Here is a 144,179-nt window from a genome sequence, read left to right as displayed (position 1 = left end):
CCAAAAACTGTGCTTTTCACCAGCAGCACTGTCATGACACCGACCAATGTTATAGACTACGTCATGAGATTCAAGATCTCATTAACAACAAGGTGATAGAACCACCCCAAAAGCCAAATGTAACCTCCAACCCTCTTCCAGCCCACAACCAAGTTCCTCCACCCCGGCATTTAAATCTAATACATACACTGGCCATCCCTAATGACCACAACACATACATTACCCCTTCTCACCTACCCAAGCCGGTTATGTTCATTCCTAAAAGCACGAACTTGTGCATGATGAATGCATCCACACTCCAACCTAAACCCGTGGTGGTGACAATAGCAAAAGGAGAAAGGTTGGCCTCAGAGAAGAATGTCAGTCCATTACTTGAGAGCTCTGTGGAATTAGCTGAGGGAGTGTATGACCCGTGCTGTTACATTGTACCAGTTGATCAAGCCAAACCAGAAGTGGTATAGCCGACAGCAGTAGAGGTCAGTGTGGTTCGGGAGGATGGCCCGAGCCAAGGTTTGGATGATTTAGCAAAGCTGGAAGAAGACTTAGACAATCTGCAGTTCTACGACGAATAAGATCAAGGGGACGTGCAGATTGACTGGTTTGATCTAAATAGGTCAACAGACAACTCCAGATGGCTTAGTGATGAACCTGACCAATAGGAGAAAACTCAACCAAAACTTGAAGAAAAGAAAGCAAGAATAGCTATAGTGGTCGGAATGGCCGAGGACAAGAGGAAATTTCCGGAGAACGCCGATATCAAGAATTTTGCTCAGGAATTGGGCGTCATAAGTATTGCTGATACAGAGTAGGAAGCTGCGTTGAATCGGTTTGTGCAAGAAAGGGATCAAGACAAACAGGAAGCTGGAAAAGCCCAATACCCTGCGGGGGACACTTTGATGAAGGAATGATTAGAATAGAGCCGGACAATTGTTTATCGGCTACCAGAGGTATATGATGGGAGGATGATGATTTACATCTGGCCTACACGAATGAGGATTGGGATGAGTCCCTTTCAGACAATACTTGGTATTCGGAAGAAATCGACCACCTGACTAGAAGTGGGCGGTACTTCAAGCTACTGCACTTAGACCAAGCTAAAGCCTCTGGGAAAGGCAAAGAGGTTGAGAAGCAAAAGGAAAAATAGTTAGAGGAAGAGGTGGTGCTGAAACAGCTGAAGAAAATTCAAGCCGACATTTCAATTTGGGGCTTTCTCATGGCTTCTTGGGTGCATCGACAGGCTATACTATCAGTGATGGATAGAGCAAAATTGTCCATTGATACCACCCCTGACCAGCTTGTGGGATTGGTCTTCCTGGGATGTGCTACGCGAAATTTAACCTTCTCAGATAAAAAATTGTCGCTAGAAGGCTCAGCACACAACAAACCTCTATATATATCAGTTAAGTGCAGAGAAAAGTGGGTACCAGTGGTACTGGTCGACACCGGTTCAGCAATCAATGTCTGCCTGTCTCGCACGGCTTATGCCATCGACCTGAAACCAGCAGATTTTGTGCATATAGGCCAGGTGATTCGGGCGTACAATAATACGAGCAGAGAGGTAATGGGTACAATATAGATCAGAGTTCAAGTGGGCCCAGCTCAACAGGATATTGAGTTCCATGTTCGGGATGTGCTGGCCACTTTCAATCTTGTGACAACCCTCACCTCTAATTAGTGTTAAACTGTGATTGAGCATGATAAGTAATTGATTAAACTGAAATTCTGAACTGATTGCATCTGTATGTTGCTTTAATTGCATTTCTATCTATTTGCCATTAATTGATCTGTTCATGTTTTAAGTTTTGAACTACGAATTGAAAGCCTTATCGACGACTGAATCAAAAATTGATTAATGTTTTATGCTAATTAGGATTTATGTGATTTTATGGTAGGTTTAATTAAAATTGGATTTGGGATGATCAAATTAGATTAAATAATGTTAAATTACAATAGTTTGGATTTATTACAAGATTGTCATTGAGTGGCTAATTCTAGGCCATTGTTTAGTCTTGATTCATATTTGTTTGGCACCATCATTTTCCATCCTCTAGAGACCAAACGTGAGAGAGAGAGAGACTTGGAAGAAAATTGGTTTCATCAAGAATTTCGCTTAGAGAATTAGAAGAATTGTAGGGGATTTGCAAAATTAAGCTAGCACACTTGAGATTCAAGACCTAGGTAAGGATTTCATCCTCTCAATTGTGAGTTTAAGTTGTATCTTGCATGGTTTATGGTAAATTGGTGATCTAAGTCAAGAATTAAAGTAAAGAGTTGAATTTGAGAGTGAGTTCATGTATGCATGTTCATATCATAGTGTTTTGAAGTTGTTTTTCATGAAATCCTTACATGCATGTCCACATTTTGGTTGTAGTCCATGATTTCACGATGATTTTGAGCTCAACCTTGTATTTGATCATGTGTTAAAAGCTTTGAATCCAAATAAACACATGCATGGTACATTTACATCATGTTCTTGAATTTTTGGGTTGAATTGGTGTTCAATTGGCAAACCTTTGGGCTTGTTTTCATAAAATGATCTTTGAAACATGTTGTTTTATGGGTTTCTAAATGTTTTCCAGAAAATTAGCCCAAAAGAATCGAGTTTGAAGCTTTTAAAGTTGAGTTTTGTGCTTGTGGATCAATCTGGGAATTCCAGATTTTGGATCCACGCTCGAGCGTACACCTTGAGTACACGTACTTCCACTCGAGCGTAGAAAGTCACACTCGAGCGTGAAATGCATATGCCCAGAAGTTCATGTGTTTTGCAGTCTGCTCGAGCGAGAGAATTCACGCTCGAGCGAAGGTCTGAGTCTCACGCTCGAGCGGAGGTCGAGCGTCCATCGAGCGTGAAAATTGTGCATCTAGTACTTTTCTTGAGTTTGCAGTCTGCTCGAGCAAGGAAAGTCACGCTCGAGCGGAGCTCCTTTGTCTGCATGTCCGCTCGAGCGTAAAAAGCCACGCTCGAGCGTGGACCCCTGTTTCAGCAAATTTTGAAAAGTGTCTTATAGTACATCTTTGCATCCTCATTCCATCCTAGGCATTCCTAGGCCTAGTTTAAGGCATCTTAATGAGGATAATGTTATAGAACCACACCAAGTCAAGTTAAAGGGCTAAGTTATTAATCCCGAGTGTGTATTCGTTTTGCAATTGTAGGGTTGGCATCCGAGGATGCTCATTAACCTGTCTGTAGCCCAGTACTCTGTGAGTAACAATGTCATAAAGATACGTTCAAATTATAATTATTTCTGAACGACTGATTGTACTCCTTTCTGAAATGTCATTATTTACTGAATGAATGTTTGTCCTATTTGCGAACTGTATCCGTAGCATCCATAGTAATTTACCGTTACTGTGCTATTACTACTACTGTCACAGAGATCTCTGTCGGTTTCAATGTTTGGAATTACTACTGTTTACTGTTATGATAGGCATGAAGTATGAGCCACCGATTGGATAACCGATTCACTAATGCAAATGACTATTTTAAATACTGAAAGGACATTCATTCTTAACCCCTTTACGCATTTGTTATTCACTTGGCTTTAGCTCACTGTTTATATCTATATGTAGGTGTCCAGGCACCGGACCGGAGCTAGAAGCGTCAAGTTAAAGCTCCCGTTTTGTCAAGCCAACCTTTGTGCCTCACCCGAGGTTCTAAGTCTGTCCAAGCTAAGGCTGCTTTTGGGGTGTTTTAGATTCCCCCTTTTGTCTCCGTTTTGTAACAAATGTTTAAGACTTGACTGTACAGTTATGGTTAGGGATTCGGTCCCTAACCTGGATGTTTGTGTATGTGATGAATGTATATATGTTTTTTATTATGAATGTGACTTGTCCATAAAAGTCTTTTTGCATTCAGATTGTCACAGCTCATTGGACATCTTTCTAGTACTGTTTGGCTTCCACTAGCCCCTTACTCTGTATTACTGTCATTGCTGTTAAGCAGGCCTTTGGTAATCACGGATTACTGGCCGATTACGATACTAAACCCATAGGGGCCGGTTTGGGTCGTGACAAATCTATTACTGGGGAGACCTTGGTTTCACCAAGTGAAAGTTGTCTCCTCTACCCTCCATCAATTGCTGAAATACCTCTATGGAAAGGGGATGGCCATTATGTTCGGGAATTCATCTATCCATCCTCCGCCAAAGGTAACTACACTGTGCTAGAAATTGTTCATGGTGAGGAGGATGTTTTCCTTTTAGGATTTAGCCTAGCTAAGGCCCGAGCAGTGCAAACCATCTTGGCAGCAGATGAAGGCTTATATGTCAGTGCCCAATCAATTTATTTCATAAACAAGCTCTAACATGTGCCAGGAATGGGGTTGGAAAGAAGTGGCCAGAAAGGTGTCACAGCACTGGCCGATGTGCCACATAATCCGCATGTCTTTGGTCTTGGCTATACGCCCACCAAAGAGGATTAGGTTAGGAAAGGAAAAGAGATGGCAGGCAGAGCCAAAGCTAAGCAGATTAGGAAGCACTACGAGCTTGTGCACAGACCAATCCGGGGAACCCTGAATGGTCATTTTGTTCAGGAGGGTGAAGATTTCCCATTTTGTGATTTCCTCGAACCCTGGTTCAACTCTGAGAAGCAGCGTGTTCCTGGCTTTGAAATTTTCTTCGACTTGCAGTTGTAAGACGATGATACAGAGAAAAAGGCTGAACTGACTGCTGAAGCTGAGAAGAGCATAGAAAATGATTCAGGCAGCAGTGAACTTAAAGTAGGGGCAGCATTGGCATGTCTCCTTTCGGATCCTCCGATCAACTTAGAGAGCTTGGGGGATAACCTGACCGTTTCCATGATCGGGGACCAATCGAGTGTGAACCCTTCTAGTAACATTTTGGATGCAACTGACGCACCATCCTTCGTTTGGCAGCTAGAGGAGGGCTACCTGTCTAGTAGTTCTGAGTAGGGTAGCGAGCCAGAATCTAATTCCACAGAGTCTGTGGAGTCAGAATCAGATTTCGGTGCTTCTGAGTCTAGGTCCGGTATTCCTGGGGGTGATAACCTGGATGCCAAGGTCTTATCTAGGTCATCTTTTTCTTTTACTTTTGAGTCGGTTGTAACCGAAGAACTGGATGAGCTAGATCTTTTGAATGTCGCTGCAAATTCTAAGTATTTCTCTGTGCCGCTTGCATATTGCATTGATTATGACTTTCAAAATTTTAATGAAAACAAAGAGGAAGGAATTCCTCTGGTTTTGAAAATTTTGATTAATCGAAAGGAGGAGAGGTTTGCAAAACCCCTTGTTGATGAAATCATTGCTTTTAATATGGGTACTGAGAAGGATCCGCGTCTAGTCCAGATCAGGTCCACGTTGTCTTTGGAGGAGCGCGAGCGCTTAGTCGCTTTATTAAAAGATTTCAAAGATGTTTTCGCATGGTCCTACGAAGACATGCCTGGAATCGATCCTGAGATTGTACAGCATCGAATTCCTCTTTACCTCGAGGCCCGACCCATCAAACAGAAGTTACGGAGAATACGTCCGAATTAGGCTTTGAAGATTAAAGAAGAGGTCACCAAATAGATAGACATAGGGTTCTTGCTAGTATCTGAATATCCAACGTGGTTAGCCAACATCGTCCTAGTGTCAAAGAAAGATGGAAAAATTTGGGTGTGTGTGGACTTTAGGGATCTGAACAAAGCCAGTCTGAAGGACAACTTTCCCCTGCCGTACATCGATGAGTTGGTGGACTTCACCGCAGGTCATGCATTGCTCTCCTTCATGGATGGATTTTTTGGGTATAACCAGATTCTGATGGCGCCCAAGGACAGAGAGAAAACTGCTTTCACTACGCCGTGGGGAACCTACTGCTACAGGGTGATGTCGTTTGGGCTGAAGAATGCCGGGGCTACCTATTAAAGGGCTGCAACCACAATTCTGCATTATATGATCCATAAAGAGGTCGAGGTGTACGTGGACGACATGATTGTCAAGTATAAAGAAAAAGAGGGCCACTACACCACCATGAAGAAATTCTTTCAACGGATCAGAGAATACAGATTGAGGTTGAATCCGTAAAATGTACTTTCAACGTAACAGCAAGGAAAATCCTGGGTTTCTTGATCACATAGAGGGGGATCGAGGTAGATCCTTCCAAAATCAAGGTCGTCCTAGAAATGCCACCACCAAGGACTGAAAAGGAGGTACGAGGCTTCTGGGTAAAGTGCAATTCATAAAACGGTTTATTTCTAAATTAAACTTGACTTGTGAACCACTTTTTGTTCTCCTAAAGAAATGAAAGAAATTCCAATGGGATGATTGATGTCAATTCGCTTTTGAGAAGATCAAGCAGTACCTTCAGAATCGTCCTGTGTTGTTGCCGCCAGAGCCGGGGAAGCCCTTGATTCTGTATCTGTCAGTCATAGACACAACAATGGGATGCATGCTTGCTCAGGAATCTAAGGATAGGGTGGAGAAAGCCATCTATTACTTGAGCAAGAAAATGCTGGATTACGAGACCCGTTACCCCGCTGGAGAAAGCTTTCTTAACCTTGGTATGGGCTACCAGGAAGTTGAGGCACTATTTGTTAGTTCACTCCATAATTCTGGTTTTGAGATTAGATCCCATCAAATATCTCTTTGAGAAACTAGCACTTACGGATAAGCTAGCCCATTGGTTGCTTCTTCTCTTCGAATTTGATCTGAAGTATGTCACTCGCAAGTCGGTCAAGGGGAGAACTGTAGCGGAGTTTTTTTGGCAGATCACCTAATGGAAGGGGATGAAGCGGTAGAGTACCTGTTCCCAGATGAAGCTATTCTGTAAGTCAAGGAAGAGATTTGGACATTGTACTTTGACGGAGCGTCTAATCAATACGGTTATAAGATAGGTGTGTTGCTGATAGCACCCGACAATTCCTATATACCGTTAGCCTTCAAACTCCGATTCAAGGTATCTAATAACAAAACAGAATATGAGGCATGTATTGCTAGTTTAGAAATCGCCCTAGAACTAAGGGCAAAAAGGTCGAACGTCATCGGGGACTCGAATCTAGTTGTTTCTCAAGCCAATAGAGACTGGAAGGTCAAAGAAGAAAATATGAAGATTTATCACCAGACCTTGGACGTTCTGATTCCTAGGTTTGAGAAACTAACTTTCACACATCTTCTAAGAGAGAACAACAGGTTCACTGACACTTTATCAACTCTATCTTCTATGATAGACATCCCGCTTTGAGTCTGGATGCACCCGATCATCATTGAGCGCAGATAGACGGCGGCCTATGAGACTATCGCCGCAATAGATGAAGCACAAGATCAAAATCCTTGGTACTATGATATCTAGAACTTCTTAGAAAATGAGGTTTATCCACCAGGGGCAAATCCCAAAGACAAAAGGGCAATATGGTGGATGGTCGTTCAATTTATCATTTGTGGAAGTAAACTGTATAAGAGAGGCCATGTGGGAATGCACAAGTTGTGTGTTGAAGCAGAGGAATCAAAGCGCCTGATAGAGGCCATCCATGGAGGAGAGTGCGGAGCGCACATGAACGGAGTAATGTTAGCCCAGAAGATTCTCAGGCAAGGTTACTACTGGTTCACTATGGAGGAGGATTGTATCGGTTTTGTTCGGCGATGCCACAAATGCAAAATTCATGCCAATCGCATGAACATCCCGCCGTCGAAACTGTACAACATGACTTCATCATGGCCTTTTCGGTCTAGGGAATCGACGTCATTAGGGCAGTCACACCGAAAGGGTCAAATGGGCATGAATACATTTTGGTGGCAATTGATTACTTCACAAAGTGGGTGGAAGCTCAGTTCTACGTAGTGTTAAAAGAAGTGCATGTGGCTAAGTTTATCCGAAACAACATCATTTGCCAATATGGAGTCCTAAACGAGATCATTTCAAATAATGGCTCCCACTTCAAGAAAAAAGTGATAGACTTGTTGGAGAAATACAATGTGACTTTTCACAAGTCATCTACATACTAGCCGCAAACCAACGGAGCTATTGAAGCCTCTAACAAGAACATCAAACATATTTTGCAAAAGATGGTTGAGATCTACAAGGACTGGCCAGACAAATTGCCATTTGCACTATGGGGCTATAGAACTTTGATCCGGTCTACAGGGGCAACTCCTTGCTCTCGTGTCTTTAGAATGGTAGCTATTCTGCCAATCAAAATAGAAGTCCCGTCCCTGCGAGTTATGGCTGAGTGTCAAACAGCAGAGGCGGACTGGCAGCAAAATAGGTTTGAAAAACTAATGCTGTTTGACGAAAGAAGGCTGAAAGCACTGTAACATGTTCAAGGTTATCAACGCAAGATTGCCAAGGCTTTTAACAAGAAAGTTAAGTCTCAAAATCTCAAAAAAGGGGATTTGGTGCTGAAAGATAACCGAGCTCCCATCCATGATCCTAGGGGCAAGTTTAGACCCAATTGGACTGGTCCTTACATCATCAAAACTATTTGGTCAGGTGGAGTTGTTATTCTCATGGACCTGGATGGCCTAAAATTTCCCAACCGATCAACATGGACAAGTTGAAGAAATATTATTCCTGAGAGGCTCGCTAGGCTGAAAACCCAGAAGGGCGACCTAGACAAAAGTTAGAGCACGAAAAATTAGAAATAAAAAAAAACTGAGCTCGCATGGTTGAAAACCCTAAAGGGCGGCCTTGGCAAAAGTTAGAGCGCAAAAGGAGAGTGTTAATACTCGAGTGAACCCCAACCAAACTACGTAAGGCCTAATTCCTATCTTTGGGATACGTAGGCAACTTTATCCTGAAGTTCAACCGTAAACATCTCCAACTCAACTGTCATGTCCATGTGTTTGATCAGGTCATCTTTGTTTCTTCTTTACCTAAGGGTTTGGTTGTGATCCTTACTCTGAAAGACGAATTGGTTTCAGTGCTGAGCAGTGTTATTCAATCACCTGGCAATTTGCGATCTTTGGATTCGAGGTTGTACATCTCAAGGATTGATTCTGTGTGTCAAGTGGTGATCCTTTTCGAAAATGGTTTTGGAAAATTTTAATAAAAGTTGATTTTTGTTCAAATTTTACCTTTTACAACTTAGACCATTTTTGGACCAAAAGGAAAATTTTCAGCACTCACAACTTTAATTTCATTGATTTCAATACAAAGTTTTTCAACTCTCAATACTAATCAATGTTGCTTTTATTACATTCAAAAGAAAAACTTGAAAAGAAAGATCAAAGCAATAAATTAGGGGCATAGATGAGTCAGGTGTTCCTGCGTCCCCCGCTTGTGCTTGTGGAATCTTCTGATGCCAAAGTGGTCCCGGTTTGTGCCTCTTCTTTGAGCCCAGTTAGGCATTCGCCAGAAAGGGCGCAATTGAAACTAGGGGCAGGGGCCAGAAGCTCTCTCGTCCTCCAAGCAGTAACGTACCTAGCCAAGTGTGAACCTCCAATGCGAAATGAAACCGGGTACTCTACCCCTTCCTTTGGGTGAACCTGATCATGTCCAAACTCTTGTCTGAACCAGAACAGAAAGTAGAATACACAGTGTGTCAAGCCAATCAACTGAATGCCAGGGTGCCGAGTCATGTTGTAGCTCATTTTGGTCAAATTAAACCAGGGCAACGCTAAGCAATGTCAGCAGTAGACTTGTTGCACATCTAGTGGCACCACCACCCCTCGTTGGGAAAATCCACTAGCGATTGGCGAAAGAAGTATGTTCGAGCTGAGTATACAGGGCAAGAGTCCACTACCTTCAACTTGTTCATTAGCCACACCTGGGGAGGGATGAAAGAAAAGAGAGATTAAAGAATAGAGAGATGTATGTTGAGAGAAAAGTGAGAAAAGGGCTTTAAAAGAAAAACACAAAGTATGAGTGCCGAGTGATGTGAGAAACACATATTAGAAAGGGTGGAAAACATTACCTGAAGAAGTAGTGGACTCCCTGCGAATTTGGTGGTATCGCGCCGATGGAAAACGTCTAAGCCCATCAAAGTCTCGACCAGCACCAAGCCGATACAACTCTTTCCCTCTTTCAAACTTTGGGCCACTTCAACTAGTCGAATGCTAGACTCGCTGAAATTTGGGGTAAGAAAGAAATGAGCCAACATACACAAGCCAAGGGCGAGTTTCCGAAAACCCCGCCAAAGAAGGTCACCGCGGTCACCAATGTCAGAAAATTGATGAATCAGACTGGGAATATCCAACTCTTTATTATGAACCAAAGATCAAGCCTCATGTAGAGTGAGCCCACACATCCGTCCCAAAGTTTGGATGTAGCTGAAATGGGGCTGAGGTGTGATTTCCTCATCGTGCCGGGATTCCATTAACACCTGAAATTCTTCAATTGTCAGGCATATCTCTTGTCCCCCGAAGCTAAAGACGTGTGTAATCGGGTTCCAGCATCTAGTCGTAGCATGAAGGAATGGAAAACAAAGTGGAGAACGGCTCAGCGGGAAAAGTGTATTTATGCCGAAACCCCAGAAATTTACCTTTTCTGAGCCATCTAAAGTCGCAATCCAATCCGAGAGTTTTTCAGCAAAAAATGGCTCCATTTGTTAAGAATTTGCAGCTGAAATGAAGAAATCACAAAGCTCAACCTTTTGTAGAAGATAAGGCAGTGAATGGAAGCCAGGTGTCAATAATCTGGAGGTTCTACACTTTGGTGGCCGGCTGGCTATTTCTTGTAGCCGGCAGGTGGCTGGCAAATCCCTATTATGGTCGGCGCCCTTCCTCTCAGGTTTGCTGTCTACTTTTGTGCTGAACAGTGCTGGAAGCAAGTGTTTTGTTCTAATCTTTGTGTACCTTAAGGTCTTGCTTTGAGTCCTTTTGTTTTTAGAAAGTTTGTCAAGTTGTATTTGAGTTGTTTTGTTTATCGAGTTATAGTTCTTTTTGTTCATCGAGTTGTATATCGCATTTTATTTATTTTGGTTGTTGGTTGGTTCATTACCCCGATTAAGCGTCTTGTTTTAATCAGACACTCTTGGCCATTTCAATTCCCTTTTCATTTCATACATATATGGTGCTCATGATGCAAATACAACACATTTTTCATAAAATTGCCGATTTTATTTTGATCATGGCTTTTTTACAAAAGAGAAGTACAAAGTTTTAAAGCAAAACAAAACTTCCTAAAGCTATACATGTGTTAATGCTACTAACAAAAAGAAACTAAGCAAAGTACAAATAAATCAGCACTAGTCATCTCAGGCTCAAGAGGCCCTCTTCGTTATCTTCCTGGGGGGAGACTCAGAGCTGTCTCCATCGGTGCCATTGTCAAAACCGGAGCCAGAACTGGAATCATCACCGCTCTTTGCTCTAGAGCCTGACTCAGCATCACCTCCACTCGCAGATCCCGAGTCACCATCATCTTCACCCTCGGAAGACTCAGTTTGTGGAATCATTGCCTCCCCGAAGTCACTGGTCTTGACATCATCATCACTCAACACTAGCTCCGAAGGGCTCCTCCGGCATTGACCACGATGCTCCTCACAGCTGCATGTTGGGGCCCGTCTCTCTCTCCTCTCTGCTGCTAGAGGAGGTGGTGATGGTGTAGGAACGGTCGCCGCCGCTGGTGCTCTCAGTATGGCTGGAATCTAAAAAGATACAGTATTGACGCATCAGATACAAAGTATAGTTACAGATGCAGTATGATGAAAGTGGAAGAATGTAATGAGCCAGATACAGTGCGAGTACAATATAGTGTGTCAGTGCAGCATATCAGTATGATGTGACAAGGGGCAGAATGTATACCATGGTATGAGTATCAGTGCTTCAGTGTGAATGGTGTGTACAACAGTGTGGAAAATACTAAAATGAGGGCAGAGAATAGGGAAAATTACCTAAATACCTTAGAGACTGAGCAGTGCCTCTCTCCGCTACACCATGTCCATCAGGGAGGCAATCAGCTCAAGAGCTCTCCCCGTGTACTTTGTAGCCCCGTGTACTTTGTAGAGGTCTACAAATGTATTTGGGTGATCAGTATCTGCAATGAGCATATCTGAAATGAAATGAGCAATGCAAACGTAAAGAATGTGTCCATACCTAAGTCGGGTCTCGAACCTCGACAAGTGCATGCCCGGCCGCTGTTGGCTCAATCGGGACTTGGTAGGGATCCCCGGTATGCCACCAGCATATCAACTCGATCGGAAGCTCTGGCCAACTGGTGACCTGCCCAGCGAGAGGGACCCCTTCAATCCTGACCCTCGTCGCCCAAGTCTTACCTGCAGTAGGGGCACCTACTGCTCTGCCTGCACAAGCACGAACACCCGTCAAGGGAGACATGAGGTGTGTCTAGATAAAGGTCGAATAATCTCCCTCCCCGCAGAAGTTGTCGGCATCCAAGCCCTCCGTGAACTGGATCATCTCTTGGGAGTGAAGGCTCTCTATGGCCCTCATAGATGCTAGAGGAGGCATGGGTACTACTAGCTCAGGCAAACCTATGGTCTGGCGCATGAACCGCTCGCCTAGAAACCAAGCTCGACAAACCGGGCCCTCTAGCAGAAGTCAAAAATGGAAAGCCCCCCAAGCACTGCCATACTGGTCCCTGACTCTGGCAGCATCATTGCCCAAGGCTGCCAAGCGATCTACAAATAGGGGATGTACAATTGGTTAGTCATCGTCAGTTGTTGGTAAAGCAAAAATAACAATGAGCTTCGGTCACCTCTCCCGCAGCTACTGTGTCGAAGTACCGGCGAAAGAATGTGAAGGTCTCTCGGGTCCTCCGCAGGCATCTGCCGTTGTACCAATAAGAGTACGGCATAACGGGGGGCATCTCCACCTCTGGCTTCAGAGCGAGGGTCGGGAAATATGTATATACCCAAAGCTGCAAGAAAAAGACAACAGTGAGTATACAATATATAGATACAGGGAATGCAGAATGTAGAAAATAGAATGTGTACTATAGTGTATAGAGAGTACAAATACAGGAGATATAGAATGTGCGATGCACAAAGCACAGTGTATAGATGTAAACAATGTTGTATGCAATGTACAGAAAGTGCAAAGCAGAAAGCGAAGAAATAGAAGATGGGAAATGTAAAACAAAAAAGTGAAGCGTACCACCTAGGCACTCCATTAGCCTCTGACCCTGTCTCCCCTCCTGTGGGATGTTGAGCTCATATAGCCATATAGTGTGATGAGGCCAGCTTCTCCCCAATCATAAAGCCGGACCTGAGGTAAGTCCACCAATGCGCTCAGAAGATATAGTCTTACGGTATTCCACCTGTTTTCAAACAAGGTGGTACTGAAGAGGAACATCAAAAAGCCCCTGGTGTAATGCCTGGTCTCCTCTAGAGTCTCTAGCTCTCTCCCTCGGAAGTGCTCGGCGAACCAACTACATCGTACCATCCCTGGTCGGAAGAAAGGTGGGCGTACTCCCAGTTGGTGTAGCCAGGCGGCCTCCTACTCGCCCATGTCCATATCGTAAGGGATCATATTACCCCCTACTTCTACGCCCATGAGCATGGCGAAGTCGTAAGGAGTTGGTGGTATCTGTAGCTTGACTTTTTCGCGCCCCCTTTCGAAAGCTAGAAAGAAGCCCTACAGTTCGGACTCCTGTGGTTCTGAATCTAATCTCACAAAGTGCAATGTGAAATTGATAATCACCAAAGAGTCCAAATCCAGCAAACCTTTTTGAAAATCGATTTTCAATCAAATAATGCCAAAAATGGACTATTTTGCCAGATACAGAGTCGCCACCTAAATATTTTTTTGCTTTTGGGAAATTTAGGAAACCCTGACTCGTGCCAAAGGCCACGTGTCCGTTATCACCAAAGTTGTCTCGACTTGGGAACTTGGGTACGAGGGGGGAAGGTCATGAATTGAGCACTCCTGCTAGCTCGTTCAAAGATTGGCATCTACTAATCATAATATAATTTTTTATAAACATTATGTGTTCTTATTCTGGTTATTAGACTAGCTTTACTATATGACACGCACAATCAAGTATAGACTAGTTTGCTTAATTTGGAACAATTCAACTCATGTTTGTTTGTGAAAATGGTTTGAAATTGCCACATCAAAGTGGGCTTAAAGACGCGGATTTGCCACCAAACATAGTGGGCTTAAAACATGATTTTGCCACAACAAAGTGGGCTTAAAACTTACATTTGTTGAATCGTTCCAATTCAAACAACAAGCCTTCATCCACGGGCATTCATCCAATTTAGCATTTAAGCACATAGCCTCATGGCAAGCATGCTAGATATGGCAACATCGACACACATGCGATATGCTAAAGCGTAAAACTCACCTAGTACTCCAAGCTAGGAAAGAAAACAAAGTTAGAAAAAAAAAATGCATGATTCCTAATTATATTAAATGACTAATGCAACACATGCAATAATGCAACTAAATAGGCTTGGCTATTTAATCATGGTATATGCAACACTTTGATAGCATGCTTTGAAACACGTATTCAAAGAAGTATATTGAAATAATAATGCAGTTTGAATGATGTGCCGAGCCTCGATGCATGCATGACAAATGAATGGATGCAAACATGCGAGCATAAGGTATGCTAATTGAAAATGTCCATAATCTGAGCATCAAAAGCAATTAAGTAAAAAGGAGAAAGACGTGGGGTTGGAAAACAAACACACACACATGCACACTTATTACAACATTATGTCCTCACGAAGGAGGGTCCGAATAAATAAGTTAAGCTAAGCTAATTAAACTAATTAGACTAATTATTACAAACCAATCGAATAACTAGCAAACTAATTACTAATTATTACAATACTTTAATCAATTAGTAAACTAATTAATTAAAACAAATGCACACTAACTAAGCATGCGAGACATTAAACTATGCGGCCACTGCTTCGCTTTGGGAAGTGGAAGATGCATGCGCTAGGTTTTCGCCTGGAAAAGTCCTCCGTTTTGCTTTCAAGAGGCTCTGTTTGCAGGGTTGAGCATACTCCAGAATCTTTCTGCTCCAACTTACCAAATCTTTGCAAAGAATTACACCAGTGGCCTGCCGACCACGGAAGGTTGCTGCCGGGCAGAGGGGTGCACTGCCGGCCAAAAATAAAGCCTTGCCGGCCCATTGGTGAGGCACTGTCGGCCACTAATGCTCTAAGTCACCATACTGCAACAAAGCACAAACAGAGCAAAAGGAAGTTTTTTCCAAAGCTATGTTTGTACTGTCCCCCTCCTTATCATCTCAAAACCTCAAAGGAGTGACACACTTGGATCCAAAACCACCAATCAAGCAATTTCATTGCATGATGGCCCAAGATCCAAGTTGATACAATTTCAATAAATGCACAAATAAGACTTGAAGGACCACCACCCTATCATACATGATCAAGGGCAATGGAGACAAAGGAAAGTGGCACATTTCATCACTATTGAGTATGAAATGTCCCATTTTTCTTGTGTTCAAACTAATGTCCGGTTTGAACACATGCAATGCAACACACAAGATGCTTATCTAGCTTCTTTTACTTGTTCATTTTGTTTACTCATTTTACATTACTGATTCATTCTTTAATCAATTAAGTCCAAAGGCGAATGTCCTCTAATGGAAAAATAGCTCAAACCACAAGGTGCTTTGGGCATGAAAGAGGCATTACACTGCTGGTAATGAACCCCCCCTAAGGGATTAAACCATTAGGTGCAACACCTCAATTTCACACTTTGGCAAACAAGTGGCTTAAGACCACTTTCAAAGCAAACAAAAAAAAAAGTGAAGAAATAGAGGAGATTGCAGAGATTTTAGATGCTAAAATGAAGTGTAAAACAATACCAAAACATGCTATTGACTCAAAACAATGATGCTTAAAACATTAACACATCAAATTAGTGAAGGAAATTGCACTACAACTATACAAAACAAGCCTCAACTGAACTAATCAGCCCAAAACAGAGCCAAAACAGGTTATTTCAGAGGCAAAAATGTGTTGGACTTAAGCTAAATTAAGCTAGAAAAACAAGCTAACATACGAAGCTATCTAGGCATGCAAACAAGACGCAAGGAGGGGAGGCTAACCCCTCCAATTTTGAACTTCAAAAGTTAATTTTTACCACTGAAAAACCTCTGAGATTTAGTGGTTAAAAGGTCAAAAAAAGTTTATTTGAAAGTGGTGAATAATAGCACAAAAGCTTAACAAACAAAGGAGCAAAAATGGTGGAAAATCCCTTAACTCAAAATAGCCTCAAACCACCATTCTTAGAGCATAAAAACAGAGGTTTGTACACTTCAAAACCAGCCTTAAAACAATTTAAAAGGATGGCAAAACAAGTATTTAAAACAAGCTTAAATAACAAGTATTATACCTCTTGAAGCTATGGCACAAAATAGGCAACAAACCAAGCTCAAACCTCCTTCTAGAGCTCAAACAAAGCTCCAAGTAACCTCAGCCCAAAGGTGAGAGTATTTGGTTAAGGGTTGATATGCAAAAGTTAAGAGAAAACAGGCCTAAAGGCACAAAATTGTAAGAGAGAGAGAGAGAGAGAGAAATCTAGAGAGAGAGAATTTTTTGTCTACAATTTTTTCTGACCCCCCCTACATGCAAGAGAGGGGTCCTATATATAGAAAATACAAATTCCCCTCACAAAGATCCAGCCACACACATGTTGGAAGATGCACAAACCAGTGCAAACAATTGGCATAAAATATCACAAAATATCTGCTGGAAACACTGATGGCCGGCAAGGCTTCATTGATGGCCGGCAAGGCACATCAATGGTCGGCAGGCCAAAAGCCATGTCCACCTTCAAGGATGGCCGGCAAGCCATCAACAACCTCATCCTGAAAAGACCTAAGCATGGTCCAAAAATGAGGCAAAAAGGATGCAGGGTTTGGAAAACTCAAACCTGTGGTGTTCTACCACGGACTTCGAGCACTCGGTGAGCAATCAGACTCGCCATCGGATGTACCTGCAAGAACATCCAAGTCTTAAAGGGCCGTCAAAAATTGGGTTTCTACAGTATCCCACCACCACTCCACTAATACACCAAGAAGTGGTTGACTCACGATATGTCATGATAGCCCTGTGCAGAATAAGCCGAAGCTGGCCTCATCGATAATGTAGCGGACACCAGCAGGGAGCTCCATCTACCAGTCCTTCGCGAACATGGCTCCATAGCCCCTAATAGAGCAAGAGTCCTCTTGTGATCAGAACAGTGATATACAATGATATGAGAACAGGCAGATGAAAAGGCAGTGTAAGAAATACAGTGCAAGAGTGTGATTAAGGCAAGAAATGCAGTGTAACTATACAGTCAAAGCAAGGAACACAGTTAAAGCAAGAAATGCAATGTACAGTGAAGAAAATGTGAGAATACAGTGTATACCTTGGTGGCGCCGTAGGACAAATGGGACTGCGGCTCTCGTAGCAAGAGGTCCTCTGGTGCGTGTCGCACAAACTCTCGGAAGTGTCTGATTACCCCGGGTTGTACCACATGTGTCTGAGGATGGTATGTCGTCGAATCAAAGAGGCATACTCCCAGCGGTAATATCTCGGGCTCAGGCTTAGGCTCGGCCTCCATGTTTACCGAAGGTAGAATCTTGAACGGATCTCCGTCATGGGGTAGATCATCCGCCATCCGGAAATAAGATGCGAAAGTTGTTGAAAAATGAAAAAGAACGAAGGAAAAAGGGAAAACTTAAAAAAAGTCAACCCTAGGAGGTAGAAAGTGGAAGAAAAAGTCAAAATTCAAGAAAAGGCATAAAACCCGAGAGAAACTCGAGGAAAACAAGCCTCAAGTGGTGAAACTCTAAGAAAAAGCACCAACATCAAATTTCAATCGGTTCAAAATAGAGGAAACAAAGAGGGTTTAGCGAATAAACTTCGTGTGGGGTGTTGGAAAACGCGTAAAAGGAGTGGATCTAGCGAGAATGAGCACCTAGAGAGAGAGGGAACAATTTTGGTCTTGGGGTAACGAGTGGCCGGCAGGCCACTTTTGTGGCCGGTAAAAGTTATTGAAGGCTGGTAGGAGGCCGGCGACCTCCTCTTGTGGCTGGCAAGTGGCTAGTGGTCTCCCTTGGAGTCCTAATGCTGCTTTGTGCCCATGGTTTCCAAGAATTGAAGAGAATGTTCACTATTGGGTTTGAATTGTCTCTACGGAACCTCAAAACTATGTTTTTGGTGCGTGATGTTCGTCACTTGTCAACGTGAACGAGGTGTATCCTTTAAACATATTGTAACTCTCCTGAGAGGTAAATCAGAAGTTGTTACTAAATTTGTTTTTGTCAAATTATGCTTTTGTACCTACATTTCACGTCGTTGCATAGAATATGCATTTCATTTTGCTTCCTTGCATAAGATATGCATTTCATGGGTATTGTATGCACATCTTGCATCATGTTATGAATTACGCATAGAATATGCTTCCACGTTTGTATCATGCATGGAATATGCTTCCATTTTTGTTTCTTGCATAGAACATGCCATTGTATCTCGGTTGTTTGTCTTGCATAGAACATGCATTCTTACTGTATCATGCTTGTTAAATTTCATTCTCACACTCGTTAAGTTTTTTTCTTACGCATGCACGATATTGTATGTACGGTTGATTCAGAGGAATTCTAGTTTATTCAGAGGAGTTCCTATTAAAATCTATCGTGCCATTTTCGGATCTCATTATTGTTTACCTCAGTTAAAACATTCAGGTGCCCCCAGTGCTCACACCACCCTTCCTCCTCTAGCATGAGACGCGTTAAGATTGTTTACCTCGGTTAAAAACATTCGGGTGCACCCGGTGTTCACACCAACCATCCTCCTCTTGCGTGAGACGCGTTAGGATTGTTTACCTCGGTTAAAAACATTCGAGTGCGCCCGATGTTCACACCACCCTTCCTCCTGTCGCATGAGACGTGTTAGGATTGTTTACCTCGGTTAAAAAGATTTGGGTGCACCCGGTGTTCACACCACCTTTCTTCTCTCGCGTGAGATGCGTTAGGATTACAAATCAGTTAAAAACACTCGGGTTCACACCACCCTCTCCCCCTCTCGCGGGCAACGTGTTAAGATCTCGGTCGAAACCTCGGGTGTGCCCGATGGTTACGTCGCCTTTTGCCTTTCCTGCGTGATGCGTAGTTAAGCATTTTCTTACATCCTTTCTGCATGAAATGTGGTTTAGTTCGTGATTCCCATGTGTGGCGTGTTTATTTACTTGCTTCTTTTCATGATTGAGGTTGTTGTACCTTGTTTCAATTTGTTTACATGTTGCATTTTCATTGTGTTGTATTTGCATTCAAATGTTTCATTGCACAGCCTCATTGCATGATCATAAGTTATGTTTTGCATATCATTTGCATTTCGCCCTAGAACTACGTTGGTTTGATTCCTTGCAAAAGGATACGTAGGCAGCCTGCAGGCGCAACCATTTATTTTTTGTCTTGTTTGTTTGTCTAAGTCTTTCGGCCTTATCAAAATGGTTCGTCTCTAAGCTTTGACATTCACTCACGTCATTTCATGACTTCCGAGTTCTGTGAAAGAGGGGCAACTGTAGACACCCCATTTTTTACCGTCCCCAAGACTTGGACGTCATCGCTTGTGCACTCGATGATTGTGCCTATTTGTGCTTGTTTTAATGCCCGAAGTCTTTGGCGGAATCCCTTGTTTTGGAGCCTTCAAACCCCATCCATTCTGTGCCCTATTTTGGACCAAAACCTTCAAACCTGCAACCCCTGGTGGCTGTCGGCCACCAATTGAAGCTGCCGACCACCAATTAAGCCTGCCGGCCACCAGTGCCTTTTTGTAGATATTTTGTTGACAGCTATTCCAGCTGTTTACACAATGAGCATCATATCCATATACGTGTATGGATAGATATTTCTCAGCCAAATGCTTTTTTTTCTATATATATGGGGTCTCCTCTCCCATTTTTTAGGGTTAGAAATTTTGGAACAAAAATCTCTCTCTCTCTCTCTCTCTGTCTCTCTCGCAAATTTGTGCACATTAGCATAGATAGACTACACTTTTGCCTACACCTCCTTAATCAAAGTTGATCATCTTTGAGCTGAGGTTCCTTGAAGCCTTCTTGGAGCTCTTGAAGGTGGTTTTGTCTTGCATTAGTGCCTAGAATTGTTCTTTGCTTCAAGCGGTATAATACTTGTCTTTTAAGCTTGTTTTGCATACTTGCATTAGATATACTACACTTTTGCCTACACCTCCTTAACCAAAGTTGATCATCTTTGAGTTGAGGTTCCTTGAAGCCTTCTTGGAGCTCTTGAAGGTGGTTTTGGCTTGCATTAGTGCCAAGAATTGCATGTAATGGTTAACTCTCAAGCTTAGACTTCTTCACTCGAGCGGAGGTACAAAACAAAGGGTGGTCACTGGAGCGGTGATGCAGAATTCTAGAATTTCCAGATTACACTCCCAGCTTCAAAACTCAATTTCAAATCAACAAAACACATCCTTTTGGGCCTAAAACTTGAGGAAACATGTGTAAACTTGTACCACATCAAGAATTAAGAATCATTTCGCAAAATCAAGGCCCAAGAGTAAGCCAATTGTCCAAAATTCAACTTAAAACTTAAAGAACATGACTTGCATGTAATGATATGAGCTTTAACTTTCCAAAACATGATCAATTAAGGTGTAAGAAATGTGATAAATTCATAAAACCAAGCTAGAATTACCACATACATGAGAGAATTCTTTTGAAAATAACCTCAAAACTCCATGAAATGCACATGCATGCATGGTTAACTATTCTTTCCTACTTTGCTTAGATCATTCATGCATCTCATAGCTTAATTCCCTTGATTTCATGCATTAACCAACTAAATTACAAAACTAAAGGCTAAAATTTTTACCTTAGAAGCTTAATTGTGTTCTAAATGTTCAATTGCTTGAATTTCCAAGTCAAAACCTTCAATTTTCCAAGAGATTCTTCCTCTCCAAGCTTTGATCTCAATTCTCTCTTGCTCTCTCTCTCTCTCTCTCTCTCTCTCTCTCTCACACACACACACACACACACACGTTTGGGAGCTCAAGACGACAAAATAAAAGTATTTGTCGTGTTCTAGAATCAAATTAGCCTTATATAGGCTTGGTTTAATTAAGCCAAATTAATTCTTGCTTAGGCTAATTGACTTTGATTAGTTTATTCTAATCATTTGATTCTGAATCGAATTTCAATTAAACCTAAAAATTTCAAATAACACATAAACTTGGTCAATTTCGTGTTCGGATGCCAATAAGGCCCTCAATTCATATATCGAAACAGAAATTCAGACAGATCTTCCTATGATAGATAGATATAAGCACATATAACACATAATTAGCACATGATTTCATCTTAATTTCTCATTAAGCATCCTTAATTACAGATTATAAGCTACTTATAGGTTGGGGTTGTTACAACAACATCCCTATCTATTCACCTCTTAAGGACGAACATGAGGGACACCTTCGTATTGTTTTGAAATTGCTTAAAGAACACCAGTTGTATGAGAAGTGTGAGTTCTGGCTTTCCGATGTGAAATTCTTAGGTCATGTTGTTTTCGGGGATGGGGTCATAGTAGATTCTTCAAAGATTGAGGCAATGTAGAATTAAGAGCGGCCTAAGAATGTTTTAAGATCCATAGCTTTCTGGTCCTTGCTGGTTATTATAGGCGATTTGTGAAAGAATTCTCTACCTTAGCCTCTCCATTGACTAAGTTAACCCAAAATTGGGTGAAGTTTGTTTGGAGTGATTCTTGTGAAAAATCCTTTTTGGAGCTCAAAACTAGATTAACCACTGCACCGATTCTAATCATTTCGGAGAGAGGGTTGGGTTGCACTGTATATTGTGATGCTTCTAGGGAAGGTTTGGGGTGTGTCTTGATGCAAGAAGGTAAAGTTGTAGCATATAGTTCGCATCAGTTAAAGAGTCATGAGAGAAACTATCCAACTCACGACTTAGAGTTAGCCACAGTCATCTTTGCTCTAAAACTTTGGAGACACTACCTATACGAGGAGAAATTTGACCTGTATTCGGATCATAAAAGCCTTAAGTACCTATTTTCTTAAAAGATTTAAACCTACGTCAAAGGAGGTGGATGGAGTTCTTAGATGATTATGATTTTGAATAACATTATCATCTAGGAAAGGCCAATGTGATGGCCAACACCTTAAGTAGAAAATCCATGAGTATCGTTGCTAGTCTCGCCATGAGAGAATGGAAGATGTTAGGTGACCTGGGCCAATTTGACTTACACCTTAGCAAGTCTCCAGAACATGCTACCTTGTTTACTATCCTTACACAACCAACGCTCATAACACGGGTCATAGAAACACAATAGAGTGGTCCTAGTGTGGAGGTAATCCAAGGGAAAATATCCCAAAGAAATGAGGAAAAGGGTTTGAGAGTATAGTCTGACGCTAGTTTTCGGTGTCTAGATCGTCTCTTTGTGCCAAAAACTTGTAGAGACAAAGTCCATCAGGAATTTCACCATCCACGCCTTGTGGTGCATCCAAGAGACACAAAAAATGTACTGTGACCTTAGTCGTCAATTTTGGTGGAGGGGTATGAAACGAGATGTAGCCTTATTTGTGTTCAAATATCTAACATGCCAACAGGTCAAAGCAGAACATCAAAAGTCAATCGGATTGTTACAACCCTTGCCTATAGCTAAGTGGAAGTGGGAGCACATTACTATGGATTTTGTCCCAAGCCTCCCTAGAACACATAGGGGTAATGACACTGTCTAGGTAATGGTGGATTGACTAACCAAGTCGGCCTCGCTTCACTACTCAATTGTGGTAGAGCTTACAAAATGTTATGGGTACCCAATTGACCTTTAGCACCTCCTATGACCCTCAAACGGATGGGCAGTCGGGGCGCACTATCCAAATCCTAGAAGATATGTTGAGAGCTTGCATTTTAGACTTCAAATGCTCTTGGGAGAAACATTTGCCTCTAGCAGAGTTTGCCTACAATAATAATTTCCAAGCTAGCATTGGGATGGCACCTTTTGAAGCATTGTATGGGCGTCCGTGTAGATCACTGATGTGTTGGGCCAAGGTAGAGGATTCACCCATGCTTGGACCTGACTTAGTTCGCGAGACCACCGAGAAGGTGGCAATCATTCGGAAGAGGTTGATCACGGCTCAAAGTCAACAGAAGAGTTATGCCAATCGGAGAAGAAGACCTCTATCTTTCGAAGTGGATGATCATGTGTTTTTGAAGATATTATCTAGGAAGGGTTTGATAAGATTTGGGCGAAGTAGGAAATTGTCACCTACATTCATTGGTCAGTTTGATATTATAGAACAGGTGGGAGAAGTAGCATATAGTCTTGCCTCACCACCACAACTATTCGGGGTATACGATATGTTTCATGTTTCAATGCTTCGTAAGTATGAACCTGATCCTTTCCATGTCTTAGATTGGACTAGCTTAGAGGTAGATGGAAAATGCCTCTTATGAGAAAAGACCTGTGAAAATCTTAGACTCCCGAGAACAAGTTTTGAGAGGCAAAACCATCCCTCTGGTCAAGGTATTGTGGCATCATCACGGGGTAGAAGAAGCTACTTGGGAAAGGGTCACTGAGGTTCGTGAGAAATACTCGGATTTATTTGATGATGTGTAATCTTATTAATTTATTGTTTGTCTTGACATTATGTAGTTTGGTTATTGAAATAATGAATACGTGTTATTTTCTTTAAAACTTAAGTTTTCTATCATTAGTTGATTTGAGACTGGTTTTCATCCTTAATAAGCGATTTTGTCATTGTTGGAATCCTTGTTTCTATAGTATTTACTTTTCCTTTGGGTTATGGAATTGTTGTTGACAGGAATCACAAAATTCTGGGGATGAAATTCTTTATAGGGGGTTAGATTGTAACAATTTTTCCTGGGAGACCGCTCGAGTGGTCAATTGGTCGCTTGAGCGGAGATGCAAGCTTCCAATATCTTGCCTGTTTACTGGTGAGACTGCTCAATCTATGAAGTGGTCGCTCGAGTGTAGAAATGAGGTTCTCAGTATTTTCACTATAGCTCTACAAAACTTTTGGAACCATGTGTTTACCGCTCAAGCGATGAAAAGTTCGCTCGAGCGGTCTGTTCACTATAGCACACTTAAAAGTCAATCCAAACATCTTGTCTTTCACTTTTTCCATATCTTTTCTCTCTCTGTCTCTCTCACCCATTTCCAAAACCCTAACCCCTAAACACTTGATTCATCTTGATTTCTACCAATATCCACCTTGGATCTTCAAAGGGGATTGAAGAACAATTCTAGATCGAAAGTTATACCGATTGTTTTCTCATTTTTTGAAGTTTGGAGTTGGGTATTCACCTTTTCCCTTCAATCTTGAGGTAGGGATACTTAGGGATACTTTTAACTCATTATATTTTTTATTTGTGATGTATATATGTGCTATTTTCATTATAGTTATACAGATATTTAAAAGTATGAGACTTGATGTGTTATCTAGTGGATTTTGGCGATGAAAATAAATAAATAAAATTAAAAATTAAAAAAAGAGGGGTTCATTCCTTGTAAATATCTTAAAGGATTTGTGTTTGGTGTGGATGATTATGTTATAAGTGATGAGAATTGACCTTTAAATGCTTTCAAAGGAAAAACCCCTAAATTTCTGAAAACCATAGTTTTCAAAGTTGTTCAACAAGGGGATTTTGGTTCAATTGGCCTCCTAATCATGAAATTGGAGGTATTGGCTTGATTATTTGTTGAAACATGAAATGTTGGGAACTTCTACGAAATCTTGAGATGATAATAAGTATGACTTGAGGAATTACCTTAATTGGAAATATTTAAATTGTTGGATGGTTGTGAATTAAAATCACCCAAGAAAAAAAATTGAGATTGTGAACTCATACATCATATGCATTCATTAATTATATTGTCACTTGGAATTGTCAATTATTTAGAACATATTGGAAGGGGGTAAAATAGCATATGAGTCCGGATTGTGAGTCGAGTCTTGGTTTGAGTTGTGTTATATATTTTGGTACCCGCGGGGAGTCAAGGTGCCCAATTGCCCTGTCTTATGCTTATCACCGGATGAATGTAGGAAAGGTTTTAGGGTGTCCACAAGCCTGCTGTTTCTAGAGTTGGCAAATGTGGAGGAACGGGGTCTTGGGTGCCCAACGTCCCACCATTTCTGGAGTCGAAAAATGTGGGATTGTACTTTCCATATACTTATATGTATGTATTTTCATACTTACAGTTTATGGCTCTTGTATCTAGACATCATAGCATATTTATACCCCGTGATTTTGAAAGGAAATAAATTAGTCATGAACAATGTTTAATCTAATCTCCAAATTTTTACGAAGAAACAGATATGGGTTTTCTCATCCATTGCATTGCATGATCATATGTATCTCAATTAATTATATAATCTATTAATGGTATTTCCTACTGGGCAATTGCTCACCTCAAAACTAACAACCTTTCAGGGAATGATGTCGATGTGTTACCGAAGTGACTAACATGGAGAAGTAATTGTGGATAGGAGTATAGAGGCTCCTTTTTGTGCTAAATGATGAAGCCATGGGCTATTTTATGCGGAGTTAGAACTCCACCTTTTGTGAACTCAAGGAGATTCGTTTAAAGATGTAAGCCTTTAGAGCATTTTGTTTGTCTCCTCTCTTATACTTGAACTATCGATTCTTTTGATACCATGTTTAAACAATGACGTAACCATTTGAGTAGTTCAAGGAAGAAGAGAAACTGTGATATGTGTAATAGATTATTTAATACTTTGAATTATCCTTATTGGTCATGATATTCTTGATTTAGCATCATGAATGGTGGTGAAATATCGGGGCGCGACATGATCCTCAGTAATATTATCATAGGAAGTAGAAAGACAAATAACAACGTTATCAGGAATATTATAGAGAGTTCTAAACTCCATAATATTTTCCTCAAACTCAAAAAGACATCTTAGACTATTCACGGTGGATAAAAAGCAGAAAAGATAAACAAATGGAAATATGAAATAGTAAGAAACAAATGAAAGGAAAGAATGAACTTACAAGAAGAACAAACTGAAACTTCAAACAGTAAACAGAGGAAAGAAGCGTGTATAGACTTCTAAGAAGATGGTGAGCAAGGTGGTGAAGGGTGAGGGACATTCCCTAAATTAATGTGTTAGAAACGAAATGGCGTATGGAAAGACGAAATGACAGATGTCGTCATTAATATGAAAAAACAAAAAAAGACGCGTGGCACTGGGAGAAGTAACAACTTGGGACTCAATTTGATCGGCAGTGTTGTCTTTGGCAATCCCCCACAGATGACCATTGAAGAGGAGCAATTGTGGAAGGATAAAACATTAGCCCAAATCCAACCTGAACCAAGCAAGTTGGCCTAAAGGAAAAGCCCAGATAACCAAATGGCCTATTAGAAAAGGCAGATAAGGGAACAATGTCACGTGACCAAAGCATATGTAAGATCTCCTTCTAGAAAATAATCTGCAAAATACAGGGAAGCCTTTAAATCCATTCTTATCCAACAGTGAAGACAATAGTTAACAGGGATAAGGATGTGGGCCAAGCCTACCCAAATAGTACAATCGTTCGATTATCTTAAATGAACGGACGAAGTATTTGGCAAGTTGGCTACTAACATCTAACTTGATCTAGGCTGCCCACAGCAAGATAATCCAACGATAAAGGGTAATAATAGCCTGGCCACTTGCCTGACCAAAGTTCAGAAATAGGCAGAACCTTAGGATCATATGTCAATCCAATGGTTGAGACCCGAGATAATACACTATAAAGAGAGGAGTAAGAAAAGCAAGAGGGTAGATCGGAAGTAATTAACACTTCTTCTTTAAAATAAAAATAATAAAAAAACAAATACAAAATATGACCAATCAACATTCTGAATTGATAGTCGGAGGGTCCTCCCGACCATACTTAGTCTGGGGTGATCACTGATGAATTGGTTTCTCTTTGCAGAACAAAGGAATGAGCACTTCATATCACCTTCCCTATGGAGAAAATTTCTATCTTCCACAAGAATGTTTTCATCTACTAAACAATAAAGCAATAATGAGACAATCTCCTTAAATCAATATTATTGAAGTCTATCTTATTTAAATAGGATATTGTTGTTATATTTAAATTTAGGAAAATGATATACAAATACACTTTCTAAACCTATTTTTTAGACACAATGATATGTAATTGGCATGATTGATTGATGATTAGAAAAGATATGAGAGAGAGTGTTACCTTTAATATTTTAATTGATTATCACATCACTGAACTTAAAAATTTGGTCTAATTTTAAGTCTTGAATATCAATGCTCCTAAATTTATGGATTCTTAATTGAAAAATATATGCAATGATTGCAATCAAAATAAATTATTATATTTATATTAAAATGAATTTAATTTATAAAATCTATCTTAAAATCACTATGAATTAGAACAAAATATCCAATTATAATTATAATTATTTTTGGAGAAAAAAATTGAATTACCTACTAATAAATATGCCAACAGGTATTGAATAATTTAAATTACTTATTTAGATTTGTACAGTACCTTATTAAATTTGTTATTTATTTCTTAATTTTCATTTCAAATAATTAAAAAATATATATATAATTTAAATTATTTTTATTTTTTGACACGTAATTATTTTAGTAAAAGCTAAAAGTCCTTCTACTGTATAACTATTTAGTATATACATTCATATTTATTATTCAATAATATTTGTATTTATAAATATAAAAATGTTATAATTAAATATTAATTTAAAATTTTTAAATAGAAACCGCGCATAGCACATGATTGAAAATTAGTTTTAATAAAAATTAAGGAGTTTATTTATAATTAACCTTAATTTTCAAACAAAGCAAAAAATATTCATGCCACTTATAACAATCTAATATTCAATTTTGGATAATGAAATTGTCATTCATTCACTTTGATTTTTATCGTGAGATGTGTTATCCAAATTTTTAAAGATATTTATAAATTAATAATAACTTTATTCTTTGACGTGATATTTATTATATTATTAAAAAATAATAGTTTAAGCTTCTAAAATTTAATAATTCGATAATAAAAAAATAATAGTTTAAGCTTCTAAAATTTTATTATTCGATAACAAAAAAAAATAATAGTTTAAGCTTCTAAAATTTAATTATTCAATAATAAAAAAATTATTAATTTGTATAATAAATTATTTTGCCATCTAATATGGTATCAGAGCCAAGTTTAAAGGTTAATATAATACAAGTATAAATTAACTAAATTAGGCATATATGATCACTATACAACCATGACAGAACAACAACAAGAAAATACCGTAGAAATACCAGGAATCGAATCAGTAACAACAGTAGGAAATACAGTTTCCTCCCTAGCCGAAGCAGCTGAATTAGTAGCATACCAGGAAGTTAAGGAAGCCCTAGATAAATGGACTATCCCATCCGTAGATCCACACACCATTTACAGAAAAGGACGTTTTCAATTTCTGAGTAAAACGATTATCAAGACCTTTGAACATGCGTCTTGCATCCAGAATAATGATGAAATAATCAGGCTAATTCACATAAATGATTTTATTCCGTTTTTAAAACAGTATAAGTACATCCACATAGGTTTAGTACAAATTGCTTTTGAACCGTTGACCCTTCTTGGTCAAAATACCAGTATTCAGTGCACCCTTAGGGATGGTAGATGCCTTAACTGGCGAGCCTCACTCATGGGAGCTATTGAGACAAGTTTGTCTCATGGACCAGTATACTTTGATATATATCCAAACCTGAGCGTTGCTCTATGCGATGCTAACTTATCAAATGTGCTAGAACTAAGAGTCCTCACTCATGGTTATGAGTATAAACCAGGAACTCCCCATTTTTTAGTCCATTCTCGAATTTGCATAAAGGCTTTAACAACCCTAAATCCTTATGTCAAGAAGAAAACTGAAACAGGTCAAACAGTATTAATTGAAACCAATCTTTACAGTAGCCAAGTAGCCGTACCTAAGTTAATCCCATGGAAGGATATAACTTTTCCGGACCAATGGCATATTCCTAATGTTGTCCCTCCGAAACCTTTAAATCAACATAACATCGATGATGTTATCCAGACCCGAGAAGGTAATGTTTACCTTCAATTTCAGAAACCTATGCTTACCAGAAATATGTCTTCTAATGCTAGTTTTAGAACTGCACCTAGAAGTCTTTCCAACACCAGTTTTAGAACTGCACCTGGAAGCTGTTCACAATCCATTCTACCCTACAGGGTTGACCTTCCTGAATCTAGCTGACAGTCAGTTGATTCCATCTTTCAACAGATACCTTCTCGACCTCCTAGTAGGCCATCGAGTGACCCCCAGGATGACCCTATGAATTCAGAAATTCAAGGAATCCGATTATCTCAAAACAGAATCCCTCATGGTGTTTATACAAAACCACCTCCACCAGATAGCCCAACGGCTAGTGATATGAATTTTGAAATTTAATGGATTTTACACCAGGAAGTGCAAATAGAAAAATAATAAACCAGGAATTTAACCAGGAAAAATATAAAGAATTTAGAAATTGGTACTTTACCAATCATACCCCTGAACAGTTAGAAAATTATAAAACTCAATTTTATCAACATCTTGAGTTACATCAAAAGATAGTACCATTTGTAGAATGGTACCAAACTGTTAGCCAACCCCAGTTAAATGCTATTGAAGATCAATATAAAACCTGGACTACAACCGAAGGACAAGCTATTCATGCTTTACATCCGCCTCCTCAAGCATTAGAGTTAGCTCCTAATGGTGAGACCACTCGACAACCTTTATTAGCTACAGCCTATATTGATGCTCAATCAGGAAAATTTACTAAAACCGAAGGCTTGTTAGTTAAACAGAATAATTATACTAATTTAATCTATCAAACTATGAGCAAACAATTAACCAGAATTGAAGAAGCTGTTTCTACCTTTAAGGATAGAACCTTGGCATTACCAGTCACAGGGTCTGCTACCCTACATCCAGTATCCATTAAACCTCCATTAGAGATTAGTAACTTTAAGTTAAAAGCCTCTAATACAGAGTTTATGGACACCCTCTTACAGAAAATGCAAACACTACATGTTCGCCCTCCTGCATCTCAGCCACCCGGACAATCCAGTGGATCAATCCAGATGCTTAGAGCTGAACCATCCGTAGACAATGATGATCTATCTCCAGCCCAAATTCATGAAATTCAAATAAATTTCCAAGAACCATCATCCGTCAACAAATTATATTCGTATAGCTCCTCCAAACCTTCCATGTTACCATCTACTAGGAACTATTACGCTAGACCAACTCCTCCTGATCTTCTTTATGAAAAAAACCTATATTAATGACCAGGGAAGTTACCATGGCAAAACCATCTATGAATGGAATATAGATGGTGAATCTGAATATGGCATTTATAAGAAATTACATCAAATGTTGATGTATGCCACCGTATGCCGCCAGTACAGCAACAACGATCAAGCCATTGCTAAGTTTATTATTAATGGTTTTACCGGCGCCCTTAAAGGATGGTGGGATAATGTTCTCACTCTCACTCAACAGTTAGAAATTCTTAATTCTGTCAAAGTAGAAGTTGATCCCACTACCAATCAGCCTGTCCAACAGCAGGATGCTGTTTATACCCTTATACAGACTATCATCCTCCATTTTGTTGGCACCAGTACTAGTGCTCATGATCGTAGTCGTGAGCTTTTACAGAACCTTCGTTGTCCATCGCTTACCCATTTTCGATGGTATAAGGATGTTTTCTTGCTCAAGGTCATGCAACGACCTGATGCTAACAGTACTCATTGGAAAGCTAAATTTTTTGACGGCCTTCCTCCCCTTTTTGCCGAACGCGTTAGGAAAAAACTTCGGGACCGCCATGACCGGATGTCTATTCCTTACGACCAGTATACTTATGGACAATTGTGTTCCATCATAACCGATGAAGGTCTTTCTTTATGTAATGACCTTAAACTTCATTACCAGATGAAACAACAGAATTTAACAGGAAGAAAAGAATTAGGTGAATTTTGTGACCAATTTGCCTATGAACCTGCCATTAAATATCCAGGAAAACCCAGCCAGGTTTCTCGTAAGAAATCTTCTAAGCCTTTCCAAAAAAAGTCTCATAAGACTAGCCATCCGCAAACCACCAAGAAGTTTTATCCAAAGAGATCTACCAGTAAACCGAAAAGAAAAAACAAATCAGAAATCAAATGCTATAAATGTGGCCAAACAGGACATTATGCTAATAGATGCAAATCAAAAGCTAAATCTAAGATTAATGAATTAAATCTTGATTTAGGCATTAAAGAACAGATAATTCAAGCTCTTGAAGCTGAAGAAATTTCATCTGATGAAGAAACCCCTTCCGACGAAGAAATTAATCAGTTATATTCTACTTCAACCAGTGAAGAAGAACCCGAAGAATCTTGTCCCTGTAGCACTAATCAGGAACATATATCAGAAATTAATTATTGGAAATCAATAGTTGAAATGAATGGTTTACACTTAGGTGAACCCAGCAGTATTAATGTTTTAACAGATACCCAAAAGGATATACTTGCTGTTGCAGACCAAATCCAAGATCCAGAAATAAAAATAAAATATTTAAAAATGTGTTATGAACACCAACAGACAATCCAGGAGACTCCTCCTATACCCGATTATGCTTACAGTCTTAAAAATGTAATTAACAGGATTCAAACAAAACCCCTTTTAGAACAACCAACAACCCTTCAGGATTTAAAAATGGAAATTAACATTTTAAAAACCGAAGTAAAACATTTTCAAACTGCAAGTGAAGCAAATACTAAAGATATTAAAAATCTTCGTCAACAGTTAAAACAACAAACAGAAAACATTATTAAAACTAATGAACAAAAACCTGAACAAAAATCTGAACCAGAATCATCTACTCCGTATTTATTACTTGTAAGTCAAGTCACCTTTCAGAAATGGTATATTAAAATTTCATTTTTAATAAAACCTGACTTCATGATTAAAGACGCTATTGCATTAGTTGACAGTGGCGCAGATATGAACTGTATCCAAGAAGGTATGGTTCCAACCAGGTATTTTGAAAAGACTACCCAAAGTCTAACCAGTGCCAGTGGAAATTCTCTTCAAATCAGGTACAAAGTTCCAGAAGCATATATTTGTAACCAAGATTTATGTCTTCCAACATCTTTTGTTTTAATCAAAAATCTTGCTACAAATATCATCTTAGGCACGCCATTTTTGTGTTTACTAATGCCTATCCAGAAAATAGACCAAACAGGAATTTATTCTCAATTACAAGGAAAATCAGTTATTTTTGAATTTATCACACAACCGTATACAAAAGAATTAGATCAGATTAGGGATCTAGTTACTTGTAAACAGAATCAAATAAATTTATTACAAAAGGAAGTTCATTTTTTAACAACAGAACAAAGGTTACAGCAACCATCTTTCCAACAGAAAATTAAATTAATTGAATCAGAATTTCAAACAGAAGTCTGTGGTAATGTTCCTAATGCTTTTTGGAACCGCAAAAAGTATGCTGTCACATTACCCTATGAACCAGACTTTGATGAAAAATATATTCCAACTCGAGCTCGTCCTAGCCAAATGAAAAAGGAATATATGGAAATGTGTAAAACAGAAATTCAAAATCTTCTCGATAAAAAATTGATCCGACCAAGTCACTCCCCGTGGAGTTGTACCGCTTTTTATGTAAATAAAAATGCTGAAATTGAGCGAGGCATTCCTCGCCTTGTAATCAATTATAAACCGTTAAATGACAAATTAAAATGGATTAGATATCCAATCCCGAACAAAAAAGATCTTTTGGATCGTTTACAGGATGCCATCATTTTTTCCAAATTTGACCTTAAATCAGGATATTGGCAAATTGAAATTGCTGAACAGGATCGTTATAAAACCGCTTTTACTGTACCCTTTGGGCATTATGAATGGAATGTTATGCCATTTGGTTTAAAAAATGCCCCATCCGAATTCCAACATATCATGAATGATATTTTTAATCCTTATACAGAATTTACGCTTTCCTACATTGATGATGTTTTAATTTTCACCTCATCAATTGACCAGCATGTTAAACATCTTAATATTTTTAAGAATGTTATTATCAGAAATGGTTTAGTTCTTTCTGCCCCAAAAATGCAGCTATTTCAGACAACTATCAGATATTTAGGTCATAATATTTCCAATGGCAGTATTATACCTATTAACCGTAGCATGGAGTTTGCTTCTAAATTTCCTGATGAAATTAAAGACAAAACTCAGTTACAGAGATTTTTAGGCAGTCTTAATTATGTTCGAGATTATTATCATAATTTATCTGCCGATGCTAGCATTCTATATACCAGGTTAAGGAAGAATCCTCCACCGTGGTCTCCAGAACATACTTTAGCAGTACAACGTATCAAGGCTAAAGTCCAACAGTTACCGTGTTTACAGTTACCAAACCCTAATTGGAAGAAAATTGTTGAAACTGATGCTTCCAATGCAGGCTTTGGCGGTATTTTAAAACAGTTAAATCCCAAAACCCAGAAAGAAGAATTATTACGCTTTCATTCTGGACATTGGATTCAAGCTGCTTTAAATTATCCAACTATTAAATAGGAATGTTTAGCCATTGTAAAATGTGTTATTAAATTTCAGGATGATTTATTAAACCAGCATTTTCTTATCAAAGTTGATTGCTCTGCTGCAAAACAGATATTTAAGCAGGATGTTAAAAACCTTGCTTCTAAACAGATATTCTTAACATGGCAGAGTTATTTATCCAATTTTAATTTTGCTATTGAATATATTAAAGGAGAAACTAACTCTTTGCCTGATTTTCTGACCCGTGAATATTTACAGAAATCCGTAAATGACCATTAAAGGCAAGCGTGGGCGTGGTCGTGGCAGGGGTAATAACCCTCGTTATGATCCATCAGAATTTCCTCCTTTGAAAGGCCAAACCAGTACTCCTTCGACTAAGGATGTTCTCCTTAGGTCGGAAGATCCGTATACTCCAAACAGTCTTACAGAGGAAACAGTCCTCTGGATCGAATCTGCAGATGAGCAATGGATGTCAGATCCATGGGAGATCAAACGCCGTTATCTTACTACACAGCAATCTCCCCCTCATTTTGACCAGTACTGGTACATCTATGAACAGATGTTAACAGAAACTGGGGCTGTTGAAATCAAGCACACCCTGCATGATATCAACAAATCTGCTAGCCCTATCCATATAGTAAAATTGTTATCCGTCACATTATGCCCATATCTACTTGGGGCATTCATCCGCATACCACCCGAGATTTGGATCTCAGGAACAAACAGACTAAGTATACTTACTGGGATTACATTGATGCGTTTACCCAGGTTTTTTACTATCAGAATCCAATCAAGAACCACTCCTGGTTCATCTGTGTTCTCCCTGATGTCCTCAAAAACGATGTCCCTAATTGGTTCCTCGTTTGGTGGGATAAATTCGGTCTTTCTTTAGACATTTTACCAGACAATGTTCGAACAGCATACAATGAATGGCATGTGGCTTATTCCCGTGCGTATTCATTTTTAAATAAAAACAGAGAATTATCTATCAGTAAATCTGTAGTTCACTTTAGTATCCGTTTTAGCATCCCCTGGATATGGAAGTGGGACTTCGCTTGCGATTATCAGAATAAAGTCCCTTGACTAAAACTAATATTTTTTGTCAAATGGTGGGATAAAATGGATCTTAAGGATCTTCTTCAGAAAATTCATCAGCATACCCAAGCTTGTTGGGAATCAGTCAAGCAACCTGCGCTTCCAGCTCCTTCACCAGTTACCAATCCTTTTCTGCAAATTCAGAAGGAATTAAAACAGAAGTATCCACAGTTGTCAGATAGTGAATTGATCGTCAAAAGCATGGACTATCTCAAAGATCAATTTCTGCAATCTGTTGGCCATGAAGATGACGTCTCTATGAGGTCAGGAACCAGTCAGACTCCATCTGAACCCGAGAGTGATCCAGCCGAACACGTGCTAGCTGGAGAGTCACAAGATCCAGAAGATGAACCCCACCTTGGAGATTTTTGGGATTCTTTAACAGCCATTATTGCAGATAAGATGTCCAAAGACAAAAACAGCAAAGGCAAGGGCCCTGCTGAGTAGGCGTCGGCATAACAGACAAAAATCTTTTGAACAAGCAAAGATTCGCTCCAGTCAAAAGCACTATAGTAAAAGGAGATTCATGATAATGCTCCCCACACCGACAAAGTTGAAGATAAGAAGATAAGATGGAAATCTGTCGGTCCGCTCGAAGTTTGCCATCTATCAGCCTGTAATAATAAATCTTATCTTTTTTTTGTTCTATAAAAGGGATCTCCTCACCCTTGTTGAGGCAGACTTAGAGTCAGTTTTCGAGTCTTTCAGTTTTTTAGTCTTCCTTTGTAATCTCTCTTCCATCCTGCCTCTGTGTAAAATACTTGTACTTCTTCAATAAAATTTCTTTTTCAAATTTCTTTTGTAATGCATGCCCACTGTTGATGCACTTGAACAATATTTGTGGTTACTAGAATTTTGGCAAACCAAAAAAGAGCAATACCGTACTTTACCTGTTGATCCGTATACCCGTCTGTATATTCTTGAACGGTTAGCTGAGTGTGAGCAGCGGATTGCTGACCTTCAGGTACTGATACAGGAGCACCTGGTGGCGTGGGCGGCCAAGAGGCCTCGCCCTCCTCCACAGCAGTAAGGTACATGGGATCATATTTGTTGTAATTTGGTTTCTTTATACGTGTATTATGCTAATGTTTATTCTTGGGTTTGTGCTTGTGTAAGGTTAATTAATGGTTTAGGGTTAGTGGGACGTCACCCATGTCGCGTAGGGATTAGGTCTATAGCAGAGAGTGCGGTTGACCGTTTGATGCCCGTAAGTCGTTGACAGACGTGCTAGCCTTGACCTTTAGTGAGCACCTAATATTATCCAGTATAGTAAAATTGTTATCCATCACATTATGCCCATATCTACTTGGGGCATTCATCCGCATACCACCCGAGATTTGGATCTCAGGAACAAACAGACTAAGTATACTTACTGGGATTACATTGATGCGTTTACCCAAGTTTTTTACTATCAGAATCCAATCAAGAACCACTCATGGTTCATCCGTGTTCTCCCTGATGTCCTCAAAAACGATGTCCCTAATTGGTTCCTCGTTTGGTGGGATAAATTCGATCTTTCTTTAGACATTTTACCAGACAATGTTCGAACAGCATACAATGAATGGCATGTGGCTTATTCCCGTGCGTATTCATTTTTAAATAAAAATAGAGAATTTTCTATCAGTAAATCTGTAGTTCACTTCAGCATCCGTTTTAGCATCCCCTGGATATGGAAGTGGGACTTCGCTTGCGATTATCAGAATAAAGTCCCTCGACTAAAACGAATATTTTTTGTCAAATGGTGGGATAAAATGGATCTTAAGGATCTTCTTCAAAAAATTCATCTGCATACCCAAGCTTGTTGGGAATCAGTCAAGCAACCTGCGCTTCCAGCTCCTTCACCAGTTACCAATCCTTTTCTACAAATTCAGAAGGAATTAAAACAGAAGTATCCACAGTTGTCAGATAGTGAATTGATCGTCAAAAGCATGGACTATCTCAAAGATCAATTTCTGCAATCTGTTGGCCATGAAGATGACGTCTCTATGAGGTCAGGAACCAGTCAGACTCCATCTGAACCCGAGAGTGATCCAGCCGAACACGTGCTAGCTGGAGAGTCACAAGATCCAGAAGATGAACCCCACCTTGGAGATTTTTGGGATTCTTTAACAGCCATTATTGCAGATAAGATGTCCAAAGACAAAAACAGTAAAGGCAAGGGCCCTCCTGAGTAGGCGTCGGCATAACAAACAAAAATCTTTTGAAAAAGCAAAGATTCGCTCCAGTCAAAAGCACTACAGTAAAAGTAGATTCATGATAATGCTCCCCACACCGACAAAGTTGAAGATAAGAAGATAAGATGGAAATCTGTCGGTCCGCTCGAAGTTTTCCATCTGTCAGCCTGTAATAATAAATCTTATCTTTTTTTTGTTCTATAAAAGGGATCTCCTCACCCTTGTTGAGGCAGACTTAGAGTCAGTTTTCGAGTCTTTCAGTTTTTTAGTCTTCCTTTGTAATCTCTCTTCCATCCTCCCTCTGTGTAAAATACTTGTACTTCTTCAATAAAATTTCTTTTTCAAATTTCTTTTGTAATGCATGCCCACTGTTGATGCACTTGAACAATATTTGTGGTTACTAGAATTTTGGCAAACCAAAAAAGAGCAATACCGTACTTTACCTGTTGATCCGTATACCCGTCCGTATATTCTTGAACGGTTAGCTGAGTGTGAGCAGCGGATTGCTGACCTTCAGGTACTGATACAGGAGCACCTGGTGGCGTGGGCGGCCAGGAGGCCTCCCCCTCCTCCACAACAGTAAGGTACATGGGATCATATATGTTGTAATTATGCGCCCAAATATCATTTGTAAAGCCTCCAAAATATAAAATCCGAACCCAAGTAATATACTCCAATCGTGATGACAATATTTAGAGAGAAATTTACCTGCGTCGAGATTCATATCTGCAAATTTTACTTGAAATTTGGGGTCGCCATCCCCTGAAACCCACACACCACGTAACAGATTACCATGACACCTCTTTTGTTCGGTACCATTTCCCATCACGTTTTCCGTCTAACCGAGTATAAGTTGCCTCATAGCGTAATGGGATAGAATCCATATTACAATAGTGGTGGAATGTTGAAGAAAATGGTTAAACTATCTTTCTCTCTTATCTCTTTCTTTCTTTCTATTGCTCTTGCTCTCAATCTATGCTCTTCAATGGCGGTGGAAACCCTTCCTCTTTCTTTTTCTTCACTCTTTCTCTCTCTTTCTGTCTTATATAAATCAAGATCCATCCTTAACTTTTTCTCCTTTCCTTAACTTCTCTCCTTTCCTTAACTTTTCTTCCTTCCTTCCTTAACTTCTCTGCTTGACTCTCTCTTCTCCCTCCCTCAATTGGTCACCAATCCCTCCCCTCTTCTCTCTCTGTACGGACATACGTAGTAATCAAACATTTCAAAAAATTAAATTTAAAATTATAAATATATATAAATTAAAAATATTTTCATATTTTATTGTATTTAATAAATTTTAAAAAAATTATACAAAATTTATGTTTTAAATATATCTAAATTAAGTAAATCTAAAAAATTAAAATACTAAAAATAAAAATAAAAATTTTTAAACTGTTTTTAAAAAATTTAAGCCAAATTATTCTCACTCTCTTTTCGTCTCTTGTTAGGATTTTTTATTTTTCTTTTTCTTTTTTTTTAAATAAAAATACATATTTGCATATTTACTATTTATAATAAAAATCCTAAAAATTACGTTTGCCTCGAAAAGATACGGACTGTCAACGTTCGCCACGTGTACATAAAACCAATTCAACGGCATAGACCCCGATTGATTGATAATCAAAAAGAAAAATCTTCCGACCACTAATTCAATACCACTAAAATACTACAAATGATGTAGCACTATGTGGATCTCATCATTAATGTAATAGTTTGGCCTTTATTTTTTTTGTCTTCCTTGCACTGCCAGTTTATTAGAGCTGTGTTTTGGGAAGTTAGTAAAAGATTGACTTTTAGTTTTTTACCAAACTTTTTAATTTTTTTACAAGTGATTTGGGAAGTTAGTAAAAAACTGATTTTTCTGCTTTTTGATTTAATATTTTTTAAAAGTGTCACATCACTCTAAAATGATCAAAATATCCTTACTTTTTACATGTCAACAATTTTTTGAATTAATTAATTATAATGTTCCAGAGGGAAGTTTAGTAAATTTTTAAGTGGCTTTTTTGAGTCTTTCCAAATGAGATCAGTGGCGTTTTTGCAAGGATTGGCGTTTTTGGAAAGTTGCTCAAAACGTAGCTTTTTGTTGCGTTGCCAAAACAGCATTGAATCAAAAAAGGTAGAAAAAAGGTGTTTCGCAAAAAAAACAAAAAAAAAAAGAAAGAGAGAGAGAGAGAGAGAAAGCCAATTTTCATTAAAATAAAAAAAAAAACAAAAAGTCAAATGTTATATTAATATTTTTTTTATTTTGATAAAAAAATAATTTATTTTCCAACTTTCTAAACCTATTAAAAGCATCTCCAATGATTTGTCATTAGAGCTGCCATTGCTATAATATAACAGTTGTGTTGAAAAATGATGCTCCAATGATTGAATATAGCAGTTGTCAAATTTCAAAAATGTCCAAACTTCTGTCAAATTTGACACAAAGCTGCCATTTGTGCCAACTCAACCAAAACCAACTGTTTCTCTCCTTCCTTTCCTCCCTTCCTTCCAGCAACTGTTTCACCATTTTTATATTTCAGAATTCACCAAAAATTTTTTGAATAATATATTTTTTTAATTTACCCAAAGATCAACAAATTCAACAAATCTTTTTTTAATTTGGTTGAATTCAAACAAATTCAACTTTTTTAAAAAATTTTTTCTCAAATAAATTGAACAAATATCAAATTCAACAATTTCATAATGGGCTCAATAAGAAATTTCATAACTGAAATAATGAACAACACTGAAAATAATGAATACCTTATACCGTCGCTGATCAAAACTGAAAATGATCTTGTACTGTCGCCGATCGAAGACAGAGAGATGAGAGATAGAGTGATAATGAGAGAGAGGTAGATCTGATGATCGTGTCTTCCATTCTAAGATTGAGAGAGACAGAGAGATAGAGAGGAGTGATAGAAAGAGGGGTGGGAGGTAGACGGTCGCCGATCGTCTCTTCAAGCATGTGCCGTTGCCGATCGAAGATAGAGGGATAAGAGATAGAGTGACAATGAGGGAGAGGAGATCCGGTGATCGTCTCTTCCATTCTAAGAGAGAGAGAGAGAGAGAGGGGAGGGGGTAGACGGTCGACGATGATTCTAGGAGTGAGAGAGAGACAGACAAACAAACAGATAGATAGAAAGGAGTAGGAGTGAGAGTGAGAGAGAGAGGGAGAGGGAAACCTGCCTCGTAGCCGATCGAAGAGAGAGAAGACATATAGAGACAGAGTGAGAGTGAGAATGAGGGAGAGGGAGACTGAAAGGGAGAGGAAAATGGATGGATGATTCTGGATTTTCATCTCAACCGTTGGAAATGATCTATCTTGGAAAGGCAAAAAAGTCATTGTGCTCTTTTTGCCTGGAAAAAAAAAAACAGCTATAAAGGAACAATCATGTTTTTTTTCTTAACGGCCATATTTTGTATTTCTATAAATAGAAACCTCAATTTCAATTTCATTTCACAGTAAATATTTCAAATTTTATATTTCTTTTCTCCTCTCTTTATCTCAATTGCATTTGACAGCAAACTTTCAAAATTAATTCAAACCCTCAATTTGTTTTTAGTTTTTTTAGGCCAATCACTATGGAAGGTTCATCAAAAAGAAAGAGAGGAAAATCATTCACTACTCAAGAAGATGTGGCAATTTGTAGATCCTGGTATCACATTACTGAATACCCAATTGTTAGAAATTCACAATCGCGTGCTCATTTTTGAGGAAGAATTTTTGAAAATTATTGCTCACTACATAATGATCACTTAAGAACACAAGTTTCTATCTCATCTCGATGAGGAGTAATCATGAAATGTTGCAACAAACTTCGTGGGTGTCTAGCTCAAGTCGAAAATCTACATCCAAGTGGAGCGTCACAAGTTGATATAGTAAGATTTCATTTTCATTTATTATGTTAGTTTTTTTTTTATTTTGTCTTATATAAAAATTAACTGATTAATTAATTTAATATTTTATTGATATAGATGCTTCAAGCAAAACTGTTATACCATCAAGATGAAAACAAATATTTTGCTTTTGAACATTGTTGGCCAATCTTGGGGCATTCATCCGCATACCACCCGAGATTTGGATCTCAGGAAGAAACAGAATAAGTATACTTACTGGGATTACATTGATGCGTTTACCCAGGGATTTTACTAACAGAATCCAATCAAGAACCACTCTTGGCTCATCCGTGTTCTCCCTGATGTCCTCAAAAACGATGTTCCTAATTGGTTCCTCGTTTGGTGGGATAAATTCGGTCTTTCTTTAGACATTTTACCAGACAATGTTCGAACAGCATACAATGAATGGCATGTGGCTTATTCCCGTGCGTATTCATTTTTAAATAAAAACAGAGAATTATCTATCAGTAAATCTGTAGTTCACTTCAGTATCCGTTTTAGCATCCCCTGGATATGGAAGTGGGACTTCTCTTGCTATTATCAAAATAAAGTCCCTCGACTAAAACGAATATTTTTTGTCAAATGATGGGATAAAATGGATCTTAAGGATCTTCTTCAGAAAATTCATCAGCATACCCAAGCTTGTTGGGAATCAGTCAAGCAACCTGCGCTTCCAGCTCCTTCACCAGTTACCAATCCTTTTCTGCAAATTCAGAAGGAATTAAAACAGAAGTATCCACAGTTGTCAGATAGTGAATTGATCGTCAAAAGCATGGACTATCTCAAAGATCAATTTCTGCAATCTGTTGGCCATGAAGATGACGTCTCTATGAGGTCAGGAACCAGTCAGACTCCATCTGAACCCGAGAGTGATCCAGCCGAACACGTGCTAGCTGGAGAGTCACAAGATCCAGAAGATGAACCCCATCTTGGAGATTTTTGGGATTCTTTAACAGCCATTATTGCAGATAAGATGTCCAAAGACAAAAACAGTAAAGGCAAGGGCCCTGCTGAGTAGGCGTCGGCATAACAGACAAAAATCTTTTGAAAAAGCAAAGATTCGCTCCAGTCAAAAGCACTACAGTAAAAGGAGATTCATGATAATGCTCCCCACACCGACAAAGTTTAAGATAAGAAGATAAGATGGAAATCTGTCGGTCCGCTCGAAGTTTGCCATCTATCAGCCTGTAATAATAAATCTTATCTTTTTTTGTTCTATAAAAGGGATCTCCTCACCCTTGTTAAGGCAGACTTAGAGTCAGTTTTCGAGTCTTTCAGTTTTTTAGTCTTCCTTTGTAATCTCCCTTCCATCCTCCCTCTGTGTAAAATACTTGTACTTCTTCAATAAAATTTCTTTTTCAAATTTCTTTTGTAATGCATGCCCACTGTTGATGCACTTGAACAATATTTGTGGTTACTAGAATTTTGGCAAACCAAAAAAGAGCAATACCGTAATTTACCTGTTGATCCGTATACCCGTTCGTATATTCTTGAACGGTTAGCTGAGTGTGAGCAGCGGATTGCTGACCTTCAGGTACTGATACAGGAGCACCTGGTGGCGTGGGCGGCCAGGAGGCCTCCCCCTCCTCCACAACAGTAAGGTATATGGGATCATATATGTTGTAATTTGGTTTCTTTATACGTGTATTATGCTAATGTTTATTCTTGGGTTTGTGCTTGTGTAAGGTTAATTAATGGTTTAGGGTTAGTGGGACGTCACCCAAGTCGCGTAGGGATTAGGTCTATAGCAGAGAGTGCGGTTGACCGTTTGATGCCCGTAAGTCGTTGACTAGCCTTGACCTTTAGAGAGCACCTAAAATGGTATCAGAGCCAAGTTTAAAGGTTAATATTACAAGTATAAATTAACTAAATTAGGCATATATGATCACTATACAACCATGATAGAACAGCAACAAGAAAATACCGTAGAAATACCAGGAACCGAATCAGTAACAACAGTAGGAAATATAGTTTCCTCCCTAGCCGAAGCAGCTGAATTAGTAGCATACCAGGAAGTTAAGGAAGCCCTAGATAAATGGACTATCCCATCCGTAGATCCACACACTATTTACAGAAAAGGACGTTTTCAATTTCTGAGTAAAACGATTATCAAGACCTTTGAACATGCGTCTTGCATCCAGAATAATGATGAAATAATCAGGCTAATTCACATAAATGATTTTATTTCGTTTTTAAAACAGTAGAAGTACATCCACATAGGTTTAGTACAAATTGCTTTTAAATCGTTGACCCTTCTTGGTCAAAATACCAGTATTCAGTGCACCCTTAGGGATGGTAGATGCCTTAACTGGCGGGCCTCACTCATGGGAGCTATTGAGACAAGTTTGTCTCATGGACCAGTATACTTTGATATATATCCAAACCTGAGCGTTGCTCTATGCGATGCTAACTTATCAGATGTGCTAGAACTAAGAGTCCTCACTCATGGTTATGAGTATAAACCAGGAACTCCCCCTTTTTTAGTCCATTCTCGAATTTGCATAAAGGCTTTAACAACCCTAAATCCTTATGTCAAGAAGAAAACTGAAACAGGTCAAACAGTATTAATTGAAACCAATCTTTACAGTAGCCAAGTAGCCGTACCTAAGTTAATCCCATGGAAGGATATAACTTTTCCGGACCAATGGCATATTCCTAATGCTGTCCCTCCGAAACCTTTAATTCAACATAACATCGATGATGTTATCCAGACCCGAGAAGGTAATGTTTACCTTCAATTTCAGAAACCTATGCTTACCAAAAGTATGTCTTCTAATGCTAGTTTTAGAACTGCACCTAGAAGTCTTTCCAACACCAGTTTTAGAAATGCACATGGAAGCTGTTCATAATCCATTCCACCCTACAGGGTAGACCTTCCTGAATCTAGCCGACAGTCAGTTGATTCCATCTTTCAACAGATACCTTCTCGACCTCCTAGTAGGCCATCGAGTGACCCCCAGGACGACCCTATGAATTCAGAAATTAGAGGAATCCGATTATCTCAAAACAGAATCCCTCATGGTGTTTATACAAAACCACCTCCACCAGATAGCCCAATGGCTAGTGATATGAATTTTGAAATTTAATGGATTTTACACCAGGAAGTGCAAATAGAAAAATAATAAACCAGGAATTTAACCAGGAAAATATAAAGAATTTAAAAATTGGTACTTTACCAATCATACCCCTGAACAGTTAGAAAATTATAAAACTCAATTTTATCAACATCTTGAGTTACATCAGAAGATAGTACCATTTGTAGAATGGTACCAAACTGTTAGCCAACCCCAGTTAAATGCTATTGAAGATCAATATAAAACCTGGACTACAACCGAAGGACAAGCTATTCATGCTTTACATCCGCCTCCTCAAGCATTAGAGTTAGCTCCTAATTGTGAGACCACTCGACAACCTTTATTAGCTACAGCCTATATTGATGCTCAATCAGGAAAATTTACTAAAACCGAAGGCTTGTTAGTTAAACAGAATAATTATACTAATTTAATCTGTCAAACTATGAGCAAACAATTAAGCAGAATTGAAGAAGCTGTTTCTACCTTTAAGGATAGAACCTTGGCATTACCAGTCACAGGGTCTGCTGCCCTACATCCAGTATCCATTAAACCTCCATTAGAGATTAGTAACTTTAAGTTAAAAGCCTCTAATACAGAGTTTATGGACACCCTCTTACAGAAAATGCAAACACTACATGTTCGCCCTCCTGCATCTCAGCCACCCGGACAGTCCAGTGGATCAATCCAGATGCTTAGAGCTGAACCATCCGTAGACAATGATGATCTATCTCCAGCCCAAATTCATGAAATTCAAATGAATTTCCAAGAACCATCATCCGTCAACAAATTATATTCGTATAGTTCCTCCAAACCTTCCATGTTACCATCTACTAGGAACTATTACGCTAGACCAACTCCTCCTGATCTTCTTTATGAAGAAACCTATATTAATGACCAGGGAAGTTACCATGGCAAAACCATCTATGAATGGAATATATATGGTGAATCTGAATATGGCATTTATAAGAAATTACATCAAATGTTGATGTATGCCACCGTATGCCGCCAGTACAGCAACAACGATCAAGCCATTGCTAAGTTTATTATTAATGGTTTTACCGGCGCCCTTAAAGGATGGTGGGATAATGTTCTCACTCTCACTCAACAGTTAGAAATTCTTAATTCTGTCAAAGTAGAAGTTGATCCCACTACCAATCAGCCTGTCCAACAGCAGGATGCTGTTTATACCCTTATACAGACTATCATCCTCCATTTTGTTGGCACCAGTACTAGTGCTCATGATCGTAGTCGTGAGCTTTTACAGAACCTTCGTTGTCCATCGCTTACCCATTTTCGATGGTATAAGGATGTTTTCTTGCTCAAGGTCATGCAACGACCTGATGCTAACAGTACTCATTGGAAAGCTAAATTTTTTGACGGCCTTCCTACCTTTTTTGCCGAACGCGTTAGGAAAAAACTTCGGGACCACCATGACTGGATGTCTATTCCTTACGACCAGTATACTTATGGACAATTGTGTTCCATCATAACCGATGATGGTCTTTCTTTATGTAATGACCTTAAACTTCATTACCAGATGAAACAACAGAATTTAACAGGAAGAAAAGAAGTAGGTGAATTTTGTGACCAATTTGCCTATGAACCTGCCATTAAATATCCAGGAAAACCCAGCCAGGTTTCTCGTAAGAAATCTTCTAAGCCTTTCCGAAAAAAGTCTCATAAGACTAGCCATCCGCAAACCACCAAGAAGTTTTATCCAAAGAGATCTACCAGTAAACCGAAAAGAAAAAACAAATCAGAAATCAAATGCTATAAATGTGGCCAAACAGGACATTATGCTAATAGATGCAAATCAAAAGCTAAATCTAAGATTAATGAATTAAATCTTGATTTAGGCATTAAAGAACAGATAATTCAAGCTCTTGAAGCTGAAGAAAATTCATCTGATGAAGAAACCCCTTCCGACGAAGAAATTAATCAGTTATATTCTACTTCAACCAGTGAAGAAGAACCCGAAGAATCTTGTCCCGGTAGCACTAATCAGGAACATATATCAGAAATTAATTATTGGAAATCAATAGTTGAAATGAATGGTTTACACTTAGGTGAACCCAGCAGTATTAATGTTTTAACAGATACCCAAAAGGATATGCTTGGTGTTGCAGACCAAATCCAAGATCCAGAAATAAAAATAAAATATTTAAAAATGTGTTATGAACACCAACAGACAATCCAGGAGACTCCTCCTATACCCGATTATGCTTACAGTCTTAAAAATGTAATTAACAGGATTCAAACAACACCCCTTTTAGAACAACCAACAACCCTTCAGGATTTAAAAATGGAAATTAACATTTTAAAAACCGAAGTAAAACATTGCAAACTGCAAGTGAAGCAAATACTAAAGATATTAAAAATCTTCGTCAACAGTTAAAACAACAAACAGAAAACATTATTAAAACTAATGAACAAAAACCTGAACAAAAATCTGAACCAGAATCATCTACTCCGTATTTATTACTTGTAAGTCAAGTCACCTTTCAGAAATGGTATATTAAAATTTCATTTTTAATAAAACCTGACTTCATGATTAAAGACGCTATTGCATTAGTTGACAGTGGCGCAGATATGAACTGTATCCAAGAAGGTATGGTTCCAACCAGGTATTTTGAAAAGACTACCCAAAGTCTAACCAGTGCCAGTGGAAATTCTCTTCAAATCAGGTACAAAGTTCCAGAAGCATATATTTGTAACCAAGATTTATGTCTTCCAACATCTTTTGTTTTAATCAAAAATCTTGCTACAAATATCATCTTAGGCACGCCATTTTTGTGTTTACTAATGCCTATCCAGAAAATAGACCAAACAGGAATTTATTCTCAATTACAAGGAAAATCAGTTATTTTTGAATTTATCACACAACCGTATACAAAAGAATTAGATCAGATTAGGGATCTAGTTACTTGTAAACAGAATCAAATAAATTTATTACAAAAGGAAGTTCATTTTTTAACAACAGAACAAAGGTTACAGCAACCATCTTTCCAACAGAAAATTAAATTAATTGAATCAGAATTTCAAACAGAAGTCTGTGGTAATGTTCCTAATGCTTTTTGGAACCGCAAAAAGTATGCTGTCACATTACCCTATGAACCAGACTTTGATGAAAAATATATTCCAACTCGAGCTCGTCCTAGCCAAATGAAAAAGGAATATATGGAAATGTGTAAAACAGAAATTCAAAATCTTCTCGATAAAAAATTGATCCGACCAAGTCACTCCCCGTGGAGTTGTACCGCTTTTTATGTAAATAAAAATGCTGAAATTGAGCGAGGCATTCCTCGCCTTGTAATCAATTATAAACCGTTAAATGACAAATTAAAATGGATTAGATATCCAATCCCGAACAAAAAAGATCTTTTGGATCGTTTACAGGATGCCATCATTTTTTCCAAATTTGACCTTAAATCAGGATATTGGCAAATTGAAATTGCTGAACAGGATCGTTATAAAACCGCTTTTACTGTACCCTTTGGGCATTATGAATGGAATGTTATGCCATTTGGTTTAAAAAATGCCCCATCCGAATTCCAACATATCATGAATGATATTTTTAATCCTTATACAGAATTTACGCTTTCCTACATTGATGATGTTTTAATTTTCACCTCATCAATTGACCAGCATGTTAAACATCTTAATATTTTTAAGAATGTTATTATCAGAAATGGTTTAGTTCTTTCTGCCCCAAAAATGCAGCTATTTCAGACAACTATCAGATATTTAGGTCATAATATTTCCAATGGCAGTATTATACCTATTAACCGTAGCATGGAGTTTGCTTCTAAATTTCCTGATGAAATTAAAGACAAAACTCAGTTACAGAGATTTTTAGGCAGTCTTAATTATGTTCGAGATTATTATCATAATTTATCTGCCGATGCTAGCATTCTATATACCAGGTTAAGGAAGAATCCTCCACCGTGGTCTCCAGAACATACTTTAGCAGTACAACGTATCAAGGCTAAAGTCCAACAGTTATCGTGTTTACAGTTACCAAACCCTAATTGGAAGAAAATTGTTGAAACTGATGCTTCCAATGCAGGCTTTGGCGGTATTTTAAAACAGTTTAATCCCAAAACCCAGAAAGAAGAATTATTACGCTTTCATTCTGGACATTGGAATCAAGCTGCTTTAAATTATCCAACTATTAAACAGGAATGTTTAGCCATTGTAAAATGTGTTATTAAATTTCAGGATGATTTATTAAACCAGCATTTTCTTATCAGAGTTGATTGCTCTGCTGCAAAACAGATATTTAAGCAGGATATTAAAAACCTTGCTTCTAAACAAATATTCTTAACATGGCAGAGTTATTTATCCAATTTTGATTTTGATATTGAATATATTAAAGGAGAAACTAACTCTTTGCCTGATTTTCTGACCCGTGAATATTTACAGAAATCAGTAAATGACCAGTAAAGGCCAGCGTGGGCATGGTCGTGGCAGGGGTAATAACCCTCGCTATGATCCATCAGAATTTCCTCCTTTGAGAGGACAAACCAGTACTCCTTCGACTAAGGATGTTCTCCTTAGGTCGGAAGATCCGTATACTCCAAACAGTCTTACAGAGGAAACAGTCCTCTGGATCGAATCTGCAGATGAGCAATGGATGTCAGATCCATGGGAAATCAAACGCCGTTATTGTCACGACCCAAACCTGCCCCTAAAAGTTTGGGCATGACCTATTCAAAAACGGACATATAACCTGGTAACATAACATACGGGGCCTTATCAGAAGCACGAAAAAAATGAAAATAATGAAACAAATAAACTCCATTGAGCTACTTCTACATGCCAGGATCTCATTCATCACATGCATTTTAGTGGATAGATAAAGTTCCAACTATAACCCGGAGCATATACATACACATTTACAATGCCAGCCCCATGATTGGGCATATACAAACAAATGAACATGAAAGTATATACAACAACCCTAGAGGGACACCCATAAGCAAGTCAACATCTTAACAACTTGACAAAATAAATGGCTTATACAGCGCCTGCACATACGAAGGTTGACAAAAGAAAGCGGGCATCTTGGCTAGGACTGACCACCTGATTGGTGACCTACAGAAACAGACATAATAGAGAGTGAGCCGGGCTCAATGAATAGTAATACAAAAATAAAATGATGCTTAACTTGAAACATAATACATGTCAATGTGATAGTCTGATTCTGTGCTAAGTACGTAACAGCCTTAGGCCCAATCTTGCAACATAAACTTGATGGCTATAAGCCCTTAAAATGCGGTGGCACGAGGCCCTAGAAACATTGGCATAAAGCCCTTGAAACTTGTTTGACCTTGTAGTATATTCAAACTTATAACATATACTTGAAACATACCTGAGCATACTTGAACATCATTCATTAATTCAAGCGGAACATATTATAACTAGAGCGTTTCTTGTTGTATCATATCATTATCATACGCTTAACAATAAGAGACTAATTCACATTCTAATGAGAGTCACATAATAATGCTAAACTTTGCACTTATATCGTAGATTCTGAATAACTTCCAATTCATAAGCAACATAGCAAAATAACTTCAAATTCATATGGACACACATAGCTACTCTTATATTTACTCAGAATCTATTCTTCAAGAACGAACATAAATTCCTTTGGGTAAATGACTTAATTCACGTGCTCTATTACTCAATAGTATACACCGTTATTTAATCGTTCTTATATGTTAACATAGTTGCCTTCCCTGTAATTAATAGAGCCCTAATGATAACCGTTACATCATTCCCACGAGTTGACATAATTAACATAAAGTTAACAGGACAAAGTAAGCACATTTTCATTAGATTACAGATGACTTTATCGGTTTCGTAATTCCACAGTTCGGCCCTTGGCCTGAGGGGTTCACACATTCACGATAGCCGTTAGGTTTCATAGATTCACAACTTATCACATCGGCCTTCGGCCCTTTGGATTCACAAGTTCACAAGTTTGGCCCTTGGCCTCATAGCTTCATAATTTCACAAATGGCCCCTGGCCACATAGGTTCATAGTTCACAAATGGCCCCTGGCCACATAAATTCACAAGTCGGCCCTCGGCCTCATAAATTCACATATACATAAATTAGCTTTTGGGTTTCATAGGTTCACAATTCGGCTCTTGGCTTCATAGTTTCACAATTCACAATTCGGAAATTCATACTTCACAAATGGCCCTCGGCCACATCATTTCATATTTCACAAGTTGGTGATCCATACTTCACAAATTCGAGATGCATATTTCACAAATCCATTTTGATGTTTCCATAATTTCACAATGTTCCTCATATAGCATACACCTTTGATGTTTCCATAATTTCACGATATTTACGTAGCATACATAACATACATGTCAACATAATTCTTATGACGAAGATCATAACGTCAATAACAATAATCATTAATGGTTAAAGATACATCGAAGTACTACTACTTACAGTGCTGTAGCGGAGATTATAATTCCTCCCAGAGTGTGTCCTGCACACATTCAAACTTACAAATTAGTTCACTTCTCTTTGTTAAATCCTCTCTTGGTTCAATTCACCTTGAATGAATTTTACACATGTTAGTAGGCATAAAATGCAAATTCTAAAAATATTCAAGAGTTCAGCACGTAAAACGGAGAAACCCGTATTTTCCCACATGTGCCGCACGTGCGGCTGGGATCCCCGCACGTGCGGCGGCTGGTCCCGCACGTGCGGCCCGCACGTGCCTTTTAGGCAGAATCAAAACCCCAAATTTTTTCTTCCCCCGCACGTGCGGCCACAACCCCCGCACGTGCGGCGATTGGCTCCCGCACGTGCGGCCATGAATCCCGCACGTGCGGCGATTCTGCAATTTCAGTCCGAATTTTGCTTCAAAATCACCCTCTTTTGGGACACTTCCACAAGGCTCAAATTAACATGATTAATCAATAAAACATAACCTAAAACTCATGTTAATAGGATCTCCAAATACATACATATCAATCTAGACATAAACTAGATTCTTGATTCTCAAACATAACTAAACTTCCTTATGCATTCAACATCATATATATACATGCATGGTGAGTTCTTCATAATTCTCATGAGAAACAAAAGATAATCTCTCCACATATATGCATAAACAACTTAGTTCAAAATCATCCGATTCAAAAGCATGTTCCAAGTCCAGGTTGTACAATTATGATGGAATCACACTCAAATTCAAGAGAGAAGTTAGAGAAGCTAAAGAACTTACTTCTGAGCTTAGATCTTTCCAAATCTCCCTAGATTATTCGATCTCCAATCTTGTTGAAGTTTCCCCTCTAGGTCTTCTTCTCACTCAATCCTTCCTTGTTCCACTCTCCCCTTCACTTGTCCCCCAAGGGGGGGTTTTATGAGAAATTCCTAAGTCTTCTTCAAAGAGGCTTCTCATAGACACACACACACACACACATATATATATATATATATATTGAATAAAGACAAAAATCAATCGTTCAAACATCCGAAATTGAAATTTCCTGAACATGCTTAATATTACATAAAAATTATGTTGATCATATACATATAATCAGTTTCAGATAATTAAGCCCCTAAGGCTTCCAATTTCTGCTTCTAACTTAGAGGTGTAACAGATATTTTCCCTTGTTGAACAGATGGATACCCTTAAACATGGGGTTTACTTACTTAGCCTCAATTTCTCATGGAATTTCACAACAAGCATTCAAAAACACAGAATGGGGTCTGAAAATATATTAGAAAACATATACGAGGGTCGGGTTATTACAGTTATCTTACTACACAGCAATCTCCCCCTCATTTTGACCAGTACAGGTACATCTATGAACAGATGTTAACAGAAACTGGGGCTGTTGAAATCAAGCATACCCTACATGATATCAACAAATCTGCTAGCCCTATCCAGTATAGTAAAATTGTTATCCGTCACATTATGCCCATATCTTACACTAATTCGTTCCTAGCCGAATAGTAGGAACAATTGACCTTTAAATGCTTTCAAAGGAAAAACCCCCAAATTTCTGAAAACCATAGTTTTCAAAGTTGTTCAACAAGGGGATTTTGGTTCAATTGGCCTCTTAATCATGAAATTGGAGGTATTGGCTTGATTATTTGTTGAAACATGAAATGTTGGGAACTTCTACAAAATCTTGAGATGATAATAAGTATGACTTAAGGAATTACTTTAATTGGAAATATTTAAATTGTTGGATGGTTGTGAATTAAAATCACCCAAGAAAAAAAATTGAGATTGTGAACTCATGCATCATATGCATTCATTAATTATATTGTCACTTGGAATTGTCAATTATTTAGAACATATTAGAAGGGGGTAAAATAGCATATGAGTCCGGATTGTGAGTCGAGTCTTGGTTTGAGTTGTGTTATATATTTTGGTACCCGCGGGGAGTCAAGGTGCCCAATTGCCCTGTCTTATGCTTATCACCGGATGAATGTAGGAAAGGTTTTAGGGTGTCCACAAGCCTGCTGTTTCTAGAGTTGGCAAATGTGGAGGAACGGGGTCTTGGGTGCCCAACTTCCCACCATTTCTGGAGTCGAAAAATGTGGGATTGTACTTTCCATATACTTATATGTATGTATTTTCATACTTACAGTTTATGGCTCTTGTATCTAGACATCATAGCATATTTATACCCCGTGATTTTGAAAGGAAATAAATTAGTCATGAACAATGTTTAATCTAATCTCCAAATTTTTACGAAGAAACAGATATGGGTTTTCTCATCCATTGCATTGCATGATCATATGTATCTCAATTAATTATATAATCTATTAATGGTATTTCCTACTGGGCAATTGCTCACCTCAAAACTAACAACCTTTCAGGGAATGATGTCGATGTGTTACCGAAGTGACTAACATGGAGAAGTAATTGTGGATAGGAGTATAGAGGCTCCTTTTTGTGCTAAATGATGAAGCCATGGGCTATTTTATGCGGAGTTAGAACTCCACCTTTTGTGAACTCAAGGAGATTCGTTTAAAGATGTAAGCCTTTAGAGCATTTTGTTTGTCTCCTCTCTTATACTTGAACTATCGATTCTTTTGATACCATGTTTAAACAATGACGTAACCATTTGAGTAGTTCAAGGAAGAAGAGAAACTGTGATATGTGTAATAGATTATTTAATACTTTGAATTATCCTTATTGGTCATGATATTCTTGATTTAGCATCATGAATGGTGGTGAAATATCGGGGCGCGACATGATCCTCAGTAATATTATCATAGGAAGTAGAAAGACAAATAACAACGTTATCAGGAATATTATAGAGAGTTCTAAACTCCATAATATTTTCCTCAAACTCCAAAAGACATCTTAGACTATTCACGGTGGATAAAAAGCAGAAAAGATAAACAAATTGAAATATGAAATAGTAAGAAACAAATGAAAGGAAAGAATGAACTTACAAGAAGAACAAACTGAAACTTCAAACGGTAAACAGAGGAAAGAAGCGTGTATAGACTTCTAAGAAGATGGTGAGCAAGGTGGTGAAGGGTGAGGGACATTCCCTAAATTAATGTGTTAGAAACGAAATGGCGTATGGAAAGACGAAATGACAAATGTCGTCATTAATATGAAAAAACAAAAAAAGACGCGTGGCACTGGGAGAAGTAACAACTTGGGACTCAATTTGATCGGCAGTGTTGTCTTTGGCAATCCCCCACAGATGACCATTGAAGAGGAGCAATTGTGGAAGGATAAAACATTAGCCCAAATCCAACCTGAACCAAGCAAGTTGGCCTAAAGGAAAAGCCTAGATAACCAAATGGCCTATTAGAAAAGGCAGATAAGGGAACAATGTCACGTGACCAAAGCATATGTAAGATCTCCTTCTAGAAAATAATCTGCAAAATACAGGGAAGCCTTTAAATCCATTCTTATCCAACAGTGAAGACAATAGTTAACAGGGATAAGGATGTGGGCCAAGCCTACCCAAATAGTACAATCGTTCGATTATCTTAAATGAACGGACGAAGTATTTGGCAAGTTGGCTACTAACATCTAACTTGATCTAGGCTGCCCACAGCAAGATAATCCAACGATAAAGGGTAATAATAGCCTGGCCACTTTCCTGACCAAAGTTCAGAAATAGGCAGAACCTTAGGATCATATGTCAATCCAATGGTTGAGACCCGAGATAATACACTATAAAGAGAGGAGTAAGAAAAGCAAGAGGGTAGATCGGAAGTAATTAACACTTCTTCTTTAAAATAAAAATAATAAAAAAACAAATACAAAATATGACCAATCAACATTCTGAATTGATAGTCGGAGGGTCCTCCCGACCATACTTAGTCTGGGGTGATCACTGATGAATTGGTTTCTCTTTGCAGAACAAAGGAATGAGCACTTCATATCACTTTCCCTATGGAGAAAATTTCTATCTTCCACAAGAATGTTTTCATCTACTAAACAATAAAGCAATAATGAGACAATCTCCTTAAATCAATATTATTGAAGTCTATCTTATTTAAATAGGATATTGTTGTTATATTTAAATTTAGGAAAATGATATAAAAATACACTTTCTAAACCTATTTTTTAGACACAATGATATGTAATTGACATGATTGGTTGATGATTAGAAAAGATATAAGAGAGAGTGTTACCTTTAATATTTTAATTGATTATCACATCACTGAACTTGAAAATTTGGTCTAATTTTTAGTCTTGAATATCAATGCTCCTAAATTTATGGATTCTTAATTGAAAAATATATGCAATGATTGCAATCAAAATAAATTATTATATTTATATTAAAATGAATTTAATTTATAAAATCTATCTTAAAATCACTATGAATTAGAACAAAATATCCAATTATAATTATAATTATTTTTGGAGAAAAAAATTGAATTACCTACTAATAAATATGCCAACAGGTATTGAATAATTTAAATTACTTATTTAGATTTGTACAGTACCTTATTAAATTTGTTATTTATTTCTTAATTTTCATTTCAAATAATTAAAAAATATATATATATATAATTTAAATTATTTTTATTTTTTGACACGTAATTATTTTAGTAAAAGTTAAAAGTCCTTCTACTGTATAACTATTTAGTATATACATTCATATTTATTATTCAATAATATTTGTATTTATATATATATAAATGTTATGATTAAATATTAATTTAAAATTTTTAAATAGAAACCGCGCATAGCACAAGATTGAAAATTAGTTTTAATAAAAATTAAGGAGTTTATTTATAATTAACCTTAATTTTCAAACAAAGCAAAAAATATTCATGCCACTTATAACAATCTAATATTCAATTTTGGATATTGAAATTGTCATTCCTTCACTTTGATTTTTATCGTGAGATGTGTTATCCAAATTTTTAAAGATATTTATAAATTAATAATAACTTTTATTCTTTGACGTGATATTTATTATATTATTAAAAAATAATAGTTTAAGCTTCTAAAATTTAATAATTCGATAATAAAAAAATAATAGTTTAAGCTTCTAAAATTTAATTATTCGATAATAAAAAAAATAATAGTTTAAGCTTCTAAAATTTAATTATTCGATAATAAAAAAAATTATTAATTTGTATAATAAATTATTTTGCCATCTAATATGGTATCAGAGCCAAGTTTAAAGGTTAATATAATACAAGTATAAATTAACTAAATTAGGCATATATGATCACTATACAACCATGACAGAACAACAACAAGAAAATACCGTAGAAATACCAGGAATCGAATCAGTAACAACAGTAGGAAATACAGTTTCCTCCCTAGCCGAAGCAGCTGAATTAGTAGCATACCAGGAAGTTAAGGAAGCCTTAGATAAATGGACTATCCCATCCGTAGATCCACACACCATTTACAGAAAAGGACGTTTTCAATTTCTGAGTAAAACGATTATCAAGACCTTTGAACATGCGTCTTGCATCCAGAATAATGATGAAATAATCAGGCTAATTCACATAAATGATTTTATTCCGTTTTTAAAACAGTATAAGTACATCCACATAGGTTTAGTACAAATTGCTTTTAAACCGTTGACCCTTCTTGGTCAAAATACCAATATTCAGTGCACCCTTAGGGATGGTAGATGCCTTAACTGGCGAGCCTCACTCATGGGAGCTATTGAGACAAGTTTGTCTCATGGACCAGTATACTTTGATATATATCCAAACCTGAGCATTGCTCTATGCGATGCTAACTTATCAGATGTGCCAGAACTAAGAGTCCCCACTCATGGTTATGAGTATAAACCAGGAACTCCCCCTTTTTCAGTCCATTCTCGAATTTGCATAAACGCTTTAACAACCTTAAATCCTTATGTCAAGAAGAAAACTGAAACAGGTCAAACAGTATTAATTGAAACCAATCTTTACAGTAGCCAAGTAGCCGTACCTAAGTTAATCCCATGGAAGGATATAACTTTTCCCAACCAATGGCATATTTCTAATGCTGTCCCTCCGAAACCTTTAATTCAACATAACATCGATGATGTTATCCAGACCCGAGAAGGTAATGTTTACCTTCAATTTCAGAAACCTATGCTTACCAGAAGAATGTCTTCTAATGCTAGTTTTAGAACTGCACCTAGAAGTCTTTCCAACACCAGTTTTAGAACTGCACCTGGAAGCTGTTCACAATCCATTCCACCCTACAGGGTAGACCTTCCCGAATCTAGCCGACAGTCAGTTGATTCCATCTTTCAACAGATACCTTCTCGACCTCCTAGTAGGCCATCGAGTGACCCCCAGGACGACCCTATGAATTCAGAAATTCAAGGAATCCGATTATCCCAAAACAGAATCCCTCATGGTGTTTATACAAAACCACCTCCACCAGATAGCCCAACGGCCAGTGATATGAATTTTGAAATTTAATGGATTTTACACCAGGAAGTGCAAATAGAAAACCAGGAATTTAACCAGGAAAAATATAAAGAATTTAGAAATTGGTACTTTACCAATCATACCCCTGAACAGTTAGAAAATTATAAAACTCAATTTTATCAACATCTTGAGTTACATCAGAAGATAGTACCATTTGTAGAATGGTACCAAACTGTTAGCCAACCCCAGTTAAATGCTATTGAAGATCAATATAAAACCTGGACTACAACCGAAGGACAAGCTATTCATGCTTTACATCTACCTCCTCAAGCATTAGAGTTAGCTCCTACTGGTGAGACCACTCGTCAACCTTTATTAGCTACAGCCTATATTGATGCTCAATCAAGAAAATTTACTAAAACCGAAGGCTTGTTAGTTAAACAGAATAATTATACGAATTTAATCTGTCAAACTATGAGCAAACAATTAACCAGAATTGAAGAAGCTGTTTCTACCTTTAAGGATAGAACCTTGGCATTACCAGTCACAGGGTTTGCTGCCCTACATCCAGTATCCATTAAACCTCCATTAGAGATTAGTAACTTTAAGTTAAAAGCCTCTAATACAGAGTTTATGGACACCCTCATACAGAAAATGCAAACACTACATGTTCGCCCTCCTGCATCTCAGCCACCTGGACAATCCAGTGGATCAATCCAGATGCTTAGAGCTGAACCATCCGTAGACAACGATGATCTATCTCCAGCCCAAATTCATGAAATTCAAATGAATTTCCAAGAACCATCATCCGTCAACAAATTATATTCGTATAGTTCCTCCAAACCTTCCATGTTACCATCTACTAGGAACTATTACGCTAGACCAACTCCTCCTGATCTTCTTTATGAAGAAACCTATATTAATGACCAGGGAAGTTACCATGGCAAAACCATCTATGAATGGAATATAGATGGTGAATCTGAATATGGAATTTATAAGAAATTACATCAAATGTTGATGTATGCCACCGTATGCCGCCAGTACAGCAACAACGATCAAGCCATTGCTAAGTTTATTATTAATGGTTTTACCGGCGCCCTTAAAGGATGGTGGGATAATGTTCTCACTCTCACTCAACAGTTAGAAATTCTTAATTCTGTTAAAGTAGAAGTTGATCCCACTACCAATCAGCCTGTCCAACAGCAGGATGCTGTTTATACCCTTATACAGACTATCATCCTCCATTTTGTTGGCACCAGTACTAGTGCTCATGATCGTAGTCGTGAGCTTTTACAGAACCTTCGTTGTCCATCGCTTACCCATTTTCGATGGTATAAGGATGTTTTCTTTCTCAAGGTCATGCAACGACCTGATGCTAACAATACTCATTGGAAAGCTAAATTTTTTGACGGCCTTCCTACCCTTTTTGCCGAACGCGTTAGGAAAAAACTTCGGGACCGCCATGACCGGATGTCTATTCCTTACGACCAGTATACTTATGGACAATTGTGTTCCATCATAACCGATGAAGGTCTTTCTTTATGTAATGACCTTAAACTTCATTACCAGATGAAACAACAGAATTTAACAGGAAGAAAAGAATTAGGTGAATTTTGTGACCAATTTGCCTATGAACCTGCCATTAAATATCCAGGAAAACCCAGCCAGGTTTCTCGTAAGAAATCTTCTAAGCCTTTCCGAAAAAAGTCTCATAAGACTAGCCATCCGCAAACCACCAAGAAGTTTTATCCAAAGAGATCTACCAGTAAACCGAAAAGAAAAAACAAATCAGAAATCAAATGCTATAAATGTGGCCAAACAGGACATTATGCTAATAGATGCAAATCAAAAGCTAAATCTAAGATTAATGAATTAAATCTTGATTTAGGCATTAAAGAACAGATAATTCAAGCTCTTGAAGCTGAAGAAAATTCATCTGATGAAGAAACCCCTTCCGACGAAGAAATTAATCAGTTATATTCTACTTCAACCAGTGAAGAAGAACCCGAAGAATCTTGTCCCTGTAGCACTAATCAGGAACATATATCAGAAATTAATTATTGGAAATCAATTGTTGAAATGAATGGTTTACACTTAGGTGAACCCAGCAGTATTAATGTTTTAACAGATACCCAAAAGGATATGCTTGGTGTTGCAGACCAAATCCAAGATCCAGAAATAAAAATAAAATATTTAAAAATGTGTTATGAACACCAACAGACAATCCAGGAGACTCCTCCTATACCCGATTATGCTTACAGTCTTAAAAATGTAATTAACAGGATTCAAACAACACCCCTTTTAGAACAACCAACAACCCTTCAGGATTTAAAAATGGAAATTAACATTTTAAAAACCGAAGTAAAACATTTGCAAACTACAAGTGAAGCAAATACTAAAGATATTAAAAATCTTCTTCAACAGTTAAAACAACAAACAGAAAACATTATTAAAACTAATGAACAAAAACCTGAACAAAAATCTGAACCAGAATCATCTACTCCGTATTTATTACTTGTAAGTCAAGTCACCTTTCAGAAATGGTATGGTTCCAACCAGGTATTTTGAAAAGACTACCCAAAGTCTAACCAGTGCCAGTGGAAATTCTCTTCAAATCAGGTACAAAGTTCCAGAAGCATATATTTGTAACCAAGATTTATGTCTTCCAACATCTTTTGTTTTAATCAAAAATCTTGCTACAAATATCATCTTAGGCACGCCATTTTTGTGTTTACTAATGCCTATCCAGAAAATAGGCCAAACAGGAATTTATTCTCAATTACAAGGAAAATCAGTTATTTTTGAATTTATCACACAACCGTATACAAAAGAATTAGATCAGATTAGGGATCTAGTTACTTGTAAACAGAATCAAATAAATTTATTACAAAAGGAAGTTCATTTTTTAACAACAGAACAAAGGTTACAGCAACCATCTTTCCAACAGAAAATTAAATTAATTGAATCAGAATTTCAAACAGAAGTCTGTGGTAATGTTCCTAATGCTTTTTGGAACCGCAAAAAGTATACTGTCACATTACCTTATGAACCAGACTTTGATGAAAAATATATTCCAACTCGAGCTCGTCCTAGCCAAATGAAAAAGGAATATATGGCAATGTGTAAAACAGAAATTCAAAATCTTCTCGATAAAAAATTGATCCGACCAAGTCACTCCCCGTGGAGTTGTACCGCTTTTTATGTAAATAAAAATGCTGAAATTGAGCGAGGCATTCCTCGCCTTGTAATCAATTATAAACCGTTAAATGACAAATTAAAATGGATTAGATATCCAATCCTGAACAAAAAAGATCTTTTGGATCGTTTACAGGATGCCATCATTTTTTCCAAATTTGACCTTAAATCAGGATATTGGCAAATTGAAATTGCTGAACAGGATCGTTATAAAACCGCTTTTACTGTACCTTTGGGCATTATGAATGGAATGTTATGCCATTTGGTTTAAAAAATGCCCCATCCGAATTCCAACATATCATGAATGATATTTTTAATCCTTATATAGAATTTACGCTTTCCTACATTGATGATGTTTTAATTTTCTCCTCACCAATTGACCAGCATGTTAAACATCTTAATATTTTTAAGAATGTTATTATCAGAAATGGTTTAGTTCTTTCTGCCCCAAAAATGCAGCTATTTCAGACAACTATCAGATATTTAGGTCATAATATTTCCAATGGCAGTATTATACCTATTAACCGTAGCATGGAGTTTGCTTCTAAATTTCCTGATGAAATTAAAGACAAAACTCAGTTACAGAGATTTTTAGGCAGTCTTAATTATGTTCGAGATTATTATCATAATTTATCTGCCGATGCTAGCATTCTATATACCAGGTTAAGGAAGAATCCTCCACCGTGGTCTCCAGAACATACTTTAGCAGTACAACGTATCAAGGCTAAAGTCCAACAGTTACCGTGTTTACAGTTACCAAACCCTAATTGGAAGAAAATTGTTGAAACTGATGCTTCCAATGCAGGCTTTGGCGGTATTTTAAAACAGTTTAATCCCAAAACCCAGAAAGAAGAATTATTACGCTTTCATTCTGGACATTGGAATCAAGCTGCTTTAAATTATCCAACTATTAAACAGGAATGTTTAGCCATTGTAAAATGTGTTATTAAATTTCAGGATGATTTATTAAACCAGCATTTTCTTATCAGAGTTGATTGCTCTGCCGCAAAACAGATATTTAAGCAGGATGTTAAAAACCTTGCTTCTAAACAGATATTCTTAACATGGCAGAGTTATTTATCCAATTTTAAGTTTGCTATTGAATATATTAAAGGAGAAACTAACTCTTTGCCTGATTTTCTGACCCGTGAATATTTACAGAAATCCGTAAATGACCAGTAAAGGCCAGCGTGGGCATGGTCGTGGCAGGGGTAATAACCCTCGTTATGATCCATCAGAATTTCCTCCTTTGAGAGGCCAAACCAGTACTCCTTCGACTAAGGATGTTCTCCTTAGGTCGGAAGATCCGTATACTCCAAACAGTCTTACAGAGGAAACAATCCTCTGGATCGAATCTGCAGATGAGCAATGGATGTCAGATCCATGGGAGATCAAACACCGTTATCTTACTACACAGCAATCTCCCCCTCATTTTGACTAGTACCGGTACATCTATGAACAGATGTTAACAGAAACTGGGGCTGTTGAAATCAAGCATACCCTGCATGATATCAACAAATCTGCTAGCCCTATCCATATAGTAAAATTGTTATCCGTCACATTATGCCCATATCTACTTGGGGCATTCATCCGCATACCACCCGAGATTTGGATCTCAGGAACAAACAGACTAAGTATACTTACTGGGATTACATTGATGCGTTTACCCAGGTTTTTTACTATCAGAATCCAATCAAGAACCACTCCTGGTTCATCCGTGTTCTCCCTGATGTCCTCAAAAACGATGTCCCTAATTGGTTCCTCGTTTGGTGGGATAAATTCGGTCTTTCTTTAGACATTTTACCAGACAATGTTCGAACAGCATACAATGAATGGCATGTGGCTTATTCTCGTGCGTATTCATTTTTAAATAAAAACAGAGAATTATCTATCAGTAAATCTGTAGTTCACTTTAGTATCCGTTTTAGCATCCCCTGGATATGGAAGTGGGACTTCGCTTGCGATTATCAGAATAAAGTCCCTCGACTAAAACGAATATTTTTTGTCAAATGGTGGGATAAAATGGATCTTAAGGATCTTCTTTAGAAAATTCATCAGCATACCCAAGCTTGTTGGGAATCAGTCAAGCAACCTGCGCTTCCAGCTCCTTCACCAGTTACCAATCCTTTTCTGCAAATTCAGAAGGAATTAAAACAGAAGTATCCACAGTTGTCAGATAGTGAATTGATCGTCAAAAGCATGGACTATCTCAAAGATCAATTTCTGCAATCTGTTGGCCATGAAGATGACGTCTCTATGAGGTCAGGAACCAGTCAGACTCCATCTGAACCCGAGAGTGATCCAGCCGAACACGTGCTAGCTGGAGAGTCACAAGATCCAGAAGATGAACCCCATCTTGGAGATTTTTGGGATTCTTTAACAGCCATTATTGCAGATAAGATGTCCAAAGACAAAAACAGCAAAGGCAAGGGCCCTGCTGAGTAGGCGTCGGCATAACAGACAAAAATCTTTTGAAAAAGCAAAGATTCGCTCCAGTCAAAAGCACTATAGTAAAAGGAGATTCATGATAATGCTCCCCACACCGACAAAGTTGAAGATAAGAAGATAAGATGGAAATCTGTCGGTCCGCTCGAAGTTTGCCATCTGTCAGCCTGTAATAATAAATCTTATCTTTTTTTTGTTCTATAAAAGGGATCTCCTCACCCTTGTTGAGGCAGACTTAGAGTCAGTTTTCGAGTCTTGCAGTTTTTTAGTCTTCCTTTGTAATCTCTCTTCCATCCTCCCTCTGTGTAAAATACTTGTACTTCTTCAATAAAATTTCTTTTTCAAATTTCTTTTGTAACGCATGCCCACTGTTGATGCACTTGAACAATATTTGTGGTTACTAGAATTTTGGCAAACCAAAAAAGAGCAATACCGTACTTTACCTGTTGATCCGTATACCCATCTGTATATTCTTGAACGGTTAGCTGAGTGTGAGCAGCGGATTGCTGACCTTCAGGTACTGATACAGGAGCACCTGGTGGCGTGGGCGGCCAGGAGGCCTCCCCCTCCTCCACAACAGTAAGGTACATGGGATCATATATGTTGTAATTTGGTTTCTTTTTACGTGTATTATGCTAATGTTTATTCTTGGGTTTGTGCTTTTGTAAGGTTAATTAATGGTTTAGGGTTAGTGGGACGTCACCCAAGTCGCGTAGGGATTAGGTCTATAGCAGAGAGTGCGGTTGATCGTTTGATGCCCGTAGGTCATTGACAGACGTGCTAGCCTTGACCTTTAGTGAGCACCTAATATTATCCAGTATAGTAAAATTGTTATCCGTCACATTATGCCCATATCTACTTGGGGCATTCATCCGCATACCACCCGAGATTTGGATCTCAGGAACAAACAGACTAAGTATACTTACTGGGATTACAATGATGCGTTTACCCAGGTTTTTTACTATCAGAATCCAATCAAGAACCACTCCTGGTTCATCCGTGTTCTCCCTGATGTCCTCAAAAACGATGTCCCTAATTGGTTCCTCGTTTGGTGGGATAAATTCGGTCTTTCTTTAGACATTTTACCAGACAATGTTCGAACAGCATACAATGAATGGCATGTGGCTTATTCCCGTGCGTATTCATTTTTGAATAAAAACAGAGAATTATCTATCAGTAAATCTGTAGTTCACTTCAGTATCCGTTTTAGCATCCCCTGGATATGGAAGTGGGACTTCGCTTGCGATTATCAGAATAAAGTCCCTCGACTAAAACGAATATTTTTTGTCAAATGGTGGGATAAAATGGATCTTAAGGATCTTCTTAAGAAAATTCATCTGCATACCCAAGCTTGTTGGGAATCAGTCAAGCATCCTGCGCTTCCAGCTCCTTCACCAGTTACCAATCCTTTTCTGCAAATTCAGAAGGAATTAAAACAGAAGTATCCACAGTTGTCAGATAGTGAATTGATCGTCAAAAGCATGGACTATCTCAAAGATCAATTTCTGCAATCTGTTGGCCATGAAGATGACGTCTCTATGAGGTCAGGAACCAGTCAGACTCCATCTGAACCCGAGAGTGATCCAGCCGAACACGTGCTAGCTGAAGAGTCACAAGATCCAGAAGATGAACCCCACCTTGGAGATTTTTGGGATTCTTTAACAGCCATTATTGCAGATAAGATGTCCAAAGACAAAAACAGTAAAGGCAAGGGCCCTACTGAGTAGGCGTCGGCATAACAGACAAAAATCTTTTGAAAAAGCAAAGATTCGCTCCAGTCAAAAGCACTACAGTAAAAGTAGATTCATGATAATGCTCCCCACACCGACAAAGTTGAAGATAAGAAGATAAGATGGAAATCTGTCGGTCCGCTCGAAGTTTTCCATCTGTCAGCCTGTAATAATAAATCTTATCTTTTTTTTGTTCTATAAAAGGGATCTCCTCACCCTTGTTGAGGCAGACTTAGAGTCAGTTTTCGAATCTTTCAGTTTTTTAGTCTTCCTTTGTAATCTCTCTTCCATCCTCCCTCTGTGTAAAATACTTGTACTTCTTCAATAAAATTTATTTTTCAAATTTCTTTTGTAATGCATGCCCACTGTTGATGCACTTGAATAATATTTGTGGTTACTAGAATTTTGGCAAACCAAAAAAGAGCAATACCGTACTTTACCTGTTGATCCGTATACCCGTCCGTATATTCTTGAACGGTTAGCTGAGTGTGAGCAGCGGATTGCTGACCTTCAGGTACTGATACAGGAGCACCTGGTGGCGTGGGCGGCCAGGAGGCCTCCCCCTCCTCCACAACAGTAAGGTACATGGGATCATATATGTTGTAATTATGCGCCCAAATATCATTTGTAAAGCCTCCAAAATATAAAATCCGAACCCAAGTAATATACTCCAATCGTGATGACAATATTTAGAGAGAAATTTACCTGCGTCGAGATTCATATCTGCAAATTTTACTTGAAATTTGGGGTCGCCATCCCCTGAAACCCACACACCACGTAACAGATTACCATGACACCTCTTTTGTTCGGTACCATTTCCCATCACGTTTTCCGTCTAACCGAGTATAAGTTGCCTCATAGCGTAATGGGATAGAATCCATATTACAATAGTGGTGGAATGTTGAAGAAAATGGTTAAACTATCTTTCTCTCTTATCTCTTTCTTTCTTTCTATTGCTCTTGCTCTCAATCTATGCTCTTCAATGGCGGTGGAAACCCTTCCTCTTTCTTTTTCTTCACTCTTTCTCTCTCTTTCTGTCTTATATAAATCAAGATCCATCCTTAACTTTTTCTCCTTTCCTTAACTTCTCTCCTTTCCTTAACTTTTCTTCCTTCCTTCCTTAACTTCTCTGCTTGACTCTCTCTTCTCCCTCCCTCAATTGGTCACCAATCCCTCCCCTCTTCTCTCTCTGTACGGACATACGTAGTAATCAAACATTTCAAAAAATTAAATTTAAAATTATAAATATATATAAATTAAAAATATTTTCATATTTTATTGTATTTAATAAATTTTAAAAAAATTATACAAAATTTATGTTTTAAATATATCTAAATTAAGTAAATCTAAAAAATTAAAATACTAAAAATAAAAATAAAAATTTTTAAACTGTTTTTAAAAAATTTAAGCCAAATTATTCTCACTCTCTTTTCGTCTCTTGTTAGGATTTTTTATTTTTCTTTTTCTTTTTTTTTAAATAAAAATACATATTTGCATATTTACTATTTATAATAAAAATCCTAAAAATTACGTTTGCCTCGAAAAGATACGGACTGTCAACGTTCGCCACGTGTACATAAAACCAATTCAACGGCATAGACCCCGATTGATTGATAATCAAAAAGAAAAATCTTCCGACCACTAATTCAATACCACTAAAATACTACAAATGATGTAGCACTATGTGGATCTCATCATTAATGTAATAGTTTGGCCTTTATTTTTTTTGTCTTCCTTGCACTGCCAGTTTATTAGAGCTGTGTTTTGGGAAGTTAGTAAAAGATTGACTTTTAGTTTTTTACCAAACTTTTTAATTTTTTTACAAGTGATTTGGGAAGTTAGTAAAAAACTGATTTTTCTGCTTTTTGATTTAATATTTTTTAAAAGTGTCACATCACTCTAAAATGATCAAAATATCCTTACTTTTTACATGTCAACAATTTTTTGAATTAATTAATTATAATGTTCCAGAGGGAAGTTTAGTAAATTTTTAAGTGGCTTTTTTGAGTCTTTCCAAATGAGATCAGTGGCGTTTTTGCAAGGATTGGCGTTTTTGGAAAGTTACTCAAAACGTAGCTTTTTGTTGCGTTGCCAAAACAGCATTGAATCAAAAAAGGTAGAAAAAAGGTGTTTCGCAAAAAAAACAAAAAAAAAAGAAAGAGAGAGAGAGAGAGAAAGCCAATTTTCATTAAAATAAAAAAAAAACAAAAAGTCAAATGTTATATTAATATTTTTTTTATTTTGATAAAAAAATAATTTATTTTCCAACTTTCTAAACCTATTAAAAGCATCTCCAATGATTTGTCATTAGAGCTGCCATTGCTATAATATAACAGTTGTGTTGAAAAATGATGCTCCAATGATTGAATATAGCAGTTGTCAAATTTCAAAAATGTCCAAACTTCTGTCAAATTTGACACAAAGCTGCCATTTGTGCCAACTCAACCAAAACCAACTGTTTCTTTCCTTCCTTTCCTCCCTTCCTTCCAGCAACTGTTTCACCATTTTTATATTTCAGAATTCACCAAAATTTTTTTGAATAATATATTTTTTTAATTTACCCAAAGATCAACAAATTCAACAAATCTTTTTTTAATTTGGTTGAATTCAAACAAATTCAACTTTTTTTAAATTTTTTTTCTCAAATAAATTGAACAAATATCAAATTCAACAATTTCATAATGAGCTCAATAAGCAATTTCATAACTGAAATAATGAACAACACTGAAAATAATAAATACCTTATACCGTCGCTGATCAAAACTGAAAATGATCTTATACTGTCGCCGATCGAAGACAGAGAGATGAGAGATAGAGTGATAATGAGAGAGAGGTAGATCTGATGATCGTGTCTTCCATTCTAAGATTGAGAGAGACAGAGAGATAGAGGGGAGTGATAGAAAGAGGGGTGGGAGGTAGACGGTCGCCGATCGTCTCTTCAAGCATGTGCCGTTGCCGATCGAAGATAGAGGGATAAGAGATAGAGTGACAATGAGGGAGAGGAGATCCGGTGATCGTCTCTTCCATTCTAAGAGAGAGAGAGAGAGAGAGAGAGAGAAAGAGAGAACGAGGGGAGGGGGTAGACGGTCGACGATGATTCTAGGAGTGAGAGAGAGACAGACAAACAAACAGATAGATAGAAAGGAGTAGGAGTGAGAGAGAGAGAGAGGGAGAGGGAAACCTGCCTCGTAGCCGATCGAAGAGAGAGAAGACATATAGAGACAGAGTGAGAGTGAGAATGAGGGAGAGGGAGACTGAAAGGGAGAGGAAAATGGTTGGATGATTCTGGATTTTCATCTCAACCGTTGGAAATGATCTATCTTGGAAAGGCAAAAAAAGTCATTGTGCTCTTTTTGCCTGGAAAAAAAAAAAACAAACAAACAAAAAAAGAACAGCTATAAAGGAACAATCATGTTTTTTTTCTTAACGGCCATATTTTGTATTTCTATAAATAGAAACCTCAATTTCAATTTCATTTCACAGTAAATATTTCAAATTTTATATTTCTTTTCTCCTCTCTTTATCTCAATTGCATTTGACAGCAAACTTTCAAAATTAATTCAAACCCTCAATTTGTTTTTAGTTTTTTTAGGCCAATCACTATGGAAGGTTCATCAAAAAGAAAGAGAGGAAGATCATTCACTACTCAAGAAGATGTGGCAATTTGTAGAGCTTGGTATCACATTACTGAATACCCAATTGTTAGAAATTCACAATCGCGTGCTCATTTTTGAGGAAGAATTTTTGAAAATTATTGCTCACTGCATAATGATCACTTAAGAACACAAGTTTCTATCTCATCTCAATGAGGAGTAATCATGAAATATTGCAACAAACTTCGTGGGTGTCTAGCTCAAGTCGAAAATCTACATCCAAGTGGAGCGTCACAAGTTGATATAGTAAGATTTCATTTTCATTTATTATGTTAGTTTTTTTTTTATTTTGTCTTATATAAAAATTAACTGATTAATTAATTTAATATTTTATTGATATAGATGCTTCAAGCAAAACTGTTATACCATCAAGATGAAAACAAATATTTTGCTTTTGAACATTGTTGGCCAATCTTGGGGCATTCATCCGCATACCACCCGAGATTTGGATCTCAGGAACAAACAAACTAAGTATACTTACTGGGATTACATTGATGCGTTTACCCAGGTTTTTTACTAACAGAATCCAATCAAGAACCACTCTTGGCTCATCCGTGTTCTCCCTGATGTCCTCAAAAACGATGTTCCTAATTGGTTCCTCGTTTGGTGGGATAAATTCGGTCTTTCTTTAGACATTTTACCAGACAATGTTCGAACAGCATACAATGAATGGCATGTGGCTTATTCCCGTGCGTATTCATTTTTAAATAAAAACAGAGAATTATCTATCAGTAAATCTGTAGTTCACTTCAGTATCCGTTTTAGCATCCCCTGGATATGGAAGTGGGACTTCTCTTGCGATTATCAAAATAAAGTCCCTCGACTAAAACGAATATTTTTTGTCAAATGGTGGGATAAAATGGATCTTAAGGATGTTCTTCAGAAAATTCATTAGCATACCCAAGCTTGTTGGGAATCAGTCAAGCAACCTGCGCTTCCAGCTCCTTCACCAGTTACCAATCCTTTTCTGCAAATTCAGAAGGAATTAAAACAGAAGTATCCACAGTTGTCAGATAGTGAATTGATCGTCAAAAGCATGGACTATCTCAAAGATCAATTTCTGCAATCTGTTGGCCATGAAGATGACGTCTCTATGAGGTCAGGAACCAGTCAGACTCCATCTGAACCCGAGAGTGATCCAGCCGAACACGTGCTAGCTGGAGAGCCACAAGATCCAGAAGATGAACCCCCACCTTGGAGATTTTTGGGATTCTTTAACAGCCATTATTGCAGATAAGATGTCCAAAGACAAAAACAGCAAAGGCAAGGGCCCTGCTGAGTAGGCGTCGGCATAACAGACAAAAATCTTTTGAAAAAGCAAAGATTCGCTCCAGTCAAAAGCACTACAGTAAAAGGAGATTCATGATAATGCTCCCCACACCGACAAAGTTGAAGATAAGAAGATAAGATGGAAATCTGTCGGTCCGCTCGAAGTTTGCCATCTGTCAGCCTGTAATAATAAATCTTATCTTTTTTTTGTTCTATAAAAGGGATCTCCTCACCCTTGTTGAGGCAGACTTAGAGTCAGTTTTCGAGTCTTTCAGTTTTTTAGTCTTCCTTTGTAATCTCCCTTCCATCCTCCCTCTGTGTAAAATACTTGTACTTCTTCAATAAAATTTCTTTTTCAAATTTCTTTTGTAATGCATGCCCACTGTTGATGCACTTGAACAATATTTGTGGTTACTAGAATTTTGGCAAACCAAAAAAGAGCAATACCGTAATTTACCTGTTGATCCGTATACCCGTCCGTATATTCTTGAACGGTTAGCTGAGTGTGAGCAGCGGATTGCTGACCTTCAGGTACTGATACAGGAGCACCTGGTGGCGTGGGCGGCCAGGAGGCCTCCCCCTCCTCCACAACAGTAAGGTATATGGGATCATATATGTTGTAATTTGGTCTCTTTATACGTGTATTATGCTAATTTTTATTCTTGCGTTTGTGCTTGTGTAAGGTTAATTAATGGTTTAGGGTTAGTGGGACGTCACCCAAGTCGCGTAGGGATTAGGTCTATAGCAGAGAGTGCGGTTGACCGTTTGATGCCCGTAAGTCGTTGACTAGCCTTGACCTTTAGTGAGCACCTAAAATGGTATCAGAGCCAAGTTTAAAGGTTAATATTACAAGTATAAATTAACTAAATTAGGCATATATGATCACTATACAACCATGACAGAACAACAACAAGAAAATACCGTAGAAATACCAGGAACCGAATCAGTAACAACAGTAGGAAATACAGTTTCCTCCCTAGCCGAAGCAGCTGAATTAGTAGCATACCAGGAAGTTAAGGAAGCCCTAGATAAATGGACTATCCCATCCGTAGATCCACACACTATTTACAGAAAAGGACGTTTTCAATTTCTGAGTAAAACGATTATCAAGACCTTTGAACATGCGTCTTGCATCCAGAATAATGATGAAATAATCAGGCTAATTCACATAAATGATTTTATTCCGTTTTTAAAACAGTAAAAGTACATCCACATAGGTTTAGTACAAATTTCTTTTAAACCGTTGACCCTTCATGGTCAAAATACCAGTATTCAGTGCACCCTTAGGGATGGTAGATGCCTTAACTGGCGAGCCTCACTCATGGGAGCTATTGAGACAAGTTTGTCTCATGGACCAGTATACTTTGATATATATCCAAACCTGAGCGTTGCTCTATGCGATGCTAACTTATCAGATGTGCTAGAACTAAGAGTCCTCACTCATGGTTATGAGTATAAACCAGGAACTCCCCCTTTTTTAGTCCATTCTCGAATTTTCATAAAGGCTTTAACAACCCTAAATCCTTATGTCAAGAAGAAAACTGAAACAGGTCAAACAGTATTAATTGAAACCAATCTTTACAGTAGCCAAGTAGCCGTACCTAATTTAATCCCATGGAAGGATATAACTTTTCCCAACCAATGGCATATTCCTAATGCTGTCCCTCCGAAACCTTTAATTCAACATAACATCGATGATGTTATCCAGACCCGAGAAGGTAATGTTTACCTTCAATTTCAGAAACCTATGCTTACCAGAAGTATGTCTTTTAATGCTAGTTTTAGAACTGCACCTAGAATTCTTTCCAACACCAGTTTTAGAACTGCACCTGGAAGCTGTTCACAATCCATTCCACCCTACAGGGTAGACCTTCCTGAATCTAGCCGACAGTTAGTTGATTCCATCTTTCAACAGATACCTTCTCGACCTCCTAGTAGGCCATCGAGTGACCCCCAGGACGACCCTATGAATTCAGAAATTCAAGGAATCCGATTATCTCAAAACAGAATCCCTCATGGTGTTTATACAAAACCACCTCCACCAGATAGCCCAATGGCTAGTGATATGAATTTTGAAATTTAATGGATTTTACACCAGGAAGTGCAAATAGAAAAATAATAAACCAGGAATTTAACCAGGAAAAATATAAAGAATTTAGAAATTGGTACTTTACCAATCATACCCCTGAACAGTTAGAAAATTATAAAACTCAATTTTATCAACATCTTGAGTTACATCAGAAGATAGTACCATTTGTAGAATGGTACCAAACTGTTAGCCAACCCCAGTTAAATGCTATTGATGATCAATATGAAACCTGGACTACAACCGAAGGACAAGCTATTCATGCTTTACATCCGCCTCCTCAAGCATTAGAGTTAGCTCCTAATGGTGAGACCACTCGACAACCTTTATTAGCTACAGCCTATATTGATGCTCAATCAGGAAAATTTACTAAAACCGAAGGCTTGTTAGTTAAACAAAATAATTATACTAATTTAATCTGTCAAACTATGAGCAAACAATTAACCAGAATTGAAGAAGCTGTTTCTACCTTTAAGGATAGAACCTTGGCATTACCAGTCACAGGGTCTGCTGCCCTACATCCAGTATCCATTAAACCTCCATTAGAGATTAGTAACTTTAAGTTAAAAGCCTCTAATACAGAGTTTATGGACGCCCTCTTACAGAAAATGCAAACACTACATGTTCGCCCTCCTGCATCTCAGCCACCCGGACAATCCAGTGGATCAATCCAGATGCTTAGAGCTGAACCATCCGTAGATAATGATGATCTATCTCCAGCACAAATTCATGAAATTCAAATAAATTTCCAAGAACCATCATCCGTCAACAAATTATATTCGTATAGCTCCTCCAAACCTTCCATGTTACCATCTACTAGGAACTATTACGCTAGACCAACTCCTCCTGATCTTCTTTATGAAGAAACCTATATTAATGACCAGGGAAGTTACCATGGCAAAACCATCTATGAATGGAATATAGATGGTGAATCTGAATATGGCATTTATAAGAAATTACATCAAATGTTGATGTATGCCACCGTATGCCGCCAGTACAGCAACAACGATCAAGCCATTGCTAAGTTTATTATTAATGGTTTTACCGGCGCCCTTAAAAGATGGTGGGATAATGTTCTCACTCTCACTCAACAGTTAGAAATTCTTAATTCTGTCAAAGTAGAAGTTGATCCCACTACCAATCAGCCTGTCCAACAGCAGGATGTTGTTTATACCCTTATACAGACTATCATCCTCCATTTTGTTGGCACCAGTACTAGTGCTCATGATCGTAGTCGTGAGCTTTTACAGAACCTTCGTTGTCCATCGCTTACCCATTTTCGATGGTATAAGGATGTTTTCTTTCTCAAGGTCATGCAATGACCTGATGCTAACAGTACTCATTGGAAAGCTAAATTTTTTGACGGCCTTCCTACCCTTTTTGCCGAACGCGTTAGGAAAAAACTTCGGGACCGCCATGACCGGATGTCTATTCCTTACGACCAGTATACTTATGGACAATTGTGTTCCATCATAACCGATGAAGGTCTTTCTTTATGTAATGACCTTAAACTTCATTACCAAATGAAACAATAGAATTTAACAGGAAGAAAAGAAGTAGGTGAATTTTGTGACCAATTTGCCTATGAACCTGCCATTAAATATCCAGGAAAACCCAGCCAGGTTTCTCGTAAGAAATCTTCTAAGCCTTTCCGAAAAAAGTCTCATATGACTAGCCATCCGCAAACCACCAAGAAGTTTTATCCAAAGAGATCTACCAGTAAACCGAAAAGAAAAAACAAATCAGAAATCAAATGCTATAAATGTGGCCAAACAGGACATTATGCTAATAGATGCAAATCAAAAGCTAAATCCAAGATTAATGAATTAAATCTTGATTTAGGCATTAAAGAACAGATAATTCAAGCTCTTGAAGCTGAAGAAAATTCATCTGATGAAGAAACCCCTTCCGACGAAGAAATTAATCAGTTATATTCTACTTCAACCAGTGAAGAAGAACCCGAAGAATCTTGTCCCTGTAGCACTAATCAGGAACATATATCAGAAATTAATTATTGGAAATCAATAGTTGAAATGAATGGTTTACACTTAGGTGAACCCAGCAGTATTAATGTTTTAACAGATACCCAAAAGGATATGCTTGCTGTTGCAGACCAAATCCAAGATCCAGAAATAAAAATAAAATATTTAAAAATGTGTTATGAACACCAACAGACAATCCATGAGACTCCTCCTATACCCGATTATGCTTACAGTCTTAAAAATGTAATTAACAGGATTCAAACAACACCCCTTTTAGAACAACCAACAACCCTTCAGGATTTAAAAATGGATATTAACATTTTAAAAACCGAAGTAAAACATTTGCAAACTGCAAGTGAAGCAAATACTAAAGATATTAAAAATCTTCGTCAACAGTTAAAACAACAAACAGAAAACATTATTAAAACTAATGAACAAAAACCTGAACAAAAATCTGAACCAGAATCATCTACTCCGTATTTATTACTTGTAAGTCAAGTCACCTTTCAGAAATGGTATATTAAAATTTCATTTTTAATAAAACCTGACTTCATGATTAAAGACGCTATTGCATTAGTTGACAGTGGCGCAGATATGAACTGTATCCAAGAAGGTATGGTTCCAACCAGGTATTTTGAAAAGACTACCCAAAGTCTAACCAGTGCCAGTGGAAATTCTCTTCAAATCAGGTACAAAGTTCCAGAAGCATATATTTGTAACTAAGATTTATGTCTTCCAACATCTTTTGTTTTAATCAAAAATCTTGCTACAAATATCATCTTAGGCACGCCATTTTTGTGTTTACTAATGCCTATCCAGAAAATAGGCCAAACAGGAATTTATTCTCAATTACAAGGAAAATCAGTTATTTTTGAATTTATCACACAACCGTATACAAAAGAATTAGATCAGATTAGGGATCTAGTTACTTGTAAACAGAATCAAATAAATTTATTACAAAAGGAAGTTCATTTTTTAACAACAGAACAAAGGTTACAGCAACCATCTTTCCAACAGAAAATTAAATTAATTGAATCAGAATTTCAAACAGAAGTCTGTGGTAATGTTCCTAATGCTTTTTGGAACCGTAAAAAGTATGCTGTCACATTATCCTATGAACCAGACTTTGATGAAAAATATATTCCAACTCGAGCTCGTCCTAGCCAAATGAAAAAGGAATATATGGAAATGTGTAAAACAGAAATTCAAAATCTTCTCGATAAAAAATTGATCCGACCAAGTCACTCCCCGTGGAGTTGTACCGCTTTTTATGTAAATAAAAATGCTGAAATTGAGCGAGGCATTCCTCGCCTTGTAATCAATTATAAACCGTTAAATGACAAATTAAAATGGATTAGATATCCAATCCCGAACAAAAAAGATCTTTTGGATCATTTACAGGATGCCATCATTTTTTCCAAATTTGACCTTAAATCAGGATATTGGCAAATTGAAATTGCTGAACAGGATCGTTATAAAACCGCTTTTACTGTACCCTTTGGGCATTATGAATGGAATGTTATGTCATTTGGTTTAAAAAATGCCCCATCCGAATTCCAACATATCATGAATGATATTTTTAATCCTTATACAGAATTTACGCTTTCCTACATTGATGATGTTTTAATTTTCTCTTCATCAATTGACCAGCATGTTAAACATCTTAATATTTTTAAGAATGTTATTATCAGAAATGGTTTAGTTCTTTCTGCCCCAAAAATGCAGCTATTTCAGACAACTATCAGATATTTAGGTCATAATATTTCCAATGGCAGTATTATACCTATTAACCGTAGCATGGAGTTTGCTTCTAAATTTCCTGATGAAATTAAAGACAAAACTCAGTTACAGAGATTTTTAGGCAGTCTTAATTATGTTCGAGATTATTATCATAATTTATCTGCCGATGCTAGCATTCTATATACCAGGTTAAGGAAGAATCCTCCACCGTGGTCTCCAGAACATACTTTAGCAGTACAACGTATCAAGGCTAAAGTCCAACAGTTACCGTGTTTACAGTTACCAAACCCTAATTGGAAGAAAATTGTTGAAACTGATGCTTCCAATGCAGGCTTTGGCGGTATTTTAAAATAGTTTAATTCCAAAACCCAGAAAGAAGAATTATTATGCTTTCATTTTGGACATTGGAATCAAGCTGCTTTAAATTATCCAACTATTAAACAGGAATGTTTAGCCATTGTAAAATGTGTTATTAAATTTCAGGATGATTTATTAAACCAGCATTTTCTTATCAGAGTTGATTGCTCTGCTGCAAAACAGATATTTAAGCAGGATATTAAAAACCTTGCTTCTAAACAAATATTCTTAACATGGCAGAGTTATTTATCCAATTTTGATTTTGATATTGAATATATTAAAGGAGAAACTAACTCTTTGCCTGATTTTCTGACCCGTGAATATTTACAGAAATCAGTAAATGACCAGTAAAGGCCAGCGTGGGCGTGGTCGTGGCAGGGGTAATAACCCTCGCTATGATCCATCAGAATTTCCTCCTTTGAGAGGACAAACCAGTACTCCTTCCACTAAGGATGTTCTCCTTAGGTCGGAAGATCCGTATACTCCAAACAGTCTTACAGAGGAAACAGTCCTCTGGATCGAATCCGCAGATGAGCTATGGATGTCAGATCCATGGGAAATCAAACGCCGTTATTGTCACGACCCAAACCTGCCCCTAAAAGTTTGGGCATGACCTATTCAGAAACGGACATGTAACCTGGTAACACAACATACGGGGCCTTATCAGAAGCACGAAAAAAATGAAAATAATGAAACAAATAAACTCCATTGAGCTACTTCTACATGCCAGGATCTCATTCATCACATGCATTATAGTGGATAGATAAAGTTCCAACTATAACCCGGAGCATATACATACACATTTACAATGCCAGCCCCATGATTGGGCATATACAAACAAATGAACATGAAAGTATATACAACAACCCTAGAGGGACACCCATAAGCAAGTCAACATCTTAACAACTTGACAAAATAAATGGCTTATACAGCGCCTGCACATACAAAGGTTGACAAAAGAAAGCGGGCATCTTGGCTAGGACTGACCACCTGATTGGTGACCTACAGAAACAGACATAATAGAGAGTGAGCCGGGCTCAGTGAACAGTAATACAAAAATAAAATGATGCTTAACTTGAAACATAATACATATCAATGTGATAGTCTGATTCTGTGCTAAGTACGTAACGGCCTTAGGCCCAATCTTGCAACATAAACTTGATGGCTATAAGCCCTTAAAATGCGGTGGCACGAGGCCCTAGAAACATTGGCATAAAGCCCTTGAAACTTGTTTGACCTTGTAGTATATTCAAACTTATAACATATACTTGAAACATACCTGAGCATACTTGAACATCATTCATTAATTCAAGCGGAACATATTATAACTAGAGCGTTTCTTGTTGTATCATATCATTATCATACGCTTAACAATAAGAGACTAATTCACATTCTAATGAGAGTCACATAATAATGCTAAACTTTGCACTTATATCGTAGATTCTGAATAACTTCCAATTCATAAGCAACATAGCAAAATAACTTCAAATTCATATGGACACACATAGCTACTCTTATATTTACTCAGAATCTATTCTTCAAGAACGAACATAAATTCCTTTGGGTAAATGACTTAATTCACGTGCTCTATTACTCAATAGTATACACCGTTGTTTAATCGTTCTTATATGTTAACATAGTTGCCTTGCCTTGTAATTAATAGAGTCCTAATGATAACCGTTACATCATTCCCACGAGTTGACATAATTAACATAAAGTTAACAGGACAAAGTAAGCACATTTTCATTAGATTACAGATGACTTTATCGGTTTCGTAATTCCACAGTTCGGCCCTTGGCCTGAGGGGTTCACACATTCATGATAGCCGTTAGGTTTCATAGATTCACAACTTATCACATCGGCCTTCGGCCCTTTGGATTCACAAGTTCACAAGTTTGGCCCTTGGCCTCATAGCTTCATAATTTCACAAATGGCCCCTGGCCACATAGGTTCATAGTTCACAAATGGCCCCTGGCCACATAAATTCACAAGTCGGCCCTCGGCCTCATAAATTCACATATACATAAATTAGCTTTTGGGTTTCATAGGTTCACAATTCGGCTCTTGGCTTCATAGTTTCACAATTCACAATTCGGAAATTCATACTTCACAAATGGCCCTCGGCCACATCGTTTCATATTTCACAAGTTGGTGATCCATACTTCACAAATTCGAGATGCATATTTCACAAATCCATTTTGATGTTTCCATAATTTCACAATGTTCCTCATATAGCATACACCTTTGATGTTTCCATAATTTCACGATATTTACGTAGCATACATAACATACATGTCAACATAATTCTTATGACGAAGATCATAACGTCAATAACAATAATCATTAATGGTTAAAGATACATCGAAGTACTACTACTTACAGTGCTGTAGCGGAGATTATAATTCCTCCCAGAGTGTGTCCTGCACACATTCAAACTTACAAATTAGTTCACTTCTCTTTGTTAAATCCTCTCTTGGTTCAATTCACCTTGAATGAATTTTACACATGTTAGTAGGCATAAAATGCAAATTCTAAAAATATTCGAGAGTTCAACACGTAAAACGGAGAAACCCGTATTTTCCCACATGTGCCACACGTGCGGCTGGGATCCCCGCACGTGCGACGGCTGGTCCCGCACGTGCGGCCCGCACGTGCCTTTTAGGCAGAATCAAAACCCCAAATTTGTTCTTCCCCCGCACGTGCGGCCACAACCCCCGCACGTGCGGCGATTGGCTCCCGCACGTGCGGCCATGAATCCCGCACGTGCGGCGATTCTGCAATTTCAGTCCGAATTTTGCTTCAAAATCACCCTCTTTTGGGACACTTCCACAAGGCTCAAATTAACATGATTAATCAATAAAACATAACCTAAAACTCATGTTAATAGGATCTCCAAATACATACATATCAATCTAGACATAAACTAGATTCTTGATTCTCAAACATAACTAAACTTCCTTATGCATTCAACATCATATATATACATGCATGGTGAGTTCTTCATAATTCTCATGAGAAACAAAAGATAATCTCTCCACATATATGCATAAACAACTTAGTTCAAAATCATCCGATTCAAAAGCATGTTCCAAGTCCAGGTTGTACAATTATGATGGAATCACACTCAAATTCAAGAGAGAAGTTAGAGAAGCTAAAGAACTTACTTCTGAGCTTAGATCTTTCCAAATCTCCCTAGATTATTCGATCTCCAATCTTGTTGAAGTTTCCCCTCTAGGTCTTCTTCTCACTCAATCCTTCCTTGTTCCACTCTCCCCTTCACTTGTCCCCCAAGGGGGGGTTTTATGAGAAATTCCTAAGTCTTCTTCAAAGAGGCTTCTCATAGACACACACACACACACACATATATATATATATATATATTGAATAAAGACAAAAATCAATCGTTCAAACATCCGAAATTGAAATTTCCTGAACATGCTTAATATTACATAAAAATTATGTTGATCATATACATATAATCAGTTTCAGATAATTAAGCCCCTAAGGCTTCCAATTTCTGCTTCTAACTTAGAGGTGTAACAGATATTTTCCCTTGTTGAACAGATGGATACCCTTAAACATGGGGTTTACTTACTTAGCCTCAATTTCTCATGGAATTTCACAACAAGCATTCAAAAACACAGAATGGGGTCTGAAAATATATTAGAAAACATATACGAGGGTCGGGTTATTACAGTTATCTTACTACACAGCAATCTCCCCCTCATTTTGACCAGTACAGGTACATCTATGAACAAATGTTAACAGAAACTGGGGCTGTTGAAATCAAGCATACCCTGCATGATATCAACAAATCTGCTAGCCCTATCCAGTATAGTAAAATTGTTATCCGTCACATTATGCCCATATCTTACACTAATTCGTTCCTAGCCGAATAGTAGGAACAATTGACCTTTAAATGCTTTCAAAGGAAAAACCCCCAAATTTCTGAAAACCATAGTTTTCAAAGTTGTTCAACAAGGGGATTTTGGTTCAATTGGCCTCCTAATCATGAAATTGGAGGTATTGGCTTGATTATTTGTTGAAACATGAAATGTTGGGAACTTCTACAAAATCTTGAGATGATAATAAGTATGACTTAAGGAATTACCTTAATTGGAAATATTTAAATTGTTGGATGGTTGTGAATTAAAATCACCCAAGAAAAAAAATTGAGATTGTGAACTCATACATCATATGCATTCATTAATTATATTGTCACTTGGAATTGTCAATTATTTAGAACATATTGGAAGGGAGTAAAATAGCATATGAGTCCGGATTGTGAGTCGAGTCTTGGTTTGAGTTGTGTTATATATTTTGGTACCCGCGGGGAGTCAAGGTGCCCAATTGCCCTGTCTTATGCTTATCACCGGATGAATGTAGGAAAGGTTTTAGGGTGTCCACAAGCCTGCTGTTTCTAGAGTTGGCAAATGTGGAGGAACGGGGTCTTGGGTGCCCAACGTCCCACCATTTCTGGAGTCGAAAAATGTGGGATTGTACTTTCCATATACTTATATGTATGTATTTTCATACTTACAGTTTATGGCTCTTGTATCTAGACATCATATCATATTTATACCCCGTGATTTTGAAAGGAAATAAATTAGTCATGAACAATGTTTAATCTAATCTCCAAATTTTTACGAAGAAACAGATATGGGTTTTCTCATCCATTGCATTGCATGATCATATGTATCTCAATTAATTATATAATCTATTAATGGTATTTCCTACTGGGCAATTGCTCACCTCAAAACTAACAACCTTTCAGGGAATGATGTCGATGTGTTACCGAAGTGACTAACATGGAGAAGTAGTTGTGGATAGGAGTATAGAGGCTCCTTTTTGTGCTAAATGATGAAGCCATGGGCTATTTTATGCGGAGTTAGAACTCCACCTTTTGTGAACTCAAGGAGATTCGTTTAAAGATGTAAGCCTTTAGAGCATTTTGTTTGTCTCCTCTCTTATACTTGAACTATCGATTCTTTTGATACCATGTTTAAACAATGACGTAACCATTTGAGTAGTTCAAGGAAGAAGAGAAACAGTGATATGTGTAATAGATTATTTAATACTTTGAATTATCCTTATTGGTCATGATATTCTTGATTTAGCATCATGAATGGTGGTGAAATATCGGGGCGCGACATGATCCTCAGTAATATTATCATAGGAAGTAGAAAGACAAATAACAACGTTATCAGGAATATTATAGAGAGTTCTAAACTCCATAATATTTTCCTCAAACTCAAAAAGACATCTTAGACTATTCACGGTGGATAAAAAGCAGAAAAGATAAACAAATGGAAATATGAAATAGTAAGAAACAAATGAAAGGAAAGAATGAACTTACAAGAAGAACAAACTGAAACTTCAAACGGTAAACAGAGGAAAGAAGCGTGTATAGACTTCTAAGAAGATGGTGAGCAAGGTGGTGAAGGGTGAGGGACATTCCCTAAATTAATGTGTTAGAAACGAAATGGCGTATGGAAAGACGAAATGACAGATGTCGTCATTAATATGAAAAAACAAAAAAAGACGCGTGGCACTGGGAGAAGTAACAACTTGGGACTCAATTTGATCGGCAGTGTTGTCTTTGGCAATCCCCCACAGATGACCATTGAAGAGGAGCAATTGTGGAAGGATAAAACATTAGCCCAAATCCAACCTGAACCAAGCAAGTTGGCCTAAAGGAAAAGCCCAGATAACCAAATGGCCTATTAGAAAAGGCAGATAAGGGAACAATGTCACGTGACCAAAGCATATGTAAGATCTCCTTCTAGAAAATAATCTGCAAAATACAGGGAAGCCTTTAAATCCATTCTTATCCAACAGTGAAGACAATAGTTAACAGGGATAAGGATGTGGGCCAAGCCTACCCAAATAGTACAATCGTTCGATTATCTTAAATGAACGGACGAAGTATTTGGCAAGTTGGCTACTAACATCTAACTTGATCTAGGCTGCCCACAGCAAGATAATCCAACGATAAAGGGTAATAATAGCCTGGCCACTTGCCTGACCAAAGTTCAGAAATAGGCAGAACCTTAGGATCATATGTCAATCCAATGGTTGAGACCCGAGATAATACACTATAAAGAGAGGAGTAAGAAAAGCAAGAGGGTAGATCGGAAGTAATTAACACTTCTTCTTTAAAATAAAAATAATAAAAAAACAAATACAAAATATGACCAATCAACATTCTGAATTGATAGTCGGAGGGTCCTCCCGACCATACTTAGTTTGGGGTGATCACTGATGAATTGGTTTCTCTTTGCAGAACAAATGAATGAGCACTTCATATCACTTTCCCTATGGAGAAAATTTCTATCTTCCACAAGAATGTTTTCATCTACTAAACAATAAAGCAATAATGAGACAATCTCCTTAAATCAATATTATTGAAGTCTATCTTATTTAAATAGGATATTGTTGTTATATTTAAATTTAGGAAAATGATATACAAATACACTTTCTAAACCTATTTTTTAGACACAATGATATGTAATTGACATGATTGGTTGATGATTAGAAAAGATATAAGAGAGAGTGTTACCTTTAATATTTTAATTGATTATCACATCACTGAACTTAAAAATTTGGTCTAATTTTTAGTCTTGAATATCAATGCTCCTAAATTTATGGATTCTTAATTGAAAAATATATGCAATGATTGCAATCAAAATAAATTATTATATTTATATTAAAATGAATTTAATTTATAAAATCTATCTTAAAATCACTATGAATTAGAACAAAATATCCAATTATAATTATAATTATTTTTGGAGAAAAAAATTGAATTACCTACTAATAAATATGCCAACAGGTATTGAATAATTTAAATTACTTATTTAGATTTGTAAAGTACCTTATTAAATTTGTTATTTATTTCTTAATTTTCATTTCAAATAATTAATATATATATATATATATAATTTAAATTATTTTTATTTTTTGACACGTAATTATTTTAGTAAAAGTTAAAAGTCCTTCTACTGTGTAACTATTTAGTATGTACATTCATATTTATTATTCAATAATATTTGTATTTATAAATATAAAAATGTTATAATTAAATATTAATTTAAAATTTTTAAATAGAAACCGCGCATAGCACAAGACTGAAAATTAGTTTTAATAAAAATTAAGGAGTTTATTTATAATTAACCTTAATTTTCAAACAAAGCAAAAAATATTCATGCCACTTATAACAATCTAATATTCAATTTTGGATATTGAAATTGTCATTCATTCACTTTGATTTTTATCGTGAGATGTGTTATCCAAATTTTTAAAGATATTTATAAATTAATAATAACTTTTATTCTTTGACGTGATATTTATCATATTATTAAAAAATAATAGTTTAAGCTTCTAAAATTTAATTATTCGATAATAAAAAAAAATTATTAATTTGTATAATAAATTATTTTGCCATCTAAACACGTTTCCATAAAATCGAGACCAGTAGTACGTTATTGGTTGAGACCACCTACATTTTAGTGCTGTAAGGAGGATCGGAATTTTCAGAGTCGAGAAAAAAGGTTTGATATTTTCCCAGGTCTTTCTTTGCTTAAAAATTGCCCGTTTTGATTTTTTTTTTTTTTAAATTTGGTTTTGATTTTTGACTCAGTATTTATTTTAATGAAATAAAAATATAATAGAATAATTATTTTATTGAGAGTGTAAAAAATAATTATTTCATTTCATTCTACCTAAATCAATGGCATTCCACATCCATTTCAATCAATCAAACATTATTTGAGATTATTATCCAAAAATAAGAATATATTCTTCAAGGAAATGAATGGAATAAAAGATTAATATTCCGTTTGTTTCGACGGATGTGCCTAATAATTTTATTACAAAAATAAAAAAATTATTTTCTTGTATGTATTTTTTTTAGATTTGTTCTTATATTTAATTATGAGCTTAAAACCAATACTTTAATAGTTATATTAATGATAATAGGGGTTGAGGGAGTGGGGTTGCGAAGGCGGAGGTGGTTGGGCGACATAGGTAAAGGTAAGGGGTAATTCATTAATTTTATAAATAAGTACATAAAGAGTTATTTTATTTTTTTTAATACAATGTTTTTTAGTATTATTCACAAAAATAATAGTCACAAATTTTATATAAGAATTTATTTTTTCCATTGTAGCCAAGTAATTCCAAAGTATCATGTGGCATTGTTTATGTTATAATCAATAGCGTAGTGAGAATTTTTATGCCTATGTTATAATCAATAGCGTAGTGAGAATTTTTATGAGTGAAATATAGTAACTCATCTTTATTAAATAAATAAGAGATAAAAAAAATGACTCTAATTAGTATGGATTGTAACTTTTCACTTGTTAGGAGTACCAGCTCCATGTAAGTAATGCCCTATAATAATTCGATGCTTCATTTGATTTATTACAATGCATTTTTCATCATTATTTTAGTAAATAAAAAATAAAAATAAATATTTTGATATAATAATAATTCTATTCCACTTTGATCTAATAAATTAACCCAAAACTATCTAATAATTTTCAAAATAATAATTTGCACATCTCACTCTTGGACAACTATAATAAAAAACAATTCTACTTTGTCTTTTAGGATGCAAGAAAAATAAAAATAAAAAGCAGCTTAGCGCAAAGATATTTTCAATAATATGCACAGCTGTCCAAGTAAGAAAGAAAGAAAAGCAAGAAGCTTATCATCTAATACAAGTAAGCGGAAGGTGCACAACATTTAGGTCAAGTTTGGGTACTTTTAAAAAAATTAAAAAGTCAAAAAATTATTCAAAAAGTTAAAAAGTTAACACTATTCTTCAAAAGTCAACAATTACGGCTGCACAACTCTCAATTCAAATTTTTCCCTACAAATCAATTTTTATAATTTTTTATTACACATTTTTCAATAAAAAGTCAAAAAATTAGCCCAAACATCTATATTTTCAACCTCAATTTTTTAGTTTAAAAAGAGAAAAAGTACACTTTTTTTAATCTTCCCAAACTTGACCTTAGTAAATTACAAAATAAGAGCTGAATAGCTAATGGTGGAGGCATTGAATGAAGGGCAATTATGGAATGGTTGACCCATAGACAAGATGGGCGACTCGAAATTTTTGTAAAATACTGTTAAGTCTTTGACTTTTGAGACTTGATAAGAAAGTCTTTAATTCCACATTTATTCGTCAAATTAACCCCAAAACCTAAAATGCATCCCAAACTAACCCGTACAAACTCTAAACAACCTCGATAGTTTAGTAATCATTTCTACCATTAATAATAATTATTTAACTAGGAGGTCCCTGACCTTTATAATTTCATTTAGACCCTTACTTTTAAATTTTTTCAATAAAGACCCTCGATTCCTTATTTGTTTTCAATTTTAGCAATAGAATCAAAAACGTGCACCAATTAAAAATTCGCAAGCCCTAATTAAATTCGCAAGCCCTAATTAAATCCGAAAACTCAAGGATTATTTCCAAAATTCTAATAATAATAATGAAATTAATTCTCGAATTATTATTGCCGCTCAAAAATCTTAGTTTTCTGATTCTTGTTACGATTTGCAATTTAATTCAAAATAAAGAAATTTTAACCGAATTGAATTCCCAATATTCTAATTAAATTAAATAGTACACTTAAATAAATGTTTCAAATCATAAATTATGGCCTTAGCCCTCACATTTTTCTTGAATCACAAATTGACCCCAAGTTAGTACGATTATATATATATCCATATTGTACCAATAATTAAAGTTGCACATGAAAGATCTATGGTACACAAAATAAATCAATAAAATCCCTCCAAATCTTCATCATGGCCAACTATCATACCACCCCCTAAGGTGATAATGAGAATCAAATCAAATACTCTCTAAAATCATGAAAATCAAATCATATATATTGTTTGTACATTAATTCAATCTTTATCTACAAATATTGCATCAAATTGTATACATAATTTCCCAAATCTTGAGCACATGGGCCAGCCACCCCCCTCCCTAGGATTTTCTATAGGATTTTCCATATGATACACTTGGTACAAAATCCTTGAATCAAGGTATTATGACGACGACTTTGGTATCTATATAGATTTGCTGTATATGTATATATATGAGTACTTGGTAACTAGAAAGTATTAAATTATACCTCACCGTAACTAGATCATAATTAAATACATAATTAAGGTCCTAATCGTCCCTCATTCCATTACATTTAAACTAAATCAAGGCACTATTCAATTGAATTGAAACCAATGGATATTTTGGACTTTTCGCACCAAATTCTCTATAAATATATCATCCATTCCCGTTTGTTGAGCACATTTACACACACACACACACACGGCTGAGAGAGAGTAAAGAGAGAAAGAGAGAGCTTGGTGGTGGAAAAGAAGAAAGGAGAAGGAAAAATTGTGCAAACATCTTATCTAGGCAACAAGTAAGGCACAACACAACCCTCTCTTTTATTTTCCTCTTTTAAATACATGCTCTTAAATGTTCTAAATATTATTTTCAGAGGTATTATAATGGTGTTTTTGTATTGAAAATAAAAATAATTGAGCCGTGTTCCACCCTTGTCTTTTCTCTTAATCGATGCAAAACTATCTTTTTTCAACATCGATCTCTCATAAATTCCAAAGGCACACCTTCAATACAAATTTATTTGTTTAATATATATTATTTATCATATTTTCATCTCAATAGAAGTGAAAAAATTTCCATGGTTACCCTCTTTTCTTACTTTTTCTCTTATTTCAAACTTTGTGCTCAAAGAACCAATTTTTCATCCTACTTGTGAAAATTCAAGAACAATGCATAAAAATATCCTTAAGTTCAATTTCAAGACAAAACCTTCCTTCAATTGTTAGCTTTCATTGAAAAAAAATTTATGGAAAAAAAATGAGTAGTTTGAGAAAAAAATCAATTTTCGTAACAGTCGACGAATATGGACAGTACTGGAGTATTTCTTAAATAATTAAAAATCTAGGAACGGTATGAAACTTCTAAAAGATGTTCTGAAAACTGTTGGAAAATTGGTTTTTATTTTATAAGGCTTATTTTGGGGCAACTTTGAGCCCAAAATTGAGTGGGCCCCAAACATCTTTTGAGATGGGTCCGAAGAAGTGACGTGTTCCTCGACGCATGGCAAGCCACACGATGAAGACGGTTCGTCAAAACCATTTATGAAAGAATGGGAAGTTGACGTCGTTTTCTGGTTCGTGGAATTAGACATTTAATTTAAAATGTGGGCTTCCTTGTGAAGCTTGTCCCACATTGAAACTTTAAGAGAGTTTTGTTGAATTTATAAGCTCTAAACTACAATACTTGGGTTGGGCCCTAAGGGGCACCCCAAGTTTGTAGAAGGGAGAAGTTATGGACAAAGTGAACTTTAGCCCAAACCACTACACACGCACGCGCGCGCTGCCACCGCCGGCCTTCCAGCCAAGCCGAGCGCGGGTGTGGGTTGTGGGTCGGGTTGGTTCTTATATTAATTTTTTGGAGAAAATTCATTTGAATTTTTTCCAAAATTCTTATCGAAATTAATTCATTTATGAATTTAATTTTTCTATCCGTTTGTTACTTCTTCAGTCCAGTTTTCAATCTGTTATATTTCAGACAGATTCATTTCAAACTGCCCAGGCAGTTACTGGTTCAAATCTCGACAGTTTTCAAACTGCCCAGCCGTTGATCTGTTGAAACAATTTGCAGATCTGTTTGAATTCAAACAGCACCTGTTCAATTCAAAAACCTATCTGTTCACTTCAAATTTTGCACCTGTTCAAGTCTATTAAACCAGATCTGTTCCAGCACTTTTCCAAATCCGAAAATCAGTCTGTAATTTTGATATTGCTATCCAGAATTTTCTCCTTTGTATTTTAATCTTCATTCTTGTGACGCCCCGATTCTACACTATAGGTTGCAGTCAAGGGAGAGTCACTAATGAGTCCTATGGTCAATAACCAAGTAAAATCCCAGATCGCCGAAGGAGTCAAATTAGCCTCCCTTCTAAGTCCAGCTTTCTTAGGCAGCGCACTACCCTTTTGACAGATCTTAAAAGGTATTGACACAAGGTCTCATAAGTAACAATAAGGTTCAAACATAGAATACAAATACATAACAACCACAATATGTATATAATTCAAAAGATGGTTCCAGTACATTACATCCCAAAAGAAAGCTTAAGTCTACAAATGAGTCTTTACAAAATATCCAAAAAGAAACTTCCAATTTTTTTAGAATAGGCAAAAGTCTTCAAAAGTTTCAGGCTCGTCGTCTCCAGCTATGAGTTCCGCTTTGTCACCTGGCATGATACGCCGTGAGCTTTGAATGCCCAGTAAATGCACACACACCCTACCTCTTTTTCCCAGTCCAATATACAACCACAATTATAACATCAAGTAATAAAGCATGATACTTCAACAAATAAATAAAGGGTTAAGTTAGATGTTAGCAAACTAGAAATCCCCCAAAGAGATTTCGTCCTTCCAACCACAAGAATCAGACGTGGATTATTCGGTATGCCCCCTCTTTTGCTGATTTGTTGCAGACCTAACCTCGAATGCCTACCAACGGTTATGTACCATGTAGCGCCAACCGCAGGGCCTCAAAAGAGGCGGTAAAAGAAGCGGTAAAATAGGGCCTTGCCCGAATCCCTCCTTACACCAAACCACCTAGGGTCCGAATACAACCGCTCCATTCAAGGGTTCCGAAAAAACCACTTGCGCAAGGCTTTAACTTTCAAATAGGGAATGCATCCCAACAATCCATACATCACACATTATCATCTTTTTATTACTCAAGTGCTCGAAAACCCAATATCCTCCCAATTAGGTTTCCCGTTGAGTTAAATATTTTACATCAAGGGTTAGACAACTTAACAAGATAAAAATATTCACACAAGCATGCATCAATAAGGAAAAGAAGATGAAGAACATAACATAACACATACAATATCATGCCAAGATATGATCATAAGCTAATAAACATCTTTATGAATACAAGGGCATAAAACATCCATGCATAACAAAATTTCCAAATTTAATATCACATAAAGATTAAAATGAAAGGACTATTTTAGATACTTCACCGGACTTGGCCTTCCTATGGTTCGTAGGGAATTTGATCTAGTTTCTAGAACATTTTTCGGAAATGGGATTGCTTTTCCAGATTTTAAGTTATTTAGAGAATATTCCAGCGCTGTCCAGAATCTGTCCAGATCCGTCGACCGTTACGAAAAATTGATTTTCTTGCAAACCGCTTAATGTTTTTCGATGAAACAAATTTTAGTTGAAATCTAACACCTTAAGGAAGGTTTTGACATAAAATAGAGGTCAAGAATAATTTTGTACATTTTTTTAGAATTTCTGGAAGTGGGCTGCAAAAACAGATTCTAGGGTACTTTGCCCAAAACAAGAAGATTTATGAAAAAGGGGTTCCTCCAAGGGAAAGTTTCATTTCTTTTGTGAAGAAAATATGCTAACCATCACATGTTTAACTCAAAAAATTTGTTTGAAAGAATTCCCTTGAAAAGTTGAGAGATTGGTACAAAAAGAAGATGGTTTTGTGCCAAAATGGAGAAAATACAAGAGAGATGGAATCAATACTCAAACCTTAGCATTTTTAACATAAGAACTTAGTAATAACAGATCTGAAAACATTATTTAGAAACTTTAGAAACATGTATTAGAAAAAGAAAATGAAAGAGAAGGTTGTGTTTGTGGCTTACCTACTAAGCTTTGCACAAGAAGCTCTCTTCTTCCTCCTTTCTTCTCCTCTAGACTTCTCTCTCTTGCTCTCCTCCCTCTCTCTAACCGAATGTGTGTGTGTGGTGTGGTGTTTGTGCTTGCCAAGCTTAGGGGAGGTTGGTATTTATAGGCAATTTGGTGTAAAAGGACAAAAAAGCCCATTAGTTGGAAATGGATGGAAAGGTTAGGATTTGTTTGAAATTTTAAGGGAAATAGGAAGGATGTAGGAGGCTTACTCAAGGATTAGGCAATATTTAGTTAAACTGGAACTAGTTTTGGAGTTAGCTTCCTATGCCTAGGGTACTAGGTTGTGTTTCCTAGAATTTCATAATCATGGTTCTTGAAAATTGGCTCCTCTCTCACTTCCCTAGGATGGCCGGCCTTGGGGGAGTGTGATGGGGTTATTTTTTTTTATTAATTTTGGTCCTAGGCACATCCCTTAAGGTGTATATATATATAGCATGATTGATGGTACTTCAAGGTACAAGGTACAAGTACTAGTTTGAGGTAAGTTTTGAATTTAAATAAAGAGTGAGGGCTTGGAGTTAAATACATGTAACTTAGGTAGAATTAAATTAGGTTAGGGAACTTAATCCGATTAGGGAAATTCCTATTTTGATAGAAATAAAAATAGTAATGCTAACCGACGAGATTCGAATTAATTTAAGTAACCGAGGGGCTTTAAGAAAATAATTCAAACATTAGGGTCTTTAAAGTGAATACATATTTCAGGGGCTTTACAATTCTAGTTTTAGAGAAAATTAAAGAGAGTATAAGAACACAAGGTTTTAGTTCGCCGGACAAATTTGTTTGGAGTGCTACTACAAATTTATAAAGATCATTGTATCCTGGGAAATAAACGCCACTCAACCGTAAGCACCATAGCGGGGCGAATCTGTCTTAAGAACAGAGTGTCACACACTCGACTTGGTCTTTTAATTTTTAATTCGGTTCGATAAATAAATTCAGTACGTTATTTATTTATTTGTTTGACTTTGTTTCAATTTATTTTATTTACACAGAAGATTGTTCCAACAATCTTAAGACAGTTTCGAATTATTCTGTTTACAGAATTTTTCGTTTATTTCCCCTTCTCTTTCTTTTTTTAAAAAAACAAAATATATTTTCTGTGGATTTACAAAATAATATTCTGATTGAAAAAATAAATAGTGATTATATATTATTTGACAGATAGTAGTAATATATTGTCTATTTTCTTTGACAACTAATAATAATATACTAGTGTAATTAACAATTCAGAATATTTATTTGTGAAATTTTTTCAGAAATTAATTTTGATTTTTAGAAATTATTTATGAGTGTTCATTAATTAAAATCCTATTTTAGTGTTTTAATCATTGAAGTATTACAGAAATTTAATTTTCTGTGTGAAATTAATTTGGTTAAATAAATTTTATTTTATTTCCAAATTAATTGAAAAATAAAAGTTTTTTTTTTGTTTCTTTTATTTTTACAGAACTTAATTATGTGAATTTGGTTTAATTTTCTGTGTAGTATAAATTCTAATTATAATTTAGAATTTATGGCTACTGAAACTAATGCCCAAACAAGTATTAGTGTGGTGGTTGCAATTGCGTCAACCCCCTCTCCTGTTATGACAGTACCAGTAAATCACAGTGAGAAGCCAGAGAGGTTCTCTGGAACTGATTTTAAAAGATGGCAACAGAAAATGTTGTTCTATCTTACAACTTTGAATTTGGCTCGTTTTCTCCGTGAGGATGCTCCTATTTTGAAAGAGGATGAAACCGACCGGCAAGTGGTTGTTGCGGTTGATGCCTGGAAACATGCTGATTTCCTTTGCCGGAACTACATCTTGAACGGGCTTGACAACACATTATACAACGTCTATAGTCCTATCAAGACAACAATGGAACTTTGGGAGTCTTTGGAGAAGAAGTACAAAACGGAAGATGCCAGCTCAAAGAAATTTGTGGTTGGCAAATTCTTGGACTTTGTAATGGTTGATTCTAAAATTGTAATCAGCCAAGTTCAAGATCTCTAACTCATTCTGTATGACATTCGCACAGAAGGCATGTCTCTTAGTGAATCATTTCAAGTTGTAGCCTTAATTGAGAAATTACCACAAGGCTGGAAGGATTTCAAGAACTACCTTAAACACAAGCACAAAGAAATGTCTTTAGAAGAATTAATTGTGCGTTTGAGGATTGAGGACGACAACCGCAATTCTGAAAAGCGGGCTGGTAAGCATCCTATGGAGTCTAAGGCAAATATGGTGGAACATGCTCCAAAAGAAAAGAAACAGAAGTCTTCTGGAGAAAGTTCATCGCAAGGCTCTAAAAGGGAGGAAACTAAAAAGTACAAGTTTAATGGCAAATGTTATATCTGTGACGAAGAGGGACATCGGATTAAAGATTGCCATAGCAAAGGCAAAAGCAAAAGAAGAACAAGCAAGAAACCTGCTCAAGCCCATATAACTGAAGTAGACAATATTTCCAATGGTGTAGATGACATCAATCTTTCTGCAGTTGTTTCCGAGGCAAATCTTGTCGGAAATCCTAAAGAATGGTGGGTGGACACTGGTGCTACTCGCCATATCTGTGCCGACAAAAAGATGTTCACGTCTTATTCTATAGTGGACAATGGTGAATAACTTTTTATGGGCAACTCCTCAACTTCCAAAGTTGAAGGACAAGGGAAGATTGTTCTAAAGATGACATCTGGAAATGAACTCACTCTCAACAATGTGCTGCATGTATCGAATATTCGCAAGAATCTTGTTTCTGGATCTTTGTTGAGTAAGAATGGGTTTAGGCTAATGTTTGAGAGTGATAAATTTCTACTTACTAAGAATGGGATGTATGTAGGAAAAGATTACATGTCTGATGGCCTTTTCAAGATGAATGTAATGACCGTTGTACCCTCAGTTATTAATAAAAATACATCTTCTTCTTACTTGCTTGAGTCTTCAAATTTATGGCATGGTAGACTAGGACATGTTAAATATGGATCTTTGCGTAGATTAATTCATATGGAATGTTTACCTAAATTTGACATTGATTCAAACATAAATGTGAAATTTGCGTTGAGGCAAAATTATCCAAAACTTATTTTCATTCAATTAAAAGAAGTACGGAACCACTTGAATTAATTCATAGTGACATTTGTGATTTTAAATCAATTCAAACTAGAGGTGAGAAAAAATATTTTATCACTTTTATAGATCACTATACTTGATATAGTTATGTTTATTTAATTCGAACCAATGATGAAACTTTGGAAACTTTCATTCAATATAAGAATGAAGTTAAAAATCAACTTGATAAGAAAATCAAGAAACTAAGAAGTGTTAGAGGTGGTGAATATAAATCACCTTTTGGTGAGTTTTGTAAAGAACATGGAATAATTCATCAAACCATCTCTCCTTACTCACCTCAACAAAATGGAATTGCTGAAAGAAAAAATAGGACTTTAAAAGAAATGATGAATGCCATGTTAATAAGTTCTGGATTACCTCAGAACTTGTGAGGAGAAGCAATACTTTCTGCTAATTATATTCATAAAGTGCCCCGAAAGAAAGTGAATCAAACACCTTATGAAATGTGGCATGAAAGAGTACCATCCTACAAATACTTAAAAGTGTGGGGGTGTTTGGCTAAAGTGGCTATTCCTAGTCCTAAAAAAGACTAAGATGGGTCCTAAAACCATTGATTGAATTTTCATTGGTTATGCTAAGAATAGTAGTGCATATCGGTTTTTTATTTATAAATCAGAACATACCGAAATGCATGTAAACACTATTATTGAGTCTCAAAATGTATCATTCTTTAAACATGTATTTCCAAAAAAGACTGGATAACAGACTAGTACTAATAAAAGATCTTTTGATGCAATTACTAGTAATGATCAAGAACAAGATTAAGAGCAAGAGTTAGATCAAAATGAGGAAGAGGAACCTAAGCGTAGTAAACGTACTAGAACCTCAAAATCTTTTGGTCCAGATTTTCTAACATATTTGTTAGAAAATGAGCCTTTAACTTTTAAAGAGGCTATGTCCAGTCCTGAAGCTCCTTTATGAAAAGAAGCTGTCAATAGGGAAGTTGAATCAATTTTGCAAAATCACACTTGGGAATTGGTGGATTTGCCACCAAGTTGTAAACCTCTTGGGTACAAGTGGATTTTCAAAAGAAAAATGAAAGCAGATGGATCAATTGACAAATACAAGGCAAGACTTGTGGTCAAAGGTTTTAGACAAAAAGAAGATCTTGATTACTTTGACACATACTCACCGGTTACTAGAATAACATCCATTAGAATGCTAATTACCATTGCATCTCTATACAATCTAGAAATTCATCAAATGAATGTGAAAACCGCTTTCTTAAATGGTGAGTTAGATGAAGAAATTTACATGAAACAACCAGAAGGTTTTTCAGTTCCAAGAAAAGAAAAGAAAGTGTGTAAATTAGTTAAATCATTATATGGTTTTAAACAAGCACCAAAGCAATGGCATGAGAAATTTGACAAGGCAATGATGTCAAATGGATTCAAAATTAATGAGTGTGACAAATGTGTTTATATTAAAAACACAGATAAATGTTATGTCATTGTATGTCTTTATGTAGATGGTATGCTCATCATAGGTAGTAATAATGATATGATTAAAACTACCCAGAAAATGTTGAATAAACATTTTAACATGAAGGACATGGGCATTGCTAATGTAATTCTTGGTATAAAAATTACCAAAACATCAGAAGGTTATGCTTTGTCACAATCTCATTACATTAAGAAAATACTTGACAAATTCAGCAAAGATGATGATCATCTTGTTAGAACACTTGTAGATGTTAATTTGTTTCTATCTAAGAATGTACAAGAAAGTATTTCTCAATTAGAGTATGCCCAAATTATTGGAAGCTTAATGTACTTGATGAACTGCACTCGCCCAGATATAGCTTATGTAGTAAGTAAATTAAGTAAATATACGAGTAATCCAGGAGTAGAACACTGGAAAGCAATTATAAAGGTTCTAAGATATCTCCGATTTATTCGTAACATTGGGCTGAATTATACTAGATATCTAGTAGTACTTGAAGGATACTGTGATGCAAATTGGATATCGGATACTAGAGATTCAAAGTCCACTAGTGGATATGTCTTTACTCTTGGTGGGGCGGCTGTATCTTGGAAATCTTCCAAACAGACTTGCATTGCTAGGTCTACTATGAAATCTGAATTCATAGCTTTAGACAAAGCTGGGGAAGAAGCAGAATGGCTTCGCCACTTTCTTGAAGATATTTCAATATGGCCAAAACCGGTGCCTGTTATATGCATACATTGCGATAGTCAATCAGCAATAGGTAGAGCACAGAGTCATATGTATAACGGTAAGTCACGACACATTCGTCGTCGACATAACACCGTGAGACAACTACTCTCTAATGGAATTATTTCCAATGAATATGTGAAGTCTAAAGACAACATAGCGAATCCATTAACCAAAGGATTAGCAAGAGAGTTAGTTGAGAATTCATAGAGGGGAATGAGACTTAAGCCTATTAAATAAGAGTTACCACAATGGCAACCCAACCTAATTGACTAGAGATCCCAAGATCTAGGTTCAAAGGGACAACCGAGTTGTGATTGACTCAGAAGGATCACTGGGAAGTTAAACTTCTACCCATTTCTTTGATGAAATAGTGATGTCTGCAGCGTTTTAGGTTAAGTAAAATTTTAATGGTTCTTATATCTAGGTAAACCTAATGGAGTATGGCAAGATACTCTTCATAAGAATCATCTATATGAGTGTGAACTGGGCCGGTTCTATGAGATTTGTGAAGGGCTACAATTCTCTAGAGCACTCATAAAAGACCAGGTTGTTCAGGGCCAAAATGAACACAATAGTGAGAACTAAACTGTATCTAAGGATATACTGTGTGAGTTCTATTGTCTTGGTTTACACAAACGGCTGAACAGTTCAAGACATCATGTTCACTGATTAGCTAGTAAATCCGATAGTATCTCACAAGGGAATGTTCAAAGCCAAAAGTTACCTATCCTTTACAGAATATTTCCAATTTCTGTACTCTATATAATTAGATCATGTTGTTGTATGTTCTCTCCGTTAAATTCCATTCATGTGAGGGATTGTTGGAAAATTGGTTTTTATTTTATAAGGCTTATTTTGGGCCAATTTTGAGCCCAAAATTGAGTAGGCCCCAAACGTCTTTTGGGGTGGGTCCGAAGAGATGACGTGTTCCATGCCGCATGGCAAGCTACATGGTAAAGACGGTTTGTCAAAACCATTTATGAATGAATGGGAAGTTAATGTTGTTTTTAGGTTCGTGGAATTGGACATTTAAGTTTAAAATGTAGGTTTCCTTGTGAAGCTTGTCCTACATTGAAACTTTAAGAGAGTTTTGTTGGGTTTATAAACTCTAGACTACAACACTTGGGTTGGGCCCTAAGGGGCACCCCACGTTTGTAGAATGAAAGAGTTATGGACAAAGTAAACCTTAGCCCAAACCACCACACAGGCACACATACGCCGCTGTCCGTCCGTCCGGTTGAGCCGAGCCGAGCCGTGCCAGTTGTGGGTCGGCTTGGTTCTTATATTAATTTTTTTGGAGAAAATTCATTTGAATTTTTTCCAAAATTCTTATCGAAATTAATTCATTTATGATTTTAATTTTTCTATCAATTTGTTACTTTTTCAGTCTAGTTTGCAATCCGTTATATTTCGAACAGATTCATTTCAAACTGCCCAGGCAGTTACAGGTTCAAATCTCGACAGTTTTCAAACTGCCCAGCAGTTAATCTGTTGAAACAGTTTGTAGATCTGTTTGAATTCAAACAGCACCTGTTCAATTCAAAAACCCATCTATTCACTTCAAATTTTGCACCTGTTCAGGTCTATAAAACCAGATCTGTTCCAGCACTTTTCCAGATCCAAAAATCAATTTGCAATTTTGATATTGCTGTCCAGAATTTTCTCCTTTGCATTTTAATCTTCATTCTAGTTTTAGAGAAAATTAAAGAGAGTATAAGAACACAAGGTTCTAGTTTGCCGGACAAATTTGTTTGGAGTGCTACTACAAATTTGTAAAGATCATTGTATCCTAGAAGATAGACGCCACTCAACCGTAAGCATCGTAGCGGGGCGAATCTGTCTTAAGGACAGAGTGTCACACACTCAACTTGGTCTTTTAATTTTTAATTCGGTTTGATAAATAAATTTGGTACTTTATTTATTTATTTGTTTGGCTTTGTTTCAATTTATTTTATTTATACAGAAGATTGTTCCAACAAAAACTAGATAAAATTCTCTACAAACCATAGGAAGTCCAAGTTTAGGAAAAATCTAAAGGTATCTCTTTAATTGCAATCTTTAAAATACACCAAAGTTGGAAATTTACTTTGTTGATAAACTTGTGTTCTTGAATTCATGGAAATGCTTATTATCACTTGTTCATGATTTGGTATGATATTTGCATGTATTATAGCTATATTTCTTACTATAATCCTTTTATGATGTTCATGCTTGCGTGAAAATAATTGTCTCAATAGTTTGTTATAATTTTAACTTAAAACATTTAACTTGGGGTGGTGTTAGGTTTTCGATCACTTGAATAATGATGAGATGTTATTGTGTTAAGTATGGTTTGATGGGATGTGTCCCCTATTTGAGAGTAAAGTCTTGAGCAAGTGGTGTTCGAAAACCTTGAACGAACCAGTTGTATTCGAACCCTTGGTGCTTGGTGTAAAAAGGGAATGGGCAAGGCCCTTATTTTACCGTCTCTTTTGGGTTCTCGGTTGGCGCTACGCAGTATGTAACCGTTGGTAGACATCTAGGGTAAGTTCTGCAAAGTAGCAAAAGATAGGGTATACCGAATAATTCGAGTCCGATTCTTGTGGTTGGGAGGATGGAATCTCTTTGGGGGATTTCTAGATTACTAACATTTAACCTTGTAATCCTTTGTTATTGACTTGAATATCATGCTTCTTTACTTGCTTGTTATCATTGTGATGGTGTATTGGATTAGGAAAAAGGGATGTGGTGTGTGTGCATTTATTGGGCATTCAAAACTCATGACGTTTCATGTTAGGTATTGAAGACTATTAGACCAGTTGAAGGCAAAACTGAAGTATTTGAGGACATACAGCTACTCTAAGAGAATTAGAAACTAGTTTGTAAACATGTTTTAAGATCGTAAGTGATAAAATCTCCTATTGTATTAAAGGTATGATTTTGTATTTATTATATATCTATACATACTTTTATATTACATATTTCTTATTTTCTCGTTGACTCATGTAATCCTTGTGTTAATACATTGTTAAGATCTATCAAAATTGTAGCTTTGCTATCTAAGGTGGTTAGACTTTGAAATGAAGTTATATTGACTCCTCCGACATTTTTGGGATCTTACTTGATTAATCAAAAGATTTATAAGTGACGTTTTCTTCCCTTATAACCTTAGATAAACCATATATTTATTTGTTAATATATTTCTTGTTGTTCTCAATTTTTGTGGCGTTACACAAACCTTTGACTGTGAAGCAATTCTTATATATATAGATATGGGTAAATTACACTAACACCCCATGCAGTTTCTGTTTAATACAAATCTTCCTTCACATTTGCAAAATTACATTTTCCTCCCTGAGGTTTGTAATCTCATTACAAATTGTCCCTAGATTGCTGATGTCATGCCCTAAAATTTTCTAAATGGCCATCTCACCATTTTTCTTACCATTTATTCTTCCTATTATCATAACTACATTCTATAACTTTTAATCCTTAAATTCTACCTGAACATATTCTTACTGAGTGATGATATACAAACATAAATTTTATATAGAATTTTCAAATGTTCCCTTACAACCTTAGATAGACAATATATTTATTTGTTAATATATTCCTTAATGTTCCTAATTTTTGTGGCGTCACACAAACCTTTGACTGTGAAGCAATTCTTATATATATAGATATGGGTAAATTACACTGACACCCCATGAGACTTCTGTTTAATACAAATCTTTCTTCACATTTGAAAAATTACATTTCCCTCCCTAAAATTTGTAATCCCATTACAAATTGCCTATAGATTGCTAATGTCATGCCCTAAAGTTTTCTAAATGACCATCTCACCTTTTTTTCCTACCATTTTTTCGTCCTATCATCATGAATACATTCTATAACTTCTTATCATTAAATTCTATCTGAACATATTCTTATTGAGTGATGGTAACATAAATTATATAGAATTTTCAGACACAATGATATAGTTTCATGGTAACTTTTCGCTTTAAAACAAAATACTCATAAACATGATTTATATTTACAATAATATCATTATTGCAACATTTTTATGATATTTTTGTATAAATTTTTATATATGAAAATAATTTTTCATTTTTATTTCCACCATTATATTTAGATTAAATTAATATAATCTAGATATATTTAAAAAGTACAAAATTTATACAAAAAAAAAATAAAAAAAATCATTGAATACAACAAAATAAGATAATGTATTAAATTTTTGAATTTTTTTGTATTTGGTGAATTTAAAAAAAAAAATCGCAAAATATTATACTTCTCAATTATATCTAGATTAGGTGTATCTGAAAAATAAAAATAAATTTTTTTTTCAAATATTAAAAAAATTTAGTAAAAATAAAAAAAAACACAAAAAATAAAAAAAAAAACTCAATTTTTTTTTTTTTTGTGTGAGTTAGACTAAAGAAGATGATTGTTATTTCTTTTGAAATAATATGAACAAAATATCTGTATTATTTTATTATTTTATATGTATAAAGGCTAAGGGACAAATGTGTCATTTTAATCTGACAGGTGGATAAGTGTAATTTTTCAAATGTGAAGAGGGATTTGTATTAAACAGAAAACTCAGAGGATTTTAATGTAATTTGCCCTATATATATTAGTCTAATTTTATGTTTTTTTTTTATTAATTTAATCGGGCTAAATTAGCTCTATTTGAAAAGAATTTTTGACTTTTTTTGGTTTGGAAATGAAGAGTTAATTTAGCCTAATTTTTTAATTTTTTATCTAATTTAACTTGACTAAATTAGCTTTGTTTGGAAAGAATTTTTTATTTTTAATTTTTTCTTTTTGGTTTCGAAACACAGATTTTTGATTTTTTTAGCTAATTTAACTAGCTAAATTAGCTCTGTTTTGAAAATTTTTTATTATTTATTTATTTATTTGGAAGTGATGGTTGTGAGACAAAAGATAAAATAATTATAATTTTCATATGATATTTTATATTATTGACTTATTTAGAGGGTGTTTGCCATGTGATAAAATGACACATGCTATTTTAACACATTATTCTATTTGGGCCACAATTATTTTATTTGAGTCACATTATTTATCTATTACATCACTCCAAATTCAATCTATATTTCTCATTTTTCTAAAAAAAATTAAAAAAATATATTTATTTAGATCATTTCAAATACGCGATTAGTTTATTATATCTTTTTATATTCATTTAGTCAAATAAAAAAAAAATTAAAAAAAGAAAAGAAGTTGCCAAACGCCATCTCATGATATAAAACCCGAAGGCAGGCCAGCCTGCCTTCCTTCCTTTTTCTTACAATCCAAGCGAGGGAGGGAGAGGAGACACGAACACGGAACATAAAGGGAAAAAAAGGTATGGTGTGTACACCCAGATTCGATCTGACAAAAATTGCATGGCTCTTTTTCTGCAGATTTTTGGTTTATGGGTTGGCGTTAAGTTCAATGATTCAATCTCTCCCATCCCATATATCTCTCTCATTCACCTCTCATCTTCCCTGCAACTCTCTCATATTTCCCCTCTCATTTTTCACTTGTCTTTCTCAAATTCTTGATTAAGTTTCAATGCATGTGTTTTTTTTGTGGTTATATGTTAATTATTATATTCACTTTTGGTTCTGAATTTCAAATGGGTATTTGATTTTAGGGAATACCTATATCTCTCATTTTCCATGAATTCAGGATTTTCTTTCGGAATTCAGACTTCTCTTTTCCTGTCTGGTTGTTGGTGAAAAAGGTCTACATCTTGTGGGTATTTCCTAAGAAAATTCTCTCTCTCCCTCTCTCCCTCTCTCTTCTTGTAACTTGTAGGAGATGCTGCCAATTTTATTTTATTTTTTTTTGTTTCTTTCAATATAATTTAAAATTGTGTGTGTGTGTGTGTGTGTGTTTTACCTTGTATAATTGAGAAACCCAATTCATTTTATTTTGATTGTTTCAATTATTTGATGGTATCATTTTCAGGGTTTGTGTCTCCTCTTATTGAGCTAAGGGTTCTTGGGGGAGCCTGGACATTATGGAGTTGGATTGCAATGGTTGGATGTGGGATGGTGTATATTATTATCCACATTTATTTGGTGGTGTAATGCTTACTGCCGCTTTGCTCGGCTTGTCAACGGGCTATTTTGGTGGGATTAGTGTTCCTAGTTTGCCATATTTCTTGCCTGATTTGAGGATATTTCACAAGAACAAAAGTGGAAGGAAACGCACTCGTGTTTACATGGATGGCTGTTTTGATCTTATGCATTATGGCCATGCAAATGCATTGAGGCAAGCAAAGTCTTTGGGAGATGAATTGGTGGTTGGAGTTGTTAGTGATGAGGAGATTATAGCCAATAAGGGACCCCCTGTTTTGTCCATGGAAGAGAGGTATAAATATTTTTACTCAATGGGGTTTGTTACTCAAAAACATTCAGCTGACATTTCAAGAATGTTTTATGTGCTTATATATATATATATATATAATCAAAGAACGTACTTTTTGTTATTTGGAAATGATACCATGCATAAATATGTTAGTATATGTTACTGTGAGTCTTACTATTAACAATAAGGCAGTTGGAGCACTCATATTAGTGGGTACTGTTAATTATTATGCATCAGTTACATTGTTGGTCATCTATTCATTTTGAGCCTCGGGTCAAGGGGAGTGAAGATCGGCATTATAAAGAGCGCTTTATATAATATATTGAATTTTTCTGAAAGTGCTGAAAAAACAACAGACAATCATGAAGCCGTATCACAGGGATGGATTGAGAAGAGAATTCATTGTGTGGACATAATTGCCATAGTTTATTTGTTTGGTTGAATATTTGTTTTGCACAAAACTTAAATGGGTATGATCTCTTGGATGTTGTTTTACAAAAAAGTGTATGTTTAACAAACGTATGATAAATGCACAAGCATAAAGATACAGATAGATAGGTACAAGAAATGATGGTCGAAGGGATGTAGGTTTTCCTCAAATGTTACTCATAAATAGCAATAGCGGTATAGATGGTTTCCTTGTAAAGCCATGATGAAGCTTATGTAAAGTCCTTGAGGGTTAAGTCTTGTCCATTCCAGTTGTCTGAGATGCGAACTGTATAGAATTCCCTTGCTATAATTTTCTTTTTGATCTTTGGGTGACTCAAATCTAACTCTAACAGTATCACTTCTCGTTGAATACTTCTTTAAAACCATAATACCAGTTCTGAGACTTGTATGATCAATGCCATAAAGTGTGTGTATGCATTTTTTTCTGTGCAAAAGAGCATGTTCAGTATGGTAGGTGTATCTTATCGCATTAGGGTATTGCAGGATACGAAACCTGTAAAGAAAGTATAAGTATACTTGCACAACATGGTGTAATAGTAATCCTAATGACACCAAGGTTACTCTTTAAGGTGCTACATTGTACTCCTAGGAAGCAAGGACACGAACACGGTGACTTCAAAAAAATGGGGACATAGACATGGCGAGAACATAATGAAAAAAGAATATACATATATATATGTTATTTGCTATGTAGGTTCATAGTAATCCACAAAAAATTAAAACTACAAAAACTAGCACTAGTTCAATATTAAAAATAAATAAAAAAACCTACTCTTAATTTAACTCTTATAATTTATGTCGTTTTATGGATGATCTAGTAATTATTTAAATCTAAGCAAAAAGTAACAAACATTCAACATCCAACATCTATTCGAAGCACTAAAGAAGAGGGAAAAACAACTAGCTGGCATGTCCCTTGAAGGCAAATTAATTTAAATAAAGGCTGGCGTGTCTTGTTGTGTCCCCATGCTGAACATTGCTATAGCACCTATTTTGAAGTGTTGGTGCTTCATAGTTGTACTCTCATGACCTTAAAAGAAACATTAGTTATAATGACAACAAGATAATTGAAACAAAGTAACAGATTTAAGAAAGATGGGGCAATGTCTTGAAAAGGTCTTCTAATCCCAAAGTAAGATATGGGTAACAAATACACTTGTTTAAGAATTTTATTGGAGAAAGTCACTAAATGAGTTGAAATGGTTGGCTGCTAGTGGATTTCCACCTGAAGTTTTGGGGGCTACACAAAGTAGTGATGCATCGGGATAGGTGAGATCTTCACAGAGGCCAATTCATACAAAAAATTAAAAAAATAACCACCTCTATCTAAGATAAGAATTACGAAAATCCATGACACAAGCACAGCAAAAACACATGAAAAAGGGGAAGGAAAAAAAAAGGTCCGTATCATTTGGTAATGTTATACAGGGTTGGTTAACACAGTTGGCAATGTTAATTTAATCGATGACTATGTTTGTAAAGTTTCTAATGTCCATTTAGATAAATATATGTTTTGGGGGTTTTGAGGTAGTAGATTTGTGATTTCAAGAAAGATTTAAACCTCAATTGTAGTTCTCTTTCTCTTTTTTTGTTAATGACGAATTGACGAATTAATGTGATTAAATATGATATTTAGTATATTTAATTTCATCTGATGTCAACCCGTAAACTTTACTCAAGTTGGATGCGTGTCTTCGTTTGTGCGACTCTTGTGATATGTTTCCAATATGCATATGTATATACGTACCTAAAGTTTCTATGTATAACTTTCTTTTTTGGGTGGTTAAATCATTTTTCTTTCTATAACATAAAGATTAGTATAGCTATGTGGTACAATGTGATACACTTTTTAGAAAATAGGAAGACGATACCTGATTTAGTTCTTTGAGCTGGCACCTATGTTAATGCTCTTGTTAGCATTTTTATATATGCTCATTACCAAGCACTAAGAGAGATAAAGTGCTATCACTATACAAAATGAAGCAGCGGCTAGCTCGCTAAGGTAAGATCAACCACTTGGAGAACGTGGAGCCTTTCTTTCTCAATCTACAATTACGAGTGTATACACATTTTCAAATATTGGAGTTTGTAGTATGTGCCACCCTATAGATGAAGGTTTTTCAAGCCTTCAGACTCCAACATGCTCAGATAAATCCATTCATTCCGATTAGCAAAATTATAATTATACTTAACTTTGTCCAATAATCGATAGAACTGATATGTGGGATTCTGGTTCTCCCTATTTAGCCTTGTGCCCAATGGAATGGGGATTTGGCTAATTAGAACATGGGGATTTGTTAGTCAAGTTTCTGTTTCATTGTTATTATTATAAAATATCGAAAATTCAATTGAATTAAAGACGTAGGTTATTCGGTCTGGTTTAAGAGTTCTATCTTGGTGCAAATGTTTCATAATACCTTCTAGTTCATTTCAAGGATACACACAAAAAGAATATATGTCTTCATTTTAGTTCCATCAATTATTATAAATTATAATGATCAAGATATGTCGCAAGTGTCTATAAATTTTGTTGTCTTAACTCATTAACAGAATTGTAAGAACAAAATTTTGAAAATGTCAATGTTGTCACTGGATCAGTCAAAAGTCAGTATTTCTTGAAGGCTCAAAGCCAGTTCTCAAAGCTTATATCAATGCAGGTCTCACTAGTATGATGAAAAATTGGACCCATACTAATAATGTGAGCTTTACCAAGGAAAATTATGATGAAGTAGAACAAATAGGTTAAGTGTTTGTTAAATAGCCCATTAGGTGCTGTTTGATAAAGTTGAAACTAAAAATTGAAAATTAAGTATTGAAAACTAAATGCTGAATTTTTTAAGTTGAAAAGCAGTTTGATAAAAATTTAATTGCTTAACTAAAAATAAATTGTTTAATATGTACATGATTAAATTTGAAATTTATTATTTTTAAATTGTATATTTTAATTTTTATGTTGTGGTGGTGGTGGTGGTGGTGGTGGTGGTAGTAGTAGTAGTAGTAGTAGTAGTAGTAGTGGTGGTAGTATGATGGTGATGGTAGTTGTGGTGGCGGCGGCGGCAGCGGCAGCGGCAGTGGCAGTGGTGGTGGTGGTAGTAGTAGCAGTAGCACTGGTAGTGGTGGCGGTGGCATGATGGTGTTGGTTGTGGCGGTGACGGTGGCGGTGGTGGTGGTGGCGACGACAATAGTGGTGGTGGTGGTGGTGGTGGTAGCGGTAGTGATGGTGGCATGATGGCGACGGTGGTGGTGGTGGTGGTGGTGGTGGTGGTAGTGGTAGTGGTAGTGATGGCGCTGGTAGTGATGGTGGCATGATGGTGGTGGTAGTGGTGGTGGGAGTGGTAGTGGGAGTGGTATTGTTGGGGGTGGGGATGGTGGTGGTGGTAGCGGTAGTGATGGTGGTGGTGGTAGTAGTAGCCGCGGCGGCGGTGATGGTGTTGGTAATGAGTTTATGATAGTATATATTGATACTTATGTTTAGTATTTATAAATTCAGTTAAAATTAAGTAAGTTTTATATAACTTAAATTTTTCTTAAAATTTAGCTTACATTTTCAGAGATACTTAAATTTTGAAGTGATATCAATTGTGGTTATCAAACGGACTTAATTGATTATCACTTAATATATTTAGTTTTAAGTGCTGAATCATGTTATTAAACACCCCTTTAGTTGTAGTCTATAAATAAGTGATATAATATTCCATTGTACTGAGCTTTTGATTGAAGAATATACATTGTGATTGGAGTAGAGCTTGATTTCTCTCTCTAGCCCTTAGGGGTTTTACCCCTAATTAGGGTATTTGTCTTCTCTCTCTCAATTTGATCATTGATTTGCATTTGGATTGCATTATTTGGTATCAGGCAATAGATCTTGTACTTAATTGTTCCTAATCGTACATACAGTTCGTCAATTAGGAAGGAGGAACATACCTAATTTTGGATCTGAACCCTAATTCTTGGGTGCAAACCCTATATCGTCTCACCAGAAGTTGCCATCACAAGTCTAATCGACTTGATCCGAAGCCATAGATTCAACATCGCAACATGATCTCGCCCTAGATCCGACTCAAACCAGACCTGGATTTGACGTTATTACGGGGAGCCTGGACATCGTGACTTGGTTGACTTCATCGTGACTTCATTTCGCAAGTAAGGTGTGGTCGCAGAACATTGAAAGTTGTCTTCCCATAGTCACGATTTGTGATTCTTCAAAGTTTCGAAGTCCTAGATCCGAACTCGAATCCAAAGTCCTAGTCAAGATCTGATTTTGATCCGAAATCCTAGCCAAGGTTCGACTGCGATTCCACTTGGCTAAGATCCGACTTTGATCTGAAGCCTTAAATTAGTTTGCGATTGATTTTTGTGCTTGCGACTTGAATTGAGAACAGAGTTCAATAATGAAGATTCGACTTCAATCTGAAGCCCTAAATCAGTTTGCAATTGATTTTTGTGCTCGCGACTTGGTTTGCGAACAAAGTTCGACAATGGATCCTTGTCTTCTTGATGATCATTCGATAAACTTCCTCTTCTCTTGAATCGTTGGGATCTCAGTGATCTAGTTGTGTTTGCAGTTGGGACTTTGCCCTAGATCAGTCTCTTTCATTCGATTTCAAACTGGACTCTGTTTCTCTAGTTCAATTTTGTCTAATCTGAAATCTGGTCTTCGAAACCCTGAATTGGTAGCTGTTCGATTTTGTTAGCAATAACCTTGGTCCATAGTCGTAGTTCATTTTGGTGTATCACAAGTTGTTTGCAACCTTTGTTTGGCAGATTTTGTGACCCGTTCTTGAAGATCGACATTCAGCAGCTGAGATCTGAATTCCTTGTTCGCGTAGGTGTGGTAAGCTGATTATGTTCCATGGGTGATATTATTGTGAATCAATTCTTGATTCTTGATATCATAAACATGATTGATTGATTTTAATCTGGACTGTTCAAGTGAAATAGAACCTGTATGTGAGTTGGGTTTTGCCAGATGATATTTTCCTTGGGATCAAGTCAATAGGTTGTAATACTTGTGTGTGCCTTCATTGAAGTCATTGAACTGGTTGATAAGCTGGATCTTTTGATGATTTGTCTTCTATTTTTAGTATTTTTGTGATTTCTTTTTTTGAACATCGGGTCCTTGCTTCAATGGCTCAATGGCTCAATGGCTCAATGAGATAGAGGTCGACAGGAAAGCTGTGGTAGGGCATATGCTCCAAATTTGGGTGAAGAAACCGAGATGAATCTCTCAATTGGAAGGAGCAATGATGCAAATCCAATCAAACTCATATTCAAAGAGATGATTGAAACAAATTGTGCCTTAGAAGTGGTCCAATGATATTTTTGAAAGTTTCAAAGAGTTCATTTGAGGCTGTATTCAAAGTTGTTTGAAGCTTTATTGTTGGGACTCCTTTTATACCTCTTTAGGAAGTTGTTTTGAGTTGAGTAGGTTGCTTTTTGTATGCTTAGTTCACATTTGTGTTCGAAGGAAGGAAGGAGAGAAGGCTTGCAATGCCGAATTCCAGCTCATGATCAGTTACTCTCATGTGTTTTGCCTAATGGATGCATCGTCCATCCTATCGTTGTGTCAATATTTCCCAGCCTCGGTTTGGAAGATGTCATTTTCCAACCCATTGGTCTCATTCCGACAGAATGATTACTCTTCTGCACAACTATGCAAGTTAGAGTGAAGGGGTTTTTGGAAATGGAGGTCTGTTCGAGTTTTAGCGAGGGTATGGACACACCTATGGTTGTTAAGGATGCAAGGATGAAGTTCAATGTATTTCCAGATGGCTAAGTTGTGAGAATCATGTTTGTTCCTGAGCAGGGAGATGCAACACCTATTCCTCACCTATGGTTACATGAGTAGTGTTACATCGAGTTTGGTTAGCGGCTGCTTAAACTTGAGGACAAGTTTCTTCATGAGGGGGAGTATGATGCAGTAGAATAAATAGGTCAAGTGTCTGTTAAAAATTGCTTATTAGTTGTAGTCTATAAATAAGTGATGTAATATTCCTTTGTACTTAGCTTTTGATTAAGAAATACATTGTGATTGGAATAGAGCTTGGTTTCTCTCTCTAGCCCTTAGGAGTTTTACCCCTAATTGGGGCATTTGTCTTCTCTCTCTCTCTCTCTCTCGCAATTCAATCCTTGATTTGCATTTGGATTGCGTTAAATTACTTGGAACATATTCATATGAGGAGGTCCAGGTCTGACTTATCAAGAAAAGGGGTAGGTCTTGGTGAAAGTTACTAGTTCTATTCCAATAGTACCAATACATGTAACATGGAGACATATAAAAAATAGTAGGTTAGGAAGTCTTTTGGTGAAAATTAAACTAGAGATTTTTTTTTTTTTTTTTTAAAATGTGAACTTGATTGGCAATTTTAAGTAATTTGAAATTAGGGACATATTGACTTCTGGCTTGGGAAATTCCAACTAGCTAATGTGTAACTTACCCTCCACCTCCCTCCCTAAAAAAGAAAAAAAATCTCTTTGAAGGGATTTGTTTGTGTGTGTGTGGTGTAAAGGGTATTTGGACACGGAATGAATATTCCATACATGATATTTTTTCTGAGTCTCCTTAATTGTTCAATGTCCGAAGTGTTGTTAAAAGTGTTGGATATCAAGCACAAAAACACTTGGACTCAAGATATAAGATGTGGAACAATCTCTACAAAGGGACACTCATTGTGTGTTAGTTCATGATCAATTTGAGTCCGACAAAGGAGACAATTTTTAGGCTTATTCTCATCTTAAAAAAGTTCAAAGAAATAGAAATTTATCCCCACTCTTAATCCTAGATTTTGACATGCATGGTTTTTCGGACTTATTCTCTTGTTAAAGAATTTAAAAGAAATAAGAAACATAAATTTTATCTCCACTCTTAATCCTAGATTTTGAGATGCAAAATTGTTGCAAAAGACTTTATATTAAAATCAAACACAAGATTTGGTACATGATGTTATAGAATTTATAAACTCTATCACAGTTGTCATACCGTACATTTATACCTCACATTAATCACGGTGGTTATACCGCTTCATTACCATGGATGTTATATCTTGCCAATTATACACCTAGGCCAAGAGCTATGTATGCCAAAGTCTTTTACATGCATTGTTGGACTCTAGGAAATTTTGCTTAGAAGCTAGAGCTAAAGGCTTTGTCATGGACTAATGGCATTGTGACCCACACAGGTTGAGCTGCCTTAATCCAGTTCTACCAAGAGAGGGACCTTGTCACTAAACCTTTCTCAAAGATTCCCAAAATCTGTACATATTCTTAACGGTCTAAGTTCTTACAAGAACCCTAAAAATAAAGTAGACATTCCAGATAGTTACAACCTATGTTACATGGATTTGAGTATGAGTATCGAGTGTGAGTGTTTCTAGGCATTGGACCTCACTAAACCATTAATATTAGGATAGACTATAATGATAAATATCCAAAAGTTAGGTTTGGGTATGTGGACACGTCTTGAACATTTAATTATATTGTATGTCTCACATGCAATGTTTGGCTAAAGTTTTAGCCAATAGGCTTAGACTGGTGGTGGGGGATGTTGTGCGAGAGTCTCAGAATGCTTTTGTGAGTGGTCGTCAAATTTTGGATGCGGTCTTGATAGCTAATGAGTGTGTTGACTGTCATTTGTGTGATGAACGACCAAGCATCATTTGTAAGCTGGATATTGAGAAGGCTTATGACAATGTTAGTTGGGATTTTTTAATGTCTGTCATGGAGCGGATGGGTTTTGGAGAGAGGTGGAGGCGGCGGATTTTATTTTGTATCTAGACGATGCGGACGTCTATGTTGGTGAATGGGACTCTGGCAGGTTTTTTTTAGATGTTTCAGGGATTGCGACAAGGAAACCCTTTGTTTCCTTTGTTGTTTATTCTGGTGATAGAGGTGCTAAGTCGGTTGTTATCTCGAGCGGTGCAGGAAAGTTTGTTGGTGGGCTTTTTGGTAGGTGATGGGGGCTGGGGTCCTCTAGTTGTTTCTCATCTCTGTATGCTGCTGATGCTTTGATTTTTTGCAGGGTGGATTTGGAGTGTTTTCTATTATGCTTTGAAGTAGTCTCAGGTTTTAAGGTGAATTTGGGGAAGCCAGAATTGATTCCGGGGGGGGGGGGGGGGGGGAGTCTTAGTAGATTTCGTTTTTGGCGGCTATTTTGGATTGTAAGGTGTCTACTTTGCCGGTGTTTTATTTGGGGTTGCTGTTGGGGGCCCCTTATAAGGCTAGGAGGTGTGGAATGAGGTTTTGGAGAGGGTTCAATGTAGGTTGGCAGGATGGAAGAGGCAATATTTGTTGAAGGGTGGGAGGCTTTCTTTGGTAAAAAGTGTGTTGGATAGTGTTTTGACTTATTTTATATCGGGGCATGTTATTCCAGTATCAGTGGCTCGTCATTTGGAGAAGTTGCAGCGGGATTTTTTGTGGGAAAGTAATGAAGGAGAGTTTCGTTATCATCTTATTAGTTGGGATCAGGTTGCTGCTCAAAGAAGTATAGGGGTTTGGGGGTGCAGAGGTTGTGTAAGTTTAATTTGGCTTTACTGGGTAAGTGGTTGTGGAGCTTTTCAAGGGAGAGGGATCGGTTGTAGCGTCGGGTGGTGGCTTCTAAATATGGGGTGGGGTGGGGTGGGGTGGGGTGGGGAGGGTGGTGTACTAGGGAGGTGGGAGGGCCTTATGGGTGTGGATTGTGGAAGGGTGTTTGGTTGGGGAGGGAAGGGTTTTGGAGGTACGTTCAGTTTTGGGTAGGTATTGGCGACTGGGTACACTTTTGGAAAGATTAGTGGTGTGGGGAGGATGCTCTGCGGGTGCGTTTTCCGTTGATTTTCCGTTTGGCAGTGGATCCTAATGTGATGGTGGCTTCTTATTTGGGTGGGGGTGGTGAGGAGGTGGTTTGGGATACTGTTTTGCGTCGACATACTCATGATTGGGAGGTTGGGCAGTTAGTGGATTTGTTGACCTTTTTGTATGGGGTAAAGGTTAGGTGGGGGTGGGGATGATGCTTTTGTTTGGGTGGTTCTTGGTGCGAAAGATGTTTTTACAGTTTCGTCTTTCTATTGGAGTTTGTGTTTGTGGTGGTAGGGAAGGTTTTTCTTGGCGTTGAGTTTGGGCTTCTAGTATTCCTTCGAAGGTGGCCTTCTTTGTGTGGACAACAGCTTTTGGTAGGATTTTGACTATTGATAACTTGATTCGTCGAAACCATATTTTGGTTAACTAGTGTTGTATGTGTTGTGCTGATGCGGAGAAAGTAGATCATTTGCTTATTCATTGTCTAATTGCTTCTCGTTTGTGGGTGAACATTTTCTCTTTGTTTGGAGTGGTGTGGGTTCAGCCGAGGCGGGTCATGGAGGTTCTTCATTGCTGGGGGGGTGGTCGAGTAGGGCGGAGGTGGCGGCGAGCTTGGGCTTTAGCCCCTTTGTGTTTGATGTGGTTGATTTGGTTGGAGCGGAATTGTCGGACTTTTTAGGGGTGTGCTATGTCGGTGGCTCAATTGGAGTCTTGGGTTTTTGGTGTTCTTTATAGTTGGGTGTCTAGTAGCGTGGTTCCCAATTTATTTGTTTTTTCTAGATTTTGTTGATGAGTTAAGTGGTTAGGTTCCCCGTTTAATGGGTTAGTTTTTTTGTATTTGTTTGCATCTTCTTGATGCTTTGGCAATAAATTTTATTTATCAAAAAAATATTCTCACATACAATGATGGCATTTTTTAGGAATGTACTTGAAATTAAATAGAATTTAGGGGAGAAAGGATATTTCCATGTGAAAGGCTACTATCAGATGTAAGTTGCTTCTTCTTCTTCTTCTTCTTCAAACATCGTTGAAATAGACACATATAGTGGACATGGGTACACTGGGAGGATGGAAGGGTGCACATAACACCGGTAACAATTTACGACCATATGCTCACTTTCTATACATAGAAGTTGGTGTATTTAGAATGCATAAACTCCTATTGAGCTTAATACTTTGAGCTCTAAGTTGCCTTTGTCTCTTTCTTGGCTAGACTACTCTATCTCTATTGTAGTCATCCTCTTTGTCTCTCGTTCCTTTTGTTAAGGAGCTTGATATGCATTGTTGGGTTCATTTCCTAACACTAACGTGGTATTAGAGCTCATGTTAGGAGAGGCCTTGGGTTTAAGTCTCCGTTGCATTTGTTTTTCCGTTTGCATTTTGTTTCTCTACATATTCGAATGTTTGAATCTCCACGTACTAAATGGTCTAAACACGAGGGAGTGTATTGGAGAGCTTGATATGCATTATTGGGCCAATTTCTTAACAACTTTTAAGACTAGTGGTGATCTAATACCTATAATGTGTTTGCCACTCCACAGTGAACCTGTGACCACGTACGTCTCAACCCTTCACACTAGGATACCACATATAAAGTAACGTGGTGAGAGTTTCAATAAGGTCATTTTTTCCCCCCGGGATATTTCACCAATTTGGCCACTTGCACTATGTGATTTTTCCAAATAGATTATTGCCGTACAATTTTGATCTAATTTGATGTCCTTTCTAGGCTTGTCCTTGTTAGTGGGTTGAAGTGGGTGGATGATGTCATCACCAATGCCCCTTATGCTATTACAGAGGAATTTATGAATCGTCTTTTCAATGAGCATAAGATTGATTATATCATACACGGTGATGATCCTTGCTTACTTCCAGATGGAACTGATGCTTATGCCCTGGCAAAAAAAGTTGGGCGTTACAAGCAGATCAAACGCACTGAAGGTGTATCCAGCACAGAGATTGTAGGTACTATAATTTTCTATTCTATGTAAGAATCTTTTGGAGAACTTTTAGTCTTTTAGTAAGAAAAAATAGTGCTTAGTGATCTTATCCGGTGTAGCTTTATCTAATATCAGGCTGAGGATGCATCAAAGTTGAGATTGGTTTGAAATCAAATGTCTTTTCCTTTTCTATTGAACTAACCCTGGTTAACCCTGTGCACTCTCAATACTGTGCTCATGTTCACTGGGGATGAGTTCATCTGATCATCATACATATATGACCTACAAGCCTGTCCAGAAAGGGAAAAAAATAAAATAAGAGAGAGAGAGAGAGAGAGAGTAAAATGATGTATGTGCGCTTTATCAGTTGTCAGTGTCACTTAAAATAATTAACAGAAAGAGGAATTTTGTCCAAAATTTGTTCATTTATTAACTTTACGAAATCAATAATATGTAGGAAGGATACTTGCTTCTGCAAAGGAAATAAAAGTTCGCGGAAGTCAGGAATGCTCATCTCTGCATGGAGAACCTCATAACCTAAATAGCATTCAGGGTGAGGAAAGTCGTGCCAATGGTGATCACATATCACATTTTTTACCTACTTCTAGACGGATTGTGCAATTTTCAAATGGCAGCAAGGTATATTTAATTTTTACTCTTCAATAGTCATTACAGCAAGACAAAGTATGAAATCACCTTTTCTAAATGCCATATGTTTATTCATTCATTACTCCTCACATTCAGTTCTCTTTAATAATAAATTCAAGTAATCCATATGCACATATGCTATATGTTTATTCATTCATTACTCAGGACAAAGCTCAATGAAATTTCCATTAGGTACAACTTTGAGGTTTGGGTAACCTGTAGTCGAACCATAGGTGTGTGAGGTTCTTATTAAAACATTAGGCTCATACTGCATCTGAAAGATTTGCTTCATACGCTAACCTCTTTTTATGGTAAAACATTCTTAAGAACTACAACGATAAATTATCTTTTAAATTTACAATTATGCTTAAAGAAGTGCAACATACAAACTCACAAAAGGCATAATATTTTATACTAAGCAAAACATATGAGATGCATAACTTTTTCTCTCCCCTTTTTTACCCCTTCACATTGGTGAGCAAAGAAACATGTACACTTTGCTGCTATAAAATATGTGAATGATAATACCACTTCCTTTTGGAATATCCTATCCATAGTTCATTGATTGGTGGCTGCAGTAATGATCTGCTGCTTTTAGTTAATGTTACATGACTACTGAAATAGAAGGGGAAGTTTGTTATAACTAACTGGACATTTCCAATAATAATCAGTAATGTCAGCAGGAAGGGGTGTCTTCAGAATGAGTGGCCTCATGCTTCATAGAAATGAGGGGAACTGCAACAGGCATCTACTGAGCACTGACTTAATAGTTGGAACTATAGGCATCAGAAAAGATGGTCCTTGAATATAATAGAATTGAGGCAATTTAAAACTTAGTCTTCTTTCTGTCTTTATTTTCTTATTTATTTTTGGGGATTGGTTGGGTAAATGAGCTATTTTTAGGGAATTTTTTTTTTTGGCAATTGAGATATTTTTTTTGGGGGTTAAATGAGCTATTTTTAATAAATAAATAAATAATTGAGGGTAAATTAGCCACTTTAGTATAATTTATTATTATTTTTTTAATAAAAAAATGTTGGGGTGTGTTTGGTTTGTATTTGTAGAGTAGTTTTTGAGATAAAAAGTACGAAAACTTGCTTAGTTTGCCTTTTTTCAGAAATGGTTTTGGAAAATTGTTTTGGGGAGAGAGTTTTAAAAAAAGTGATTGATTTGATGTGTACGAGAGAGAGAGTGATTTTGGAAAGTAGGTAACCAAACAAAATTTTGAGATTTTTTTTGGAAAAATTTGTTTGGTTTGATTACTCTTGAAAATTTGTTTGTAGAGAATTTTTCCCAAAATTTTTTTCTGAAAAACAATCCAAACAAGGCCGATATTTTTTTATTAAAAAATAGTGAATGAGCTATTTTTAATAAATTCATTTTTTTCCCCTTCTAGATCAACTGAGCTATTTCAAGAATTTTTTTTTCCCTTTTCTTTTCTTGTGCAATAAATGGGCTACTTTTTATAGAACACGAGAAGCTGTTTGCTGTCGGTGATGGAGAATATTATATCCAGAGCTGTGTATTACAAACTATTATAGGATTTTCGTTTTTTTTAATATGATTAAAAGTTGGGGAAGCTTAGAGAATTCTTGACCTTTTGAACTTTTATTATTATTATTTTTTCTATAGAAAATGATCTATCCTTTTTTTCTTTGCAAGTTTATGTAATCTAACTTCGTTGCATGTACTTTAATATTTTGCAAATCATTCACAGATGTCTTCTGAGTATTGTTCAAATCTGGATTTTTTCTTTACGTTTCCATGTTTTTTTCTGGATAATTTCAGAACAGCCACTTCTTCTCTGTTAACTACATGTATTAACTCCTTCAAAGCCAACTTTATCAATTTTGAGCATCAGTTCTTATTTTTTCTTAATCATGGATAGATTAAGTGGCATATGCTTAGCGGATATATAAAAAATAAAAAATAAAAAAGCAGCCCGAGCAAAGCCTAAATAAGAGATTGTGCAGATGCCATAGGGTCACAATGACTGAGATTAAGACAGATTATATGTAATGGAGTTGTAAAAGAATTTGGAGAAGAAAATGGGAAAATAGTGAAACTTAACAGTTAGTATATTTATAAGAGGGCAAATTGATGACGAGATTGCTCGTCAAATTACGGTTACAAACTTGGACCATTTAATATGGAAGTCTGTTGAAGTAGTAGATAATTGTGGAGTAACTACAAATTTGAGTAAAAAATTAACATGATCAGGGTAACCATTACAATGCCCATTTCCATGATCTGTCTTATATTTTGTGTGGGTTTGGACACCTTCATTTTCCATGAGCCAACTAAATATGAGTTACCAAACAATTTGACAATTAGATTTCTGTCTTTGCATTAGTTAAACTTGTGTTCCTTATTGTGTCAGTGCTCAGTTAGTTTATTTAATTTCAGGGCCCTGGTCCAAATGCTCGCGTGGTATACATTGATGGAGCATTTGATCTTTTTCATGCGGGACATGTCGAGGTATGTATGGCTGGAAGTTTTGACTTCAAATTTGTCTGCCCTCTTTTGTCTTTATGACTTCTTAGTGGATTACAATGCTCCATTAGTCTTGCTTTCCGCCTTTATCTTTTGTTTAAATTGACTTTAATACCAGACTTTTTATTGCATTTAATTGATGAAAATGCAAGTAATTCTGTAATTGGTCAAAATGTTACTTGCTATAGAAACATGATGTATTATCTTTCCTTCTTGTATTAGTGTTTGGTGGTTTCATATTTGCAGCATTATCCACCCAAATAAATTTTAAATGACCTTAGCTGATCACAGACCACTTTGCTCTTATTAGTTTGTAAGAAATAATGTATAGAGAAAGAGAGAGAATAAATTGTATGTATTATTATTGATTGATGTATTGATTGATATATCTTGATATTTTATATTACAAATCAGAGTGGCTCATTATATAGGAAAGGGTTTGGGTAGTAGGTGAGGAGTAGGTGAGGGTAAATTGGTGGTAGGTGTAGTAGGTTTATGGTAAATTCTAACAGCCCCCCGCAAACTCAACGAGGATAGAAATTAACCAACTTGAGTTTGAAGAAAGGAACAAAACAAGCAAATACATAAAAATAAAAGAGGATAGGTGACACTGTATGGTCGTGTCAGACCATTGGTGAAGACACTCGATGGTGGTGTCATAACGTTGTAGAGGACACTGTATGGTGGTGTTATAACGGTGTAGAGGACACTGGATGGCGGTGTCAGACCGATGTAGAAGACAGTTTATGGGGTCATGTCGGACCGTTGTAGCAGACAATGTTGTGACAGTTGTTGTGACAGTTTACGGAGTCTTGCTGGACCCTTGTAGAAACTAACTGGAATCAATGTCGGGACAGTTTACAGAGTCTTGTCGGACCCTTGTAGAAACTAACCGGAATCAATGTCGGGACAGTTTACAAAGTCTTGTCGGACCCATGAAGGAGCTAACCGGAATCAATGTCGGGACAGTTTACAGAGTCTTGTCGGACCCTTGTAGAAACTAACCGGAATCAATGTCGGGACAGTTTACAGAGTCTTGTCGGACCTTTGTAGAAACTAACCGGAATCTATGTCGGGACAGTTTACAGAGTCTTGTCGGACCCTTGAAAAGTTGCACCCTCAAAAGGTGTGCCCAATTCATAAAAAGGCGGGCCATCAAAAAGCGTGCCATCAAAAGACGTGCCATCAAAAGGTGTGTCCACTTTATCAAAAGATGTGCCATGAAAAGGCGTGCCAGTTTGTCGGGCGTCAAGAGGCGCGCGATGCGCGTGGCAGCCTCGGCTATTTAACCAAGACGAAGGCAGAGGCTGAGGCAGAGAAAAAACTGAGAGAAACCTCTGAAAAATCCTTCGTGTTGCTGAGAAAGATAGTTCCGTTTGCGGAGAGAGATAGTCTGTAATACTCTGTTGCCCAGAAAATAGTCTGTAACACTTTGTTGCCCAGAAAATGGCCTCGTCTTCTCGGAGTCTGCTCACCCTCTTTCCCGACCTCAACGAGTCAACAAGAGAGAGAACTGGAGCGGTAGCACTGGAACCTCAACCGAGTGCCCCGGAGTTTACTCCGCTGAACTTTCCGATGCGGTCTGTGGAGCAAAGAATGGCAGTGCAGTCGGATGTGGAAGCAAATCAGTATACTCTGAAGGCATGTGTGGAAAGTATGACGGCGGTCACAAATTTGTCGAACCGGCTGCAGAGTAGGACAAATGAGGTGCAGCATTTAAACTCCCAGCTGGCTCTGCTCCAACGCATGTATAAGGATGCGCGAGCAGAGATAAGTGTGCTAAAGGCGGAAAATAAGGAACTGAAGCGGAAGGCCACCGTGATGTTCCGTTTTGGAGGTCCGCCATATGCTGCAGTGGAGGAGTATGGGGGAGTGAACGTGCTCGGTGGACAAGGAAACACGGAGACCGGACTGGCACGGGACACCCAAGATAAAAGTAAGAAGAAGAGACCTGCAGTAGAGTAGAGAAGGGAAAAGAAAAAAACCCACTGTGTGGGTGGATGTTTTGTGTGTTTGTTGTTTTTTTTTTTTTTTTTTTTTTTTTTTTTGCTGTAAAATGGGGATCGGGGTTGATCCTAGTGTAAAATTGTGATCGGGTTGAAAACCGAGGTGGTGAATGGATTGTGGATTTGTTTTTTGTTTGTTTGTTTGTTTGTTTTTTTTTGTTTTTTTTTGTTTTTTTTTGTGGAATAATAAAAATAAAATAAAATAAAATAAAAATAGATAAAACAATATATATATATATGTTAAATTGTTTTTAAAATAGAAATATATTTTATATACTCTAGTGGGATGAAACATGGTGGGAACAAAGAGAATAAAAAAAAAAAAATAGAGATAAGAAAAATAAGCACCCGGATGAGACATGCCCAGGTGGGGTGATGAATAAAAAAATAAAAAACAACAAAAACGAAAAAGTAGAAATATTAAAAAAATGTGATGGGTATGTGGTTTAGTGGAAAACATGTGTGAAAGGGGCTCACCAACTAAGTGTTGTTGTTAAAGAATAAAAGAAAAAGAAGCACAGGGGGCAGACCCAGTCATGGCGATGATGATGTTTGGTGGGTGGTGGAAAAAGTAAAGTGAGAGAGAAAATGTGTTTCCCGGATTTGAGAGAGGTGTCTGAGGAGTGGAAGAAGGACCTCCAGAAGCTGATCATCATGTGGTTGTCTTGCAGAAAAGGGGATGCATGGAATTCCAGTCACTGGTGGCAATAAGAAACTGAATGGGTTGTTATTAACAATAACTGTTCGGCAGAGATCCTGTGAGAGGCAAGACAGATCCTTCACATGCTCACGATATTCCGTGCTAATGGTAGAAGGCCGATACAGTCTATTAGATGTTTCATAAGCACACACTAGAGTCTCATCTAAATCAAGAACCACCGTAAGCCTCGTGGAATCCCAGCTGTGGCCATGACAATGGCAGTAGCAAGTTTCTTTTCTGGTACTCGCCTGTATCGGAACCAGAAGCCCGGAGGTAGCCCTCTGACAAGAATCTGTCAGGTGCTAGTAGCTTCTGTGAAGAAATATAGGGTTAGAGTTCCAGCAGATAAGACTCTTTTGTATGAGATTGCTGATACAGAATCTGCTATCAAAGGAAGCCGCAAGATTGATCACACCAAAGATTTTAGTTTCTTGGATAAGGCAGCTGTGCAGAAACAATCAGATCATACGGGGGGCTGGTGGTGAAGTCTAGAGAGAGAAAAAAATTGGTTGGAGAAGAGATGGCCTTCTGTTTGGTAATGAAGGGTGTCCCCCTGCATGGTGTGTGTGTGTGTTTTGCCCATCATTGTTGCAGACATGGTGTTCGATGAAATGTCTCAGAGAGATCTGATTGTTTGCAGACATTGGTGAAGAAGAGTGACGGTATGTGTAGAGAATTTTAGCGGACTAGGTTGAGGTCCGGCGGGCGGCTAAGGTGAGGTTGCCGCCCGCCGGGGAAGCGAAAATACTAGGTTCTAAACCTGCTCTGATACCATGTAAGAAATAATGTATAGAGAAAGAGAGAGAATAAATTGTATGTATTATTATTGATTGATGTATTGATTGATATATCTTGATATTTTATATTACAAATCAGAGTGGCTCATTATATAGGAGAGGGTTTGGGTAGTAGGTGAGGAGTAGGTGAGGGTAAATTGGTGGTAGGTGTAGTAGGTTTATGGTAAATTCTAACATAGTTGCTCATTCCTCAGAACTGTTCATATACCTTTGGTCTTCACTCTTCACTACTCATCTTTGATGATGCCATTATGCATTACACTGGCTGCTGCGTCTTGATTGAATGACAGTAAAGATGTTGCAATGCGCACTAGAGTAATAGAACTGTATATCAGCTTATAGGCAGGAGGTATTCAGTTTAATAGTTGGCCTAGGTGGTGCTGGTTGGCCTAATGGGCATTGGGAAGCTAGTTTATACACATCTTCCATTGTTCAGGAGAGAGAGATAGAGTTCTGAGCTTCTGAATCACGTAAGTTGCGAGGGAAGTAAGCAAACAGAACAAAAGTTATCAAAAGTTTTTGTGCATCCCTTGTGTTTTCGTAGTAGATATAATGAAGAGGTTTGATATGGTGAAGAACCCTACGTCAAAATGCATCAACTAGTATCAGATCTACTGGGCATTTACTTGTCACCTGGTTTTCTTCTCAACAAAACTTGGTTTTAGAGGGCCTTCTATTATACAAGTTTAATGATTTTGTCTAAAACCTTTACATAAGGAAGTTTAGATGGGTTGTCATGGTTATAAAGAGCAACTTGCTGGCATACAGGTGGTTGTTGGAAATTTAAGGGCTACTGTAGTATTTGTACCGAACCATGTGGGACATTTGGATAGGTTTGAAATGAATGGGTACTTCTAACTTCTAATGTTTAACAAGATACCAGAGGGGTGGCTAGAAAGTGTTTTATGTGGATGGTTTAATGCAATAAAACGCTCCATTATTTTCAATCAACTGAATATTCAAAAATGGAGAAGAAAATCTTTTCAAATTTGTCATTGGAGACCTCTATGCTTGTTTTTTTAATGCATAATTCACAGCAGAGAAAAAGAGGGCTGACAAGGTTAGAGAAGTTGTAGAGGGATTTTTTATGAGGTGTCAGTATTAGAAAATGGGAAATTTTTAATCAGGCTTAATTGGGGAAGTGGCTACGGAGTTTTACTTGTAAGTTGGACAAATAATGGAGGGTGATGGTTTAAGTTTCTGAATAAATTGTACATTCAACTTGCGTATAAAACAAGGAGTACAACTGATGTACATGGCAATCCTAGACCCGATCTAAAATAGGAAATAGAATAAACCTATACAATCAATCTAATATATTTACATAACTAACATAATATTCGCACATTTCCACTCAAACTTAAGGTATTTTAGCAGCAAATACTGAAAGTTTGCCAAGAAGAAACTGAAATCAAGTAGTGGTGTGAGTCTTGGTAAAGAAATCAGTAACTTGCTATGCCGAAGAGACGAAAGGAAGTTAGATGGAGCCAGACTGTAGATGCTGACGAACAAAATGACAATCAACCTCAATGTGCTTTATCTACTCATGAAAGACAATTATGGACAATTTGAATAGCACTGCGGTTGTCATAGTAAAGGGAGGTCAGAGAAGACCAAGGGACACCCAAATCACTCAAGAGACATTGAAGCCAAACAATCTCAACAGTGGCATGAGCCGTAGCACGAAACTCTGCCTCGGCAGTGGAACGCTCAACAACAATTTGTTTCTTGTTCTTCTAAGAAATCAAGGAATCACCAAGAAACATGTAGAGGCTAGAAGTGACCAGCCTAATTAGAATCAGCATAGGCTACCAAGTCTAAGGAAGAAGTAGAAGACCGCAATAGACCCTGAAAGATAGTACCCTGAAGGTAGTGAAGAATCCGGATCAAAGTAGCCTAATGCGTAGAGCGAGGAGCAAAAATGAACTGGCTACCTACATGAACAATATAGGCAGGATCAGGGCGAGTACTCGTCAGATAGACTAAGTAATCCACAAACTCTCAATATAAAGTAGGATCATCCAGAGGAACACCATCAATAGTGTTGAGTTTCACATTAAGCTCAATGGGGGTATTAGAATTTTTAATGTTAGTAAGACCGGCACGATGAATAACCTCATGGGCATACTTGGCCTGAGATATAAAGTAGTCCTTGGGGAAGAAACTATCTCAATACCAAGAAAATACCACAATAGGCCCAGATTCTTCATTTCAAAGGTGTCGAAAAGATGCTTCTTGACCTTAGAGATAGCAGAACAGTCAGAGCTAGTGATGATCATATCATCTACATACAGTAGTAAGGCAACAAAACCAACAGATATAGGAGAAACAAAGCAAAATTTTAGGCATAAGGTTGAAACCTAAGCTCAACAATAGCTGTCTGAAAGCAATCATACTAAGCACGAGGAGATTGCTTCAAATCGTATAGAGTACGTTGAAAATGACAAACCTATCCAGAGGAGTGAGGAAGGCCAGGGAGAGGACGCATGTAAACTTTCTCAGCGAGATGTCCATTTGAGAAAGTATTCTTAACATCCATCTAATAAAGAGGCCAATGACGAACAGTAGTGACAAATATCAATGTATGGACAATAGTCATCTTGGCAACAATCTCAAATGTCTCATAATGAATACCATACTCCTATGAAAAACTTTTCGCAATTAGGTGAGCTTTGTATCACTCGAGAGAATCATTAGAATGAGTCTCCACTTTGTAGACCCATTTGCAGCTAACTAGATTCTTACTAGCAGGCAAAGGAAGTATTAGTTTTCTGTAAAGCAGACAACTCATCTTCCATAGCTCGAACTCAATTGGGATCCCGACAGGCCTCCTTATAAGACTAGGGTTCTGAAAAAGAGTGAGTAGCAAACAAGAAGGTACCACAAGAAGCAAAGAAACATGTATTTGAGAAACCCAACCTGTCTGAGGAATGACGTTGACGATCAAGATATTTACGTGCAGCAGGATTAGTGTCTTTAGAAGTAGGAGGATTAGTAGTAGAGACAGAGAGAACTGGTGGAGGGAGAGCCTTGCGACAAGAATAAACTAACAATAGAGGAGGAGAAGAGACATAGGGGTGGAGAGGAGGGAACAAGACTCACGGGAGATAGTGGAGGACTCAGCAAGAGGGGTGGTAGGAGAAGAAAAGGTAACAAGTTCATGGGAAATAGTAGAGATGTACTCATCAGGGGAGACCTGAGAAGGAAATGGATCAACGTGAACCAAATCCTCTTTGGAAAGAGGAGTAGTGATAGGAGGAAGCTTAAAGTAAGCTAGATGTTCTAGGAAGGCAATATGGCAGGAGACCTAAAGGCGGCGAGAAATAGGAACGTAACAGTGATAGCATTTCTGAGTATGACTGTAAGCCAAAAGGCATAAGGACAGACCATGCACTAAGTTTTGTCCTATCTTTTCGGGAAAGGACAAAACATGCAGACCCAAAAACATGAAGGAGACAGTAATTGGGAAATTAGGAAAACAGAGCCTCATAAGGAGAACGACTAGAGAGTAGGGGGTAAGCATACGTTTGAGAATGTCTCAAGGAGATGATGGTGTTTACGCTTAGCGTGACCCCAGTATAGGAAATTTGGTGAATGGTACCTAAATTGGCTAGATACTCACATAACTCTATTAAAATATTCCCCACCTAAGATGGTAACAATTTAATGGTTGACCCAAGCTCGGTAGTGATCATAGACTGAAAGGTACGATATATTTGGTAGAAGTTAGATTTATGAGTCATAAGATAAACCTAAGTATAGCAAGTGCAATTATCAACAAAAGACATGTAGTAAGCAGTCAACAAACAAATGACTTAGGCGAGAATGCTATAAATAAAGTGGACTCGATTGAGAGTCTAATTGAAATGAAAAAAGGCAACTGGAGTGGTGGATAGAGGAAGATGCAAGCTTTTTACCACATAGAGATAGCTATAGTTCAATGGTTAAGACTTGGCCTATTAACCTTGAGGTTATGGGTTCAAGTCTTGGAACCACCACTTTGTGCATTATGCCAAAGGTTAGATGTGTACTAAATCTTTTTCCTCCCAAACACACATTAATGTGTACTAATTGGGCGTTGTTTTTTGTTTTTTTAGAGATCTCCAACTCTACGGCCGGTCTTGATCTGCTTTTTGGACACTTGATCCTGCACACAACAGACAAGAGGAAAAGATAACATCAAAATCAGAAGCATCAAGTAAACTGATAGATAATAAACTCACAGATAACTGAAGAATATAAAGAATGGAGGGAATAGTAACAGCAAACATGGCACTGGCAGAGGGTAAGACAGACCCAATAGATAGAACAGACATACCAAACCCATTAGGAGTATTAATTTGAGAGGGGGAATACAGTTTTTAAGTAAGGAAAAGTGAGGAGTCATGAGATGAGAGGCACTAGAATCAAAAAGCCAGACAAAAGAAGGGATACCTGAAGAGAACCTAAGCAAACCTGGATGAAGAGAGGTAAAAGGGGAAGCAGATGGGGATGGCTAAAAGGTGGACAAGATATACTGTAGTTGAGTAATCTGAGCACTTAAGGAAGCCAAGTTAGGATTTGGAGCAGGAGCAGATGCAGTATAAGCGGTAGAAGGCTGGAACGTACTTGGAATAGGATTGTGGAACTGTGTTTGAGGTGGCTGAGAAGACGTAGTAGGCTGACGTCCCTTCTTGGGACAATTGTGCTTCCAATGACTCCTCAGGTGGCAAAAAGCACACTCATCTGTACCTAATAGCCCCTTTTTGGGTTTCCCAGTGGCCTGAAGCTGATGATGAGGTGGGGTCGATAACAGAGAAGGCTTAGTAGAAACTTTCTTCTACATTTGTAAGCATTTGTGAGGACACTTTGACACATATGATATATGTTCGATATGTTCAGTTAGATGTGCACCATACAAATATGTGCAAGTAGTAAAGTTTACTATGTAACTATGCATTATATTCATGTTCTATGCACGAAAGCTCTATGTCAGATTCTTAATACCATTTTACCCTAGTAAATGAAAGTAGTATTTAAAAAATAAGAAATTTAGTAGTGCCAAGGTGTCCTAGATGAATCAGACACGTGCACACACCCGATACCCCATACCTACACCCATGTAACAGAGATACAAAGGGCCTCAGTGCCACCAAAAGACCAACGATTCCACATGCACCATATAATCAATGACCATAAATTCTTCCTCCGCTCGCCACTAGAACCCCAGCCAACTGTAGAGAAGCTCATCCACACAGTAAGGGATAGCCCACACTACTTCAAACCAACATAACTAAGTTCAAAGTTCTCTCGTCACATGAGATGATCCACTGACTCACAAGTCCCCCATCCCAAAAATAAGTGTATTTTTCAAACTTATCCCACATCTTCTGAATCTCTTTCCAAAGACTCACCATAAATCATGTTTACCCCCTTGTCCAATCCCAATCCCACTTTGTTCCATCTGTGCGAATATAACATTAATTATGTAAATATATTAGATTGATTGTATATGTTTATTCTTATTTCCTATTTTAGATTAGGTCTAGGATTGCTATCTATATCGGTTGTACTCCTTGTATTATACACAAGTTGAATATACAATTCATACAGAAACTTACATGGTAGTAGAGCAAGGTACGAAACCCTAGTAGCCATCACACTTCGGTCGTTGTTTCTAATTTTTGGTTTCATCTTTTGTCTCTCCATCAAGTTCTCTGTCCGCGATCGTTGGGTGGTCGTGGGAATCACGATTCGTAATCATCCGTGACCTCTAGTTGAGTTGTCAAGTCGCGAGTTGTCTCTATGGTTCTCTGGTCTTTTCGTTTGACTTTTGGGCTTCAATGTCTCATACATGATCTCCCTCTACCTCTAGTTCGTGCAATCAAAGAGGTCTGCTTCACTCCTTTTGACTTTGAGTTTGGATTCTGGTTTTGTCTCTCCCAACGGTCTCTCTCTATAGCTTTGCTTTGGTTGTATTTGACAATCTGGTATTGCTCTTGGTTTATTATAGTCTCAAACCTCAGTTCTTTGCTTATTACTGTTTGACCCATTAATTCTCTTTTTATTACATTTAGACCCCCATTAGTTCATTGTCTTTTCCTTTTTTGGTTTGTTATGATGTCGGACACTAAAATTCAAGCCATCAAATACAAACCAACTAGTAGCAATTATGCCTATTGGGCCAATGTTATGAAGAATTTTCTTCTTGGTCAGAAAAAATTGGGCTATGTTTCTGGATCTGTTACTCATCCATCGAACTCAAAAGTGAAGGCTATCTGACTTCCTGTGACACTTGGGATTGTGACAATGCCCCAAATTCTGATCTAGTTTCATAATTCTATGGATGACCGTATTGAAATGATGTTTTTCCAAATACAATACTGCCAAGGAGGTGTGAGATTATTTATTGGGTGTTTATCAGCAATCCAACTTTGCCAAGCGGTATGAGTTGGAAACAGCTATTCAGAGTGCTCGTCAATGCAATCAGACTATTCAGGATTTCTATATTGAGATAAAAGGTCTCTGGGATCAGTTGGCTTTCATGGACCACCTCGCCTCAACATACTAGACACTTATGTTGAGTTCCTAGAGCAGGGCCGTTTAGTGCAGTTCTTAATGGCTCTCTCCCCTCAGTATGAGGCTATCCATGGTGGCATCCTTTATCGGTCTCCTTTTCCCTCTGTGGATGCTATTGTTTGTGAGCTCCTCTCTGAGAAAACCTGTCTTAAGACGCCCAGTCAGACTCTGCCTGCCTCTGTCTTCTTGGCTTCTACTAAGCCTTCTCTGTTATCGACCCCACCTCATCATCAGCTTCAGGCCACTGCGAAACCCAAAAAGGGGCTATTAGGTACAAATGAGTGTGCTTTTTGCCACCTGAGGAGTCATTGGAAGCACAATTGTCCCAAGAAGGGACGTCAGCCTACTACGTCTTCTCAGCCACCTCAAAAAGCACACTCATCTGTACCTAATAGCCCCTTTTTGGGTTTCGCAGTGGCCTGAAGCTGATGATGAGGTGGGGTCGATAACAGAGAAGGCTTAGTAGAAGCCAAGAAGACAGCGGCAGGCAGAGTCTGACTGGGCGTCTTAAGACAGGTTTTCTCGGAGAGGAGCTCACAAACAATAGCATCCACAGAGGGAAAAGGAGACCGATAAAGGATGCCACCATGGATAGCCTCATACTGAGGGGAGAGAGCCATTAAGAACTGCACTAAACGGCCCTGCTCTAGGAACTCAACATAAGTGTCTAGTATGTTGAGGCGAGGTGGTCCATGAAAGCCAACTGATCCCAGAGACCTTTTATCTCAATATAGAAATCCTGAATAGTCTGATTGCATTGACGAGCACTCTGAATAGCTGTTTCCAACTCATACCGCTTGGCAAAGTTGGATTGCTGATAAACACCCAATAAATAATCTCACACCTCCTTGGCAGTATTGTATTTGGAAAAACATCATTTCAATACGGTCATCCATAGAATTATGAAACTAGATCAGAATTTGGGGCATTGTCACAATCCCAAGTGTCACAGGAAGTCAGATAGCCTTCACTTTTGAGTTCGATGGATGAGTAACAGATCCAGAAACATAGCCCAATTTTTTCTGACCAAGAAGAAAATTCTTCATAACATTGGCCCAATAGGCATAATTGCTACTAGTTGGTTTGTATTTGATGGCTTGAATTTTAGTGTCCGACATCATAACAAACCAAAAAAGGAAAAGACAATGAACTAATGGGGGTCTAAATGTAATAAAAAGAGAATTAATGGGTCAAACAGTAATAAGCAAAGAACTGAGGTTTGAGACTATAATAAACCAAGAGCAATACCAGATTGTCAAATACAACCAAAGCAAAGCTATAGAGAGAGACCGTTGGGAGAGACAAAACCAGAATCCAAACTCAAAGTCAAAAGGAGTGAAGCAGACCTCTTTGATTGCACGAACTAGAGGTAGAGGGAGATCATGTATGAGACATTGAAGCCCAAAAGTCAAACGAAAAGACCAGAGAACCATAGAGACAACTCGCGACTTGACAACTCAACTAGAGGTCACGGATGATTACGAATCGTGATTCCCACGACCACCCAACGATCGCGGACAGAGAACTTGATGGAGAGACAAAAGATGAAACCAAAAATTAGAAACAACGACCGAAGTGTGATGGCTACTAGGGTTTCGTACCTTGCTCTACTACCATGTAAGTTTCTGTATGAATTGTATATTCAACTTGTGTATAATACAAGGAGTACAACCGATATAGATAGCAATCCTAGACCTAATCTAAAATAGGAAATAAGAATAAACATATACAATCAATCTAATATATTTACATAATTAATGTTATATTCGCACAGATGGAACAAAGTGGGATTGGGATTGGACAAGGGGGTAAACATGATTTATGGTGAGTCTTTGGAAAGAGATTCAGAAGATGTGGGATAAGTTTGAAAAATACACTTATTTTTGGGATGGGGGACTTGTGAGTCAGTGGATCATCTCATGTGACGAGAGAACTTTGAACTTAGTTATGTTGGTTTGAAGTAGTGTGGGCTATCCCTTACTGTGTGGATGAGCTTCTCTACAGTTGGCTGGGGTTCTAGTGGCGAGCGGAGGAAGAATTTATGGTCATTGATTATATGGTGTGTAAAAAATATATTGATATAGAGAAAGAAGAGAATAAATTGTATGTATTATTGATTGATATATATTGATCTGATATTCTGTCTATTACAAATGGTTCCTTATATAGATGTAGGTGTAGTGGATGGTGTGTAGTGGATGGTGATAGTGGTGTAGTGGGTTAGGTTTAGTGGAGTAGGTGAGGTGGTAGTGGTGTAGTGGGTTAAATTCTAACATGGTGCATGTGGAATCGTTGGTCTTTTGGTGGCACTGAGGCCCTTTGTATCTCTGTTACATGGGTGTAGGTATGGGGTATCGGGTGTGTGCACGTGTCTGATTCATCTAGGACACCTTGGCACTACTAAATTTCTTATTTTTTAAATACTACTTTCATTTACTAGGGTAAAATGGTATTAAGAATCTGACATAGAGCTTTCGTGCATAGAACATGAATATAATGCATAGTTACATAGTAAACTTTACTACTTGCACATATTTGTATGGTGCACATCTAACTGAACATATCGAACATATATCATATGTGTCAAAGTGTCCTCACAAATGCTTACAAATGTAGAAGAATTCATGTAATATGCCTTTGTATAGGTTGAAGAGTTTTTTTTTTTGGTGTGTATGTGTACAGTTAGGAGTTGGGTGTAGTTAAGCCATCTCAACCAATTTGTGGATTTGTAGAGTTTTTTTTTATACACTTGGAGGTGCATTGTGTTCTATCTTCTTCATATTGTTCTTCTTCATTTTATTTATTTATTTATTTTGTATTTGCGGTGTAATTCCTTTATGCCTTTATTTAATGAATCTTACATTACTTGCCAAAAGGAAAAAATAATAATTGCTTATTATTTTGAGGGTTGAACCTTAGTGAAAAGACCATGGCTTGTAATGAATTTGTTGACCCGTACCTCAATTAAGTCACAATCTATGATTTTGAGGATACTTTTCTAGGTTATTATATTTAGAACACCTAATTTTATTGGCAGTTAGCTCGTCATTTGGCTGTTGACATGAGCCCCACTCACCTTAGAAGCTCATTCCGATGCATGTAGAAGAAGACCTTTTTATTTACTTGTATATTGTGCCGAAGTATAAAGAGTACTGTCTGATGTGTCTTGATGCAATTAAGATGTAAACAGACCTATCTTATTAAGTGACATGCATGGCCTTTTTTTACTCTTGGTTGTATTATAAACTTGGAATTTCATTGCAGCCTTTCTCCTTAATTTAACAGTTACTTTTTGAAATATCCTGTGAGTAATGTTTTCAATGGGCCAATTTTTGTGCTTGCTCAGATCCTCAAAAGTGCCAGGCAACTTGGAGATTTTCTACTTGTTGGTATCCATAGTGACCACATTGTCAGGTGCGGCCATTCATTATATGCTTTACAGGGTTTACTTCCGTACTTGCCTTTTGAGTGGTTGTGGTGAAGATGATGCCAATAGTTATAATTGTGTTATTATTATTTCTTAGCAAAATATAAGTATTGCTATTACTTCATATTGTTTAGGATATTGTCCATGTGATTATATATATATCAATTCTCACATGCTTTAATATAACTAGTTGTGTTGCTTGTGATTTTTCATCTCGATTTGAGGGTAAAATTTCTATATATAGCAAAATTTTCTTTTGGACATCAAACAAATAAAATCAAAATAATATAATATTGACATCCAAACCATCAAAACAAAGAGATAGAGAGTATGGAGATAGCCTATGAAATTTGGAGAGGCACCACAAATTACTATCCTAAAATTGCATGTGCCTCGTTCCATACAGGTTTGAACGAACTCATACAACTAGATTCAACTCAGAATATTCATAGCGGTCTAACTCACAATGAATAGTTGTAGCAGATTGGATGTCAAGTTTGTATTGGATACCTAAAATTTTTAAAAAATAGTAATATAATATGTATATAGCACTACGGAAAAACAGAATTAAGGAGAAAAAGTACCACAGTTTTATGTCTTCAAATTGTAGAGAGTTTGTTTTTATAAGATAAAACTCTTTATGTTATTGTAACTGATGCATTGGTTCGGTTTAAATTCAAAACTTTTTAGATTTAAATTTAAATAGACGCATATTCAATTTAAAATAGTGTTCGTTAACCAAATAAGGTTTGATTTGAAACTTCAACAGCTAATTTAAAGTTTTTATTTTTATTTTTTTTATAAGTTGTAAATTATTTGTAATTATATTTTTATATAGAAAATTTAGAAAACCACATTTAAGTGAACATGAACAAAAGTTTAGCATCACATTATATTGTATTTTATATTTACATATTTTGAATTTTTAAAAAGGAATAATTATTGGTGGTTATTTGGTAGTGGTGGAAATGTGGCGGTAGTGCCAAAGGCAAACGTGGTGGTCGTAGTGAAATAATTTGGTGGTGGAGATAGTGGTAGGCATAGTAGTAGTCGTGGTGGTTGTGGCGAGGGTGGTTATGTCATAATGGTACATTTTGGTACTTATACATAAGTAACTAAAAATTTAGTATTTTTTTAACCAACATTTTATGATTTAAATAAAATTTTAAATGATAAGAGTTACAGTTATTAAACGAACTTAATTGATTTTAATGGGATAGAAATCTAAACATATTTTAAATTTTATTTATATGTTGTTACAATGATGCTTAATTAATTATAGTTGTAATGAAAATCAAATACAACACATAATAAATACAAATAAACTCTCAAAGTTGGAAAGAAACCTAAACAACTATACGAGAAATAAGACAACACACGCAAGTGGATAAATTAGAACAATTAATAACGATAGTGCAAGGAAAGCAACATAAAAAAGATGGAAAAGTTTAAAAAATCTAGTATATATTTGATTCACCAAATACATTTTTGTATTTAAATAAAAACTAAAAAATGAAATCACAACTAAATAGGCATAAATAGTAGAGTTAGATCCAAACAATCCAAAGCATTCACTTCGTCTAATTGTTCTTTAGGAAAATCAATAAATATGTGTACCAAATATATTTTTTAATTTTTATACTAAAAATAATACAAATATATTTAATATTTTCTATAAATCAAAAATAATAAATTGTAAACATTGCAAAACGACATTCATGCAGTTTGCGTTTTCCGTGAAAATAATTTTTACAAATTCAAAAATCACATTTTGATGTCTTCTAGTAAGTTGGTTATTTTTAGAAAATTTTCTCCAAATCAAAATTAAAAAAAAAAAAAAAGAAAATAAATTTATTTGTCTTTAGAAAAATGAAAATAGATGATGAAATCACAATAAATAGGCACGAACTGTGGATGTATTTATTTTATCGGCAAAAGTCAATTGTTAGCCTTCCCACCCTTGGAAAACACCAAGTGATTGCCTCCTAATTCAACTCCCCCTTGGCACGAACTGTGGATGTATTTATTTTATCGGCAAAAGTCAATTGTTAGCCTTCCCACCCTTGCAAAACACCAAGTGATTGCCTCCTAATTCAACTCCCCCTTAGGGAGAGTTGAACACATGACTTCCCTCTTGGGACTAAGCCCTTAAAAAAGTCACGATGGCCCAACTAAGTTAGACCTAGTTGCTTAAATCCAAACAATCCATAACATGCACTTTTTGTAGATGTTCTTTAGGAAAATCATTAATTTGTATGTTTAGGGAAATTGATGAAAATCATTAATTTGGAATATGATCTTTCGTATTCGTCTTCATTCTTGATTATAGATATCATAATGGCTTTGTTTCTAAAATATAATCCAGCCTCACATGTAAAAGCAGCACTTCTTGTCTCTTTTTGTATTCTGTTTGTGATCTATTTTCTTCTTTCAATTATTACACTATAATGTTCGTCTTTTGTAAATCCAAGAGTGTTTATTTGTTGCAAATTGTTTATCCATTATCATCCCTTTTTTTTTTCCTCGCTTCAAAGATGTTGTTCCCATTTTTTCAATTTCAGAACAATGATTCAGAGTTTCTAGCTCGATTTTTTGATTTTAGAACCGAGTGCGACCATTTTTCTTCGATTGTTTGTAAAATCTATAAGTCAAACATTTTTCCTTGATTTGTTTGTAAAATCTAGAAGTCAGAAATTTTATTGCATAAATAGCACATACATATTTTTTTCAAACAAAAGTGTACATCTTGAACAACCATTTCAAATATATAATTGTTCAACCAAACACAACGTTGGAGACTTGTACATACCTTGGTACTCCACAACTTTGACTTTTTATTAATTTTCTTATTAGTGCTTTAGCACCCAATTCATGAAAATTCAATACATACTCGTGATGTTATTCACACCTTTTGATTTCAGAATAATGCTTGAGAGACATTGTCCTAACCTTTTAATTTTGCTGGGTTGTTTGTAAGTTATTTTTGGTGGTTAAAATGAATCGTATGAAATATGGCCTTGATATTAGTTTCCTTGCCAAAGGCAAGCAGTTTCTTTTAAGGGAACCAAATAAAAGCAGTTGTTTTGGTTTAAAAAAAAAAGGAGTTGGTTTTATGGAGGAATTCAATTTACAGTGTGCTACCTTTTCAAATTGATGCGGCTATAAAAATCAATTAGTAAGGGAGGGTGTTTTGGGAATAAAAAAAGTAGAAAACTCTTTGTATTTTTAATACGGAATAGATAAGAAGGATTAGAAAAATAACAAGTTGCTTTTGTATGCAGTGAACAGCGAGGGATGCACCATCCTATTATGCATCTACATGAGCGTAGTCTTAGCGTACTGGCCTGCCGTTATGTTGATGAAGTCATCATTGGTGCACCTTTGGAAGTGACAAGGGACATGGTGTGTTTAATTTCTTATTTGTATTTGTGCTCCATTTTGTTCAAAGCTAAATGCGTGAAATCTGTACGTTACCCCTTTGTGTGGCCATTATGTGTGTTGGCTTGATTTGGTTTACATCTAAAAGGGCATTGTGGATTACCAGTCATAAGTTTTATTTTCTTAACATCATGTGAAAGATGAGGAACCAACACTAGACAGCAATTGCCTTTAGTTAAAAGAAAGGTTGATTTTAATTAGACTTGGTTACAGGTTGCAACTCAGTTTGCACCTCCTTTTGTGTGCCCTCCAGGTGTTTGCTTCTATATTACCTGGAACGTGGAACGGGAATGGGAATGTAGTTATGTGCCACATGCTCTAAAATGTGGTACAATTAGAGTATGCTTATATAGATTACAGTGTAAAAATAAGTTACTTGTAGAATAATTTTCTTGTAACAATTAGGTATCCAGTAAAAATATATATATATATATATATATAAATTTTGTAGCAACACATTTTTATGAGCGTTATGACCCATTTTTTACATTTTGTTCTGTTAAAACTTCACTAGTCTTAAATTTAGTTCATTATATTTGATTTAATTTTTTATAAAGGAAAACTTTAGGAAACATATTTGAAAAAACTTTTGGGATTACTTTGGATCGCTAAATTTACCATTTTGAAACGAAAATATACAATGTTTCGGAACATGCATTCTAAAACGTAATTTGCTAGGGTATTAACATTTTTTGGTACACTGGTTTGCTTATTGAAATTGTAGTTAACACAAACAGATACTCATATGTATATTATCTTTGAACAAGCATGCATGCACACACCGTGCATGCATCATATACATTAAATTCATATATATTTATCTGTTTATATTTATGACGAAGAAAATTTATATATGTATATGTATTTATCTAGACTTCTTCGTGCACTAATAATTGTAGCAACCTAAAAGGATGTGTTTCTTTCTTCTTTTTTTTTTCTTTTTTTCCTTTCTTGCTATTAATATTTTTCAGAACTACTCATTTAATCTAACACATGTTGCAATTGATATTTTTTTTAATGATTTTTCATTTGGCCAACTGAAGTAATGGTGGAGCTAGTGTGAGCCACCGAGCTAGTATGTTGGCTGGATTGATGTTCCAGCCTGTCCTGTACTATGGTATTCAGATTGGCATAATAACTGGACTCCATCTAATGCCACTAAATATGCATAATGATACTGATAGAGCCCATGTGAGGAACTTGTTAGCAGTACTTCTGGGAGAAAATTTTGCAAAATGTTCTGACTTTTTTTTTTAAAAAAAAATAATTTCTTTTGGCTTTTCTAAATCACACATGGCATTTGCTTCTCCAAGATGTCATTGTATTTTCTTGAAAACAGTTCCTTCGCTTGCAGATCTTCATTTTAATTATTTTTTTTCAATGTTAATGATTATTATGATTCTTAATTCTGAACAGATAACAACTTTCAACATCTCTTTGGTTGTGCATGGGACAGTTGCTGAGAGCAACACTTTCCTGAATGTAAGTTGACTCGACACATTTCATTTGGGACCAATTATGATTTCCAGCTGCATTGCTTTGCATCTTGAAACCATGTCTTGAAATTGTGATTTGCTTAATGCAGGGCAAGACTGACCCATATGCAGTTCCCAAGAGCATGGGAATTTTTCAGATGCTACAGAGCCCAAAAAATATAACCACCACTTCAGTGGCCCAAAGGATACTTGCCAATCATGAAGTTTACGTGGTAATCCTTTACTGTTTCCCTCTTGCTTCATTTGCTTGATAACACTAATATTGTTGTTCTAGGTGAATGCTCACACCTTTAAATTCTCAATACATTTGATAAGTATCCCTTTTTTAACCTAATTCTTGGTGCATTCCCTGAAAGTAAAAATGGTAGCAATGGAATAAACTTTGCCCACATTTTATGCTGAAACTTATTAATAGAATAGCATATGTTGATTGAGCTGCAACCTTTTGTTTTCTTTTCTTTTCTCTTCTCTTCTGTGTATGTGTGTGTGTGCCTGCGCGGTGTTTGTGTGTGAATGCTGTCTTTTATTTCTTATTTTTTCACTTTACAGAATGTTTGATGGTAATTCGAATCTAAGTAACATGGACATGACACAGATATGCCGGCACGACGATTTTAAAAAAATGCATGACAAGGTTATATTTTTATAAATTTATTATATGTCAATATTCAAATAGTTCATTAAAAGGTTAAAAAAGAGAAAAAAGAAAAAGAAAAAAGGGCAGCATAACACTAATCAAAATTAGAAATCAGGAGTTGGCTTTTCTATTTATATAGAATCAGCATTGTAACTATTTGCTTCAAAATGATGATTGTAAGAATGAAACTTCAACCTTGTTTCTTTGATTGGAGTACGGATGAGATCAAAAGGCCATTATTGGAGCAAACGATGCAATAGCTTCGGCTAGAGCAAAGCCTATATTCCTTTCCTAATAGTCTTCTTTTCTTTAAAGTGCTGCTTGACATGGCCAGTTGTTTCTAGGTGACAATTACATATATTTTTTTGTTTGGTCATAAGATTCCTCCGAATATTTTGGTCCTGGATTAGTAATTGTAGAGGGGGCAAAAGTTAAGGTCACCTCTATTAGACAAACAAGTGTGATTAAATGAACATGGGGTCAAAGCCTAAAGGGAAGTGAGCCAACCAGAAGGCCAAACCAAGTCCGACCCACTAGACGCGAATGGACCCTCAGCAGTGAAAGTGCCTAAGGAAACCTGCCGAGGTACTACTTGCCGCAGTCCAGTAGCTGAGGCAATCAACCTCAGCGCTGCCATCCAACTAGGAGGTCATTGCGATGCCACCTTTGCAACTACTTGAAGCACACTAGCTGAGGGAAGAGTAGTCGAGGCGACTGTATCCTCCACGACTACCTTTTGAGGCAAGACTCCCCAAGGTGATAGCAGCCTTTGAGGAAGGCCTCATTTCTAGAAATAGAGACTAATTCTTGGCGTCGATAGCAGGCCCCAAAACATTACCAGCCTAGGATTGATAGTAGGCTCGAAGCATAAGTAGCTTGGCACTTATAGCAAACCCTTACGCTTATTGGTTGGAGCTAACAGCAGGCCCTAGAGATACCAAAATATGTTGCGGCAACCCCACGAAGATGGGAGCAGGGCAGCCTGAAAGTAAGGGACTCCTTTTCCATTTACCCCGGTTATGGACCTATTTCGGTCGTACCAACAAGACCAAGGAAGCCCCCTTGGGCTTGGTATGAGGCACAACTCTTGTTTCCTGGGAAGCTAGGGAGTTTGTGGTTAGGTAGCTAAGGGTGGAGTCGTTGTTGAGGTAGACACAAGAATGGTTGATAGCATGCTATGAGTCCTAAGATGTGCTTTCGGAAACTGAACTGAGAAGCGTGGTGCCACAAGAAGTACCACTGCACCGAAGCAGGTGCACCTTCCGTGGTCCGTACCAAAAACGATAGCTGTTGAGGTTTATACCAATCAATGGTACTTGCTAAGATTTATGCTAAACAGATAGTACATGCAAAGGGACACGTGTCTACCAAAGCCTGGTGGTTCAGGATAGAATATTTCGCGACACATGTCGCTACACTATTTGGCTATATATTCAGTATTAGGGAAAAGCCTATAAATAGGACTCATTTCCCAAAGTTCAAAGGGAGAACTTCTTGGTTTTGGGGGGATATGTTACCCATTTCCACTGGCACGTTCTCTTCTTGAGCCACTTGCTCCACCCTCACCCGGCCGCTCACTCTCCGGTTACCTCAGATTGTTGACTCATTAGGATAGCTTTTCCACTCCAAGTACTATCATTATTTACTGTTCATTTCAGACTCCCTACGGTAATCAGTTTCGATATTTTTATTTTGAATATGACTAGAGAAGAGAGGATAGGCTCATTAAGATATGAGAATTTACTCTAAATAAGTAATTGAAGTAATTAAGCGCTATAGCCTATTTCCAATACTCAATGGCTTGATCAAACCAAGCCTTCAAAATTTCAAATCTCTCAATCAAATGGGCTGTCTGTTCTCACTGATTGGAATAGGCCCGTCAATTCCTTCTTTTAGAATCTGTACTTGAGAGTATCCTACCTCATACAACTCAGCCATCAACTCCTTTGGCATCTCATTTTAATCTATCGTAGCTAACTGAATGAGCTTTTTGATAGATCTATTCCATGTTTTGGGACTAACCAAAAGAAGTTAATCACATGAATTACAGACTTGGATTTAGGTTTATAATAGGTTTTAGTTTTATCTTATTCTCCCACTTTTCAGGAGAATAAAGCATAGGTATTTCCCCCAATGTTAGTATTTTTTGGAAAGTAACTATCTCGATTTCATATGTTCCATAGCTTAAACATTAAGATATCATTCACATAGCAATTGTGGAACATTAAAATAAACATGATTTAGTCTTTTTATAAATATTTCAAAACATATTTAGAGTGCACAAGTTGCATTCCGAAGAATGTAGAACATTGTTAATGATCACATAGGTCGTACTCAAAAGGTTCAAAAAGTGTCTGAGAAGAGTCTGGTATTATGAATTTTAAATTTTAATTATGAAAGGTTGAAGAAGTGTCGGACACACTTTTAAATGTGTCCACAAAGTCGTGTCCGAGACAATGCGTCTCCACCATGTAAGTGTATATGCTTCTCAGATTTGAATCAATATGAAGGCATTTTGAAATCGTAAGGATTTGTGGTTGTGATATCTAACCGCACTATTATTTCCTCTATTTTTGTTTTTTGGGTAATATTTAGCTTATAATAATTTTCTAATTCAACTTCCCTCTATGACAAATGCTTTGTTTCATGTTTGATGTATGTTAGAGACGTGTATTTTAATTTTGGTTTGTTCCATACTTTGCTACGCTTACATATAGAATGTGCTGTCATATTGCTTCTTTTTTTCTTTTTTCTGTTTTTTGATTCATCGGAAATTAAAACAAGAGTTTAAAATAGCAATACATAATACTAGAGGTAGTCCCTCACAACACTAACTCCAGTCATGTCATCTATGATGAGAGCTCTAACATCTTCTGGAGGGTCTCTTCTAAAATCACATGTTCATCTTGAGCCACGCCCATGTTGGCTAGCTTATCTGCGACCCTATTTCCCTCTGAGAGTGTGCCCCAGTGAACAACTACATCTTTTAAGTAAAAACTTTGCATCCTTAATGTGGGCCTTGTATGGTGAATTATGGCTTGGGCCATTTTGAATTTGGTTGATGGCCTGCTCCGAACCAGTCTCAATCTCCACAATCCATTGAACCTTTTTGGAAGAGGATGGTAAGGCCCCTGTTGGTGGCCCATAATTCTGCTTCCAAGCTGGATCAGTGACCCAGCTTTCCATAGTATAGTCAGGTGCCAGCCTCATCATGCAAGAGTCCTCCATAGCCTACCTGTCGTGGATCTCCTTTGGAGCAGCCATCTGTGTTCAATTTGAGCTTACCTGCAATAGGGAAACACCATTTAATTAGTCTAGGTAGAGATGGACTGGGGTGGAGAGGAGATTGGTGAACCTCATCAATCTCATGAACATAATCCCTAATGTTCTTGAGGCTAGCTTGAATGGGGTTCTCAAGATTTTCAAAAACCAATTTATTACGATCTTTCCAGATTTGCCAAAGAGTCGCAATAAAAATAAGGTACCATTTTTTCCCAAAAAAAACTTATTTTTCATGTTAGAAGAAACCATCCTCCCACCTGTTAGTATTATTAATTTCAGTCCAAATTTCTTTGGATTTAGCACAATCTCTGAGGAGATGACTCTCATCCTCACTGAAAAGTCCAAACCTAGGACACAAAGTCATACCAGCCGCATGTGATTTAGTCAGCAGTCTACCCTTCAGGATAAGCCAAAGAAAGCATTTGAGTTTATGGGGAGTCTTGATTTTCCAGATCCACTTCCAATCTCTACCATCTAACTCATGGTTTGCAATGATTCTATAAGCAGAAGCAGTGGAGAAGTTACCACAAGAGGATCCCACATCCCACCCAGGTGGGGGCATCAGTGTAGGTAACGAACTTGGGTCTATAGATCTGAAGGATTTCTTGGAGGTCTTGTTGTTGTTGCTGCTGGCCAATGTATGGCCTCGTCAATATTTTCTGATTTCCATAAGGCTTGGATCCTTTTTGCTTCCTTAGCATGGCTCTAATATTACTTGAGCCACCAAAGCATGGGTGAATAGGAGCTCCTTGGAACAAGAATGGAGCATCATCCTTACCATAATCTTCTACAGGCCCAAATATTCTTGGGTCTGATCCATCATAGAACATGTAGTCATTGTCAAATATTTGCAAGTCATCACCTCCCATAGTATTAAACCTGAGACCAACATCCTTTCCTATTTTCTGAATTCCATCTATCACAATGGCTTTGGTTGTTTCTGTGTTAGTGCCACATCTAAAGCAAATGAACCTTTAGTCCCACTGGGCGTGCCAAGACATGTTAACAAAAATCTGGTTTGGATAAAATCGACAGGGAAGAGTCGACAGGAAAACTAATTTTTATAAACAAACAAACGGATTAAGCGATGTGGTTGGTGTCCTATGCCTTGATAGATTCAATGACTTCTTTGGAGGTTGTAATGTGAAAAAACAAGTGTAAATAAGCTGAAATTCGATTGAATAACACTTAAACTTGTCACTTAATTACAATAATCAAATTACAAGTTTAAATAAGATTACAATCGACAGGGCCAAACTGAGTACAAAAATTGAATTACTAATGAACTACTCCCAAGTTAAGATAGATTACTCCTAGATAAGTTACACTACTAGATTTCACATGAGTTGTGAATTTGGTTGAAGGTCCTTTCTTATTCGAATTTCCAGCTTTTATATGGTTTCACTGGCCATGCTATGTTGCCAAGTGTCCATTTACTGGCTCCCCACATCTGCTCGTGATCTGCAACTGTTACAACTGCCTTGAACTCTCTTTCCTTTTGAGGCTGCCAAGTGTCACACCCTCAATCTTCCTTTTTGAGCAACTATCTTCATGTCCTTGAATCTCGGACCTTCATTGCACATGATTATGCCCCTGTCAACAGAAGATTTTCAATTTATGGTGCCAACAATACCCCCCTCAATTTAAGGTAAAACTAAGTTTTGCCTTAAATGAATATTTATTCACATGGGCCAATTTTGAAGGCCCAAATGTAACCATGATTTGATTAAAACAACTAAGCCGGTTTACAAGCCCAAAACTAATATGGCCCAACAAACAGAAACGACCCAAGCAATATAAACTTGGCAAGAAATTCCTATGCTTAACCCTAAGGGCCAAGAAATTCCTTCTTTGAATCGTTATAATTCTCTCTTGGGCTCCCTTAGGAATTTTCAACTTTGATGCAGGTTGAGCCTTTTCATTTGCTTGAGCATAATAGAGAGAAGAATTTAGGTTGTGGAAGAGACTCAGGTAAGCAAGTACAGTGTGGTCCTTCTATAACTCCTCAAAAGCATACAACTGTAAATGAACATGTGTCATTTTACAGACCTCCTAATGACTTAGGACCAAGACTCGGGAGGCAACCAAGGCCACAAGTGTATGATAATTATGCATTTGATAGGCCTGCAGCAGGCCATTATGGTATGGCAAACCAAAGGCACAGGCCATTTAATCAAGTTAGGTCTCAGAATGTGCAAGACCATGCCATGCAACAACCATACTATGAGCCTAATATGATGAATCCAAGGCCTAGAGGGCCTGGTCCTCCTCTCCCTTATTATCAGCCAGAAGTTCAAGGAGGAGGACAATAACAATACAAAAATATGTTAGCAAAAATCTAGTTTGGATAAAATCGATGGAAAAGAGTTGACAGGAAAACCAATTTTCACAAACAAACAAACTGATCAAGCAATGTGGTTGGTGTCCTATGCCTTGACAGATTCAAGGAACAGATTCAAGGACTTCTTTGGAGGCTGTAATGTGAAGAAACAAGTGCAAACAAACTTAAATTCGATTCAATAACACTTAAACTTGTCAATTAATTGCAAGAATTAAATTACAAGTTCAAATAAGATTACAATCGATAGGGCCAAACTGAGTACAAAAGCTAAATTACATGTGAAATACTCCTAAGTTAAGATAGACTACTCCTAGATAAGTTACACTACTCCTAGATTTCACATGAGTTGTAAATTTGGTTGAAGGTCTTTTCTTCTTCAAATTTTCAACTTTTATATGGCTTCACTGGCCATGCCTTGTTGCCATGTGTCTATTTGCTGGCTCTCCACATCTGTCCATGATCTGTAACTACTGCAATTGCTTCAACTCTCTGCTGTAACTCTCTTTCCTTTCGAGGTTGCCAAGTGTCACACCCTTAATCTTCCTTTTTGAGCCACTATCTTCATGTCCTTGAAACTTGGACCTTCATTGCACATGATTATGCCTGTCGACAGAAGATTTTCAATTTATGGTGCTAACAATGCTCCCCTCATTTAAGGTAAAACTAAGTTTTGCCTTGAATGAAAATTATTTATTCACATGGGCAATTTTAAAGGCCAATTTTGAAGGCCCAGATGTTACCATGATTTGATTAAAACAACAGGCCTCGTTTGGGAACATGCTTTTTTAGTAACTTTTTGGCTTTTTGGCTAAAATATGATGTAAAAAAAATTAGTATGTTTAGGATTACTTTTTGGCTTTTTACAAAAAGATGTGCAAAAAGTAGAGAGAAAAAGGAATCTTTGACTTTTTAGTATAGGTTGTTGACTTTTTAGTGTTTTTAGTAACTTTTGGCTAAAAAAGCCACTTTCCAAACGAGGCCGCCTATTTAGAAGCCCAAAACTAATGTGGTCCAACAAACAAAAACGACCCAAGCAAATATAAACTTGGGAATTTGAATTGAAGCTTCACTCTTGCTTTTTCACTCTACAGTTAACATCAATTTCCTTAGTGGTCAAGGTGAAAAGACCATTATATAGTATGGCCAAAAGAAATGGAGCAAAGGCCAGTTCTGCACCTTCTTGAATACCAGTGGCAAGGGATAAGTATTCCTTAGTAACTTTGAAACTAGGAATACAGAAAAAGAATTGGCACAACCATAAGAGGTAAAAAGCTATCCTTTCCTCATCAGTAGGTTCTAGACCAAATTTTTGGTATTTTTTCATAAAGCTGCCGTAGCTTATGTTGGTAGCTATGTTGAAATCAACATTTTGAGGGGTTAGGAGTGCACTGATGTGTTGGCCAACAACAGGGAGGCCAGTTAAGTGTACAACATCTAAAATAGTGGGGGAAATCATGCCACATTTTAGCATCATGGAATTGCATGAGGTGGACTAGAAGCAAGCTGCAGAACTGATGGTCCACTTGTCCATGTCAAAAGCAAATGTCGACGGACGGATGACAGATGGATGACATCATAGATGCCCAAGGCTCGCCATAGGTCTATGTCACATTTCATCATCCTATTTACGTAGAGCTTCCAGTCAGCACTAGGTTTCTGCCATGAACGTAGATGATTGTGGCTAACATCCCATTGGTGCCAAGCTAGTTTTTCTCTGTCAAGTAATAAACTTTCTGTCTAAGCAATTGGGAAGTATGGAGCCACTTCATCAGGGATAGTATTGAGGAAGGATGGCCCTAGCCCTCCTTGAGCAGTGGTGCTTACAGGGATAATGCAGCTATTGAATTTGTGAGTTCAAATGGTTTCCCTGATCTCAGGAGGGAAACAGAGCACTGGAGAAGGTTCTAGGGCTCTGGTTGTTTGGCCTTTGACTGAGACTGAGATTCCTTGGGGGCCATGGCTAGTGTTTTGCAGAAGGTGAAAAGATAGATGAGAAGTGTAGATCGAAGAAGCAAGAGTGAAGTTTCAATTCAAATTCCTAAGTTTATATTGCTTGGGTCGTTTTTGTTTGTTGGGCCATATTAGTTTTAGGCTTGTAAACCAGCTCAGTTGTTTTAATCAAATCATGGTAACATTTGGGCCATCAAAAGTGGCCTATAAAATTGCCCATGTGAATAAATAATGTTCATTCAAGGCAAAACTTAGTTTTACCTTAAATGAGGGGAGCACTGTTAGCACCATAAATTGGAAATCTTCTGTCGATAGGGGCATAATCATGTGCAATGAAGGTCCAAGTTTCAAGGACATGAAGATAGTGGCTCAAAAAGGAAGATTGAGGGTGTGGCGGCTTGAAAGGAAAGAGAGTTCAAGGCAGTTGCAGATCATGGGCAGATGTGGGGAGCTAGAAAATGGACACGTGGCAGCATGGCATGGCCAGTGAAGCCATATAAAAGCTAGAAATTCGAAGAAGAAAAGACCTTCAACCAAATTCACAAAAATCATGTGAAATCTGGGAGTAGTGTAACTTATTTAGGAGTAGTCTATCTTAACTTAGGAGTAGTTCATCTGTAATTTAGCTTTTGTACTCAGTTTGGCCCTGTCAATTGTAATCTTATTTGAACTTGTAATTTGATTTTTGTAATTAAGTGACAAGTTTATGTGTTATTCAATCGCTTTTAAGTTTTTTTGCACTTGTTTCTTCACATTACAACCTCTAAAGAAGTCCTTGAATCTGTTAAGGCATAGGACACCAACCAAATTGCTTGATCAGTTTGTTTGTTTGTGTTGGTTTTCCTGTCGACTCTTCACTGTCGATTTTATCCAAACTAGATTTTTACTAACACAAGATTAGCTATAATTTCATTGTCCCAATTACCCTCATCATCAAGGATTGAACTTACCTGGTCTCCATCATTACCTGTGAAGTGCTGTAAATCTGAGATAGTGGTTTTTTGTCCACACCAGTCATCATTCCATAGAGATATGGATTCTCCACTTCCCACATTCCATTTAACTCCTTTTCTAAGAGTGTCCCTGTTTTTGCAAATAATTTTCCAGGTGTGAGATGATTTTTTGTTCATAGGCCAACTGAAAATGAAGTTGTTATTCAAGTTTTTAGTTTGGAGCACTTTACACCAAAGTTTATTTTTATCACTCAAAATTTTCCACCCAAGTTTGGTGAGGAGTGCTGGTTGTGGTCTCTAGCCTTTCTGATGCCAAGTCCCCTCAGCGTTACTTCTACAAACATTGGGCATGTTTAGTTTGTCTCTCAAAACATGTTTTTGGAGAAAAAATTCCAAAAACATGTTTGGTTGACAATAAAAAAAAAAATTCAAAATCACTTTTTTCTCTATTACACATCAATCAATTACTTTTTCTCTCTCCTCTCTCTTTCTCAGGCACTTTTTCTCACACTCATCTATTTAACTACAAAAAAATATCAAATCATCCTAAATTCCAAGACTCCAAAACTATTTTTAAAATATACAACCAAACTAATTTTCAAATTTTATAAACTCTCAGTAAATCATTTTTGAAATAGTATCTCAAAACACCAACCAAACAAGGCCATTGTTTCCCTACCAAAGAAGCTTTTGCTTATTGCTGAATGCTGATTGCTGATTGCATGACTAACTTGCAGAAACGCAATGCCAAGAAGGAAGCGAGTGAGAAGAAATACTACGCAGAGAAGAAACATGTGTCCGGGGACTGAAGCCTCCTCCGCTCATAGACTTCAAACAGGTAGCTATTGTAGAATTTTCCTGGATTTATAATCCGGCATATAGAGGCCTGTTCTGTTAGTGTGTAAGATAGACATATGAGTAAGATAGATGTATCATTGGACGGAGATTGTTGGATCGACAGAGAAGAAGAAAGAAGATAGGGACATGGAAGAATATAATATACCGTCATCAGTGTGGAATTTTCCTTTGGCATTTTGTTGTAAACTTTCCTCAAGAGTAAAAATAGGATGTTAGTCATAACGGTAACTTTGTATTTGCAGACGTGGATTATCTGACTTCGGTTTGTGGTTTTCTATCTTTTTAGAAGAATCTAATATTTAGCTTGATACATTTTTACTATGTCAATTGCTCATCCTTTCATCATTTCTTTTCTTATGTGCGACATTTTACTCAGATTCCATTACATTGAATGCAAACAATAGTAGTATTTTTGGATATTAGATTTGTCAAGGAAATTATACAAAAATAAATTTAGCATCGTTCACTATATTTTCCTTTTCTTTTTTTCTTTTTCTTTTTTTCTACGAATTCAAGATCTAGCAAGTTCAAGCAACACAGATGGTACCAGGTGTAGTGATAAAATCACCTATTTTCTGGGTCGAGACCAAAAAACAAGAAACCAATACTGACATTCAAATCAACTTGGGGACCTGGTCAGTAAGCTTGTGTAATGTCTACCAAAGTTTATTAGGAACACAATCTCCAATAGTTAATTATTTATCATTGAGTCGACTCAGAAACTTAATTGGGCTTTGACAACCAAAACTTGGTAGTTGCAGTTTCTGTCTTACCTTAGGGAGTAAGCTCTATAGGGCTCTCCTGTAAATGCAAATTTTACAATCAGCCGATAAATAAGTGCCACGCAGTAAAGATGGATTTTACAGCCATCCACAGACATCTGGTCATCTCTACTTTCCTATCTAATCTCTGTAATCAACTAAACCACAACCTTCTCTCTCCCCAGAAACCTCTGTAGATTGCAGCCCCCTTCCTCTTTCTCATAGCCACCAACGCCATCCCTCTC

At 36.9% G+C, this 144,179-nt stretch overlaps 1 protein-coding gene across 15 annotated transcripts; it reads left to right on the top strand.

The window, feature by feature from the left end:
- The first annotated feature begins 99,291 nt into the window (after positions 1-99,291).
- LOC114280585 (ethanolamine-phosphate cytidylyltransferase) lies at positions 99,292-143,518 on the top strand. 15 transcript variants are annotated; one of them, XM_028222972.2, is made up of 12 exons: positions 99,343-99,417; positions 99,709-99,813; positions 100,026-100,430; positions 111,379-111,614; positions 112,047-112,228; positions 114,644-114,715; positions 128,138-128,205; positions 131,500-131,620; positions 133,073-133,138; positions 133,242-133,364; positions 138,979-139,042; positions 143,053-143,518. In XM_028222972.2, the coding sequence occupies exons 3-12, from the start codon at positions 100,078-100,080 to the stop codon at positions 143,079-143,081; spliced, it is 1,314 nt and encodes a 437-aa protein (XP_028078773.1). In that variant the 5' UTR covers positions 99,343-99,417; positions 99,709-99,813; positions 100,026-100,077; the 3' UTR covers positions 143,082-143,518. The 15 variants fall into 15 exon arrangements, with proteins under 15 accessions (XP_028078772.1, XP_028078776.1, XP_028078777.1 ...); XM_082903709.1 differs by having other exon boundaries at positions 99,349-99,417; positions 99,744-99,809; XM_082903708.1 differs by having other exon boundaries at positions 99,352-99,417; positions 99,744-99,813.
- The last annotated feature ends 661 nt before the right edge of the window (positions 143,519-144,179 follow it).

The sequence above is a fragment of the Camellia sinensis genome, chromosome 13 (genome assembly GCF_055761805.1).
Source record: "Camellia sinensis isolate YWXY chromosome 13, ASM5576180v1, whole genome shotgun sequence".
NCBI lineage: Eukaryota > Viridiplantae > Streptophyta > Magnoliopsida > Ericales > Theaceae > Camellia > Camellia sinensis.
Note: the sequence above shows the minus strand (reverse complement) of the source record. Positions and strands in the feature narration are given on the sequence as shown.

Coding starts and splice junctions, on each gene's coding strand:
- LOC114280585 (XM_028222971.2), top strand. CDS start 100,078: ATGGAGTTGGATTGCAATGGTTGGATGTGGGATGGTGTATATTATTAT. Junction 131,621..133,072: donor TGGAAGTGACAAGGGACATG/GTGTGTTTAATT, acceptor AATTCTGAACAG/ATAACAACTTTCAACATCTC. Junction 133,139..133,241: donor AGAGCAACACTTTCCTGAAT/GTAAGTTGACTC, acceptor TGCTTAATGCAG/GGCAAGACTGACCCATATGC.